Genomic DNA, 144179 nt, shown 5'->3' on the forward strand with positions numbered 1-144179 from the left:
AAATGGCTTAATTTTGTATGGAGCTGCGGTGGCGCTTTATGTTAAAACGAACAAATTAAAATTTATGCGAGCATTGTATCCGTTACTTTTTTCAAATTCTCTCCGAGATTGTGTAAAATGGTATAAAATTTTAAAGGTGGCATAAAATGGTTACAGTTTATGGGTGCTGTATTAAACTGGCTATAGAAGAAATTTTGTCATATGTACAGCGAATTACGAACGAGGTGATAAAAGAGCATGTTCTTTTTTTTTAAGCGATTTTCTTCCGCTATTACCGATATTTTAACGAACTCCGTCTTTTTTGATATTAATTCAGACGACGTCAATTCAGCATTTGAAATCAGTTCGCTTGAATTCAAGCTATTTAATTCGAGCAAATTAAACTTTTACGAACACAAACTTGAATCGAGGTTACAATAGAACTCCATTTGTTGGAATGAAATTTCAGTTAGTGTCTGACTTAATGTACTCCTATCGATCGAATCTATTGATCTATATAACGTAGAAAATTTCTGATCTTCTATTATGTAAAATGTCCGTTTTCCAATGACATCATATAAATAATTCTACTGTGCTTGAATTTAACCAACTTGATTAACCTGAACCAGACTTTAACACGATACATCGATACATCGCCAGATATTAAAAGCTATTTCGAGCACCATAATTTCGCGACAATCGATTCTACGTAGCCGCAATCTTCCTTATCTGGCCGTTCTTTCACACGCATACAAGATGTCTCGTCGTGCATCCCCTGTCAATTTCCGGTCGTACCGCGAAATAACCCCCTATAGCGATCGAGTCTTTGGAGCTTCTTATGCTTCCCTCGAAAAACGATCTACTTCCTTGTAATATCATCGCCGTTTTGGAGGCGATAGGAATGCAGAGAGGGAGAATTTCGACGACTCGTTGGATGTGGTAGTTCCGTACGACTACTCTAGAACGTTCGTGTTCCGAGATATTTATACTTGAACAACATTCGTGTTCTAGAAATATCCGTATCGTGAAATGTCTTTGTTCGTCGTGATGTATCTGTCTTTGTAATCGCGATTGCTCGCGAATATTCTTAATATATTCGTGTTCGCGGAACATCCACGTTATCGGGATGTTCTCGAAAAATATTTACTTTCGATGGATGCATGAATCATCGAGAAACGTATATGTACGAAGAATATTCATGTTGCAAGGATATATCCAGGCTCGAAGTTAATATTCGCCTACAAAGCGTATGTTCATGTTTAAATGATCAATTTCACTTTACCGAGATCTTGTCGTTTAAAAGATATACACACTCAAGTGGCGCATACATATGTATATCCACATTCCAAGGATACTGAGTTTCGAAAGAACATTCAGATTCATAATATATGTCCTTTTAAACGATACCTAGGTTCGAGAGTCTCGTTTAAGAGATACCTAGGAGATACTTAGATCCGAGAACACAGTATTCTCGTTACAGGACGTTCTAGATGCCGCCGTATGGACGCCCGAGAGAAGTGGATTGCGACGCGGAGGCGATCGCGAACAATCGTGCGAAAGGTTAGGGAAAAATGCAGGTGTAAACCGCCGCAGGCAACGATAACAGAAAGACAATCGTGGACAGCAGCATCGTCATCGAACTAAATTGCTCCTCTCTTTCAGAATATATACATGTATACGTACATTGAACGTGTACGTATCTGCAGTGCTGAACAAAAGTATTGGCACAGATTTTTATGTGAAATTCTGTGCAAACTGTGAAACCTATAATTCTTCATTTACGGTTTCTGTAGAACTATCGAGTCTATAAGTTTAAGTATATATCACAATTGATAACGATAAGTAATAAGAAATGTATAATGAACTGTCTTCGTGGAAATTATGGGATTTTAACGATTATAAGATCAATATTAAAATCTGCCTAGATTCACTTTGGTAGAGGGATAGAGTCGGAAAAATAATGATTCTGGAGTTTATATAAAAACAGAGGTAAATAAAGTTAGAACATTTTAGTTTTCCGTAACAATTATTAAAAATGAAGATTCTAGGTAAAATATTTAAACGAATTATTTTATAATGTCTGAGGAAATCGCTGCCATTAACTGTTTTTCATCCCTGTTTCTTATATTTTACAAAGGAATTAAAGGATTTCTTACAAATTTACGTAGCAGTTTACAAGGAAATCTGGTCTGTGCCAATACTGTTTGTTATTCAGTGATGATTGCGTTTGTCCGATACTTCCTGTTTTCGTCGAGAAGATCTGATCGCACACGCGTAACGCGGCTATAGACTGGAACTGGATAGATTACTATTATAACGATTGCCGTAATATTTTTATAATTTCTCGGGAAATAATGTCGGCGAAAAGAGAAAGCGCGAGAAAAGAAAATGATTTAAAAAGTACGGATTCAAAATGGAATAAAGTGCAGAGAGAGAGAGAGAGAGAGAGAGAGAAAGAGAGAGAGATGAAAGGAACGAAAGGAGATCGGAAAGAAGGAAAAAGTGAAGGACGGAGAGAATTTTCGTGTGCACGTGTGCGCGTAAGGGGAAGAAAGAATGTGGAAAGAAAGAGAGAATTTGTATATTAGAAGCGTGAACGTACTTTACGTAATTATATGATGTATATTTAACGAGTAAGCCGAGAGCGAGGCATCGGGATATTTTGTAAAATTTCTTAGTGATCGATTTTCTCGCGAAGAGAGTTTAAACAAAATAAACAGAAAAAAAGAGATAAAAGAAAGAAGAAGACGAGGAAAAAACAGAAAATGCACACGTACACGTATATACACGTACATGTACACGTACACGTAAAAAAGGAGAATAAGAAGAAAAGAAAACAAGGAGAACATTGAAACGAGTCGTCATAGGTACTTCGTAAAAAGTTGCATAAAATTGCATATCCTGCCTGTAATAACGTATATGTGTTAATTTGAATGATTGTGTCGTATATCGATTATATATTTATATATTGCTTTATGTATGTAGGATATATATATATATATGTATATTTATACATATATATATATATAATAATAATAATAATATATTGAAAGAAAATATATATTATCTTCTACAATACGGTGTAATTTTTCATTTCGTTCGCCACGTCTGACTGATGCAATCTGTTTCTCTCAATACGTTTCCGACGCATTATCTTGTATCTAGTCAAAGTTTCTTCGCCCGTCGATTATTCGACACAACTCATCTACGATGTTAGTAATTCTGATGCAGTTAAATTTTGGGCTATTATCATATACTGAAGTATCGATTTTAGTAATCGAGCAAAACTTCCACCGCTGCCTGCGATGCATCGTTGACCGCCACATGTGGATTCTACATAATCTATAACCACATTTTCATCACCAAACACGATTATCAGCTAAATGGAAGGGATACATTTGGAAATATTTAACGTTGTCGATGGAATTTTACTCTGTGGTTCGATGGATATCTTACAATAGAAAATAGATACTTTGTAATGGGAAATGTTTGAAAGCTTCCTGTATCTTTTATTTAATATAATAATTCCTTTTATAATTATTTTACAAATTAAGTGTATCTTTAACATCCTGTCATATACTGCGCTTCGATATCAGAGTAACAAAATTTACCTAGCAAGTATCGCGGCAAACGATTATATCATTTCGATTAGATAGAAAATAGAAAATAGGAATCGCTCGAAAGAATCGACATTGTGGTTGGCCAAGTTCATCAGACTGCAAACACATCGAGTTTACGTCTCGAAGTCGAAACGCGGTACGGCCGGACGATAAGGACGGCAAACACACGACGATAAAAGCATCGATACGACAATACGCGACACGGACGGTGTTTATAACACGTTCAGACAATTTTTTCCCCAAGAGAACTTCGTGGACGACCATATCAAAACTCTCTGTGATCAACGAAGACTGATCGTCCGTTTCCGCTAAAAAAAGAAAAACGAAAAAAATTTAGGGAGAAAAAGAGAAAGAGAGGAAGACGAAATGGATTCGAGACCGATTTCGAGATGCCGTGGCGACGCACAATTTTTCGTAACGAGACGAGCACGAGCCTCGTGGCTCTATTTAACACGTAGCGTTAATAGGATGACGTAATTAGGAAGTCGAGAAGTAATGATAGCGTTTCGAAGAAGCTGTACACGATTCTCTCTTTTTATCGAGTTTCTTCGTCTCCTCTTCGGTTTCTTATCTTTATTTTTATCTTTCGCTACCCTTGCTTGCGACTCTTGCTTCTCTCGATGGTTGTAACGAGAAAATGGGAGGGCGAGTGACAGACAGGGGGTTGAAGGATGAAACGATGAAAAGAAAGAGAACGAAAATTCGCCGCATACTTGGAACGTGTGTAACACGTAAACGTGAGAGAGGTTCGAAGCAAGTATTCTACTTTCACGTAGAGAGATATTAAAATAGATACGTACTTGTCTAACGAAAGAGCCAAGATTTAAATAATTACGACATATTAAACGAAACTATACGAGTTTACAAATATATAAATATATATATATATATGATTATTAAAAAAAAAGTATATATGTATATGAAGTGAAAAATGAATATACATATAATATATATAATATATATTTATGAAGAGATGGTATATATCGTAACATAAAAATACACTCGTTTATGTAACAGCGATTTATACATAAAATCGTACGTATATATAAAGAGAATATAACTCGTGTATAAATCTCTGTGATTATATATTACACAGGCTGTCCTGTTTTAATCTTTCCAATTATATCCCAAAGCATTGGTTATCATGAAAAATGTTTGAAGTAAAATTTACTATGTTTCAAGGGGTACAACTTGTCTGGATAGACAACTTATCTAGGTGGACGTGCCATGGAAATTTCACGCTGATTGTTGCCTTTTTAAGTGAAATTATATATATTTTTCATACACCAATCGATACATTTTTAAATCTTCTACAAAAAAGTGTTAGGTACCTCTGTCGAAAAATGTTTAGTTTGAAAGATATTTTAACTTTAATCTTGTAAAACTTGTCGCATGAGAGACAAGGAAAGATAACGCAGTACTTTTATGATCATGTTCTTTTTGTCTTTCATACACTCAACTTGACGAAATTAACATTGAAATATCTTTTAAACTAAACGTTTTTAAATACAACTACCTTAATCCTTTTTTTTTGTAGAATAAAACTACATCGAACAGTGTATGAAAAATGTACAGCTCTGTTTGAAAAAGCCAAAGTCGCCTTGAAATCTCAGAAACGCCTCACAAATCTCATGGTCATCATAAGGTGTCCCTGTTGAGACATAACAAGTTTTATTCGAAATATTTTCTTCGATAACGAATACTTTGAGAGATAATTGCATGAAAAGACTAACATGAGACATCCTGTATATTCATAACGTAATACGTATAATTCGTACGAAGCGTAAAACTATAAAACATTAATACATTCCATAGATAATAGCGTATCCCTAATTCTCCGACTTTATTATGAAAGAACCTAAATATTGTATTTATAGAAACTGTGGATAGTATGTGGATTAACATGAACTCCGTTCGTTTCACGTGACACGATTTCATTCAATTTCACGAGGCATTTACTGCCTTCTGTTCCATAATTGGAACGATTCCGCTCGAGATCTCGGATCGCGAAGGAATCGTTCGTTCGACAATTTCCCACAACAGGTTCCCACCTCGCGAAACAACAAACGGCTCACGATCGAGGGAATTACGTGCAAAACGACAAAACAAAACACGGAGAAAAGGTAGGAAAATTGAGCGCCATATAATTTAGCCTCGCGTAAAGGTTGGTCGATGGGTACGCTCGAATTAAGAGTTCTCGTCTCGTTCATTAGAAATTAAGAATCTTCGCTATTTGTACGAATTTAAAACGCAAGACTCGAAGACGCGCGCCGTTTCAACCCCATTTTGCAGCGTATTCCCTCGTATTTCGATCGTCGAGTCATATTTTATAATCCTGCGTTAGTTTTACATTTCCTTATTCTTATTATTAAGTTGACGAATATGGAATTTCGTTTCCTCGAAATGAAGAAATCTGACGTGCTGTTAAGTTTCGTACTATCGTCAAATTGATAAATTTAATACCAGAAGGATTTATGACAAAAACATGAGAACTCCATTATCGGCTATCATGAATAATCAGAACGTTCACACAAGTTCCTTACGTTGGTTTAAGTTTGGAATGTGTGACGTGAATGCGACTGGAAATGTAAATTCAGCGTTTCGGAAATGTCTCGAAAACTTCTTCCGCTCCACTTGGATAAATTTCTAACGCAACATTATTTTAAGATGAAGGCGCGGAGAAAACGAAGAAAAGTTCTTGAAATTTAGAACTAAATTATTAAATCATTGAAAAACTATATCGACTCATGTAGAAACTACTTTGATTTAAATATGCGATGGAATTAGCATTAATTTTATTGTAGAATTTACATAATATTGAGGAAACTAACATTTCGTCTCCACCAATCTAATATTTAATAATAATACCACTTGAAATTTTCATTATTTTTCATTATTTTCTCCTCCTTTCGATTTTCATAAGATACTTCACCTTTTCGAAATTTCATTTGGTTCGCGAAAGACAAAGGCTTTGCTTTTACGGCGTTATTCGAATCGATTTCAGTTGTTCGTTGATTTCCAATCTATCCACCACCATGCTCGTCTCCCGTATATCAGCATAAATCGTCCGAGAATCCTGGCGGACTACCATTGCCGCGACCAACCCCTCGAGCACACCCTCGTCGCGACCAGCCAGACGCATGAATCTTCCCTCTATTCGTTTATCTCACAGAAACGAACAGTAAGAATTCTTTTTCATGACACGACTTCGCTTCGTACTGCAATTGGGTGTAATTCTAAATACTGGAAAAAGAGGGAAAAATTGAGGGAAATATTTTTCCCAGGCTAGAGGGGCTAATGAAATCTTGTTTATCTATCAAAGCAAGATTCTGAAGAAATTAATTATCTTCAGAGATATTGAGGTTTTAGGAATTTAATACAGCGATATAGAGACAAATTTGGTTTTGGAAGATGCTTCAATGGGAATAAGTGAAAACGACGATCGATTTACACTGAGTTGGTTCTACTCTATAAGGATCAAACAGTGAAATAATTCGTAAACGCAAAATTACTGTGAAAGGTAGATAAAGCAATTTATATATTATTTTATTAACGTAAAACGAATAGATGTTTTATAAAAGTCTACCATACATATTAGTTATACAATAAGAATTTTCCTTATTTGAAAATTAAATATACATAGCTTCGATTTAACTTGATAAAATTCTAGAATCAATAAAATGCTAACCAAATCCTTTAAGTTTCATTTCGTAATTACAATGTTACAAACAGTATATGTTAACGTAAATTGACTGAAAAAGAATTGCGAAATTTCAAACAAATATCATATTAACGCAACGTTGGCTCTTAATAAGTTAATAACAAAAAGGTAATCCGCGTAAACGTAATCGTGCCCGATTCCGGGATCGGCAAACATAGTCGGAATCGTTCGAAATCGCCGAAGGGAATGTAGGAATCGAATGAAACTTCTGGAACGTGGTTGGGAACCACATAATCGAAGGGCCTGCATCCTCAGCCCGATCTGTTCGTCTCTGTTATAATACAGATTTGTGTACGCCTGATAAATGTATTACGTCTACACATACACGCATATATATATTTTCTTGAATCGTCAGTTCCTGAGTCCGAGAGAAAGAAAGAGAAATTGGAAAGGAAAAAGGGAGAAGAAAGGAAGAAAAGAAAATTCGAACGGGCGACTAAAGCTGGAGGGTCTGGTTTCTGAAAGGTTCTTTACCCGGTGGGTTCCTTCGCTTTTCAAGTTCCTTCGTCTACCCGTTCATTCGCCTCGCGTTTGTTAATTCGTCGTTCATTACCGTTAACGAGAGGTTATCGCTTTTCAGAGCTTGCCATAGCAGTCTATCGCATCGGTTGAAGTGCATTCGAGAATCTTGCGCGTATCCAACTGCACAAAACGAAGAATTAAAAGTCTCTGTCGATTCTACGTTATTTGCATATAGCAATTAGGTCGTTTTATAAACTTTAACATTTTTCTGTTATTACGAATTTATTAAAATTCTTGGTATGAAATTTACACGTTATGAACACGAACACGTTATGAGTTCAATTATCAAACCATTTTATCATTTCCATTTGCAAACTAATTTCTCTATCTCTGAATTATAAAATCTCTGTGATCTAGAGACCCGTTAAAATGTTTTAATAAAAATTTTTCTTCCAGAACGTGGCAAACCATATTTGGCACGTCCTTATATCTCGAATTTGCAAATATTAAACGTGATATTAAATCTTCGTGATACAGAATTTGGTTAAAATTTTATGATAATCCTCCTGGAAACTCGAGAATCATTCTCGCATGCCTTTACGTGTAGAGCTTGTGGATAGATTGGACTAATATTCTCCGTTTCCATTGTTACTGCCACAGTATTGTAATTGCTATTGCTTTATGCTTTTGGTGTCCATTCTTCCGCCGTTTTCGTAATCTTCTAGAAATTTTCACATATTGAGGACTAAATACCAATTAAGAAACTGGGTAACTAAAAAATCTGATAGAATTTATAAAACCAACTAACAGTGTTTTTTTAATCCTCCAATCGAACAGTATTCGTGAAACTTTCAGCCTGTAATGTCGATGGGTACTTGTTATTCGATGCTTTTAAAATGATTCCGTACGGCCATTGTGTAATTTGATTTCTTCCTGTAAATCCTACTTTTTTTCTGTTTTGGTCGAACAATGCGCGTACCGCACGAAAAAGTCGCAGATTGAGTTTCCAACGAAACAAACTTCCAGAGACTCGTAAAATTCGCATTTGTTTTTTTATGGAAACAGGAGAAAGAGATTTGTAGATGCGCTCTAGCGAAAGCTGATTTAATTTCCTGGAGAATAGGAAAGCGTGCGTGAAATTCTGAGGATATGTATATAATAACAATTTTTATGGTGTTGTCGAATACACAATGTTACCAGTCATATAAATAGAATTCTCGAATTGATCTAGTAGCGATGAAGAGGCCAGAATGGCGGAAGTAGAGCGCGATGAGGACGCGAGAGATCGTGATTAATTTTTCTGTCTCGCGTACTCCAACTAGAAAGCAATTTTATTAATAATCATCTTGAAATTTTTCTTCGAAATTCGATATCTCGTAGCAATAAGCTTAATTTTCACTGCGTGTGATCTGATCGTTCAACCACAACCAAACATTTAAATAAAGATTATGCTCATCCGCGAACTCTATCGCGAGGAATCAATCCTTTTCTTCTTCCAGGTCCACTCGTGAAATAGAATTAAAGGAGAAAATAATCGAGCCAGAGATACTTCGATTTTTTCATATTCCTCTGTACTCGTAAGCGTGAAACCTAGGAGGCTTCAATCCGTATTAAATTAATCGATTTTTGCTCAGCACCGTTAGGATCGATCGTATTATAAAATGTGGTCGCTAGAAACAAAAGTAATAAGAAGAAACACACACACACACATACATACACGTACACAAGAAGAAAAGTAGAAAAAAGAACAAATATAGGAGAGAGAATAGACGAAAGCAATGGCGCGCAGAGTACTTTGCCGTATCCGAGCTTCGCTTATCACCAACATTGGCTAATTAGCGAGCGTTAGCTGGACGGGAGTATTCTCCCGCGATTACGTCGAACTCACCCTCTTCCTGTTTCTCTTCGCCAGTTCAGAAAGAGCAACGATGTACACCTGCGATACACACGTGTGTGCGTACCTCTATATATGTATGTGCGTGTATGGATGTGTACACCTACGTATATATAGGATGCGTGTATAAAAGAGAGAAGCAGATAATGGTTGTTACAAGATGGAAGCCAATAACGTACGTAACAAAACAAAGGTAATTAAATAACTGGACTGAGTGGTAGTAAACATCGGGAGAAAGCAACGAGAGTGGAAGGGGTTGGAATGAGAGGAGAGAAGAAAATAAAAACACGCAAACGAATACTCGGAGAAATCGCAGTCACAAAGTCGGTGCCAAACGCAGAACGCGATTCTTAAATGTTTTAAAAGGAGAAAAGCGTTCGAAAAAGTGGTGATCATCGTAGAAACGCGGGGGCAAGCCGGCCCGCGGACACATGCACACATTTGCACGCACACGTACCAGCGAGAGTGAGACGCGATATCATAATCGAACACGCACACGCGACTGCGTTTTGCTCGCGCGTTCAACGAACCCCGTGAGAATCAAACGAGCAGTAGGTCTGGGGAGGAAAGTGGTCGGAAAACGTAGAGAATTCGTCGGGAAGGGAAGTTCGACGTTGAAACTGAAATTTTAACACTATTATTTTTCGGTAAATGTATAGACAGTTACAATATTTAGATTCGAAAGTTTATGCTGTCGGTACGAAAGGTTTGGCGTAGGAAGAAAAAATAATTGTATTTTTTGTATTTTTGAATGAGAATGTTCGAACAAAGTATTATGGGTTTCACATTATCGAATTTTCATTCCCGACGCTTCTATATCCATAGCCTAAATTAGCCGATCATCTTCGAGAAAGCGATCAATCGGTTTAACAGGTTGTCGTGAATTTTGCAATATGTATACTCCTAAACAAAAACCGAAAAATACATCTATATGATTATATACATATAAATCTATATAAAAATAAATAAATAAATAAATATATATATATAATACGTACACATACTTTCGATACCTGTGTGTCCACGTTCTATCGTATCCGTTTTCGTGAAAAAATAAAAGAATGCAACACGCATACACGTACGTATCTATTCGCATGTATACACGTTGCATACACGCGTATATGTATGCGTCTGTGTTTCCAAAACACACCGGCATAATTATACACACGATAATTGTTATTATCTAATACGTAATTATTATATATTATATATATAGATCATATATATATTCTTATATATACATGTGGGTGTATATGCATAAAAGCAACCAAAAGAAAAAAAACAAAAAAAAAAGAAGAAGAGAAGAAGGAACAAGAACGTGTGAGTGAAAGAAAGCAAAGAAACAGAAACTGAAAAAGGGAAAGAATAATAAATATGTATGTACGAATGAGTTCGTGTGACGTGAATGTTTCTTTAATTTCATCGTGCAAATTCGTTCGTCTCAGCCATACGAGTCCCTCGATGATCACGAGGATTGACATTATCTACGATGACAATGTCATACGTACGCAGTCTCGAGCCGCGAGTTCGTACAACGCGCGTAACTGCATTCACAACTAAGCTCGATGAAACAATAATATCGATATTTGAGCCATTGGCGCGTGCCGTGACCTTTGAACCGATGACACGTGGCACCGACCTCCAGGTGCGACCGCACTTGCTCGCAACTTCGCCAATGCACCTGTCGAGACCGGTGCATCGTATACACGAACATACGTTGTGCAGGTCAGGAGCGTTTGGTGCCGAAACGTCAGCATTGGCCTATTAACACGTTCCGCGTGCTTCGGCCGAATTTTAACTCCTCACCGTGACCAATGAAATTAAAAATATTCTCCAAAATGTTTTCTTTTTTATTCGTTAAATAGGTAGTTTGTTCTAGAATAAAATAACTTTTTGTCAGAGAAGATGATAAGAATTTCAGTATTATTTATGAATTTAATTATGTTTGATATACTTTAAAATAAGCTGTGAGCAATTGCGATTGCTATACCTGCAATGTGAATATCATCACTTGGTAAAGGGTTAAGTTCCAATGAACAAATTATATGAAAATATTTATTTAAACAAAAATTGGGCTTATATTAAATTCCTATCATTATGTTCTTCTTCTTAATTAAAGAAAATTTTACGTTTTTAGACGAACGCAGTGACTTTTGAAAGTTTATATGGCGTGGAACGTGTTAAGAACGCGCGTCATTTTGTCGCACCGATAGAAAATTGATCGACTCAGTTTTGCTGCGTTTCGTTTGGAGAGAATTAAAATTCGAATTCGTAAATATCATTTCGAAATGTCAATCTGGCATGTCGTATCGACGTGATTTGGGCGATATTCAATATAGCAGGAGTCGTTGGCATTTTATTCGGACTCGGTGGTTGATATTTTATTCCAAGTGCTCGAGACCATTGCGTAGCTATTTTCGAAATGGAATATTGAAATCGCTTTTGTCGGCATTGTATTATTTTTTCATTCGATGTACGAAATTTCTTCTTTTCATTTCATATATTTACTTTTGCAAACCATAAAGCGAGAAGTTTGCGAAACTGCAAAAAGAAAATTTTTCCCAAGAAATAGAATTTCGAAATAGAAAAATATAGAGAAAATGGCAAACATTTTTGTGTAACATATGGAACGTCTATCTGTGAATGTATCAGAGTCTTCATCTACCAAGTACAATCATAACATAATTGCATCAAAATATGTATCGTATGTCTGCAGTATAATTAATACAAAATTGAATGTATATTTATGCTCTTTCCTTGTACATCCTTTCGTTCGAAACAATGCTAGACATTCTTCACAATATTTTCTTCACAATAGTACATCTCAGTCACACGCAGGAAATACAAATAATTTTCCTTTACGAATTTAAAACCGCAATAATAATATTATTTTTTAAAACTACTTTCCATTTACTTAATTCAGATACTTACTTGCTTAATACTTACCTTACTGAAATACCGATTTTCATTACCAACTTTCGAAATTTTAAGACAACAAATATTCTATAAAATCCAAAATAATAATATCTGTCTCTTAAAGTACCTCGAGTACAAAACTACTTTGCTGAAGAGCAAACTCTACTCTAACCAAAGAGGAAAGACATTCCATGTGTTACGCTCACATAGAATCTCTCTACGCTATATTTAATACTCTAAAACCAAACACACACGTTTCCCATTAAATAGCGTGGACTTGTATGTCGTAACGTGATCAGCGATTGAATACACCCTCATGATAGGCTCTTGTTACGAGCCATATACACGAAACGCATTTCGCATGCCCTAGAATGGGAGTGCTCGAATAAACGCTCTTCCATTTCGAGGGTTCGATCGTAAGGCGGAGTAGAAAGATTGCTTTTGATCGCGCGCTTCGAATTATACGTCTGGAGCCGATCAATTTTTTATTTATCGGCGTTGTTCGTATTCCACTGCTCTATTGGTATTTTCCATCTGTAGTGGAAAGCACTTGCGCTTATTTATTTCTGAAAACTCGTCCAAGGGGCTGTGTGCGTGCTGTGTGCGATCGAATGCGATTTTACTTTTTATTAAAGAAAATTCTACGGTCTTGATTGTAAAAAGAAATTGAACTCGACCGCTGCTCGAGGATGGTGAACGCAGGTAGAAGGACGATATTACCCCGTTTTAAGGCCGACATTCACATCGCGAGTCTACACACGAGAAATCTATTTTTGCAATATTATCACCATTGTACCAGGCATCTCGACGAAAGGAGGTATACATCAGGGGCGGCGATCCCTTCGGAGAGTCACTCAGGGAGAGCACGTTGGATGGGGCGTTCACCCTCGTAGGATCCTCGAGCAGCAAGTCTGCGTCGAAATCGGGCCTGAACGTATTTCTAGCTCGATTCTAATCAGCTTGATTTACTTTTTATTTGTACCGTTTTAGAAATAGAATATTAACCAAGTTTATCTTCATCTATACTTTGAAAAATGCCCTCCTTTTCTCATAGTAAACTTGGGGAGGGGGAGGATTCTTTTTAAGAACATCGAAATAATGGTGTATCGTTTGCGAAGGAGTGTATTTCACCAAGTTTTTCTTAATATTTCTATTATACATGTAACATTAAAACGTCACTTGCAACATATACGTCTTCCTTATTATCCTAAACGTGTAAAATTTCGTCTGAAATATTCTGTTGCGTATTTACGAAAATTCATTTCTTATATGTCTGTCTTAAGAAATTCCATTAATATTTAAAGTTCATGTGATTCTATGTCAAACAAATTCACCGAAAGTTCATGGCAAATGTAGTCAGGTCTGTTCGGGCGAAGCACGTCGCGCAGATCGCGCGAGCGGTGGAGGCAGGTCAGTTCCGACGAGCAGCGCTCCTCTATCGATCACTTCCGGGCAAGAGGAAGAGCACTCCAGGCTCGTTACGTGGCAAGCCTGATTTTTTAATCAGCTTTAATCATCTTTCACAGTATCATTCGCCGATAGAAATCGTCAAAATCCCTTCGATCGAGGACGTGTTCTATTTCCACGAATCGATACGAAAACTTTCGTCGAACTCTTGCAACATCATCCTTGTTCGACATCAAGTTTCTGTTTTCATGTTATAAAATGATTGATGTAGAAATTAATTCGGTAGCTTTACATTGAATTAATTTCATTGTACACTTGTTCTGCTTTACGAGAATATTTGAATATTTATATTTACATTTTATATTTATATTTTTCAGAGTTGTTCCAAGTTTCTTGCGTGTCTAAGAATGCTAATGTAATTTCACAAAAGATATCTACGCGTTTTCCATTACTTTCACGAATCTTTACATATTTTTCTCCAATTTTGGAATTTTAAAGTACCTATCAATCCTGCCATACGTAAAACACAACATAAATACGAGAGTGAGTCAAAAATCATTCTCTATTTGAACAAATTAGCGCTAATCCGAAAGAAGATCTGATAAATAAATGATATAATCGAACAAAGGCAGCCAATTAATTTCTATCTAATTCTTCGAATTCGAACGAAGGCATCCTCGATCGTCGAAGACATGAAAATCACGACCATGAGTCATCGAACAATTGAACTTAATTGCTCGAAATATTTCAATTTGATTGTCGCGCTCGTCTGTGTCACGCGACGTTTCGCTAATTCGACGGTTTGGTTCTCCATCGAAGGGAATCGAGCGGGCGTCTCGACGTCTGGACGCTGCTCGTGGTGGAACTTGCGCGCGCGTGCCATCGTCCCGGTGACGGTTCGTCGTGCAAAACGTGTTCCACGAGACGGTTCGTCGCCGTCGTTAAAAAAGTTGTTATTTAAGCCATGCATGTGTGCGTATGCTCGAGCGTGCATGAAGCATGGACAGGGCGCTTGACGATGATCAGTATGAGCAATAGTGGCGACTCGCGTATGCAAAACGTCCCATGCATGCGGTGTGTGTGCATTCCTTACAATTAAACATCAAAAGCTATCGAGATAGAAAAGAAAATGGAAGGAGTGTATGTGTGCATGACAATGTGGCTATAAGAAGAATGCGTGTATGAGTGAGAAAAAGGCAAAGTGTAACACAGTTAATCCCAATCTATCAGGGTTTCACGTATGTCTAACGATACGGAAGAGGATAAGATAAATAAAAATGAATAAATATATAGATATATAATTAAAGAATAAATTTACATACATACATACGCACCCACTTATATATGTATATATATTACAAAATATATTATATTAATAAATAATACCATATCTGATGAACGTCTGGTCGATATTCTTTCCTGTCTTTTTCTTCTTATTTGTATCGAAATTCGATATCGCCACTGTGAAAGCAGTATCACAGCCTCGGTGTTTTTATCGAGTTATTTATTATGGGGTTGCCGAGAAAATTATACTTTTTTTTTAGAATAATACGAAGAAACAAACTTTGACTCGAAGAAAGTCTTTTATTGATAATCTTCAAACGCAGATATTATGTACTCTTCAGTTTTAATTTATTTGCCTCTATTCTCCTTTCAATATAGTTGTATAGTATTATAGCTTAAAAATTGGCTTTTATTTATTCCTCGATTACAATCGGAACTGAATCGACGATATTTATTGCTATCAATGATCAGAAAGAAGATCAGCAGCGAGAGCCACTGTTCGGGGTGCAACAAACTTACTGGTTGGCAGGGTTGAAGCACCCGCCACGGTGGCTGTTACATTTCAACCGTGGAGAACCACTGGCCCGGCGGATTCGGTGCAACAAACGACCTGCCAGACAGCGGGGGTTGCAGGACGACGTAGGAGGGTCGGTTGGAAGTACAGCGGGTAGTTTCGGAGGGATGAAGAGTGACTCTTTCCATTTCTCTCCTACCAACGCTCAGTTCATCCCTCTCACTTATTCCGCATCTTCTATTTCCATCCCTCTCGTTGCTACCCTTCCTTCTCTTTCTCTTCTGCATCTTCTCTTTCCCGATATATCAATGTCTCCCTTACACCGTCTCTCTGTCCAGAGTTTCTCTCGTTCTCCACTCCACGCTCTCCTCTGTTACTCTTTCTTTTCCATTCTGTGCACCTCGTCGTCCCACTTCCTCTTCCTATCATAGCCTGTCGCTCGCTCTCTCTCTCCCACCCCCTTCGATTCTGCATTCGTGTGCCCATTGCCGTCGGTGAACGCGAATCTCTGTCTGGTCTGCTAGAGCGGAGGTTTCGTCGTCATGACAACGAACCCAGGAAACCCAGCCACTCTCTCACACCCTCTCTCGTATCTTCCGCTTCTCTCTCTTCCCCGTTCTACCTCGTGCCCACGACCTCTGCATCCTACTCCCCGCCCCACCTCTCAGCTACACCGATTCTCTTCTCCCGCCCCCGACCGCGATATCACCACCACAATCAGCGGCCGCCTCCCATCTACGCTCTCTGTCTACGTCTCGCTCCGTGTAACCGTGTTTTCGCGTGTCTATCCCTTATGTACGCAACCGTAGCGCTGGCGCGCGCGTGTTGCCCTCGTACACGACCTCCTCTACGTGAATGCAAGGGAACGACGTGGTCGCCGTCGTCCCGGCGATGTCGTGGTGTCGGTGTTCCACAAGGATGTGTGGGTTCGTCGCTGGCTAGGACCGTTGTGCGTGTGTACCGGTGTGCGCGCAACTCTGCAGACTGCCGCCCGGTTCATCCACCTCCTCCACATCCTGCTCCCAGGCTGCTGCACCCCCGCCCACGAAGTCTGGCGGAGGGTGGCCGGTGCACGCAACCCTGCGCTACGCCGGGTCGAATGTGCGTGCTCGAAGAACGAGACCCGGTGTCTACGCTACGGGGAAATATCGAGCGGATTGTCCGGCTGATCGCCACAAAAAATGCTTTCGGCGGGGATCGAACTCAACACCGATCGAATCTGCTGGTTCAGGGAATGCGCTCGAGGATGCGATGCTTCGCGAAGGTCGTGGACCACGACAGGTTGTTGACACTTCGCGGCGTAGATACCTTTTGCAAGGATCAGCTTGCTCGTTTGCTTTGCGATCGTGGGATTGAAGTGATTAAGAAATTGGTTGTTTGAAAGATTTTAGGAGGATCCATGGCGTCTTTGAAGATAAAGAAAACGGCATGTAATGAGACGGTATATTTTAATGATACAGTTACCATAAGAAGTTATATATCCTCATTTTCCAATGAAACGCTTTCTTATTAAATTTTATATTTCACTTTTATAATATCAAATTTCTGTAATCGTGTAAATGTTATAATAAATAAAATGGTGCAATTTTGTTCAGCCATTGTATGCGATCGTTACAATTTTAATTGATTCGGTCGTTGATATGATAACATCGATTTAAATCATAGTAAACTCATCAGCCCAAATATTTGAACAATTGCTCTCTCAATTTACATAGAATTTCGTTAAATTACTAACGCAAGCTCTTATGTTGCCAATTGGACTTCGCTTTCATCTTAGTTTTACAAAAGATTGTACCATCGTAATGAATTAAGATTATTACCAAATTAATCGTATTATTTTAACCCATTTATTCTTCAACTACAAAAACCATCTGCAACCTACCACACCACAAATCCTTGCCAGTCGCGATTAATCTAGAAGAACGTCGCATGTCGCGTCTAAGCTGCGCAACTCACGTCCCGCAGAATTATATAATTTTCTGATCAGGCAGTCCGACCGGTCCCTAATCAGACTCCGCGACGAGGATACATTTACCACGGGGGTGGTTCGCGTCTGCCGGAATCTCCCTCGTCTATCCATCGTGGCAGCCCCTCAACCTGTTTACACACAGTCGCCAGTCTCGTGGTGACGGTGCTGAGACCAGAGGGGTAGATCGGCATTGTTCGAGATTCCGCTCTTTTTATTTACGTTTCGCCGTTTCGTCGCGCTGCCCATTGAAATAATCGCAGAAAACTTTCGCATTGTCCGTTCCACGACTCTGCCGTCCCAGGACGATCGCGTCCCTTTTCGTTTCGCTGCTACCCTTTCCACCGTCTCTCTCGCTCTCGATACCAGTCCCACCCTTGTCGCGCGTCTCTTTCTGGCCTTCGATGTTTCTACCCCCTCCTATGATTCGCCATTCACCGACCTCCGTGCGGTTCATCCACCTTCGCTGCCGGGTTATCCGCGTCGCTCTCGATGCTTCTGGCACTCTCTGTCTGTGTCGGTGAGTGCCCTCTCGAAAAGAGGGTGGCTCCGTCCTATTTTGCGGATCCGCATCCGAAAACCGCAGTCGTTCGAGAGGGTGAGAGGGAAGGGAAGAGAAGATGCAACCTCCAACTCCTTCTTTTCTATATGTATATGTATATATGTGTATATGTATATATATATATATATGCTTCTCTTTGGCCATCTTAAAGCTCACAGTAGTTTCGTTCGTTTTCTTTGTCCACGTTTCTTTCAGTACAGAGATATCCAGTATCGGTGATAACGTGCACATGGCCAATTATGTTTCATCTATAGCCGTGCTGAATTCCCTTTGTTCGTTTGCATATGCCACCCGTGTATCGATTAGGGAACTAACGGCCGTTTCCATACGCACGCTGCATGGATGTTACAATTCGATTATAATTATTATTTATATATCTGAAGGGGAAAGGACGTTTATTCTTGGGATGTTTTGGACAAGGAGCGTGAAAACATGAAAAAGGAACGGGTACTGTGAAGTGGATATATGACGGATCGCGCTTTATTTTGTTGGAACAAAGCTTCAGACGCGCGGATTTTGGGCGAATGCCAAGCAGCAATTTGTACGCCGGCCATTTTTGACGGGTTTTAGTGCAGTTTTAAGTAAGGAACCGTGCGTTTCCTTGCACGTGGTTGACGCCAATTTTTACACGAAATTTTAAACGTCAGCGCTGTTAGCAACGATAGTTTTATAAATATTATTTTGTTTAGCTCTGTGATAGGTACGATATTAAATTAATTGCTATGTATATGGTAGATATATGGTATTGTTGAATACGATTTAACTCTTGTTAACTCATGTTCGATGATACGTATACGCAACATTGCACTTCAGTAAGTCGTTAATCAACTGAACGATAAATGTATTCATCTTTGATCAAATTGCTTTTCCGAATTTTTCTCTGTACGACCATCCGAAAAAATAAATTTATACTATTAGTAATTAATAAAAGAAACAATTTTTTTGCGGATTAAACAAAAATTCAGTTAACAATTTAAGCAAGCATGGAAAACTTGCCATTTGTGATAAACCGGTGTAATTATGAAAGCAATTTTTACATGCGCTTCCAATTCGATTAACGGGACCTTTTTGCACAATTACACCTCATTTCTTTGTATTTAAAACTTCGTCAACTTATATCACTTACTCTTAAAAAACACATCTTTGTATGTAACAAATCGTTTAATCGTAAACTGACATTAAAGCTAGGAAATCAACGAAAATACACACGTTATGTTTTTTCCTATAATCTTTAATTTTGAATTTTCAAGGAAAGATGGATACGCGTAAACGAGCACCTAATGTAGAGGCCATCGCATTAGCTTACTACCCGAGGATATCGACAGTTGAGGTATGCTTGAGATTAATTAGCACGTGCACGAAATGCAGATCTGCCGTTAAAAGAGCCGCTAATCGTAACTGTGATTTAATGTAAACGCATAAGCCACCCCATCGCGACGTTCGCTGCGTAGTCGATGTTTTCGCGGTTAATTACCCGGGGAAACGCGTAAACTGACTGGTCGATCACGTTTGATCCGCCGCGACTCGGCCATTCATCTCGTCCACTTCAATATTTTCAGGTATTGTCGACAGACGAGTTTCGTTTCGAAAATGTAAATGAAAGACGAATGACCGCCGCGGGCTGATCTAATTACGCTGTCGGGCGTTATTAAGTGGCGAGAACACACGCGACATTATATTCGCCGCGCATTGAAGTCCGACGCTCGTCGATAGATGTAATTAATAATCGTCACTATCAGCGTTTAATCGATTGACTTAATCGTGCGTATCGATGGAAACTTCGTTTTAGAGCAACGTACGCCTCCTTTCCTTTCCAATCGTTAATGAACACCGGAGGCCGTGTTTGTTGCATGCATTCAAATCGATTTTCAATTATCGAAGTTAGCGATTTTAGAGAGAAAAGGAGTGTATTCCGATTTCTCGAGTTAACGAACTTTCATTTAACATCCGAGCGGCTCAAATGAAATTCAGTAATATTCGAAGACTTCAATTAAAAAATCAAATAACGAAAAATATATATAAAACATAAGAACTAATGAACGATCCACACAAAACGATTTCACGTCCCGATTCGTGTTTCCGTTCTTAATAAGCGTTCCATTCTATTAAGAAATTACTCAGCTCATCGATCGCCGATTCTCCGTGCGTTACACACGTAATTCCGGTGTACTTCGGGAAGCGGCGCGGTTCGCAAATATCACGTGATACAATAGCCGGTGCGACCGAATGCGAGATGAACGTTCGCGGTAGCAGTTGTCGATATTATGTCTGCGAACGGGAACAACGGAGACAGGTAACATCGAGGCTGATAGAGTAACAAAGAGGAATATCAATGATAGAAGGAGGGAGAAAGAGGCAACAGAATGGCAGTTAGTGGAGAAGTGATACGAAACGGTGAACCAGAGTAACAGAGAGAAAGAGACGTGTCCACTGTATGGAGAAGGAGGAAGAACGGTGGAAATCGAGAGAGAAAAGCCACTGGATGGAACAGAGAGTGGCCACGCAGTGTCAGTATCCAGGCATTCGCCAGCATCCCCCGTATCCCTTTGCATCCTCCTTCAGCGGCAACCACCCCTCTTCCAGCTTCTGGTTGCTCCTCTTTCTCCCGTGCAGCGGCATCAGCAACGGCAACATCAGCCGGCGGCGGCGTTACATGCGCAGCAACCTCCTTTTTCAACCATCGAACTAAAGGGAGCTTTCACGCTGGGCCCTCGGTTTACAGCACAGCCGCCTATGGGCTACATCGTCGCGCTCGCGGCCAGCCACCGAGTACGACGAACTGCCGGCTGCACTACGCGCTGTTCCAGGTGCAATATCGACCAGCGTTCGTTCCACCTTCGATCGCGACACCAGCGTGCCTTCGCCGCCTCTGACGCTTCGCGCCTCGCTGACGCGCGATCCCTGGCCGACGCGCGCCACGCAGTGTATTAACCCTTTGCGCTCGTGTTCGGCTCTGATACGGATACTAGTTAGAATTTGTTTCCAATTTTGTTTTTTTATTTTGCAAATAGTAGCTTGTATAAGTTTATTAAAAACTCAGTTGGTATATCGTTGAATCATAGGCGTGCACAATAGCTTAAATTAGGGTCGATGTAATTTAATGAATCTAAAAGTATTTAATTTTGATTGTATTAATAGTACATTCTGATAGTCTTAACGCGTGTTAAAGTAATTGCATTTGAGATTTGTTACTCTGTAAGTGTATTTAGAAATTGACTATCTTCGAATGCATTTATTCTGAAGTGTCATCGAATCTTTTTGTTGCGAAATTTAGGTATGCACCTTCCTGTATGTATAATACTTAAGACAATTCACTTGGAATATCATCTTTTCAAAAACTTATAAAAAAACGAAGTGAATGGTAAAAATCGTCAAAACGACCTCTAAATGGTATTCTTTCAAACGACAAATATCATTGACTTCTATTTAGATACCCATAACGATACCCATAAACGATTTTTACAGGCAAATAATATTCTAATTAAGAATCTTTAAAGATGCAGCAAGTAAAAAAGAAATAAAAATATATTAGATAATAAAAAATAATAAAAATTATGTCTTTTTTCCAGTCAAATAGCCATCCTAAGACACAATGCACGACGGGGAAGCTCAACGACTTGCTCCTCCAGGAGACGATCGAGTAAATCAGCCATCGAGTTCGAGTAAATCTTTGTCTCCATCGCGGTGTGGAAACGTAAGATCGCTGGTCAGCCAGGGTTATAAATGGCAAGTTCGTATCGAAGCGTGATTGCTTGAAAGAAAATGAGTTGGTTTCTTTGCTTTTCATTGTGTGTACTTTGTTGGGTGGAGGAGAGAATAAAATCACGTAGAAGAATAATATTGACTGTTTGTGGTCAAATAAACGTTAGAAATACGACTGCAGCGGATGTTCAGCCATAACAAGAAGGTTCATCGATTTTGGAACTGTAAAGATTGCTGGGTTAATTACGAGGTTCATCTTGATAGGGAGATCCCTTGGTTATTACGAAAGTAAATTGTCTTAGTGTAATTGTCTTGATATTAAATCTGAATACTATTGCTATTCAAACGATCATTACACTAGCATCGTAGTTGAAATTAATTCAATTTGTATCAGAAATGGTTCACAATCTTTCTTATTTAACATCGAGAACACATTAATTCTGTTACTCTTCGTAAAACGTGGTTTCCAATATCATCTTATTCTTCCGATCAAATAGAACGAAAGGAAATGAAAATTTGTTAACTAAGCTTGTTCAGAAAGAAATACACAAACCACGTCCGTAAATTTGTAGCTTATTGAGATCTACCAGATCCCCTGGATACTTTGTTCAACTCTTAAGCTGCCTCGACCGCCGCCCCAATAGCAAAGTCGTAGGTTCACCGTTCCGAACTTCAAATTGACTTTCGAACTTTGAGTGGAAAATGAAACGTTTCTGCATTTCGAAAGCTCCTAACCTGCACTTTTACGATACTTCCTCTTCTCAATATTCCCTGACCTGGCCGCTTTTCGATCATGCTTATTTCCACCTTGATATAGCAAACTAGCTTATTATCTTACAGTCTCATATCTTTATAATTCTCATTGTTTACATAAAACTTACACTGATTAAATACTTTTCCAACCTGTTAATCGAGGAAGACGATTTAACTTTCCAATCGTACTAATAATCGTTTGGACACAATAATGTCTCTCTTTACACATCTCCTATTTAAATTTCCTTTGTAACAGGTATCACCTCGTTTCTGTTAAACGTAAACTTTTTCGTACTTACATGTATAAGATTTGATTGACTATGTACTAACTGAGGCTGATTTTTCTCGATTAACTTCATCAACTTCGACTCTATAATTATAGAAATTTGTAATTAATAGGCTAACTATATATATATAGTATATATATCATAATTGTAGACAATATATATATTATATATATTATAATTATAGATAATATATATATAGTTTAAAAAATGTTTAATATATTAAAAGATAAGATTCCATGAAGAAATATTATGTTAAAAGCATAAGTCGTTTGTTACGAACGCAATACCATGATGCCGACTGAAGACGTTTCGCAATTCGTCCACTATGCATTGAGATCGGTATAACCCAATAACGAACGTCTGTGAGAAACGTTTCAATCAATGGATACCAAGTCGTACAAAACAGCAACGAGTCTTTCTGTCCGTGAAATCGACGGAACATCGGCAGCCGTGAAACGTATTCCAGTAGAGAATGCTTGTTCGATGTTGCGGAAGGTATTTACGATGAATTGAACGTCGCATCTGTCAGCATGAAATATACTTCTGCCGTTGCGTACGAGTCTCGACAGGTGCTATAAACACGTTCCCCTTGGTTCAGGTGCGACGCGCATCGTTGTCGTTCCCTTGATCGCGATCATCATCAACCCGGACCGACGCGATGAGCTCTTACTTTGCTTCGCGAGGCCACAGCTCGATTCAAGCAACCACATCGCCGATATTCCACCGATGATTTACGCTAATGCACTTGCCGCATAGTTTGACAGTATCGGATATACGCCCACCGGGTGTAATCTATGACTTTCTTAGTTCCAACGAGACGATACTACTGGGGATTTTGCGTGGTCGCCTACGAAACCCGGCTGAAATAATTTACACCGCGAATCGAGTTATTTTCTGTGGTTGAAAATCATTTCCGATTCCCAATGATGTTATGGATGTGATTTGCTTTTATATCTTTCATGGTGTATATTATTTTTACGTAACAAAGGAAATGATTTTGCTCTTTGACTAATAAACACGTAGATTAACCTTTTCAGAGATAAATGGTCTTTGGAAATGAACGTATTTGAAGAATTTAATGGGATGAGTATTTTGTTATCGGCTCCTCGTATTTGTTTAATATTATCTCGTTTAGTGATTCTGTCAACGAAAATGAAATCTATGAATTTTTGATGTTATACGACACAGAAGATGAAGTGTTATATCAAGCTTACTGGAATTGTAATCTGCGGTTTAGATGTCTTTCTTACATGATATTATTCGAAAGAACTCAACTGAATACCATTTCTTCTCCAAAATTCATAAATGGAACAATATTATGATTTCACGTGTTGACAAAAGAATAATAAACGAACGCATATTAAATCATTCTGTGTATATATGTTTTGTATTCTATTTGAGTAACATGTGTCTAACCAATTCACTGAAATGGTTAATCCCCTTTGAAATATATATTCATCTGCTACCAATATATCAATATAAATTTCTGTTAACGTAAAAGATACCAGTAGAAAGCAGGATTAAAAATTCAGCTGAAGTTAAATGTTTGTTGTTTCTCTTACTCGATTCGTATGGACATTGATTTAGGACTTTTCGAATTTTCGCTCACAAAACGCCATACATCTTCGTTTAATATTAAAAGCCGGACCTCGCGATACCTACTACGAGATTCAATCAGAAAGTTTACCTCAGAAATTTCGTTCTGTATACACGTATCTTTTACTAACAACATAAAATTACACACCAGGAATTTGTTACATAAGAAACCGTGTTGCATTTCGAGGCAACGAAATTTCATAACGTTTTCGTAATGCTCGATGTTCGATATCCTGCTCCAAATAAAATAATCATAAGAAACGCCGCAAACCCGTTTCGATATCGGCGAAACAATAAAACTGGCGTCGTTCGGCCTGTCGTGGCTGTCGTTTTGCGTACAAAAGAAACAGCAGAAATGCGAATAAAATTCTCGCGACTATCGTACGATTAATTTTTACCATTAATCCAAATACCTACTGTTCCTTTAACCTATCTAGAAAGCTATTACTGCAATTTGTCGATTTTTCCTGATAAGAGGTATAAAACTAAGAAAAAAAAAAAAAAAAGAAAAAACAAAGCAAAACAAGAAAAAACGTACGTGTATTTTCCTCTGAACCACAACATCCTGTCCTATCTCTGCCTCATAGCGTGGCACACGGTACACATATACTATTAATTATAAAGCGGTAAGTCTACCATCGCGACGACGAGCTCTCGACTTTGTTACAAAATTAATTATCCTCTTTTCCCGTTTTCGCGACGTTCTTATTTATAGCCTGGTAATTAAGAAGCTCTCGTACAGGCTGAATTCGATGCTGCAGTCACGTAAGGGGTTAACATCGTCGTGCGAGACGCAACGTTTTCAACCCTTCGCTATCTTCTACCATCGGACCGTTCACCAAAGTCTACGTTTAGTGAAAACGTAGTGGATCACCGGCGTGAACCCTTGCGTCTCAACTCCTCCCCTATAACGGAGCGTTCCAAGGGCAGACTGCTGAATATTTCAAGGGGCAATTTCAACCCTCGCCCCCGGCTACGTTCCCCGCGACAAAGACAATGAAATTAATAGGCGCTGCCTCTCGCCGATCGTCTTTCTTCCTTCGATTCGCAAACGCGTTTCTCCAGCGAGAAACCTTTTAGCGAATCGATGACTCGATACTCAAAGGGAAAGAGGTTGGCCCCAGTGCGCGCTCTTTCTTCGTATGGCGAGGCTTAATTCGATCGGTCGATGATTCCCGAGCGAGCGCTTTATTTTCGACTGGCGACAAAGGTCGTTGCTTTGAGTACAAAGCGACCTGTCAAAGAGGTTTCTGATGCTCGCGTTTCTTCCATCGATGAAGCTACATGATGCTGACGAAGGAATCGAGCTTTGCGGCTGATAGCGAGAACATGTTTCGAGGTAAAGTGGCAATTAGTACGCACGGCAAATAGGAGACGCGTGTATTAGCGGTTTCTCTTGTGTCATTGCGATTCCTTCCCTCGAGATTCTAGCTTTCTGGGAAATTTAATCAAAACGTTCGCAGAATTCAGCGTTCGTAGCTTACCGTCGCGTGAAACGGCCTGGAAGAGGCTATTAATACAAAATATGTTCGGTTTACGTGTTAAAATGGAGTATTTCGATTAAGAGGGAGAGGACTGGTTGGAAAGTTTGCTTCGTCGAAATAATTGTCATTTGTCTCCGGAAATAACCCTGGAACTAATTACGACTTTCCGAACGCTGTTTACTTTCCCTGCTAATTAGTTCCATCCTCTCGTCAACGAGATTGGAATTCCGGGCAAATAGGCTAAAAAATAAATTAAGAACAGTTTTTGCCAACCGAATCACTGCATGCAAAGAAGCTACAGCGAAAGAACGTTAGTTCTGGATAATTTAGCGGATGAGTAGTAAAAACTTGTGATTCCTGAAGGGACCGGTCGAATATTTTCCATCCGACCATTAAAAATCGCGCTAATGTTAATACGTTTCGTATAAATGAGTTCAATAGGAGTCAGCAAAGCTCGAAACATTCGAATCGTTGAAAATCGACCGAATTTACATCGCTTGGCATTTGAGTTTCGCGAATATTAGATTTTGTAGCTGCAGCGATGCTACAAAGGTAATTAAATGGCGAGTTATTGAAGTATTAAGCTTCTTGTATATCATGCGATGCTAGAGAAGAGCGAATTATCGTATAGATTAATGAAAGAATAGATATGAGCAAAGTTTATTGTAACTATGAGTATTAAAAATTGTAGTATTTAAAATGAAGAACGTGATATTTTACTGAAGAATCTTATGTCTTTGTTTGCGACAGAATTCTAGTACACAGTATGTTAAGTATTGTTCGAATATATTGCAGCACATGTATTTAGATTTTTTATTGCACCAGAATATTTGAACACTGAAATTTAAGAAAATTATGCAGCGATGTTATTATACGTACTTGAAAGTTTATAGATGTTATAAAACAATTCTCAATGTAAATTTCAAAATATTAAATTACAAAGATATTTAATATCGTTCTGTTTCTGATTTCCGAGAAAAGCACACTATAACATTGTTAATTATCAATTATTTCAAAGTGCTAAGGATCTGTGAATTTTAGTTCATGAAAGCGTATACTATACTATTTCCAGGAATTCCAGCTTGGTTGTATAAGAGCTCTCGGAACATTGTCAGTAAGTATTCTCTTTTAAATTTCAAAAACCTTGCGCCACGTTAAAAGCTTTGTCTCGGCCAATTAAGCAGTAGCGCATCAGCGACTCGCATATTTACATATTAATACCTGCAACTATAATTCAAAAGCGCAGTCTAACGTCCACGTGTCATGACTTCATTTATCAAAACAATTCTTAAAATAACATACACCGTATTAACAAATTACAACTTTTACTTCGTCCTGCTTTTCTACAACACACAACAATTACGTTGATAATTTTCAACTTCTGCGAACACAAATATAGCAGTATCGTGCGAAACTTCCTCAGTATCGAGACCTAAAAAAACAAACTAGCTGCGTCAATTATTGTATCGACCCTCTTAGAAGCCGAACTGATCAACTTTACTTTTTATTAACTTCCTAATTTTATTACATAAGTGCATGAATAGTATTCAGTTGTCAAGAAGACAAATAATTTATTTCCACAGGTTCATCGTATTATTAATGGTAAATTCTAATCTAAGTTTTCCCTACTTTTCCCTATATCATCAATTTTTACGAGTTTTCAAACACATTCGTTCCATCAATCAAAATTTTCATACTCTTATTACTTACATTTATATTAGATATCCTATTACGCCTTCTATGTCATTTGTTATTAACGATTCTATAAATTGGATTAAAATTTTTAACTATTTAATTTCGCTTACCATTCTGTTTCATAATATTTAGACCAAAAATTGTATAGTTACCAATTGTATAGTTACCACATTTCAAGAGCACAGACGAAGAACGTGACAAGTCACACTCTCTACTAATTTTATAATTTGGTAGGTTTAAAATTCAGTATGTTATCAATTCATCCTATGATACCAAAACTTTATTTTCACTTTGCTTGATTTTGTATCTTTACATTCTCTTCATAATTGAAACGATATTACTTGTCACGACGTTAAAATATTAAAAGATATTCAAATATTGAACACATCAAATCTTCCCTTTTTTTTTTACCGTTTTCCAATATTGTGAACTTTATCGTTCCACGAAAGTTCATGCCTGCTCTGTAATACTTACAAGAATTAACTACGTATCTGTAGGTGATTTTCGTGAATGTAGACGTCGAGCATCGAACATCGGCGTGCAACGAAAGGCGACGTGTAGACCAACGCCGGACGTGTGTAGAAAAGGCAGGGACGTATAAGAAAACGTGATGGGAAAACAGCGTGTGAAATAACGCTGGTCGACTGGAGGAAGGGTTGCAGAAAGACCAGGGGTGCCGGTTGCAGCTAAGGGAGGTGGGGATAATAAGAAGCAGGTGGTGGCGCGTGCTCGTTTATACAGACGGCGCTCATGCCACGTGGGAGCGATGGGGGGACCGGAAAGAAGAGGGTGCCACGAGAGACAGAACGGAACGAAGAAAGAGAAGAGTAGAAGGAGGGAGACGTTGGCCACCAAGACGAGCACCAGAAACCGAATGGAAGAAGAAAACGACGTTGCTCGACGGCTGTGCCAGCGTATAATACACTTTTTCCCGCGTCGGCCGACGAAATTGAGCCACGAGCCGGTCCAACGTCGGCCACTCGCGTTTTCTTGTAACCGTCCCTCTTTCCTTGGTTCCACTCGTTCGGTCTGATTTCAGTCTACAGTCCGGTTTTTGCATGGGAGATGGATGTAACTTGGAATTGTTCTCGAATTGTTCTGCGATTTTTGATGGACAGGACGCGACGCAACGACTTTTCCAAGTTTTGATGAATTGATCGGATTCTTAAGTAAATGTTTCGCTTCTTTTGTTTTTGTTGTTGTAAGTCAGTGTAGATTTTATACAGAAGCAACATTTATTTATAGATCGAAAAGCAGAGGAAAGGGATGGTGCAACAATGATTCTATTTTTTTTTACCTTGGATTCTGTTAGATATCGTTTGCATTATTCTCAGACGACAGATTTTAGGGAACTTAAACATTTGGTTTTGTAAGTTGACCGGTAGTCGCTAAACAGCGGGAGTTTATGGATTCATGGGAAATTTAAAAGTATGAAGGAATTGTACAAAATTTACATAAGAACAGAGATGTAAAAAATATTCATTGTAAGATACTTGTTATAATACTTAGTAAACGAGAAAAACTATTGTGTGGCATTTATTTTTCTGTTCAGGTTCATAAAAATATGAGTTTGCACAAACGTTTATAAATTGCACAAGTTATATGGAAATGGCACGTTTAACGTTAATCGTGTTTCTGTATAAAAAAAAAAATCGAAAAATTAACAAGTAGAGAAATTGAAAGACTCGAGTATCCAAAAGATACAGCTATTATTCCCAGAGATTTCAGTTAACGTACAATCTGTTAATGTTAAAAGCTCGGTTTGTAAAACTCTGATATTTCCTTAGCGTGGGATGAATAGAAGCTGTTAAAAATTTACGACGAGAATGAAGCATATATGTTGATAAGCATACGTAACACCGCTGTTGAATAATGAAAAGCAACAGCGAAAGAATGACGGCGAGTCGAGTATGATGATGCAAGGGAATTTAACGTGACACCTGCTTTTTACCCGCATGTAGCCCGTGTTGTTCTTCCTGTCACGGTACTAAAAAGTAAAGAGGAAGGAACAAGTAAACGTCTTAAAAGAAAAATATAAATAAACGCAATCTATAATATCAAATATATCTATTCGAAACATCTATTCTTCTGTATCATTAGCGTCTATCAATAATACCAACGCACCACCTGTAATGATTCCTAGTAATTATCAACCCAGAATCCAGTCTTCAGTCTGCAGTCTGAAATTCATCGATATTATAAACGAAACAAAGGCTCGATACAAGCTTCGTTTTCAGTCGTCGATTAAAAATTCGCCCAAGAGCTTCGCCCGCGGCCATTTAGCGCAGTTCGTATCCGGTATTAAGAAATGAAGCGGGTACCACGCGTCAGCCGTGCCCCGTGCTGTCGAAGAAAAGCACACTAATAATAGTAATGAAAGAAGGTAGAGAGGGAGGTGGTGCAAGAAAAATGCAGCACCTGCCGGTGCACCCGCATGCAGGAGGCCAACGGTGTACCTCCTCTCGAGGAAAAAGAGAGAAGAAGATCATCCAGATGAAAGAAGCCAGGAGGAGAAGAGAAAGAGAAAAGAAAGAGAGAGGAAGGTAGGCCTTCGAGCAGATAGGCGAATCCCTTTTGGATCCTCGAAACGGGTCCTGTCCGTCCAAAAAGGAACGAAGAAGAGCAGGTGTTGCGGCCGCCTGGCAGCTGCCTCCCACCTGGGACTCGCCACGATCTGGGTTTGCCTTTTCCGTTTGCCTTGTTGTTGTTGTTGTTGTTGTTGTTGCTGCTGCTGCTCTGTTGCTGTAACTGTATTGCCCTTGTTGTTGTCGCTGTTACCGCAACATGGTTACGTTCGCGTTGGTTCACGTGTTACGTGCGTTACGTACTTAAAAGACGTGGTGTTCGAGCCACGTTTGCGCAAACCTTGTAATTCGGCCGCCACCTGGTTGATGTCGCTGGCCTGGCACGTCCTTAACCCTCCTCACGCACGAAATTTCTACCTCACGTCGGAAGTTACACGTGATCCAATTGCTTAACTGCATGGATAGAGGCGAACACGCGTTTAGACGGTGGATTTTAAGCAGGCATTTAGGAATGCAGATAAAAAGTTGTTTGGAGCGGAAAGGGGTTGATAGAGGTGTAGCACAGGTGTATATAGTTATATAAAATGGATAGACGTGAGGAAGGAATTAAACGATTTTCGTTGGGAGGGAAGGATTGCATAGTTGGTTACTAATTGGATACACGTGGTTTGGCGATATGAAGATTGAGGTGTGAAGCATATGGGTCTGGTATCTCTGGTTTTGGGATAGGTGGCGCGGTGAGACGATCGTTTGAATAGGATTACGAGTAAGCCTTCAAGAGTGGATTCTCAAGCGAGGTAATATAGTTAACGAGTATAGAATTAGTTTTTTATATTAAATTGGAATAATTTTTGTCGATATCATTATTTTTATATTACCAGTTATTTGATAATAATGTCGTTTCGAAGATCAACTGTGATTCAACGAAGGAAATTCTATTCTTCTAAAATATGTATAAAATATATATAAAAGCTATGCAACATAATTTTTACTGATTTAACAATTTGAAAAGATTACTACCTCATCAAGGTGATAAAATTTTACGGTGTACGTCTTACTTCGCGTGTGTCGAGACTGAAGACAGTTATTTCGACGATAATAGCGTCGACGTGTCGTAAACATACCGCTGCCATTTTCACGCGCGAGATTCGCGTGAACGTCGCGACGTCTTAAGAAATGTTACGCAATGAAACGCGTCAAATTCGAATTTGACACGCGCTACGTTGTAAATCAGCTGGAATTTCAAGGTTCCTGGTGGTTTTTCAGTCAGACGACGCCCTGTAGCGTTCAAGAACGAACTTGAACCAAGAATCGATCCAACTAAATCGGTAAGCGAGAAACTTTGTCTGTTCGCTTTTCAATATTTCAACGTGGACAACTTCATAAATTTTCCACGTTCGTTTTGCCAACCGTGAACAAGTCGCCATTCGTCCTCTCTGTCGTAGTGTTTCATTTCATTTTTCCATTCGTTTCGCAGGAAAAAAATAACGGTTTTCTAATTTGCGGAGAAGTCGTATCGCGGTTTCGCGGCTAAAATTTCGATCGGTTTCCGGAATGTGTTTTAATGGGTGTGCGCCACCGCAATTCCAATCGGGCGATTCTTTTCGCCGGAAGTACCGAAACGAATGTCGGTTTGGCGGTGATCACGCGCCATGTAGTTTTTGTCAGCGTCCGCCAACGTCAAATTGATGAACCGTTATCGACGAATTCACGCGACCAAATTATTCGTAATGAACGATCAAGATTCGCTCAATGTTTTCAAAACTACCGCGATATCGCGAAACTTTTGTTTGGGTAAACCCAAATGAAGCCGAAGAGCGAAAATTTGAATAGATACGATTTTTATGCAAATAAGCTTAATGCCTGTTACGCTGGTAATTGACTTAAGAGGATTTGTTTGTGGTTCAATGATACTCGTTCATGCGGTAGTATGCATACGGGAGATGGATAAAAATATGTGTAAAGAAGAAATTCTTAACATGTATGATAAATTATATAATATATAGTAACCTTATACGTAGTATAAATTTTTATTCTCTTATTATCAATTACGTACTCTTTTTTTCAAGGATACTACCGTACTTTATAATAGCAAGCATTAATAACGATTCTTTTCCATTATAAAATAGCGAATGTTGTAAAGTTGAAAGAAGAATCGTGTAATGACCTTCGAACAATTCAAGGTCGGAAGAAACAACAACTCCAGTTGGCTGTTGATGTCATAAACTTCGCACGTGTCATGCAAATGAAGTGCAGAATAAGATTCCCTGGCTCTTCTAAATTACTTCTACTCTCTGGCGAATTTCCCGATGTGAGATATTTAAAAGTCTCTGTGCGTGCATACGCTCAACCTACTTCTTTTCCATTGCGTCGTCGCCGGTATTAAAACCGAAAAAGCAGTATTTTATTTGAACAAAACAGAATAAAAAAGAGGGGACGAAAAAGAAAAGCCAGCACAGAACTAAACAATTTTACGAGACAATAAGAGATATTTCCTTTTTTTTTTTTTTTTTCTAACGTTCGATCCTCGATAAAACAAAATGTAACTATTTTACATGTGCCTTGAGATATCCCGTATATCCGCCGACACATTTAAATATTTGCCAGTATTTTACCCTCCCTGTCGCGTCCTCCTCCATCTCGTACGCGTTTACGAGACAGACAAGCTTTTTCCATGGTAAACGAGATCCTACACCGTTTACAAAACCTGTCGTCTCTCTTGTGCACGACGACGACGATGAAACAGCGTCGCCCATTCCGCTAGACAATGAGGGAAAAACGTTTCAACCGTCAGATCGTTACAATGCATTTTCATCTTCGCGCGATACATTTTTCATCGGCGTTATCGCCTCGAAAATCCTGTCCTATTGTTGATGCGCCATCTCGCTTAGGCGGAAACGTAGCCGTCCCTCCCGAGAAATTCACCGATGCGCGCACCGGTTCACCATTCTGCCATTATACGTCGTCCATAAAACTGATGAAATCTCGTGACAGGACACTCTTCCATATCGCGCCGTTCAAACAAATATGTGTGTGCAGTGTGCATTGAAAGGTGACAATTAACCTCTCTCTGCTCGGGCTAACGGATTCGCTCACGGTCGTGAGATCGTGTAAATGTTATTAATTCTTGCCTGATCGATGAAATCCAGCTGTGTTTCATGTGGATGATTATGTGCCTCTTAAGGCGCGTTTACATCGTCAAAAGAAACAACAAGAATTCTTCAGTGTTTTCGTACTTTATTTTAGATTGAGACACGCGCGGAGGAACAGACGCGACTGAGGATCTGAAAATATATTTGAAATTAGAATTAGTTGTTTTTGATTGAAAATGATTCGTACGTTATCCTTTTATTTTTTCCCCCGTTTTTCTTTAATTACCAATTTTATCCGCTAATGGCAGTATTTTGCTAGTTATTAGTAAGAAAATTGTCCTTTCTTTAACGTTGAATTAATGAAGTGATTTGGCGGAGGTTATAACGCCTTTTAACTAATTTAAGTTAATTTTTGTATCCTATCAATTATGCAAATTTGGTACATTTGAATTTACCCATTTGGAGCAACTACGTGTTACAGATTGAAACATCAACATGGTTTTGTAATTTCACAAATAAAGTTTGAATTTTGTCTTGAAAGGAAGCGAATTAAATAAAACACACACCACATCATACATCAATGCCCTACAGAAAGATATCGAACCTAATCATATAGAATTTTTACAGAACAATTTTCTATAGCAGCATCCATGTGACCAACGCACTACCAGCATCGATATGTCTTCGATCAGTTAAGTAATTATTATAGTAACAAGCTTTCAAAAAGCACTTTCAAAAAGACAAATTACATACACGGAAGTTTCAAACTGTTCCTATACTCGTATAGTGTATGCGTTGCAACACGATTTCAACCTCAAATGGTTCGCGTGCCTTGCCCGTGTACTCGCAGCGTGCGTAACACGTGTGGAAACTCGCCTTAACGGGCAACAATCCAGGAACTCGATACGCCATCGACGTCCCTCTGAATCTTATACAAAATCGCACGCTTCCGATTAATTCCTATAACTGCTAATTAAAAATATCCCTTCCCTTAAACTCAATTTTTATCCGACAGGATCTCGAAGTACAAGGAAGAACCGTACACTGGATAAGAAGAATGTTCGTATCGGAGGTTGAACGAGTCTGAATATGCATACTCGTGGACGTGGATATAGAAATCCTTAATGTACTTTCGATGCTAGTAACAGCACGGAAAAGAAAAGACGCGGTTCTTCGAAAGGCTTCCTCTTAGCGTACGCTAAAGACACCACGATCCAGCTGCAACCTTCGCCAATCGAACACTATCTCCGTCGTATTTAATTTCTTCCCTTCCGAAGCTCCGTATACCTTATACGATTTTCATGTAAATGCGACTAGGTAATGAATAATATTTAGTGGCGCTCGGCAAAATAAATATTCATGTTTACGCGTGGCTCTTGTGCATCTATTTATGCGGGAGCGCCGGTTTGACGATGTTGTCCGTGTGCTAGCGTGGTCGCGCGCGCGTACGCGCAATTATTATAGAGGATGACACACGGATCGTATCGAATATGCGTCGGGCCACGTATACGTGTAACCAAGTATCGACATGGTGTATACGAGGACTTGTAACAGCGGTGTTCTCGTGCACGTGCACACACAGCTCCGTCTGTTTGCGCGCGGATCTGCTTGCTCAGTGTTCATTTGCGTATCGATACGTTTATGCGAGCACACAGACTTGCACGGCAACTGCGTCCGTGTGTACTTAAAGCTGTATGAATAATTCTTGCGACTTCTAGCGTTATTTAGTAGAGACGTGTAAGCTTCGAATTCGTGGTGTCGCATAGCGCCTGTGTGTCCCAATTGATCGGCGGATTTGCATTTATTGGCATTTGATAGGTTTTATATTTTAAAGACGATGTAAGCGACGGGTCGATTCAGGTAGAAGAACGAACAAGAAAAAGTTTGAACTGGATGGCTTAATTGGTCGAGGCGAAAGAGATACAGGTTTCAAATTTCTAACTAGATTGGTATATTCCCTTTCGGTCTTATTTCTTTAGGAAGAAAGAAATGATTGGAAAGTTGTTGGAACATTAGCTTTTACGGACGGATAAATCGTATTGCTTCGTTTTATTTCCTTGTTTTTATTTGCTTGAGAAGGTTTCAAACTTTGTAATACAGAGTAACTTACAGATTCTACAAGTATACAAATATTCATATCTTTTAGGTTTCATTTTATCACTCTATTATTGCTTCTGTTTTATCGCTTTATTGTTCTTCTTTTTCCAATGTAGTATATCATCAACAAGAGCAACATCATTGTAACAATGTTATTTACTGGATATCGCATTAACGCAAAGAACTGTAATCTCATAAGGAAAGAGAATATTTTGGTTGCAAAAGACTAATTAATCACCTACAAAGCAAATCACAAAACAAAATTTGGAACTTCTACAAATTGGCATATATATAATTAAATATTACCATAATTGTGTATTTCTCTCGTTAATAAATTTATCTTATTTGATTAATGTTATTTACGTTTTATTTCTTGATGTATTAATTGCCACACGCGAATTTTACAGTATTATATATTCCATGGATTATGAAAAATTTTAATAATCCATTTATTTTGAATCGTTCATAATTTATGAACCTTCAGATTGTTTGCAATCAAGCTTCCTGGCATATAAAGTTTCGATAGCAGCGTATTTATCAAAGCCGCACCTTTGTAGCAAAGCGATATTACTGTATATTGTGGGGCAAACTTTTCCATCGATATTAATAAATCACTGAATATTCTTTTACGCCGTCTCTTGCGAAAAATCAATTAAACACAAATAAATATTTTCATTTTAGTTGCAACGTTTTGCTTCAACTGATAACATTTAGGTATACTATCGTTCTGTAAAATACAGAGGCTCACAAAAATATTCGAATACATATGAAAACCTTTTATGAATATATTTTATCAATGTATGTTATACGAAACATTTTGAAACTTCATTAAGGTTGTAATGGGACCAGATTACTACGGTTATATTGCTAAAATTTGGAACAGATCTGAAAATGCGTATAAAAGCTACAAGATATTTAATATCAGTAGTAAGTACATATTTCGTAGAGATCGCAAAAGTGTTTAAACAATCCAATTATTCGCCATATTAATAAGCCTGAAATATTAAATGGGATCATCTTCAAATATTTACTCGATGTTCAAAATGTCTATTATATTATACAGTATACTAATTTTATATTAAAAGTTTATTTGTAATAAATATCTTGCAATTTCCATATACATTTTCATATGTTTCAAACTCTGCCAATATAATCGTAACACTCGTATCTAATTACAGCACTGATGAAATTATTTGTATAATATAACGAATAAAATGAATATATTTATATCACACATACGATACATACATAAAAATGTTCCGCGGTAAATATTCAAATACTTTCGTGAGCCACTGTACGCTGTAAAATTATTCTATTATATAATATAAACTGGAAAACTGACGAGCAGAAATTTAATCATGCAAGAAATTAACGACGTGATATAATATCAACATCTCATATTTGTTAATCAATTTTCCAAATTAACTTTCCTACGTCCATTTATGTAATTAATAAATATATAGTTGAACGTTCAAGAGTAAATGTGCTTTATATTACGTTCTCAGCTTCTGTTCCACGAATCTTTGGCTCTTTGATAATAATCTGCTATAATGTAATAATGTCATATCCCGAAGATGAGCAGTGGAGGCCGGAAAGGCGAGATGCAGCCAGTCAGCGTCCAGAAAAGGTACGCGCATTCGCGTGTAAATCTTTGGCGCGTGAACCGGTAGGGTGGTATTAATTATTTTGCGGGGAACGCTCGGTCCCCGGATACACAGACCTCGATTTATAGGAAACGGAGTAAGAGAGTTCCTATGTTTAGAATCTAATTAATGGGGCATGGTGTTGCGCCACGTGAGATACTAGCTCGATTGGAATATATATTTCCAGTTGCGTTTATGTTGCCGCCACTCGTTTCGCTTTATAATTCCGTTATTCGATCTGACTTAAGACTGCTTCGTTCGTTTCTTCAGTTTGACGATCTTAAGTTAAAATATTTATTCCATACGGTAGTGGAAATCCAATAGACAATAAACGCCAGGTTCTTGATTAATTTCCACGTACAAAACAAAAGATCACAACGCTGTCTGAAGAAAAACCTATAGATCTATGTTCTTGTCAAAATAGCTGAGTTATTATGAAATTTGTATTTATTTGACAAATGTAGAAAGGATTATAATTATCAAATCAGACGTAGCTAATATTTTAAAACATAGAAGTAAAATTTGCGAGAAGGTTTTATTCTATTTATCGTTTTATCTTATTTTACTGTTTCTTAGGAAGTTTCTCGTTTATTTCGAACAAAATAAAATGATTGAAATAAATCGATTTAAATAAAAGTCGCAAGACGAAACCAAACTGAAAATGGTAACATATCTCGATAGCAGAAAATATAATCTAAAAACTGTGTTACCTGTTAACCCAGGTCACGCGTGATGAAGTATACACCAGACGTATCGAATAGGACTTGTAATATTCCTTTTTCTCTTTCCATGTTTTTTATTTTAATATATAAAAAATATCACTCACGAGAGTTTTCAGGTTTTGGTTACAAATCTTTTTTCCAACGTAATAATATACTTTCGCTGGGCAGATTCCTGCCATCCAGGGACGAAACTACGTTCCCGAATGTTTCGCTGGCTGATCGTTCCGACAGGCGGTCGAACTTCGTTTGTCGGGACGAAAAAGAAACAGGAAGAGGGAAGAGAAAGAAGAGATCGTTGAGGAAATGGGTTTCATGCTCCGCGAAATTCGAAACTGGCCTCGAGAAGGCGGCCACTAGTTTCTTTTCTTTTTTCACGGGGCTTATAGTTTTAATGGACTGTTCGTTTTGTATTCGACGGCTTTGGTCCGACATCTAGATTTTAATAATTACCGACGTGCACTATCCTAATCTTCGGCCGTGAAAAAGATCGTACCATAATCATAACTATAATAGGGTTTTATGTATTAAATTGTCCGAAAAGTTTCTTTCGTTTTATGAGGAAATAATAGACGCACAACGGTTTTTATTTTATGTTATTTTGTCGAATTACGTACGATCCATTTTGTTCTATTGAGATAAACGCCGCGACATTTCACAGACTTGGTTTCATGTTTGTATGAAGGTGCATTGTTGTAAAAAACACGTTTGCGAAAGAAAGACACTTTTCGAACAACCTAATATTTGTGTCGTAAACAGATTTCGTGACCATTGATCTGATAGAGTAATAATTATTACCAAATAGCGAAATTATTGCTATGAGATGATTATTATATTATAAATCATACAGATACATCGTAAATGTATATAGTGATTATTAATTGCGTTATATTTCGTGATGAATGGTTGAGTGTGGATGGATAATTATTGGATGTCAAGCAAATAATTCTAAATGTTTTGACAGACGTTTGCTCGTGAAAATGTGAAAATATATAGGGTGTTATTAGCTAGTTTGAAAAATATAGAACATCTTGGATTTTGATTAATTACTACTAATAAATATGTGTTTAATTATACGCATTTGAAATTTAAATGTCTTGTAAAATGTTTTGCGTTAACAAAGAATCACTGATCGATTTGATAAATAAAATCGATCTCTTTTACGGGTTATATCTATTTGATTACGAAGTTTGTTAAATGTAAATGGTGAAATCAAAAATTTGTGGCGTGTCTATTACGCTCAGGATTAATTGAAATCGCACGTAAACAGACATACATTCGACGAACACTGAAAACTCCTGTTCCGAAAACGAAATTCAAAAAATTAATTAAATACTATTGTAAATATGTGTACATGCATACACATTCAATGTATTTTTTCCTATAGAATTACGTCCGCTGGTTTGATAACATTCATATTAAAATATCATATTTCTATCTAAATACATACCGTTGCCGCGTTAGCTGTATTGTTTTCTCTCCAAATTTTATAAATATCAATCTAAAACGATCGTTGCAATATCAATCTTTATATTTATTGTCCCCAAGGCAGATCAAATAAATCATCGTAACAGGCAAAAATCGTTCCCTGTTCGCAGCAGAAAAGATAAAACAAAATAAAACTGTTCACACTCCGTTCTAGAAATTATTAAAAAAATATCAATCCACGGAAGGTAAACTGCAGGAAGGAACGCTTGTGAAAGCAATTGGTGACAACTTTACGGCATACTTAGAGTGTTACCGCACGAACCACGACTGTTGCTAAATTTTATCGACCGAACAGAAGCACGAGACGGCGTGTGAACGACGCTTCGAATAATCCGTGGAAGTTCAAACTTCGAGAAGTTGGTACGTTTCCCTTGGAGGCAAAATGAGGCGAACAAAGGGAACGAACGAAAACGATGCCCTCAGAAATTGTGGGTTCCTTCTTGTTGCTCGATTGAAGAAAGAGTCTGCCGCCACGGGAATACTGGCTGAGCCTCCGGCGACGAAGTCCTGTGGCTAAGACAAACCCGAAACTCTTCACGGGCTTCGTTGCTACTTCGAGGCTTTCTTCCAAATCCTGCGCAAACACGAGAAACATGCAGGCAACCGACATCGATTGGGATTAAACGGCGCATTAACCGCAGCTAATTTCGTTTCCACGTGATCTGAGGTAATGGCGGTTCCTTAGGTCAGCGTTTCTGTTATTAAAATATTTCGTTTCCTTTGGTTTGGCATTTTTGTAGAATTTTTGTGAATTTTATTCGGATTGATATACACGTAGATATATTTCGGTCTTTTTGTATAATTAACATTGCTTTTAACATTGAAAATTCTTATAATTTAGAAAAAAATAGTTTCCAAGATCTTTAGATCTTCGATCTAAAGTCGTTTCGATGTTTCTAATATATTGTAACTAACGGAATAAAATTTTCGAATGCAGCGTAGCAAGAACGAGAAAAGCCGCAGACAAAACCTGTAAACCCGAAACGTGACACCATAATTGTTTAAACCGGACTCGTGCACATGCACCAAAGCGTGCATATACATGTATACCAAAGGATAGAAGAAAAAGTTCTATCTGTGCGCTATCCTGAATATTCGTCGCGTAAAATAAAAATAAGGTAAAAAGTAGTAAAACCTGGTAAAAAAAAGTAGTACAGAGTATTGAATAACAATACAAACATTTACATCTCTATAAATTACCAACACATTGTCTCGCCTTGTTTTCGAATAAAGCGTTTTTCAAATCAACTTCTACCGTCGATTTTCATAATATTTAACTTTTGTTGACATACTCGTGTGACTGTACTTCCAAATGATGCAAAATTTAATATACTTGGACCTAATTAATTAGTACGTAAATGGTACACTGAATACAATGCTGCGTAATTTTTATAGCCACTATATTTCATACAACACGAACCGAAAGCAACACGACTACTATATACATGCGATTCGGCCAGCTGCTGAAAGGGGTTATAAAACCAAAAATATCATTTACATCATGCCGCTACCAGGAAAAAAGAGAGACAAATATAAAAAAAAAAGAACACCAAGTATGTTAAAATAAACGGCCGCGAGTAGAAGATAAGGATCGATGCTCGATCAAGCTGGTAACGATAAGACACGCAAAGGTTCGCCGGTAGACGCGTGGCCGCTTTCCTCCTCTTCCCTATCCCATGTCCTTGAAAATCGTCCGCATGGCGTACGCGATGTGACCGCTGGCATTCGTCGTCGGTTCGCATCGTCGTCGGCGACGGTGTCGTCGTCGTTGTCGTCGTTCCTCTCGCGTGTTTGCATGCCGGTGCATTCGCGCGAAACGTACAGACGGACGAACTTACGGACCCGGGTGTACACCGTGTACACGCTTGTGTGCATACACGCGTACGAGAAACGCGGGCACGGACGAGCGCGAGGTAGGTGTACTCCACCTGCACCGCGTACGCGCGTTTATTATCCCATATCGATGCGTGTGCATGTGCGGATCGAGCAAGAGGCAGACGCACTGATGACTCGGAGGGAGAAAGAAAGGAGGGTAGAGAGGGAGAGGAAAGGGAGCGAGAGGAACCGTGAGAGGAATCGAGAGAGCAAGATCACGAGCGGGGTGGAGAGAGCGCATGGAAGGTTGGATCGTTCGCTGCCGGTAGCAACGACCCTGGATGCATCGACTCCTGGGGTTGTTGGGTGGTAAGGGTGGTGGATAGAGCGAGAGAAACTCGTCGGTAGGAACGGTAAGAGGAACGGAGAAGGGTAGACGTAGATAGCAGAGAGACTAGGGGAGTCACCCTTTGTCTTCTGTCTTTCTCTCACCCCTTAACCAACCCCACTGTGTCCAGAATCCGGTCTTTTTCTAGCTACCCTCTTCGTTCTCTCTGTTTCCCTTTCTCGCTTCCTCCCTGTCACACGTACGCACACCAATACACGGACTCTTGCCAATCTGCGTTCCTCTCTGTTCCTCTCCGGTCGTCTCCCTCTCTGCCAGCTCTTCGGCTCTCCACGCTATTGATCCCGCAGCATCCACCGCGAAATAACGACGTACGCCCCTGTATGCTTCTCTTCTCTTTTCTCTTCGTCTTCGGCTTTCTTCTTTCTCTTTGCGCCCGTTCACCGGCCAATCTCATCGAGAACCAGATGAGGAACGAGTAACGAGCAACGTATCGTCGCGTGGAGGCTACCACCGACGCGACGCCGCGCTGTCTTCCCTCGCGCGGTTCTCTTTCCCGAAGCTTCGAACATACAGGGAGGGAGTTTGCCGGCCGGACGGGAACACGTTGAACTCGACACGGTTTCGAGTCGTCTGCGAAAACGAGGAAAGTTCGGAACGTACGCGCGCTGCCTGGGTATTCCCGGTCGTCGACACGACCGCCGGTGTTCCCCGGGGATCCACGCTCCATAACCATGCTTCTCCGGAAACTGTCCGCTACTGATTCCGGCTCGCAATTTCCTAGATCAGACGGTTGGTTTCGCCAGCGAAATCTGCTGAAACGAGACTGACGTCGAAGGATGGAGGAATCGATGCTTCTCGGTGCTTTATAGAGAATCGATATTCGCTTGGAAAAATAGATTGGTTGGTAATAAGAGCGAATGTTTATGCATTTGATGGGAATTCAATCGTATAAGAATACACAGAATTTATGTAATATGCAAAACTATGCAAAATATCGAGAGGAAAATATTTGTTAGAATATTTAGAGAAGATACGAATCGTTATTTAAATTCCATTTCTTTGCTTCTTGTAAAAATTTGAATTTATGGTCTGCTTTGTACATTTATAGCAACTAATATTTCGTCTTTTTTTTTAAATTATGTAATAGTTTTAGATTCTGAAATTCAGGGTAGAAATAGAGGGTATTAATAAATTTAAAAGCGTCATAACGATGGTGCAAAAAGTGTAATTGCAATGAGTTCTTCACAACTTCGCTTTATTTTCTCTCTCGCACATTTAATGAAAATTACGCTTCTGACAAATACTACAGATTAGCGGCGTCCCGTGTGACGTGGAACATGTTTAAATATTTAGTTACACAGTATGTTTGATTACGGGAAAATTGTTTACTTCATTTTTAAATAAACGAATACAACACGAATTTCTCCTTGAACGTCTGTTCGAATCATTGTATTAGATATTAAAATAAGATATCTTAAACGAAATGTTCGTAATAATGGTTTGTAATGTAAATATCATAGTCATGAGATGATACGAAGAACCGTAACAATTAGTGACAAAGACAAGATCACTGATTGCTGGACTTTAATCTCATAATGAGGTTAAGTCTTTGTGGACGAAGCGGTACCTGTAGTACCTTATAATCAGGTTTGATTGGATGACACTTTAAGTCATCCTCTGTCTCTACCGGCGAGTGAATCTCTGAGAAGTATTAACGCTTTCATCCGAATACTTTTGAAAGTGTACACTATCTTGAAACTAGGCACTCGAATGTTTAACCAGTGTTACTGACACTGTTCTCGAATTTTATTAGACCTTAGAGGGTTCAAAATGGAAGAAAATCAATCTGAATTCATTTTCACTGCAATATAGTATATATTTTTGTATATTTATAAAAGTTCTATTAGCAAAAAGGAAAAGAATTAATGACGAAGCGTCGCTTAAGAATGGATACGAATAAGAATCTGTATTTGACTTGCAAATGCTAGACACATATGCTTCTATTCTCCTCGATATTTATCATATATCGATAAAACATTCTATGATATTTGCGCGGTTCATGAACGATTCATGCGCGATATTTATAGAGTAGAACTGCACTTAATGAAGTGGAATCTTAATTAGTGTCTGACTAAATGCATCTTTACCGATTAAATCTACTTATCTAAACATGAATTCCTGGTATGTAAACGGAAAATCACAGATAATGAGGAGAATCAATGAACTTCAATTATATAAAAATATAGAACAGTTTGCTCTCTGATGAGTGCAGACGGCTGAAATTCTGCTGTAAAAATATAAATTAACCGTGACACTTTGTATATAGCCTAATCCACCATAGCGTAATATAAATAATAAAATACAATAACCTTTAAAATAATTGTCTTGCAATCACTCCCATTGAAGGAAGCAATTTATAAATTATTTTTCTGGGCCAATATCATTTCCCATAATTTCTTCAGAAGCAATAAATTTCCGCGAAGAACTTTATAACCACGGCATCGAAGTGAAATTAAGCGAACAGGAGATGCATTCCATTTCCAATGCCAAGGATACCGGAAAACTCTACTCGTCAAACAACAAGCGCTCGTTCTCGAATTATTTAAAGCTTCTTTCCCACACACGCTTCCGCGTACCTCGAATCACACCCTCGAAGCGACGAGCGGAACATGCATCTCTTTGTCGATGACTACCGGCCGAGGTATAAATCAGCCGGACGCGTATCCTTTTCACCGCTCGGAGCGTTTACTTTGTAAATAGTTCGGCACGAGGGAACGCGATCGAAAGGCGAGGAATGCCGCGTCTCACGTCTACCAGTCACGTCCGCGAGCTCATTATCCTAGCCTGATCGCCCGGTCGCCGTTGAATTCCCGGCAATATTTCTCGTTCGCCTCGCGTGGATGACGATAATCGTCGGTAATTTCTTCTATCCTCCCTACGGCCTGTCCTGCCCGCCCAATAAGACGATCTTTTCACCAACACGTGTATATAGGAGCGCGTGTTCCTTCTGCTCACCCATTTATCCCGAAGAAGACGAATGTCGACCGACGTCGCGCACACGGATCTTCGGAACAAGGGTTGAAAAGGCAGAAGGGGAGGAGAACGATTTTCCGGAACGAATTCTCGCGGTCGAGCAAACGACAGTTTCGTGATTTCGTGGGCCAGCCACGATGCGGTTAGGCCGTTGTTGGGCTGGCAGAGAAATGGAAAAAGAAACGTGGAAATAGCGGAACACCGAAAGAAATAAAACGAAGGAAGAAAGAGAAGAGAGTCAGCCGAGCGTGGAATAATTTTTGAGCCTCGGTCGACTACCCCGAGCCCGACCGTTGACAAATTAGCATAACAGGGAATCGACCCAACCGGCGGAGTCAACCCCCACTGGAAACCCCCTGCCAGGTCGTCTCAAGTGCTAGTTATATAGGCATCGGTGGAAGCCAACATCCGACATTTAACGTTCGAAACCGCGACAAAGGTTCCTGTTTGCACCAACCGACTTCGTTCGTGGCTGCCGCCAGACTTGGCGAATTGAATTATTTTAGGCCGGCATTTTGATCTTTGACGCTTATCGCCTGTCGATACTGGTTGGTCTGCGGATCTAGATTACAGGATCTACCTCCGAGGCTACCGAGATCACAGACCGTTATGCAAGCTCTGAGAATCGACAGTTCTGTGATTTCTGCTTGTAAAGATGTTTAGTTAGGGAAAGCGGATAGAGTTTGTAGGATTAGGTAATGGAATAATGAAGCTTCGTGCTTTGCTTGCGGATAATATGTCATTTATTACCACGTCTAAATGTCGAGGAAATTATTATAATGGCTTGTTCAGCGAAAGGTTGGACGTTTAAGTATTTGAACACTTACCATGGAAAAGTTTAATGTCTGTATTGTATATGTTGTACGAAACATTTTGAAATTTCATTAGCACCGGAACGAGATTTTATTGTAACATTTGAAGGCAATCTGAAGATGTACGTAGAAATTGCGAGATATTTATTGCAAATATATATTTAGTAAAAAGTTCGTATACACATAACAAGCGTTTGATATGGCTCTATGGAATATCGAGGTTTATTAACACTTTGACTACCACGTTGGTCATATATGACCGACCACGGTTTTTCCATGACGCCACGGTGGTCATTGATGACTAGAGCGCTTGAACTTCTTACGATTGTAAAAATTGTATATGAAAATTGACAGTTAGGGCATTTTGAATATAACCGATAAATAGAAGATACTATGAAACAAAAAGTGCCCCATTGAACAATTAAACATTTTTATTAGAACATCAATAAAAAAAAATGAGAACAAATCTTGCATCCAACGGTGCACTGTGTTTGCATCCATATCTTTGAGAGGTAATCTACGAATATTATTATAAACACAGCTTAGAAAATAATCGTAAATGCTGCTTTATAATCATATATATAATTGAAGTTAGAAGTGTGCACATAGCTTACTATTATATATAGAATGAGCAAATACCGTTTACTAATATCTTCTACGCGTTTCGACAATATATTCTGGACGTATTGCTTACGGCGAAACAACGAATGCGAATGGTTTGTTGAAATAAACGAATAACTGAAAACTTGTTATAATATGTCGCTATCAATTGTTACCAAGGCGCCACGATGGTCACCCGTGACCACCAACTAGGTAAACGGTCCATTAGGGAAGAATATTGTCTTACATCATTAATTTATTACTATTTTGCCACTTTGAATAATAAAAATATTCCCGTGGCGACCTGAGCGAAACATGTGATTTCGGCGTGGCAGTCAAAGTGTTAATATACTTGTATTAAATACCTTGTAATTTCTGTATACATTTTCAGATTCGTTTCAAACTTTACCAACTTATTATTATTATAGATAATTAATATTGCCAAAAAATTTGAAAATCTAATTTGTAAACATAACATTCGAAGCTTCTGATAAGGACAGAATTCTACAAAATAAAATAGTCTGAATGAAAAATTTTTACGCTTAGGTTTCCTAGACCTTTATGCCATTTTGACGCGAAGTTTTGATCGCGGCGCGAAAAGGATGTCATTTAATCGAAAAACCAACGACTCTTTCTACTATTCCCCTTTGGTGGAAAAAGTAACGCCACAAGGCGAGACCTACTTTTCCCAAGAACGATTCTACGTCACGCAGTTTTATTTTCGCGCATGCTTTTCTTTCGAGTTAGACCGACAAAAAGCGACAGCCGTTTTCAGGGTCGACCACGAACGTTTCCGAGAGGGTAGCGACCCGAGGGGTTGAAGAACCCGCGTGGACCACCGCGTTGCGACCGATACTGCGCCACTCTGAGATCTTAATCTGCCGATTAGGTGGATGCGTTGTGAAAGCACCGCTGAAAATTGAATGAACGCGTCCATCAATAATGTTGAAAGCACTCGCTAGGCTTAAATCAAGCGTAAGAAGATTTATAATTTAGTTTCGATATTATCGTTCGCTTTTTTCTTTTTTTTTTTAATAACCGATATCTAAAATATAAACTGAATTGTATCTTAAGAGACCTTCACGATTGCTATGTTTGATGATTGTGAATGTTTATGCAAATTCAGATTTTTACGTATACAGCTAAGCTAAGGAAAGAGTCCTTCCATCCTGTAAATATTACGAGTACCTTACTTATATATATCGTCTACTTTACATATTTAAATTTCCTATAAATATATAAAATGCAAATGAAAAATTTAAAATTCATAATGATGAATCAATCTCGGATTAATAGGTATTTTCTTTAGAAATATAAATATCATTAAATTTATTCTCGATTGAAATAAAAAAAAGTATATAAAGAAATAAAGGATATGTATCTCAATAGTGAAATTATTATATCGAAGATATTGACGAATTAATCGCCCGGTTAATTCGTGCTTATTTCAACACAAGAATTTAATTAACCTAAATGCCAAAAAGAATGTTCTCGCCTGTACATTTCCGTTATACGATCGAGAACATATTGTAGAGATAATGAAATATCTGGCGATAAATACCGAATTTCGAAAGAATGTTCGATTCTCGTACAAACGCTAAATCGTAGGAAAAATTTCAACAAGCATAGTAGATTCATTATTGCCAGACGTTGGAGCGCGGAGCGGTTCGAACATTTCGGTGAGCTTCATCCGTCCGTACAATTGCTACTCTACAAAGTGGCGACCCTCGTGCACAGGGCCGTAACTCTGTAAACAAACGTAGCACGCGCGATTAACGATATCGTGATCGTTGTGTGGCGTGCGCGTCCGTTATTAAAACGGCCACCGTCCCACCATTAACGTTTAATTACCAATGAATAATAATCGACTTTCCAGACGACTAGCCGGAGCACGGGGACCCGTTCCATTTACCAGCCACCTTTGCAGTTGCCATTCGGGCCAGGTCCAAGCCAGAGGCTTTATCGGTCGCCGAAGGCCCACGCGCCATGCATCAAATCATAGCACGGCAAAGACGAGCCACGCCGTGGTAAACGGTGGGTCCAGGTGATTTGTGAGAGGTGGATAATGGTTATCCCGGGCCACGATGCTGCTCCGTACCCTCGTCGACGGTAGCTACGCCGATATCGGTGCCGATACCGGGCTGACGTGGTGGTGGCGGCGCGGCGATGGTAGTGGTGGTAGCACAGAATCAGTCGATGTCGGCGGTGCTGGGTATAGAGCAACACCAAACGAGGGTGGAAGAGAGAGAAGGTGTTCGGGGACGAGGGAGAGAAGCTGGAGGAGAGTGAATCGTCGGAGGGCTGGTTGCAGGGACCGGCGGGCTCCTACGTATACCAGGGGTGTAGCCACCTCGGTGCACCGATGGGTGGATTCTCCGGCTCGGGTCAGTGCCCTCCCGTAACATTGAACCACCCTGCGGTGCAGTCAGGGCCGAGGCAGGTACGCATGCGTCCCCAGGACGCCCCTCTGACATCGCAACGTGCGCCACCCAGCCAACTTCCTACCCTCCGGTCTTCCCCGCCCCTTCTCATCCCTCGTCCCGATTTATCGCGAACGCATATACACGTACATATTACGTACACATCCATTATACCAGCGTACGGGCCGGCACGTCTCGGCGTTTTAATTTCTTCCACCGTCCCGGACACCCTCTTTCTTGCCGTCTCTCTTCGACTTTACTTCGTTTACTTAACGTCTTTCTCTATCTTTCCCTGCGTCTCACCTTTCGTTTCGTCCGCCCCCACGGTCTTTTGCTCGATCCTGTTTCTGTTTATCCATCGTTCTCGCTTCTTCGCCAAGGTTCCTGCGTACCTCTCCGTCTGGCCTCCTGTGTTTCACCCCATCTCGTGCTTGTACGTCGGTGTACTAGTACGGCGCAACGAGCGCCACTGCTCCTCTACGTCCTCGCATTTACATACGCCTCTTCCGTTTTGTTTTGTAGCATATAATCGAAAGGAGGAAGATCCCTCTTTTTGGCGATCGAACTTCGTGTCGAATTTTGTACAGGGTGTTCCGAGGTGCGCTGATCCCGTTGCGCAGATTCGACCAGCAGAAGTCACGCTCGGCCGTTGCACCTTGCCGCGTGACTGTCGCCGCGCGCGCGGACACCTGTGCCCGTTGTTGCGCATAGACAGGTGTACCGGCCGGCGGAGAGTTTGCTCGGACCCGATAGAAATCCCCGGGGCTGATAAACAAGGCGGCGCGCTCTCCTCGTCCAGGGAGAGGAGGAACGTGTGCCGGATCGGGCCGCCGCCGGGCCGAGTTACGACACGACGAAAGCATTAAAAATTCCTGCACTCCACTGTGCCGGGCAATCGATATTATCGGGGAGAATGTGAGCTGAACGCGACACGTGGGACTTTGTAAACAACGATATTTTGCCAGGTGGCGGCGATGTCTAAGGCACATCTAAGACACCACGACACGATGTTTCGACGTATCGAATGGTCGACGGTGAGAGAAGAAGGGACGAAGAACGTTGGTATATCGTCCTGAGAAATTTAGATGTTGGAAGCAATGGTGTCGTGGAGATTTTATTGGTTTCACGGTTTTATGGCTCTACTGTTTTACAGAGATAGCTTGAGTTGATTTTTATGGGAGAAGGAAGTGCGTTGGGATTTGCAGTTCTCTTTGATTCTAGGGTCAGTCGAGTGTCTTATTTTTCGACGATTATATCGATAATGTTCGCAACTTGTTTTTTTTCTCAGATACAAATCTAGAGATATTAATATTAATTCTTATTTTAACGTGTTCCGAGAGATCGAAGGGATAAAAGAATCCATTTAGTACGTTGTTGGTTGATCGTTTGTAATTTTCGAAATGCAAGTTCAAGGGTCTGCCAGTTATCACACTACATGAGTTATGTAGGATAGTTTACAAGGTAGCCGGATATCATCTCCCGAGATACTTGTTTGCGAATTGTTTGCAAGTTCATCCAACTCTCGCTTGCGAAATTCGTCTATTAATACCTGCTAGGAAGATCAAAGTTTTGAATTCTAAATCTATAAATCTCCAAAGTTTATCAAATTTCTCTTGTCTTTTGCAATTTTGACCGCCATTTTCATCTCTTCCAACACTCAAGCCCTGCTTTTGCTGTCGAATTGCAAAGAAAGATGAAGGAGAAACAAGACTTCCCAAGCGATAACTAAACGAAAGCAACTTTTTAACGCGAAACCAAGCGTTATTCAAAATTACGCTGTATTTACCAACAAAAACGTTCATCTTCAATTTATCCAGAATAATCAAATTTCCCGCCAGTGAAGTACCCGGTGAGAAATCGACGTCGGCGTGATCGAAACGGTTCCGGTTTCGTGGATCCGCACGGCGATCGGATGCTATCTTAATTATTGATTCAACGTGGTTGCTGAGGCCGCGATGTCTGGGAAATGAGCGCATGCGAATTATAGGCGGGGCTGCGAGGCCGACCACGAGTTACGCTGACTGAAACTAGCGGGGTTGAATTACGATTCATGTAAATCATCGCGCAGCCGGTTTTCGCGTATGGTTCGGCCCGTCCGCGGCTGGCGGAGAACATGTAAATAATTCGCGGCCATTAACGTTTCTCGTAATTTTTCCTCTCCGCTAAAGGGACATAAGTTTTGGTAATGTTACACCGGCGCGTGATTACAAGCCCTATACGGTTGAGTGTCCAGCGCGTCGTCCCCTAACGTAATACCTTGCCCTCAGGCATTTTTAACAATTAATAGCCAATTCTCTTTTCGTCTCTCTCGTCGTCCAAAAAAACGAGGAAAGAAAAGATTCGAATCGTCGGATAGCGTGGCAATAATTTCGATCAAACGTATTGCCGTGCGCTTTTGCAGATGATCTTACGGAAAACAGGTCTCCGTAATCAATTTATTTCAGACTCCAAACATGAAGTTCGTAGATGTTTGTTTTGAGCGGTCAGCAATAGGTTTGTAAAATGCGCGTGAAAAGCGAAAATTGTTTGACAATCGGAGCGTTACTTATTTCTTTTTACGTTACGACGAATTTTATAAGTTTTATTACGTAAGAGTTCCGTAAGGTCTCGGAGTGAAATATATTTTGTTGTTTATTAGTCTATATTTTGGTATAAAATATTTATCTGTCGTATGTACCACGAGAGAAAACAAATTGATCGACTCTAGATATTTAGGTGGATTTAAAAGCAAAATTTGAAAACCAAAAGATCTCTGGAAATTAGTGTCGATTGCTTTGGTTCGGCATAACATAAATTCCGTATGAATGTAATAGAAATAAAAAATGTATGAAATAATTTTCGTCTTAGAAAATTACTTCTTTTAAATATTCAATGAGATGTTATAGTCAATGATTACTGACGATATTAAGTAGATGTGCAGACGATATCAAACAGGAGGGAAACAATACAAAAAGGAGGGAAACTTTTATCGGTAAAGGGTAACGCCCCAATGTACAACGACCGCTGCAGCAGTGCCACGACCGATCAGTTCGATTTAATTCGAAACGCAAATCCATTAAAACACCGTGATCTGTTCCATGCGAAACGAAATCTGTGATATTTAAATTCCACTGTAAACTGATCGCATGCTCTACTACCATAATATCTATTCAACGATCCATCGTTTAATTAACAAATGCAGTACAAAATCGATATAAAATGGAAACAAGTATAAATCTCAACTGACACGAAAGCGATCAATTTTTGGAAAAGCTAAAATTTATAAGATTATTCAAAGTTTCAGCTTTTGCATTAAAATATCAATTTTATATTTCAATTCGTATCTTTACTAGCTACAAACTTATCAATATCTTCTTTTTTCTTTTTTTTTTAAATGAAATTAACACATTTGTACAATATTCGTAAATATCACTTTTAAAACTTTTTACCACCATCGATCGAGGAAAAGGTTCGAAAAAGTCGTCAACAATTCCGAACGATCTTCCTTCCGAGCAAGTTAACAAATTGAATACTTCGAACACCCTTAAAGTCCACTTTAACAAGCACATTTAACCATCTACACTCCTATGGAAGAGATACTCGTCCGGATCATGACCTTCCCTTATTAGTTTACCCAGCGTTAAGTCTAACCTAATAACTTTCGAGCAACCTTCACGTTCCGTTTACGTTTTGTCTTGGTCGAAACGTCCGGGATCTGCCCGTTCGCTCGTCGATCGAGCGAAAACCGGCGAAACTTTTCCAGTGCAATGAACTCCGAGCTACTCCGCTACAGACGCGCCCTTAAGCAGAGGCACGGCCAACGTTGGGGTTCGTTCTCAACGATGTGACTAAAGTGGAGGCAATCACGCTACCGTTATAACGCTGCGTATATTTCAGTCGCGTAATACAGCGCAGAAATGAATTTGAATAGCTAATGATACACGAGCTCCAATTTGGAGGGTAAAACGTTGGGGCGTGGAGGGTGACCGTGTGGAGTAACGGGCTTTCGAAATTGTGGCTGACGCGGATTAGGACATACACATGGCTGGTATATCGGCTGTTTGTATTTTTATTTTGCTGCTGCTTGCTCGCCTATCGATCGAACGATCGTCTTAGAGGCAGCTTATGACCGCGCAGACGGAAGTTACCAAAGATTTCTGAATATAGCGTTTTCACGTCCGTGTCGTTTGTGGGCTGCATTCGAAATTTCTGAATAATTTCCGCAAGCTTTATGACCGAAGGTTGTCTCGTCGATAAATTGTTCGCAACGAATTTATTTTCGTATAAGTACGGAGCGAGATTGGAACTTATATGATACATGTTATGTAAGCATTTTGGTTATGTAGATTATGTCATAATGGAAGATTGCAAGGCGGTGCTGAGATTGGGATTTGTTATAAGCTTTATGTATGCGAAGATTAATCATCCGTTTTGAAAGATAATTTTTGGAAAACTATATGGTTTAATTGTGCTTTAGAATATAAATTAAAACAATCTGATGTGATGATCGTGATCCGAGTTGAATTATACCATGCTGAAATAACAATCATTTTAGCATCGAGTCTCTAAGTATGAATATGGCTTTTCTCAGAACCTCATAACTGTGTTTAAAGAACGATACAATATCATTCCGCTGAAAGAAGAACAATAACACATTGATAGCGAAACCTACAGTCGCAACTTAGATCTTAGGATTGTAAATCAGTTATAGATCACTAAGAAATCATTTTCCAAGTCTCAATACCATGGGATCATGAACTATGCCAAACTTTAGATACCAGGTCCTAGATTCCACATTCCAAATATCAAACGTTAGTCCTGAAGACCTGAAACTACAAATTTCAGACTTCGAATCACAAATATCAAGATGGAAAGCTTTAAATCTCAAGATACCAGCTTGTGTATCTTTTTACGTTTCGTATATCTTGTAAATCGTTATTTTATTACCTACAATCTACTATAACTAGGTTTCAGATAAACCGAGATTTCACGATTATCATGTACAAAGTAGGTACGCGACACAGATTAAACGATACGGATATCGATGTGTCAATGTCGATTTTTCTACAACCGTGGGAAGTGTGTCCTTACACGCAATTGGTGATATTTACTGTTTGATCGAAGCGTTTACGATATACTCGATGTTACTATAAATAGTCATATTATGATATTTATTTATCGATACAGATTTTTAATTTGCCTTCTGATATTACCACTGTATTCCGTATTTCATTATTTTAAGCGTGGGCTCGTTTGTTTCAAACGTGCGTCTTCGATATTGATTTTTCCTAGATAGTCGTGTTCTTATATAATAGTCACATGTATTATTATATACACCTATTAGGTCGTCCGAAAAGTTTCTTTCGTTTTATAAGAAAATAATGGATGCAATTTTCCGTTTTATATTATTTTATCGTATTACGTACGATCCATTTTGTTCTATCAAAATAAAGATCATAACGTTCGACAGATTAGGTTTCATGTTTGTATAAAGATGCGTTGTTGTAAAAGACATGTCTGTAAAAGAGAGACAGTTTTCGGACAACCTAATACATGTACCATTACACAGTTATTTAACGCTAGAACTACCACACCAGACAAATTGTCTGGTTTTACAATTTTATTTTAAAATTCCTACTTCATGTTATATTTTTTTCCGCAATGATGTAATGACTTTCGCAACGAGAACCAAAAGAATAATATAACGAATTTTATTTTATTTGTTATGTATTCAAACCGAAAATAATTTTGTATCAAAATGTTTGTCAAAATGACTGGTACTTGTCAAAGTGTAAAAGGGTTCTGCAATCTGTTTATCGAATACAACTTCTCACACGTTTTTAAAATTTTTACCGCGTATCATTCAATAAGATGATATCAGTTATCAGGAAAATTCCGGATCGATCGCTAGACCGCTAGATGCTAACACTAAAAATATCACACCAGTCAAAATGACTGGTTCTACAATTTTATAAATGTATCAACCCTCGTTTAGGGATCATGGTCCCAGATCGATTAATAATACCAAAAATGTGCTACATAACATGGAATTGCTTCTGTAAGAAAGTAATAAATCAATAAATATAAAAATATTCTATTGTTACGTATTTTTTGAAGACCAGTCATTTTGACTGACTTTGGTAGAAATAGCTTCGTGTTAACTATCGGTAGTTCTAGTGTTAATTGTCTCAGATTTGAAAAGTTCTCCATTTTCATCGTTATACTTCTCGACTTTCCTATTAGATAATTTATTACTTTGTTATAAGGTGGCTTGTTATAATGCATTGCTTCGTCATAAGATTACCTCTGCTCTTCGATACCTTTAAAACAAAATTTGACTTCTTCCTTTTCTACTATCGATGCCATTAACCACTAATAACATCCTCGCAATAATTTTCCATCAAAAGTAGCACGATTCTACGTCAGATCATCGTGTCGTACATCGTCCATCAGCCTAGCGATCGATCGAGAAGCAGTGTCCGTTACACTGGTGATAAGCCTCGTTTCCGCCAACAGGTCGTCGGTGTCACGATCTTGGTAGAAACAAACCCGGTGTCGCGCATGGTATCGCTGAAATTTCAGCGGCAAGTTTGTTCCAAAAGCGTGAAACTTCGTTATAGTCGATTGATATTCCCGCGACGAATGCGCATCCGCCGGGAAAAGGAGTTCGTGGAACTCCGGCCTGGTGCACTGAACTCTCTCCCCCTGATTGTTCTCTGCAAAGCGTTGACGTATCTCGAAGTGGAAAAAGGGGGCGCATCGGTGGCGTGACGGTGCGCGGCGACGACACAGGGGAGAGAAATGGCCTCATTTCGCAGCTAGAACGACGTGCGTCGTTCCTTCCTCGCGGAACTCTGAATCCGCGCACTGCTACCGCGCAACGTTTGCCTCGTTGTAAAACGCGCTCGTCAGAATGCGGACCGATGATGTCGCAGAGAGCTCGCCGGTCGACTGTGACTGGACTGCGGATTTTGACGCGTTTATGACAAGTTTTCATTATTCGTTCGATTTGGCAAATGGCGGGAGTTGCAGGGTTGTTACACGGCATCTTTGTTTTGCAGGGGAGATTCTATATTGGTTGACTAGAAAAACAGAGGAATTGAGAGGAAAATAAAGTTAGAGTTTCAGTTTGATGGTTATGCGCGACGGGAGAATTGAGTTTCTACTCTCAGATCGATATCACGTATTTCACAAAAATTATGTAACTCTTCGTTGTCTCATTGACATACCTATATATAAAGTTAGAAAATCGGCAGATTCGGAATCGACACTTATCAGTATCATTATCGAAAGTCAGATTTAGTTTGAAACCTGAAAATACGATATCGTAAAACTAGAGTTGTAGTTTTTGGCCAATAATGAAATTACGTATTAACGTATTGCTTTTTATTTCAACCACGTATCCTCTACGTGAATATTGGCCATGGAAATTTATTTTTAGCCGTTTAAACGATAATTGACGAGCTTCATCGCAAGCTTCATTAATAATCATTTCCTTACTTCTGATCGTTTGGGTTAGTAAGCAAATTACCGAACAAAATATCGGAAATTAAGAAACTTAGATAGAGGTATTAATTATTTGATATTGCTCGATATCATTTTCCTGTAACTTTTTCTCATCACGATTTTTAATCCACGTACTCCCTTTTAACATCGTCCTACGTACAAGATAGGTCACCGTAGATCTCTTTTTAGCGCCGTCAGAAAAAGATGTTATAGAAGAATATGAATTAAATTCCTGGAACCATGCATTCACAGAAGCAAAGCTTTTTTCTTCACATTGATCGAGCTCTCTCGTTATTCTGTGTAAAAGAAATTTTAGATGAAAGAGAAGAAAAATAAGATTTTCCACAAAATATCGCTGCATCTATGCTTTGGAACGCACACTATTTAATATATCAAATTTATTGAGATATATAAAATAGAATGCTGATGTCGATAAAGCACATATATATGTCGGAGATGTAGGGACATCGGGCCTTTCTTTTGGAATTTTGGGAAGATCCCCAATACTTTGGTCTAAACTATTTACTATAGCTGTACTTAAATAATAGAACTTGGAAGTAGTTGTTGTGATACGATCTGATTATGTTTGGCCCAGATTTGTGACAGTGGGCTTGGGCTCGAGGTGACACAACTGGTCGCCGAACGTACCACGGTCACGGGTTGAACGTTTTTACCTAACAGAAGAAGTACCAATATTGAGGGACACACGCTGTATTAACAAACAAGTCCCGGGCAGGAGCAATATCGGCTCTACGCGGGTCTGCCTAGTAACGGAGCCTGGGATTTTGTTGATATCCCCGGTCAATATGCAATTGACAAATGTGATCGTATCAGTCTTTTATTCTTGTGATCATCTTGGAGAGTTTACACACATCGTCTTGTCAGTCAGAAAGAAACCGAGCGACACAGCTAACGTCACTTTGTGCGTTTCAAAATATATTCTATTGAACAAAGAGTTTTCCCCGTTGACCGTGGATTCGTTATTGAACCTAAAAACATTGTCTTTAACATCTAGAGTGTCTAATCACCACGTATAATTGTCAAACTCTGTTAAATCAACATTTGTACATATAATTGTAAATATAATCTCCATTGAACAATAACGATGGCTTGTCCTAATGAAGATACGTTACACGCCCCTAAGTCTAACGCTAACCCGACATATATAATGACATTTTGAAATTACGTTGGAACCTATACAGTAGGATTCATAAACTTTAAATACTTAGTGTATGGGTTTCAACAATTTAAAAACCCTACTGTATGGATTCCAAGGATCTGAGGATTCTATCATGATTCCAATGATCTCGAGATTCCAAGAAGTAAAAGAGTTCAACAACCTCGCAGTACTAACGAAATCTACTAGATAAAAAATTTACTAATCTTACCAAATAATATCACAATACCAAATTCGGTAACCTTTATGGTACCAACTAAAAGATACTAAGCTAACGATGGCACTCCTTTATATATACATTATCTAATAATTCATATACTTTAATAATATATCCTATATATTAGGTTGTTCGAAAAGTGTCTTTCTTTTACAGACATCTTTTACAACGACGCATCTTTATACAAACATGAAACCTAATCTGTCGAACGTTGTGATCTTTATTTTGATAGAAGAAAACGGATCATACGTAATTCGCTAAAATAATATAGAACGAAAAATGTTGCCCATCTATTATTTCTTTATAAAACGAAAGAAACTTTTCGGACGACCTGATATATATATGAGGTTACCAATAACAAATAAAAGTATGTGGAAATGTCGGTCAAAAAATGTTAACAGCCTAAATATCCAAAACACTAAGATTCTAATTATTTCACCGTTCGACTAAAACGACTGGTACGAATTAGAGAACCGATGTATTCTTGAATTATTTCACGTAAAAAAATTGCGGATGTTTTTTATATCCGTTGATTTTCTGAGAAAATCACTCTAGATGAATGTGTTCTACTCTTCCAAGAGTTCCTTCGTTCCTAAAAAATACTCAGAACCCATGGCGTTTAACATGTTTTCAGCATGATCACGTCGTGAGAGTGCATCGATTCAATTGAATTAATTACGGCCGGAACGTACGGCTTAAAAATAACGAGCAACGTGTCGCAACGAAAATCAATACACGTTGATGGTGTGTCGGAGACGCGGTGGTGTATTAATAAGCCAGTTATAAATAATCTGTAATCGTAAAAAGCAACGCACCGAATAGCTACAGATTAAAGACTGTGATTTCTTTATTTTTTCAAAAACGCAACGATAGTTGCAATTGTAAAAGTGCTGCGACAAGCGATTTGCGTTGGACAATAGCACGCGTTTCACGCACGCTGGTTCTGAAAACAATTTCATGAGCGATCATAAAACGCGAAAACGTCTAGCGTGGACAAGTAAATCATCCAACGTTGAACAGATGATATCGTTCGTTCGAACGTATAGATATATACGGTAATTATTCAAGAGACAAATCCATCTACGCAGATTTCCACTTAGAAATTTAGATATACCGACGAGACGAATATTTGTTCGCAAAGATAGCTCAGAGATTAGGAAATTCTAGTTACATTCGCGACTCAGCTGTAATTGCGCAGCAAGCTGCTACAATGGCTCTGTTCGAAGCAAGAAGCAAGAGTATTTCGTTGCATTCATTCCTTATGCGGAATGTTGCCAACGATATTACGGGAATTTTCATTCATCTTGGTTGATAATAGTAATTCATGTTTTGTGCTTGTCGTTTGCTGTTTATCATTTGTCTCGCAGTTGGTTCGTTATCGAAAATTTCGCAGAATCTGTTTGCAAATAGTCGTTGCAAATTGTCCAAAGCTATTTTTTATGAATACTTCTACATGATATACGTAGTTTTAAGATGTTCCCAATATTCGATTAGATCGTGCTTCTTGTACTCAAAAATAAGTTTCTAATTTATAGAAATTTATGATTGAACACGGAATTTATGATACTCATCCTTCGTTATATGTAACTAATATCATACATAATATCTACATAAAGAATACTGTGTAATATTTTCAAACATATCTACGCCATTAGCAACAAACTATTAAGTATCGAAATGTATTATATTCTCCGAATCAAAACCAAGATCTTTGCAATGCCAAGAAAAAAAAAATTAATTTCAGATGATAACAACAAGCTTCGATAAAACTAGGCGATTAGCATGCACGGTTTCGCAGTTTGTTACGACATAATCCCATTCGATTTTTTTTCATTTTTGTTGCCTTAATCCGCTCCAGACATCCAAGAGAAATCAGTTACTAGCGTTACACCGGTCCCTTCTTAACCCTCCATTCATTATGTCACATCCATCAAAACGCCCCGTTATAAATAAATAAACAAGCAACGTCGTGTCGCGTTTCCTTCGAACCACTCCCACGAAGCTGGCTGAAAGACTGCGAGAGCCACGGAAATATCAGGACAAGAGGAAGGGAGAGAAAGAGCGAGACCCATCGAATCCAACCCCGCGTCGCCGCCACCCCCTTTCCACTCCCCCTTTCATCCCCCTGCTGTTTCTGCATATCTTTCTTTCCACGGTCGTAATATTCCGTGGAAGCTGGCGCGCACAATGTCTCGCAGACGGCGCTGGCATAATGTTCCCGGCCACGATAGCGATCCACCCCTTCGAGGTGGCGAGCACCAGCAGCAGCTAGAAGGCGTAGGAACGGCTCGGCTCGTTAAAAAGTCCGTTGGACCTCTCGTAACGGCCACGGGAACCAAGAGAAAACCGAGAAGAATGCATCGAGCCGAGCTGCACTTACTTACTTACGCGGCGTTGCACCCCTCGCTCTCCTTCTCTATCTCTCGTTCGAGTGACTTTTTCTTCTGGTGCTGCCACCGCATCGCTTCTCTCCCCGGCGGCTTCTCACCCCCTGCGGATGGTGGATGAAATCGTTAGCCGGGGTAATACACGCACAGGACGCTTCGATGCGCGTCCCTTTGACTCGCGCCACTCCTATAATTCAGTCGCGACGGGGCCGGTAAATGACTTTCTTTCGCTCGCCATCGGAAGCGTTTTACGTGGGATATTATTTCCTGGATATTAATGGGAACAAAGACCAGCCACGGCTTCTGCTTTCGCCTTCTATCTCGTCTCTCTTTCGCCTTTTCGATGGGTTGGTGCTTCGTTTACGGGATGTACGGACAGTACTTAAGATGATGTACGAGCGAAGGGACTTCGCAGGGATGTAAATGTTCTTCAGATGGATGCGAATGAGAAACGTTTTCGATGGAGTTCGGGACTGTGCCTTTTTATTATTGCACTGATTTTGTTTTACTTTTACTTTACTGTTTCACTAATAGCGAATGATAATTTGCGAGATGGATTTGGAATTACTGTCACTTTGTTTGACTGTTCGGGTTTTAATCTTGATATAAAAAATGCGGCGATGAGCTGTGGAATCGATAATATAACAATTGCATGTGTATAATAATTTTGAATGAAGAAATATTTTGATTACGAATAATGTGATGGATAATGGTTTAAAACTTCTTCTTGCGTAAAATTTTAAGAGAAAAATATGATCTCTTTCAAGTATATTATGCGAAAAAGAAAAGAAAAAGAAATGTATCGTTATGCTTGGAACTTCAAGTTCTGGTAATACTTCATATAACTCGATCCATAATTTTATTCGTGACAAGAAAATTAATTTAAATAGTGGCTCGCTTTCTTTCAATTTTAAACACTCGTAAGAGTGATAAAAGATAAACCGATCCCGGGTTTTGAGCTGCCTTTTTAATTCACCGTCGTATATCATGCGATGAAAACTTCCCACCGTTTCACACCCTGAGGACACTTTAGGAAGCCTGTCATTATCTTTGATTTATTTTCATTAGCCAGCTCTTATATAAAGCTCACGCTAATAATTTTATACGAAGTTACGGTGCTTCGAATAAAATGACCGCGGTGATATTGCGGATAATGTCTCAGCTACAATGACGTGAAACCACTTCGATGTTACTTTTCCTCGTAAAGCAACTGTTTCATCCCTTGACGTTCACGGTCGTTCGATAAAAAAATAATTCATCCATAACCGCATAATTCTGCTTGATTCACTATCATTTTCCAGCGCTTTTTTCCCTTTGTGTATAGATTGCTTTACAAAAATGACATCCTTACGTCACTCAGATACCGGGAAGATAAAATTACGTAGCATCCTTAAGAATTTTCATGGCGATACGAAATGACACGCTGTCCAACCACTGTGTGACTATATTTGCAAGCAGCTTTACACAGTTACTTGACTTACACTTGTTACTCGGTTTGAAATTACGCGAACGCGATACGAACACGTGGAACTGCTTACCAGGGGAAAATAGATCGGCGGTCGCTTTTACCCGGCATTCTATAGATCCTGCCAGGATGCTCAAAGCTGCGTTCAAGCCTATAAGAGAGAGAACGTTCACTGAAATAGCACCGTGTTAACAATTCACGAGCTGCAGAGGGATACAAATAGCATATATCCATCCATTAAAATTCTTTCGCGTTATACCATCCCATGAAATTGGTTTCGATATCTGAAGGCCAATGATTTTCGAAGAAACTCGCGATTTTCTATCTATCATTCTCAGTTTCTACTGTTAGACGAATTTGCATAAATTCTGGGAATATCATCCGCGGTTATCGACAGGGGTGAACGAACGTTGGATAAGTATAATCTCATTTAAGAGAAACAGAAATATTCTCCCTTCCCTGAAACGTCGTTATTATTCTACCTCATAGAAGATTCTAATCGAAGATCTTTTTGAATTCTTGGAAAAATATTACCACCTACAACCGTAAGTACTAGCCGTGGCGTAAAAACGAAAAGAACAGAACCGCAAATGGCAAGGGTGGTTTTCTTTGGTAGCTCGAAGACAGGAGGCCCAGCCACCGTAGCTGGGTTTCTTTTTTTTTAACGTTCCAGGGAGCTGGTTCCGTGGAGAATCCACGAGTGTGACGAGCCTCCCTGGGACAGAGGGTGCCTCGGAGAGGTGGTGGGGCGGGAGTGAGGGTTGCCAACAGTGCAACGAATGGAGATCGATTCTGAGTCTGGGTCAGGCGAGGGCGTTCACCCCCCGGTGCAGCCCGGGAGACACGGAACCCAGGGTCGTAGCTAGGGTATCACAGGAGGGGTACTGACGCGGAGGCGGTGGCGAAGGACGGAGGGGAGGGGTGGGTCGCACGGGACACTCCCTTCTGGCGAGTGCAACGTACGCTTCTCTGTCCGAAATCGTACCAACGCTGCTCTACGATCCTCTCCTCGTGGCCCGGCTCCGTATCGGCTTTACCCGTTTCGTAAGCCGGAACCGATGCACACAGGCAGCTCACCACGAAAGGGACAAGGTTCGCGTCGCGAATTCACCGCAGGATGTTCTCCTGTGTCGAATTTTCCGCACGATCGAAACGTTTCGACGACGGAGAATCGCTGCTAGTGACCGCTTAAGATCCATTCCGGATTTTACGAGGGCGTCGAGAGTCGGAAACTAAGTTGCCTCACCTCGAGGATTAGCGACTCCCGGTGGACGTAGGTTCTTGTTTCCCGGTGTTTGCGGTCCCCCGTTCGTTTACGAACATCTAAAGGACAGAGAGTTACATCGTAACGCTGTTAACGTTACGTAATTTTCACATGGCCACCCACGTTTGACGCGAGACCAGGAGTCGTTGCGTAATAAACGGCCATTACGTCCGAAATATACTTGTGACAAATATAAAATTCTAGAGTATCGAGCGAACGATAATTTGTCGCGGTCTTGAAATAGCGCGCCGCTGCACCGCGCCGCGCCGCCTGCGCCACGGTGACCGACGAACGACACTGGATATTTCTTTCGTCAGAATGGGGAACATAATACCGAAAGGGGTTCATTGTTTGCCACGTCGTATTATTCCTTGTCTTTGTCCGATGTCGAGAGTTTCGTGCTCGATCGTCCGTTCGGAAGGCACGAAACACGATATCGAAGTCCATCGAACTGCTCCTTGTTGGCCGTGAGATAGCAGGATCGCGTTTACGCGATGATAAAAATGCGAATGACACGTTATTGAGTAAGAAAGTAACGAGTAAAGTGCAGGGACAACTTAATCCGTTTCCCTCTTAGGAATTCCCTCTATTGTAAACGATATTTTGAAATACATTTTTTTTTTTTACTATTTTTGAAACGTTTTTCTTTGTTTCGTATTGTTTTATTATTCTAAATATTTAAAGTTTATTATATATCTTAATATTTAAAGTTAAAATTTATTATTTAAAATTCTAAATATCATATGTATGTTACCGTGCGAAACAATAATTCATAACATGGCGATCTGCGAATGGCGTACAATGTGTTAAAGAACTAATACATTATGCTTTTGCGCAATACGTTCAAACATATAATGGATAATTTATATCGCGGAGCGTACGTTTACCTTCTGTAAAATAAGCATCAGTGACAATAAATTTCTATCCCATATTAGTACAATACGTAATCATTTATACAACACATTACCTTACACTTTCGTTCACCTCAAATATCACTTATTTATTATTATTTATAATACATTTAATTAACGTATGTCCAGACATACGTATATGCATATATATATATGTATATGTATATATACGAATATAAATTATGTGTACATATATATAATAAATTAATAATAATTTCCATTATAGTCCTTTAAATATAATTCACGTGGTTATATTATAAATAAAATTATAATGCGATTACTTTAAAAGGAAAAGTCGTATAAAACCGTAATCCATGCTCCTTCATTAGTATAATTAACCTAAACATCCTTGCAAATCCGTCCTCTAAAGTTTGTTATTTTTGAAACGACAGTGGTTTACATTTAATCAGGTAGAAATTGCTAGGAAATAATGCGACTCATCCCTTTTCACGTTCGCGTCGTTCATATCCCAAGTGCAAAGAGGTTCTTCATACCTTCCGCTTTAACCTGACTACCAGGAGTGACTCCCAGGACGAGGTGAACGATCGACAGGGTGGTGGTACGTGACCTTTTGCTCGAAGGATAACGGCAAGGGTGAAGCGGGGACTTTGCCCCTCGGTAACGGGGGTGAATGCACGTACGACCCATCTACCCCCACCCCTTTCTACGAGCACCGAACTATTCAAGTTCCCGGGGTTGGCTAATTAATAATCTTTCCGGTCAATTCGCCATCGGTCGATAATACACGAGTTAAGGAGAAAAAGTCAGATCATGCACAGACAACAGGCTAATTTTATTTCAACAACTTCCTTAAGTTGATCGTGTTCCGTCGGAACCTATTTATATGCAACCCGCCCTGGAGCCGTGCACCGAGCGCAGGATCGATCCGCATTTCGGAAGCTTTTTCATCTCGACTACGGTTCTCGCGCAATGCATTTAAGCTACCCGTTTGAATAATGACACATATATTCGGACATATATTTTATTATGATTTATGCTCCAGATTTTTCTCTTCGTTCAGCGAATATTTGCCAAGAAAGGAAAATAACGAACGTTGATAAAAAATATATTTCGTTTTATGTGGCAGTCTATATTAAAAACAGATATATTATAACTGATCTATGTATATGTTTGATGTCTCGTGTGTAACAGTTACGTTTGGAGATGAATAAAACAAAGAAGAATCATTAATTTAGAGAAGTTACTAATTTTGTTGTGAAAGATATTCTTATCAGTGGATTATGGTTATCTTGAGAGCAAAGAGGGAATACCGAAGAAGTTTCTAAAACGAACGCATGGAGCCACCTGTCAATAGGTATCTAAGATAAACACACACGACTGCGATTTATATAATATAATAATTAACGACGTATAACACGGATAAGAATGGTATAAAATAAACTTTGGGATGTTGTAAGGTAGAACAATGTATTATTTCGTTACACCATCTAGATTCTGCCATACAATGTTACAATTTTTTCTTCACTTCTAACACAAAGATGGTACGAAATAAACTTATTGAACAATATAATATACCTTTGCACAAAGTAGTGCAACAAAGTAGAAGTGCAAGTGATATGTAGATTTACTATTTTATGGAATCCCATGTTCTGAAATACCGACCGTGTTGAAAATAAGAAGCTTTCTTATGCGCTTTACATTTTAGAGCGGTGAGTTTAAGAATTATATTCAATCATAAACGAGATATATAATAGATCTGATACGCTATACTACTGTTTGTCACAAGATTTTGGGAATCACCAAACCCTCAGATCATTTTTGCGTTACATGCGACGTTATCCATTCAGCGTAAGATAAAATTTATTACTGCAGTGTATACGAATGTACTTATATGACCGTGGATCTGGCTATAGCATGTCAGCATCAACTAATAATAAGTTATACTATTACCATTGTTGGCAGTACTGAAACAATGAAAGGTGTGGCAAGTTTACGATAAAGAGAATATTTTTGAGATTTATAAATAAACGATTTGTGACATCTATACACTGATAACATCAAACAATCGGCATGTCTGTTGATAAACAAGATTATCATCGTGCGTCAAGTAAGCAATATCATTTTTTAGACCTGCATTGCGTTAAAAACATTCATAATCTCTTTTTTTAGACGCGGTGGTACTTGGTGGAGTAATTACATATATCGCAGGTTTATTGTTGGTTATGGCATTTACTAGGTAATAATTTTCAAACATTAAAATTTGATACATATTATTAGTTCTTTTTATAAGAAAATACATGTCTTTAAATACTATTCAATACATAATAAACTTTCGTTAATTTTGTAAATATATCTTGATCGTTAAATTAATTTAATTTCAGCCCCTATTGGATTGAATCTTACCAAGAGACTTTCAGTAATTTTAAACATATGGGACTATGGGAATACTGTTTCGAACAGTTTAGATATCCATATTATCAGTTTGACAAACAATTTGATGGATGTCACCACATTTTCTCAGAAGAATATTATGTGATCAGAGAATGGTTATTGCCAGGGTGGTTAATGGTTGTGCAGACATTTGTTACTCTTTCTCTTTTACTCTCGTTCTTTGCACAAGTTGTGATTGCGTTGACCCTAATCCGTTGGCCTTTAAAATTTGTGTTGAATTATGAATGGATGCTTTCAGCTTTTGCTTTTGTGTGTTGTATTACAGCAGGTAAATGGAAATTTTCAATAATGTAACAATACTGTAGCAAAAAAGTTTGACTTTCAACAAATCTTTAAATTTTAGGAACCCTATTATTTTTAGCAGTATCAATATTTGGAGGACAATGTTGGCGCAGAGACTGGTTGATGTATCCAAACTTTAACCATTTATCATGGTCATATGGTTTGGCAGTTGTTTCATTCATGTTCCACTGGTTAGCTTCGAGTTTGTTGTATCTAGATGCGAAAGCTGGTTATAGATTGCGTAAGGAATCTCGAAATTTAGTAATGCAAATGCAGCCCAATCTACAAAGTCATCAAGGATTATCAAGGGGAGGATATATATAATCACCCGTTATATCGATAGTATCCAAACGAGATTTATTTACAGAATAAGTTACAAACTATTTTTGGTAACGTTAATTTTAAGTAAATACTTGTTAGATCTGTTTTCAAACTCTTCTTCAAACTGTTTTATATGATATTGTTTTATAATTGAGTTTTCAGCGATAGTATTTAATTCCGTCCATTTTTTACAAGAATTTGTAGATTAAGAGAACTATTTTTACATTTCTATATATGTATATATATACAATATAAATATATACATAACTTTAAAATATGTTAGAAGTTACAAAAAATAACGTATCTTCGTAACTATTTTTTATTGCACAGTTTTACATAATAAACGTTAGTGTCATATCAGATTTTATATCATATATATGTTTTAAATGTACAATAAATATTTTATGAGATTAGTGTATGAATAAAGAAAAATACCAAAATGAAGCAAAATCTTGTAAAAGTATCTACGAGCTCTTTTCAAGTTAGAAATAACCACTAGTTTTTCTTGTAATCAAATCTGAAATTAAAGAAGACGATTCGAGGCACTTTTTATACAAAATATGTACATGAAACCATTGACTGAATACTTTGTCAATGGTATACTCTGGAATTTGCTATGGATATTAAATTCCGTGAACATAGATGTGATATGATGTGGAAACGACTTGACTTTTGGCCATATTATGGCTTTAGTATGTGGCGCCACTACCGTTTGACTGGTAATACTTCACTCTTCTGTATTTCTCTTCGCAGTCGTAGCACTCAACACTTTGTTACTAATGGACACGACGTGGGACTTCGCGACGTTGCGTGCGCGAAGAGGAATACTAGAGAGTAAAGTACACCGGTTGAACGATAGTCGCGCTGCATACTAAAACCAGAATATAACTGCGATCAATTTGTTTCACGCGGCTTCATGCAACTTCGTATCCACAGTATACATACATATCAGTGGATATATCCTGTACATATTTCGTCTATACTTTTACGTATCGTCTGTCTATGTGATACCAGGTGATACAATTATGAGAAATACTGATATCGTAAAATTATATATCCGGGGTACAAAGATTACAAATTACATGAGATTATAATCCGTCCGTATACAATTCTACATACAAACTTAACAAAGTCTAGTTATGGTGATAAATGAATGTTATCACTTTTTTATTCATTTTTTACCGGCATATCAAGAGATATGACCGCTCCAAAGATTAGTATTAATGTAGAACGTAATATTTAGTATAAACGAAGATATTTATATAAGCTGTTTTTAAATAATAGTAATACTTGAATGTATGAATTGGATTTGTTTTTCTTCAGGAGTTAACATTGTTAAAAGGTTCATAGAACAAAAATAATGGTAGTGATATTTAATGTAATATTAATAATTATAGTGTTACTAATTGCTGTTTCGTTTGTGAGATATTTCTTTTGGCGAAGACGGCTAAGAGATGTTAATAAAAAGCATGTTGTTGTAAGTAATTAAAAGTTAATGTATACCTAACCCTTATTAAGATTTCTTATTTTTAAAATATTTTTAAAATGTAAATAAAATTACTTCAAATTTTATTTTAGTAATAAATTACACAATTGTATTCAAACTAATTATAACTGCATGATTTTGTACGTTTTAAGTATTCACTTACAAAAATATTTGTTAATTTTTTATGACAGGTGACTGGTGGATCAAGTGGTATAGGAAAATGTGTTGCAATTCTTGCTGCAAAGTGTGGAGCACATGTAACAATAATTGCAAGAGATGTTCATAAATTAGAAGTTGCAAGAAATGAAATCATTCATGCATGCAAAAACAAGGATGTTCAAAAAGTTGAATATCTATCTTTAGATATTGGTGAAGATTATAATGCTGTTGAAAAAGCTCTGAGTGATTTAGAAAGAACTATGGGTCCAATATATATGTTGGTGAATTGTGCTGGAACTGCAATTTGTGGCAAAATAGAAGATACCTCTATAGCAGATCTACAGAAAATGATTAGTATTAATTTCTTAGGAACATATTATTGTATCAAAGCTGTTGTCCAAAGAATGAAAGCTTCTCAGGAAGGAATTATAGTATTAACTTCTTCTCAAGCTGCATTATTAGGTATTTTCCGAATTTCTCAATTAAATTTATTTACATTATATAATATATTTTTATATATGGTACTTCTACTTTTTAGGTATATTTGGCTATTCTGCATATTGTAGTACAAAATTTGCACTTCGCGGTTTGGCAGAAAGTATATCTATGGAATTAGCACCATATAATATTTCTGTAACTCTTAGTCTACCTCCAGATACTGATACTCCAGGTTTTGCTATAGAAGAATTATCTAAACCACTTGAAACAAAGCTTATATCTGAAACTAGTGCTCTTGTCAGTCCAGAAGTAGTAGCAAATAAACTTTTTAAAGATGCATTAGTAAGTAAAAGCAGGATTGTATGTTAATTACATTAGGAGTGGACAATTAATAAAATAATAATATATTTTAGGCCGGGAAATTTTTCTCTACTGTCGGTATGGAAGGATTTATGTTAACTGTTTTATGCTCTGGAATGTCACCGCTTAATTCGATTCGAGAATTATTTCTGCAATCGATGCTAATGGGTATTTTTCGACTTGTAAGTGCCTGCTATCTTGTACATTTTCGAACAATCATTCAGAATTGTATGAAGACACGCGATAGAAACAAAAAATCTGAATGATTTTTCACAAGCCTATGCGTATGATAGATACCGAATATGTATGACGATTCTCGTGAGACGCAGTATCGCGATACTCATTTCGTGTATCTTAGCAACCTCGGCCTCTTGGTCGGTTTCACACGTTGATATGTATATTGCGATATGCGTATGATATATACCGAATATATGTATGTATGTTGTACATGTATCACAATGGAATCACGATACTAATTTCGTGTATCCCAAAAGCCTTGGCCGCTGGCGACACTTTATAAAGTCGGTAGACAAAACAACAGAACATCGAAACAAATTGTGTCATCCACACGAGAGATTCGGTATCGTTTTGGTCCTACAAAATAGCACACCTTCTAATTTTTATGTTTTTTTTCTGCAAACTAAATACATTCAATTTCGTTGCTTAATAATTTTTAGTGAGTAACATATATTATTATTAACTATTAGCTATAAAAAGTTGAGCAATGGAGTTTTATTATTTTATTATATAATTTAATAAATAGATTGAAAAATTATAATAAATATGCATGAAAATTTTGTAATATTTTATACTTTCTTCTTTGAGAGCGATATATTTTGTTTATTAATGTATTTTGAAGAAAATTGTGACTACTTTTTCACAATATAGCTTTTTAAATCTGTAACATTTTTAAATTGCCTTCCTTTTTCTTATAAATATTTTTATGTGTTTGTATCCACTTATTTATTTATATACTAAATCAGTATTTCCTTTTCATTCCTTCTTTTCTTTTATCTCTTTTATATAACATCACATAGATGGAACCTCAAACTTTTGCATTTCTAAAAGAAAATATCTTCGTTTAAAATATATGCTTGAGACGAGCTACTCTCGATTTCAATTAAAGAATAAACGAAACAAATGATCGACACAAAGAGACAAATGAAATCATATTTCATATCTCATACGTGCATCACATGTATCGTCGTGTGAAATCAATCTACGTGTAAAAGAACTTATATAATAGAAATAAATACACTGCATTTGTAACTTTTACGGCATATGCATAATAAACAAGCGATTATGGAAAATGTTTTTGTGTATTCTCTCATCAATGTGATCAGTTCATCTACTAATTTGTTATATCAAGAATTATGAAGCTGTTATATTAATAAGTAAATCGTCTATTGTAAATGTTTAAAGATAGAATGAAAATGTAAATAAGACGAGAAACATATCGATTGATTACACGGAAGTAAAAAGACACATTGCAATCGTTAACGGTTTGGCTTACTTTTATTTAGTATCCCGTAAGTTCATAGTATAATGTTCTTCATTAAGCTTTATGGTTCTTACACACATAGAACGGGACTGTTCTCCTCGTCCCTGCCGTCACGATACTTTGAAAAAACGGAAACGCTGAGACTTCGTGTGTAATGTATATTTCAGTGTGGACGATGCCCCATTGATGATAACGCTTGCATCTGTCACTTTCCGATGCATTAAAAATGTCCTGCGCACCGTTTGAATATCTCTAATAATTCATTAGCTCTTAAAGTCTTCAGAAAAGAAAAAAATCCACACAAGCATCGGTCGATTCAGTTGTGATTTATGCTGGCGGGAGGGCAGCGTCCAACGTTTGAAACCGAGGTTGAACTTATGCAGAGAAATGGCGAATAACGAAGATGTGTCTCTCAGAATTGTAAATTGGTAATGATCGGTTTAACATTGATTTTATTATCTTTCTCTCCGGCTCTCTCACTCTCTTTCTCTCAATCCGATCATTTTCTTCACGCACACATAGCAGCTCCGCGTTCGTACTTCCCGCTCGTCATCCTTCGTACATCCACGCAGTTTTTTCCTCGGCATCATCTCGCGGATTCGTTAAAGTCTATTCCGATTTATCCTAAAGCGCTCAAGGTGTACATTAGGGAATCTGCGAGACGAGGCTTAATTTGAGGGACATTTTATTATTTTCTTTATTTTCGAGTTCTGTTTTCATTTAATTTATTTACGTTTATTTTAAATCGATGTTCGCTTATTCGGGCGCTCGACAAATGCTTTCATCATTCATTTTCCTCTCCGTCGATTATCATTTTATCTCCTTGATATACCCTTCTTTTTCCTTCGACCGTTTACATCTTAAATCGATTGTACGTTGCGTGTGGTTTAAATTGTCATCAGCTTCGTCGAACGTTCGAACCGGCAAACGGCACGCGTTAACGATTAATTAGACCCATTGCTACGTGTGATCTGTCGCGCATTGTAAACGTAACTATCGTTATGGGAGGTTTCTCTGAAAACTGAACACGTTCATGATAGATTGATCTTCTCCTGCCGCGATCGAGACTCCTGATAAATTAAATCTTTCACTTTTTCCATCGAACAGAAGTCTATTATTTTGCAAGTTTGTTGAAACTTCGTTGTGTATTCTTGACGAACGAAGAACCGCGGATATCAATGAATAGTCAGGAGCCTCAATGGCTACCTATTTATTAGTCGTGTAACAAGGAAAGCGCGACGAGTCGTATATTAATATATCGCCGATAATGAGGGATTGATAAAATCTTCTCCGTCCCGAGGGTTTCGATCGACGACTGTATACCTTTTATTTATTTCTAACCCTCTACAGCTAAAATTATTTTTTGCCTCATTTACAGTTCATCTATATACAGAATCAATTACTACATATGAAAGATATAAGCACAATGGAACATAAAGTAAAACGATTATGTACATTAAGTGCAATGATAGATTTGTGACAGAAGTAGGTTTGTTATGTCAGAAAGAAAATTAAAATTAATATGGATGAAATCAAGAAAAATATAGTCACATTGTTAAATATCAAATAGATATATGATTATATAGAATTTTCCTACAATACGTGCTTGCGTTTCATTTTAAAAATTATTTACAAGACGCCAAGATATCGTCGCAAACAAGTATAGCACAGTTTACTAATAATAAGCGGTAGAGGGTTAAAATCACAATAATCATTCATGCACACTCCTCACTTCACGAAATCAATAACCTATTCACTATTTTGCAGGGAATTAGTTCACGCCGCATCAGTATACAATGTTCTTTTGACAAAATTTATTTTTTTATGAAATTGTCTTACCGGTAATCCAGTTTCCACCATTGATCACGACTTTTATCGTATAACGCACTAACAGCATTATTTTTAATGTTTATCCTTTTCTTCTTTTAATAATCGAATCGGCAATTATTTCACATGCGAAACTGACTTCCGGCTCGTTGGTTTCGATTTATTTTCGGTAGAATCGCATCGCCATCTGTTACTCGTATTACTTACTATCGAAAAAACTAACTTTGAGTACCTACGCGTAAGAGCACATCGACGAACTGTCAGGACGGTCAATCATCACACGAAAAAGGATCTTTCGATATTCGCGTACCGCGACTCTCGGGAACGGGTACGTATTTGTCGCTGAGGCGGATTTGATACATATAGTTGATTTTTGATTATAAAGATAGTATAGTTATTCTTTATCCAAAGAAAAACTAACTTTCTTCAACATTATATAATTCAGAAAGAATTGTGAAGCAAACATTAAATTAATGAATTATAGATTGGCAGTATAAATCTTGCTTACACATCTATCAGTGGTTCTCTATCAATACTTTCGTCTATATTTCTATCTTCTTGATTGTAAAGAAGTATATATTTGAAATAAAATAGGAAAATCAAAAGTCTAAATTCGTATTTCAATTTAATATATCGGAATGTTATAAATCAATTTTAGGTTATATTTTAATTAAAGAACCACTGATATAAATTTGATTTCAGAATAAATATTTGACGCAAATAATCGATTTAAAATCTCGATTGACGTCACTAGCAATGAAGATCAATATCCGCCCAGCAAGCCATCGACAAAACCGAGAATACATAAGTATGTATACGTACTCAAGCCTACAAAGGCGAGCATCTTAAGAACAGAAAAATTCGCGACACTTAAGAGCTACTATAGACAATGGTACAAAAATTCAATGCTGTCTACGACGTTAGTATACCTTAGACAACGTTTTTATTTAAATCATCATTAATATAATCACCACCAGCGTCATCATCATTTTTATCTCTCTCGTCTCCTCTTTGTTAGCAACATTATAATAAAGGGGCGACGAGGACGAGCGTGGAAATTACAACTTCCTTCTTCCACCTGGCGAGGGGAGGCCTCGGCTGTTGTAAGAAGAAAAAGGGTGCAGGAAGCTGGCAAGCTTTAATTGTGGCCTCGAGGTGAGCCCTATCTTTAGCCCTTTCTTTTTATCTTTCGTCACGAGCGGCCTCGCGAGGCGCGGGAAGAAGAAAGGGAAGAAACGTTACAAGAAGGATTGTTCCCGGTCGTCCCTTTTTATCTTAAAGTGCGTCATTCGACCAACGCCTTAGCGCGTCAGTCCAACGAACAACCCTTTTTTTACTCCTCGCGTGTGTATGCATTTCTTTTTCTTTTACTTACCCATTCACGCTCTTTTTTCTCTCTTTCTCTCTTTCTCTCTTTCACTTTCATTTCCTTTCGTTCCTTCTTTGTCTCGCATGTACACACCCACCCATACACTCACGCGCGTACGCACGCACACGCACACATACACGCTCTCTCTTGTCTCCAATTTTTCATTCGTTTCTTTGCACTCATAAATGACACGCGTGTAATTTTTCATGCACGTACTGTCACCAATTACCGCGAAAAATTCAATTATACATGTGTACGTTCACACCTGGTTATATTATGTCAGATAATATAATCCTTCATTTATATCCGTTAGTTCTTACGCTAGGCGTTAATTAGTGTTACATCTAGTCGCGTGTGGCCGGCCCGTGCTATCCAGAAACGCTACTGCACACAGTTGCGCTCCTTTTTTGTTGCTCGATGCACCGATGTGCCAGAAAAAGCATGCGCGACGGTGCTACCCTCTATTCCTCTCCTTCTATCTTTCCTGTCTCTGCACTGTCGTCCGTTGATTTCTTTCTTCTTTCTCATTTCGTTTTCATCCTCTCCTGCTGTGTTTATTTTTGCAAGCGTCTTCGCTTAATCGAGGATCTCTTGAGCATGTTATGCAATAAATTCTAATTAATTCGTGGAAATTGTACATAAATGTTCAAGGATTATCGATCGAGGTAATAAACAGAAGTTGGTGATGATGCGACAATCGATCTATTACAAAATCCGCGTAATTTAAGAGAATCGAACGGTATGAGAATTCTCGATCGTGAATTCTATGTAGCTCTCACAATCAGCTGTTGCCTTCAAAGACGATCTGAACGAGCCGGTTAGCACGGGCGGCCAGACCCATTCGAATGCGTTTACGATCCGAAAAATTACACAGTAACGTTATTTATTTTTTTTTCTTGTTTGTTTCTTTAATGTAACACGTACGGCATATCGTTAATTAACGTTATGTTATTTATATACTATGTATTTACAATCACATGAATCGTAGATATTCTAACGTATCGTTCGTCTCGTTCGACTAATCTCCTATCCTTCTTTCCAGTACCATCTACTCTTCGACTCATTCTCTCCCCCCAAAACCCTGGATTTCTTTCATTTTCTTCACGGTTATTATTCACAGTTATTCCCGATTATATTCCCCATAAAACATTTTTGTTTTTTTCTCCTAACTTTAATCCCATGTTGCATTTTCTCGCTATTTCCCCCGTGTTATTTATTGCGCCACTCTTTTCTAGTTCGAGCTGAAACTTGTTCAATATTTTAACACCGTTGTGCAACGTATTCTCGCGCGTACACACATATACATATATATATCTATCTGTTCGTTTGTATATATATATTTATATATATATTTATATATAATATAAAAAACAGTATTTCCTAATGCTTGCGAGAAGAAAGCAAATTTATAGGACGCCTCAGGCGACCCAAAAAGCTGTCCGTCCGTATGTTTATACAGCCGAACATGCAGAACGAGAAAACGGTCTGGGTCTTTGTTAGTTATAGCGATCATCCTCCTTATTTCGTATCGATCTCCACTTCTTACTTCCCATTATTATCGATCGATCAATAATGCATGAATTGTATTTTATGGATTATACACTCGAAGCAGATTAGAATATGCAAATTATGAGTTTTCTCATATTTGTGGGTACCTATATCGATCGACCTAAGGGTCGGGTGGGAACCCTTCGATTCAAATATTTATAAAGAATTTTAAGAATTAATAAAAAAGGTGAAAGAAATCATTTATACTGTTCTTAATATTTGAATGTCGCGTTGGAGCTTGTATAGTGAACATGTAGCGTATGTTAGTTTTACGTGATAGCGTTTATTCGATAGTAATTATTGGTAATCTTATTTTCCTCGTGCGACCCATTCCGTTACGAAACTTGACACGCATGCACGGATATATAACACTTTTTTATTGGCTTGTGTTTATACTCAATGCGCTTCAAGTACCAAAATTTGTCACCGTGGATCGTCTCGAAGCAATCGGTACGTTCCATTTACGTCCTCTCTTTTTATTCGGTTTTCTTTGAGAAAAACGGCCAGCGATATTATTTATAGAACCAATCTCGTTAAACGTATTTTGAAATAGAACACTTTTGAATAATTCAGGCAGTGATATTTTTCGTCGTGGAATCGATAAATATGACAAGGACAAGAGTTACCTTTTCAGTCATCAAACATCAAACGATTTTAGGTTCGTGTAAAAATATTCAGGAACTATGAGAAAGAAGAGTCGATCGATATAAATGGCTTCTTATTTCAATTAGTGAAAATGATCTTAACTTTACGTCTTTAAGTAAAATACATATAAAGTTACGATATAGAATCACAAGCAGTTTTTAAAATTAAACAATTCCTATTTGTTTGATCTTTCGGAGAAACTTTTTAAGTACATCGACTTGAGACCTAAACAAACAAGCGTAATTACATTCCAAAAATTCTAATACTGCAATTCTTTATCATTTTTCAGCTTCTGCAAATCTCATTTAATCTCGACTGATAATTAGCAATCGTAACGTTATTTTATTGCATTTCGAGTTACATAGAGAAGCTTCCATATTCTTATTAATTACGCTTCTTGTTCGATGTATAGAATGGCCGTGAGACATCCTCGTAGCTTAGAAAAAGGATTAGGAAAAACGAGGAAATTATTCGTACCTCATGCTGTCGGACGATTTCGACGGACCGTCTATCGGAGACGATCGTCGAGATACATCTCTTTCTCTCGAGACGATCCCGAGTGCATGCGGTACACGGTCGAGTATAGACACATTTCGCTAATCGTCTCTCTAGTCGAATATAATTAATCACATCGCTTTTAAAAATTTCATCGAACAAGTTTCAATTCTATCGAGCGGCGCGGACGAAGTTCTCTGTCGGGATTTTACGATTACCTTGCGCGTATTTTACTTTTTTGTTACCGCCCCCTTTCAACCCTCCCAGCCCCATCCCGTCGATCTATATCCAATCTCATTTCCCTTTTCTTTCTGGCAAAGTCACACTCGTTCGTCGTCGAGTTAATCTCGATGTGAAAGAAACTACGAAACCCTCCCGACAGAATCTCGCGATCGATCACGAAGACTTCGTTACTGTTTGGCTTCCCGCGAGAATGACACGAAGATCGCGAAACACCTCTGACAATGACGGATAATGAATAAGAAGGGTGAAACTCGTCTCTCAAACTTACGTCTTAGTCGTCGTTTGTTTTCAGCTACAGGGGGGTTTTACACGATCCATTCTCACGATGGCATTTCGTTTAGGCAAATATGTACAATGATCACGTATGATGTTTAGCGATTAGTTAGAATGATTGTTTAGAACGATAGAGTTGCGTAAAACTTGAGGGTATAAAAGGTTTCTATATCGCGCGTGTTTGAAATACTTGGAAGATCGTGTATTTATATATAATTCCTATAAAAAATTCGTCTTCTCGTCCCGCTTTTGAAGGAGAGGAAGGGTAATTCGCAAGCTTCGTGTCGTTCGTTTTCCTACCGCGACCAAGTAACCACTTTTCGACCGCGTGAAGAACTCGCGCCGAATTCACGGGTACTCCCCCGAGATTAATTAACCTCTAATTGCTAACGGCCGGATCATACTATCTCGACATGCTAAACGCGTTCCTTCTCGCCCTTACACCTTCGAGCTTCCCTCGTAAACAGAGTAAAATCGTCGTTGGGACACCCGCGATCGACGACTGTCACGTTCACGGATGCCTCGATCGCGCACGACCGTGATCACGATCGAGTCGTTCGGAAAGCGGACTCGATCCTTCGTTGTGAAGATTTCTCCCTCGAAACACAGTAGTTTTCGCTGTACGATCATTTGTTGGTTAATCGCTTAGAGAAAGGAAACCTGTCAGTTATGCATGAACGACAATAAAAATCGACTATTTTACTAGCTGACTGAGAATATCAAGATCTCCTTTGGCTTCCATGTCTCTTCGAAAGTAAAACGATACAGCAGCTTGCCAAAATGACGTAGGTTATTACGTCGAGTTGTTCGCGTTATTTTCTCGTCGTGGTTCTCTTCTCGCGGTTGCTCGCGTCCTTCGATCAACTTCTCTCCTTCCATCGTTCATCGGGTCACGAAGTCTTTCCGAAGAAGCCTCGCACGTACACTTTCTCTCATCTCTTGTCGCTGGAACGTTCCTCGAGGCGCCTTCCAGGTCTCGTAGCAGGAGATAATCGATCATTTTTCGACATAGTCCTCTCATATCGTTTCTGATTATCGTTCCGGTGCGAAGTAAGATGGATTCTTCGAATAAAGGACCATGAGGATCAAAAGGGCGAGGACGAATAGGCGACTGCCGTGACTCGAATACAGCGTCACGACGCCCGCCAGCCACCATAGCGTCGGACAGCCACCCGGTGCCGAGCTGATCCCTCTTTGAATCGCGGCAGGATGCTCGCCTATATCAGAGAATCGATTTTTATATAGCTACTTTTATCACGACGGAAATATGACGTATTTAGCAATTTTCTTTCCTTTAACGCGATCGTCTTTTTTAGCGGACGTGCAATCACAAAGAATTTGGAAAACTTCCTAGATAGGCAGATCGATATGCTCGTTTGCAGTTAGAAAGTTAACCTTCTTTCTTGAATTTGAAAAATATGGGACTTCGAAGAGTGTTTGAAACTTTTAATAAAGTTGAGAGTTTGAAATAGCATAGTAAGTTTAGTAGAATTTGTCTTTTTGACGTTCCCATTTTTACTTATGCTCGTACGAAATACTTTTATATTTCTATATACTTACAAAAATTAATTAATTTTAAAGACATTCGTAGTAAAGGCCAGATGAAGATTAATGAACCGTTTCTAATTTCGCCTTGTCTAAAGATTGTATTTTATGTCCGTTCCGTTTGTACTCGCGATTAGATTTAAGAAGTTGACGAAGGATTAAATAGAAACTGTGTTAAATTATTAGCAAACTAATTTTGCCGAGTTAGTCTATTTAACGAATGCAATTTGTATTTACCATTATATTTCGTTATAGAACTTTTTCAAACAGAAAGTATTAAGTTTCAAAGTAAATCTTTAAATCGGATTGATTTTAGCAAAGTAATATCGTTAGAACGTAAAAGATTTCCCTACAAACCTTCCCCGATAAAGTTCCACGTTTACCAGGAATGATCTATTAAAAAGGGAAGGATGCTTTTTCGTTTCGTGTCACTGCAACGTAGAGCGATCACGAAAGTAATTTAAGTTACTGAAACGCGAAAATGCTTACCATTTAACACGTGAAGCTGCACGCTCGCGCTGTCCAAACTACTCGGACTGCAGGTGTAATTGCCCGAGTCTTCCCGCCTCGCTTTATGGATCACGAGACTGCTGACCGTGTCGTGATCGATTCTCTTCGTCTGGATGTCGATTTTGTTTAATTGGTAATCCAGAACGCGATCACCCTCGTGGTACCAGAAAACGTAGAAAGGACCCTCAAGGGACTGCTTGATCACGCACCGTATGGCAACTGTGCTTCCGGTCTTCACGTACATGTCGCGATCGCCTATGATTTCAATCTTTGGCACTGGAAAATCGGTAGCCAATATTTATCTTCTCCTTACGATTTCATGAATGACAGTGTAATGAAATAACAAAGAATTCGAAATAATTATTTTTTCATCCTTCAGATCTTTTGTATTTCTGCTATGAGATATAGAAATTGCTATAGGGAATAAATATTAATGATTCCCTTATATGATGCCATTTTAGATACGACATTCTGATCACTCACTATATTTGACAACATTCTCTCGTGCTAAATTATGGAATGTCTAAAAAAAAAACGAAACTAATTCAAGAATGTTGTACTAAAACATGCTCTGTATCTTAGCAAATATTTAAATGAAATTATATGAAAATATTATACGTTATAATAAATATTTAATATGATATCGTACATAGAGAGAGCATAACAGTTTTGCTAAAACATTGTTATGAATGATCTTTTCTTTGATAATTTCGACATAATAATAAAGAATATGTTTGTTTTTGCGATGAAAAGCTTTATTTCTGCTGATTATCTTATTATTAACGATAACCAACTACATATCGTGAGACACGGAACATGTTAATCGAACAAAAATGGCAAGTGTATTGCACTCACGATACTTTAATCTTTCATTTAAATCTTTTCTACTTAAACAATATATTAAAGAATATTTCTCTACGGGGTTAATACAAGTTGAGAAGTGGTGATTGCCGTGGGTCATCCGTGGCCCATGTGGCATCGAACGTGTTAAATGTAACGCAAGAAGGTGATCGAACGACAAAGAAAATTAATTACTAAATACACCGAGCGATTATTCGAGCGAACATTTTAGCGCCTCGCACGTACGAGTTACGTGAAAGAGAGAATGTCTGTATTTTACGCTCGTATAATTTTTTATCACGTCGATGGAACATGGTTCGCGAAGTGTTCCGTCGATCGATGACAGAGCTCTTCTCTGACAACATAAAAATAACACTGGCGTAGAATTGAACGATGATGGTCAATGGTTAATTTCTAAATGTACCGGAAATATCGATATGTCATTGAAAAAAAAAAAGGATATATTATTTACACTTTCGATCGTATCTTACTAATTATTCATCTTAATATTGAAAAATATTGTTATTGTTATCAAAGAATGTTCACGCGATCTCACCGACGATGTTGAGCTTGATGATGTGACTCTTCTTCGGATCGGTCGAGATTTGGCACTCGTACTCGCCTTCGTCACGTGCCTGCACGTACTTAACCTGCAGGGTCCAGGTGTCCGACGCGTCTACGAAAAGCGCCTGGAACCTTTCGTCCGGGATAAACATTGTTCTATCTACCGAGAGGATATGCGAGTCCCTTCTTCTGATCCACGACACCTTTCATATTTGGGGAACAAACAGATTAATTTTAATAATATCGTCAATATATTATATTCGTCTGTTATCGTCTCATTAATATTATGATGCAATGGTTTGCATCATAATGCTATAAATTCTGAAGCTCACAGTATTAATATTTCAATATAATTATTATTAACTCTATTTCAGACCAACTTTAATTAACCCTAATTCAACTGTGTCCAGCTAGACTTTGCAATGTTAATGTTACATAAATAATATTAAGGATTTAATATTAAAGATTATATAATGTTAATATTAAAGATTTGATGTACCATGTAGATATAGGAATGTGCTATAAATCCAAAATTTTCTGTCCGAAATACGTGACCGAACTTTAGAAGCGCGTCCTACTTACTTTAAAGCTAACAATAGGTTTATATAAATATGAAGCATTCCTTAGAAGAAATACATTTTTCTTGGAAGATATTTACGATCCAGGGGAAGATAATATGATCTGAATTATTTCGTGTGACAACATACTGATTATTTTTCAACGCTGTAACATATCAACACACAAGGTGATAAACTTGCGAAGTGTTCTTACGAAACTTTGACACAGACGAAGAGTGTTTAAAACTTGTTTAGAACTCGGACAGGAAGAGTTTTCCAAGTCATGTTTCTATGGTCTTTTTTCATCTTTAAAGTGACTAGAACATGGTTTGAAAGTTTGGTCACCTACTTCAGAATATTCTATATTCTTATATTTGAACCGAGATAGTGTATACTTGTATTTTTTTTTTTGTTTTAATCCAAACGTGTAAAGTGTATAGCAACGTTTCTATTGTGTTTTAACATGCCAAAAGAATATAAGAAATCCTATCTGCATAAGATATCTTATTTAACTTCGTCTTTACATAACATCGATCTCTCTCTTTAACTTTTAGTTCTTTCTGTATAAATTACAGCTAACATAAATATTAAAAAATTTAACTTTCTACAAGTTATTCGATATTCATTGATATCGAGTATACGTTTGTTTGACTACTTTAACACGAATAAAGTTCTTACGAAGGTTTTATACCTTCGCAATTTATATGTTTCGAAACTTGACAATCCTTCATGTTACACAGTATTACGCTTTAAAACTTTTTATTACACTTTTTACGATTTCTTTCGTTTAAAAGTAGACACTCTGTAAAACAAGAAAGTAACTGTAATCGAAAAACGAACTTACATAAAACACTCTAACTTCTTTTATTGTCTTTGCATATTAGATCCGCCGTACTTTGCATCATAAACATATACTTACAGTAACCTCGGAAATTAACAAACAACGTAAACATTTTGTCTCACTTTTATTTATCAAACTAACAATATTTTAGCGAAACGAAGCAATTAATATTCATTAGCGATTGAAGGAAAATTGAAAAGCAGGAAATAGCAGTCGTATATGATCCCCCTCATCAATCCGAGCAGAGGAAAAATCCGCTCCAATTCGATGCTTTTTGCTCGGCATGGACGCATTGCGAGAATTATTAATCCCTTCTCCAATACGTAGCGTGGCTCTATTGTTAGATTTTTGGTCCGGAGCGCGGCCGTTTCTTCCACGTCGTGGCGAACAAAAAGCGAAATAAAGCAACAGACACGTTTCCAGTGACGAAGTGAAATTCAACCGTGTCTGGTTGAAAATTCGCGAGCTCCTCCCTGGACTGAATACAGGACAGAGAAACCAGGCTGCGGAAAAAGCGCGGAATACGCGAGCCGGCCGAGATGGAAAAAGAACCCCTGGCACGACTTTTCGATCTCGCTCGATCAATCTTCTTTCCCTTGTCTAGGGTTAATTTATCGTGCGTCGAACGGTTTCGCGGACGTTTCTTCCTTTCTTTTACCGTCGATTCCAGGCAGTTACAGGAAAGAAAACCGTATTAGAAGTACATTCAATCTATCCGCGCGATAAGTACAGTCAGAAACAGGTCGATTCGCCGCACGTTACGCGATGTTTTCCCTCGATGTGACGTCGACTTACAATCGAGGAAAGCTTGTAATCTACAAAGTAGAGTAATTGCCTCTTTGTTCGTGTCTGGCGATCCAAAGATCGAGGATAGAGCTTACAATTCAAGCCACGCGCGAAAAATTTGCAAGCAGTATATACTCGGCTGCATCGATAGTAATCGGCGAAATGTAATCTCTTGGTCGGTTCCTGAAGCGCAATCGTTATCTGGGAAATTCCAAACCGAACGGAATTCGTTTATCTCGGCGAACGGCGTGCGTTGAAACCGAGGAGAACCGACCTTTCTATCTCTTTCTATTTCTCTCTACCTTTTTCTCTGGCTCAATTACGATTGTCGTGCCATTAATTTCCAGGAAGAAAGCAATAAATTAGTAAATCCCGTTTCTAGCTTTGCGTTACGTTCCATCGATCGCCTTCCGGCTTTTCTGGAATTTCTTTCGAAACTTTCACGGGACTTTTAACTTCGCTGATCCCCAGATACGAAAGGGATTTAATTGCATCGACATGAATCTCGAAATCCTTTCTTCGAATTTCATCGACCATTCGGTTGCGCACCCAATTCCACGAACACGGACCGATTATCCTATTTTATTCTCTATTGCAATGCGATATATGAGGTGTCTTATAATTACAGATCGATTAAAGGACGAATGGATGAACGAATGTTTATTATGCATAAATTGTTTAGTATACGTCCGTAGTATATGTCCGTTTTTGTTTTATACTTCAGTGTTATGGCAAAATTTCAAAAAGTTAGGTTTTAGGAATCTATAGATAAGCAATTGTTCATATTTCGATTGTCTTAACAGAGGCTGATAAAATTTCATGTAAAATTAGATCTTCTATTCTTTGATATATCTTTTCATTTCTCGTCAAAATAAATTACATTGCATTTATACTTGCGAAGACTAAAATCAATCTATCTAAATTTCAATTTTAATATTATTAATAATTTTTAATTCTACCAAGTATACGAGTATACACAGTAAAAGTTAGCGAGTTAATTGTGAAAATGAAACAACATAATCTTCGAATAAGTATATAACACAATACAAAATGTTTTATCTAAACGACCAACGTCCAAGAATTGGATTTTTAAATTAGTTAATATATAAGGCAAGATCGAACATGTGATATTGGACAAAAATATTCCGCCTTCCGCCTGATTGATTTATTGCTCAGGTACGTCTCGTATATTTCCACTCACATTCCACCGAACGAAAGACGTGGAAACAAATGCAAAGTCACCGGCACGACCGTGTTCCGCAAATCGTCCGTAGAGAGTAATCGCTTTCAATCGTGTTTCTTGGTAGCGTGGTACAATGGTCGTCGACAGAAAGTCAGTGGTAAAGGTACGTTTAATTTTACGCGCGATAAATATCAAAAGAATAAAAGGATAAGGGGGTGTAAAGGGGTCGCGACTCTATGGGTTCGCGGCCCTTAAGTACGCAATCGGACGATTATACAAGGGTCGCGTGTCGCCAGACACTTAGTCCTGCCTGTTTCGACATACAAGTTTCGTTATTGCACACACCAGTGAAGGTAAAATCTCACTAACGAGTGATACAGGCCGCGTACAAAAACATTTACCGTTCTGTCCTCTCGTCAGTCTGCCAAAAGAACCAGCCCCCTGTCACCGTTATCTGGGTTACTTCCATGTGGGGGCCATTTCTCTCTCTTCTTTTCTTCTTTATTCCCTTTCAATCTCTATCTTCCTCTCTTTCTCTCCCTCGCCTCTCTCTCTTTCGTGAATCGTAAAATTCACGCGGCTCGTATAATCCGCCCTAACGGCCGTGAACGCAGACAGATTAGACTTTTATAGTTTCGCATAAATTCCCACGCAGATAGAGTCAGGATGTGTATCGGGATCGGCGGTTTATCGCGGCCATTTCGATTATTGTAATAGCGCGAACCGGACGGTTTAGCGACGCGGAATATCGACGGAAACGGAGGACCGATAGTACAACTTTTTGATGGCGAATCAGCGGCTTCATGGAAACCAACGGCACGATACTATCGGTACACCACCGTCACCTCACAGAAAACTGGGTATTCGCGTGCAAATAAATTCGCTTTATCTGCGAGCAGGCGGCGTCGGTATCCGGTCGTGCTTTTTGCAAGGAACTGGGATGAGATAACGATTTTCCCAAAGTTTCTCGCCGGAGTTGAATCGAAATTAAGGAATCTGTAATTTAAGGATTCGTAATTTCGACCGTGCACCATCCGCAATCGTTCACCTGTTCTGTCTGCCGCAACTACTTCTTTTTGTACTTGTTTTGAACGTTTGCAAACGTTCGGAGAACTTTCAGTAAATTCTGTCTCATCTTAAGATTCGTATACAACGAAAGTTACGCGAATGTTCCAAGTTTTAATTGGTAGCGTTTTGTTGTATGGAAGGACACAAAGGGGAAAATGAGAATAATTAGGGGCAAGGGACTTACCGATTTATTACCAAGCTGTCGCACTTTGCACGGCAAGTAAGCATGACTTCCCAGTTGAGCCGTGATGTTCGTGGGGGTGTTTGAATCGAAGTACGGCCCCGTGTAAATCCCGTCGAACCTCTTCACTAACGAATGGGATCTTGTGCTCACCCCTGAAAGATTTCATCGATTTTCAGACGAAGACGTATGTATACAGGCTAAATGTATATTCTTCACAGATTTAATCAAAAACTTAAATATAAAATAGTAAAGAAGTTCCATTTCAATAAATCAATTTATTTAATTCAGGTATTTTAGATATGTTAAAACTGTATCCATGTTCTATTAGACGGAATGTTTAATCTTCCACGAATGTAGAAGACCCCTAACCCCAATCAAACATAAGATTTTTCATCTGTAGGATTTGAAAAATTAAACAGTCGAAGAACGTATTTCTGTGACTGTATCTTAATATAAGTTTCGATATTTATATTCTGCTCTCCATCTATTTGACGTAAGGTACGTAGAAAAGCCATCTCTCTGGTCGCTAATTTAAAATTGCTGTTTCAAACTTAAAAACATCTTCCGTGTCATACTCGTCGTATTTTTACCAAAAATTGCAAAATTCACAGAATGCTACTGCAACACTTAACACCTTCTCTTTCCACATAATCTTTTTACAGGCACGAAACATTTGTACGAATCTCCGTCAAACTTCTAATCCAAACGTTTGTTACATTTAAGAAGAATACATTAACACGGCCGCTAGACCGCGAGAGCTGGTTATTCTTGACGAATTTACATTGTACGGGTAGCGTTTCCATGATGGAATAATAAAAGGATCGCGGTACTATACTGTATTTCGCATTCGTGATGTCCATGTACGATGCCATCCTGTCTCGTTTTCTCTCTGTGGCCGCATCTATGCTCCTTTTCCCTTTACCTTCCGGAATAAATCCTATCAGAGAGCTTCTACCAGGCCATCGTGCATCGAGGAAATGGATACTAATCCAGGGGATTCCGATCCTGGGTATCCAAAGTCGGATCAGCGTTCGCCCCGGGAAAGCAACCGTGGGCTTCGTTCCAACGACCTTGAGGACCCACTTCCGGACTAGCGTTCAAGGGATAAAAGGAAACCCGTACTCGTTCATGCGTTGAACTGCGATATGGTATCGTATGTATTCTGTGTTTGACTACGTTTATTTTTTCGAACGTATCTTCCGGAAATGTATTCGGAGAATCAACGCATATTCGGAAATTACTAGGTTCGAGATACGGGCACTTCGTCGAGAACGTTCGTGGAAAGCTTAGAACGATATCACGGCGCGTAGAAAATCCGTGCGTCCCGTGTGTCTGAGGGGATTGAAAGGAGCCTTTCGATTTATCGTCGACTGAAAGTCTCGAAAGTCCACACGAGAACATGCGAGAAACGTCGAAGTGGAAGAACTCGATAAAACAGCTATTCGATGGAACTTTCTTCCACTCGCTTCGCGAGATACCGTTGGCAACTCGTCGCACGCTTAACAGAGGTTTATTCGTTTTTAACGCCGATGCCAAAACGACTCTGTAGGATGTTATGCAGGAATAGAGGAAATATTCGATGAATGTCGACGCATCGTGATAAAGAGTTTATGGTAATAATGACTTGCCTGAGACCGAGGTATCCATTCTTGCTGCAACTCACGAATTCATAGTTATTTATATGGCATCCGTAACGAGAAAAACAATTGGCCGACGCGGGGACTCGGATACGGTTCCTTCATTTATTGGACGACCGCTCTATTGATTGAGTTATTCAGGTCATCAACAACTTTTTCTTCCCGGTCTGCTGCTCGAAAATAGCTGCTATCGACGTATTACTTTTCACGTTTCCTTGCTGTATTTTTGATGCCCCGGTGACAAATCGTGGAACCTACATTTCGCTGCTCTAACTGGTATTATTGTTCTTTCCTTTGGTGTCATATTTCTTTTTATTTGCTTTTTATTTTTCCTATTTATTCTATTTCAGTAGAAGAATAAAGACGTTGTAAGTTTATCGATTAATTAATATTAACGTAATATGACGATTTAGTTGTTTAGTGGCGTAGTGACTATTCCTCTAGATGCAGTTTTGCTTCCAGCAAGTAGTGCCAGTCATTGCCGCATTACAAACAAAAAGTTCCGGGTCGGCCGCAAATGACGTCATTGCAGGGAACGTGTTAAGGGAGTATAAGGAGAACGCATTAACCGTATTGCTGTATTATTCAACATATTTTAAGCGGCCAAATGAAAGAATGGTAAAAGAAACTGATATCGTGTTCATACTTTCTCTTTACGTTGGCGCTGCTCCGAACGAAGTAGAATGAGAATGTATTATGACAGCCGACGGAGTAGATAAGGAAGTTGACGATATATTTCAGTTACACTAATTTCTGCATATTACGCCTAAGGACTGAATAACCATTCCTTCGTCATTTTGGATATTTTGTAATGACAGAACGTTTTCGTTGTTGAAAATATAAAGAAAGCATTTCTATATTTAACCGCGAACGAAGTAAAATGTGAATGTATCGTGACACGCTACATAAGTATCTGTTATATATTTACTGATTTCTAGAAATATAGAATACCCGAATAATGTTATTTCGATATTTTAGAAATTGTATAATAATAAAGCCCATTTGTTGTTAAAAATAAGAAAATTGATTGGCATTAAAATTAGTTTTATAAAATTTATCGCTGATAGATGACATTAATAAATTTCAAGGTAAATTTGAAAGACTAATGTCACTAGATATTACAGATATTTGTGCGAATTCGTATTTTTGTAAAAATACAATTAATCAAATAGAATTTACATAGAAATTTGTTTCAGACATTAAACTATTTATTTAGTGTCTAAACTAATCGTCCACTTTCCTCTGTTTTCGAATGTATGACTATAACATGCGTGGCTTTCGAACGACTCATATATCATACAAATACTAATTTTACATTATCGTACAGATCGATGTTATCTATATGATAGAATTATATAGAAAAGGATTTAGTGAGATCAGAGACAAAACAGGATCAACGAGACACGGTGAATTATAGGAACTCCTGCGACGTTCGATCGATCGAAAACGCGGCATCGCGCAGAGCAGTGTCTGCAAAAATCGAACGTCCGCATTGGCAAATAACATCCGGCCAGATAAATCCACACCCTTTCAATAATGCCGGTATTCATAACATTTAGAGTGCACGGATTATTGCATTATTGGCATCGCTTGATCGGGGTAAACGTTCGAGCGGTCGGGTCGAGTGTGTCAAACCGGGCTCACGTCGACGCGCGCGCCCGAGCTTTCGCCAGTTGCATATATCGAAGGTCCGTGATATCCGCAATTGGTCGGTGCAATTCTGGCCTGATATTATACGACTACGTTTCAACGAATGCTTAGCTGCTCGCTACTTACGTCCCGTTACGGAAGCGTTTCGTCGTCTAGAGCGCATCCGGTTTTTAACAGCGAGGCAAAATGCACCGATGTGACGCATTACGTCGTCGACGAAATAGCTCCTATTTTCGAACGTGATTTTAAACACACGGAAGTTATCGTTTCTGCCACAATGGCTCGTACACAACCGCGACAAGAATACAGGGCATTAAACGACGTTCATCTTGCTCACCGTTGTTTGAAAACGATTCGAATTAACTTCGAGCGAGTCAAGCCGCCTGAGCACTCGGAGGATGAAGTTCCATTGACCACTAGAAAGGATGAGAAGCTTAAAGGAACGTCGCTAGAATCCCGAGGACAAAAATACCATCGCCGACATCGTGAACGATGGCTTTTCTAACCAATAGAAAACCAGTAAGAGAGAACTTGGTAACAGACAAGCGTCCAAGTCGCGCGAACTCGATGATCGATCCATGAACGAGTCTATCAGATCGTATCCCGCTAATTCACGGTTTCGAACCGATATCCTTTTAACTGCATCTCGGGCAATCGCTACACGCTCGATGAATCGATTTGCCAACGCGTTTCCGTTCAGACGGCGCGAATTGGATTGGCAATCAGTGCGCACCGACCCGGTATCGCGAACACTGGAGACGCGCACGACCAATCGAGGCTCATCCTCCTAGGACACTCGGTCCTCCGGACAAAAGAATCCTTCAGGAATACAAAATATTGGGCGCAAGGATTATGGTTCAAACTGGAATCCCGCAAAGCTGAGACTCGTCGTAAAATGAATATAAGTAGACGTGAACGTAGCGTTACCGTGTATCTCTGTTCTTTTTCTCAGAGTCGTTCTAAGCTGCCAGTTGAATTATTTCGACGTGCTCGGTGATTATCGTTCTCGACATTCCTGGAAATCATGTTTCACGCCAAGATTACAGAGAAAGAACAAAGGTGGACGGGAGGTAGAGGAAAAGCAGGAGAGAAAGAGGAACAAAGCGGCTGATTGTGTGGTTGGTGCAACGCGTCGCTTATGACCGTTCGTAAATTTCAGAGGGAATGAATCATTCACGAAGGTAAACAGAAGGGGGTTGAAGTTGTTAGCGATAGAGCTTGTGCACTACACTGAATCGTAACACGAATTGCACGTCTGCAGGTGTAATTATATTTCTATCTCTGCTGCATTTATAAGGAATATGTAACTAAGAGTACGTGAGCATTTCTTTGAAAGAAAATGAGTATAATTGTGAGAGAGATTTTTGAAGGACGCGTACCGGAAAGAAAGGTTAAGTACAAAATGAAATTAATAAGCGTTTGTTCTTTAAACAAAGGAGATATAGTTACCACGGAAATGCACTTATATGAATTGTATATACATCGGGCGATGAAACTACATTCCTATTTTTGTTACGTTTTAAAAGAAAGATTGCAGCTCAACAGAGAAAGATTTTTGAAGTAAATATTTACAATATTATAGAGACTGATAAAAATTATTTGCTTCAAAATAAAACGAATATTATGTTATGAGAGAAACTTTGAAGTTATAATAACATAGCAATCTATGATCAACAGTACTAAGCGCGTATTTGAGGAACTATGTAACCATCCTCTTACCCATTACGAAAAAGAGTATGTGATTACAAGAGAGATTCTTGAAAGGTATATTCAGGAAGGAAAGATGAATTGCAAACTGAAGATTAATAGCTATTTGTTTTTCATACAAAGAGAAATAATCGCGCAGAGAGAATCGAATCTGTAACAACACAAGAATCCACGATCAAAACTGTTAAATGTTTTTGATCCATAAATTATGTTGTTTTAGAAAATAAATGGCCCAACGATACTGCTACATTTCAAATAACCTGGTAGATCTGAGAATTCATCGGTACTACGCCAACATAGAGAGGTTTGCATATTCCATAAATTTCCTTGAGTAATGTCGAATCTAGATTGTTTTGACATGAACGATGGTTATCCGTGAGAAATTTAAACGCGCGTGTCAAAACGGAACTCTCGGCAAAGTTATACATACGTGTATCTTGTTTCGTCGTAATTACGATTGAGTGAAATTACGAATTAAACCGATATGTAATTAAAACATGTTTATGGTTTATCTGCGTGTCAACGTACTGATTAATGTTAATGCGCTTATCGTGCGTTTGAGCGCAAAGGGAATGATGCACCGATAGATTATTATTAACTGTGAACCATTATAAATGCGAATAGGTTTCGGTTGGATGTTGCGCAATCAGATGAAATGGTCCATAAAAATAATAAAAGATAAAAAAGGAAGGAAAAAAAAGAAAAATACCTGAACCTACGTCGAAAGATGGGTGAAAGTGGAAATAAATTTCTTGGAAACAGAAAGAGGATTTCTGATAGATATTTCCCAGGAGACGATAGAGCACGGCCGATGCGGAAAATCGAGCATCGACGGGGTTGCGTTTTCGCCGCTTTATTAGAACTACACGTACAAGTGTTCGATGTAATTTTACGACGTCATCGGACACTAATCTCAGACATAAATCTGGATTCTCGGTTCCCTCGAAGATCGTTCTTCCTAGCCCTCCCAGTGAGGCTAACTCGATTTTCTGTCTTACTAGTTCATCAAACATTTACGTTCCACTACTTCCATCGTACATTTTCCACGCTGCACGCCGAGTTAATGGTTATCGTTCGATTGTCGCTTAAAACCGCCGATATTAAGCGAGTAATTATTTACGTTCTCGGCGATATCGTCCGATTTGGTTCGATTCAGTTAACGATATTCTGTTATTGTAAGTTTCCATAAAAAAAATTTCTTAAAAAAGTTCAGTGTTCAGAGCTCAAACAAAGTTCAAAGTTACGATCTTTAATTATATAAAAAGAGAAATAACAACGAATCCTCGACATTTTCATCTCTTTTTATTTTTGATCGAACATATTCGCTTGCAATATTTCGAAGAACATTTTCCTCACTTTCTAGTGACTACTACGAACGATCAATCATCGATACGCGGTACAAAACGCGTTAATAATTACATTTAATTTCACGTTGTTTGATAAAAATCTGTTTGAACAAGAGCAATGTAACGTATTAACGCAACACAGAGTTCATGAATAATGGAACCGAAACATCGTGTAAGATCTAACCCCGATACGGTTTAGACGAGCAGACATCCGAGAAAGCGATTTCCTGTGGCGATGGTTGAAACACCGAAATTCTCATTCGGAGGTAACAACGTTGGTCGGTTAATCATCCTGGGGTATAATCAGTGGCTGTGCTACGATTATGTTACGAGTGGAAAGTGCATAATGTATCCCGTCGATACGTACAATAGAAATTGTTTTCGTGTTGCGGATTCGAGTACGGTTGGGTGTGTAGACGAATCCAATTAAGAGTATGAGATGGGGATAGAAAACGACGTGGGCCAGAATACGGTAAATTGTTTAACAAAATTACCGACTGTACGTTAGTTGCGTTAATGGCATCGATTTGTGCTCCGTTCGCAAGTTCTACGAGTGTCGTTTAGTTCGCGGTTTGGCAGCATTTCGTGTGTGTTTCAACGGTTCCCGCTTTCTCTCTTACTCCGTCGCGGTTCGTTCGATAACAGCCGCGTCGAAAGCGACGAATGGAACGTATTTATAAAGCGACCGACGCGGATAATGAACGACCCGATCGACAACAACTTGATGCCCACTTTGCATACTGAAATGTTTCCACGTTACATGCATCCACGTCGATCGATAAGAAAAAAGCACCGTCTGATACGGCCGTGCTTGATAAATCCTTTTTATCGGGCCCCTTCTCTTTTTTTCTCCTGCAAGATACAAGAGTCCTGAGAAGAGTTCTCCAATACAAAGGAGAAATTATTGCAAAACCGACGAGGGTGCTGGCAGTCTCTGTATCAAGGGGAAACGGTATCCTGGAAGATCATTAAGATAAAACATGTCGAGGGTAGCGATCCGTGAATTAATGGACTATCCATTGAATCATGAGCAAAAAAAAAAAAAAAAGAACTAACACGAGGAGGGAAGAAGTAATTAACACGCTTATGGCGCGACTAACAAGGATTTTCATAAGAGTTACATAAGCCTCGAGATCGAGGCTTCGCTGCTACGAAGATGTGGGTAATTGCACGGTTATCGCGGCGTGACCTGTTTAAGAGACGGACCATCGACTATATTCTTTTGATACCGGCGTAACACCATAAACGGGAAGCAGTAAACGCGAATAGCGTTTTAACTGATATAATTAAGTTTGAAGTTATTATTTTGTCGTCAGGAAGGCTATCAGGTGCAAACTGAGCAACATAGATACGAGCGGTATCACGCGATCGACTGCCACGATCTTCGTTCGCATTACTCGTCTCTGATGTTAGAGTCGGTATGATCGACAAACCACGAAAATCTTCAGTGGAAAGTGTATATAAAAAGGAGCTAACCGTATCATCGCGATGCAGCCGCACGAGAGATGAAATCGATAGACACGTCCCTGAACGACATCAGAGCGAAGATGAGGGAACACGCTACCCTTCTGTCATCACCTCGCCCCCTAGTTCACGATGACGGAATCATCGAGTCGACACGGTGACCCGACAAGGATGGCGAAGAATAAAAAAAATCTAGCGATCCGAGGGACAAAGGGAAGAATAGGGAAAATACAATACTGTCGCCGCGACAAACAAGGGTGGCGCTAGATACAGCCCTGGACCGGGTCCGGAAGCAGCCCCCTCCCTCCTCCTGCCTATGAGTCCTCCTTTTTCCCTCCACTCGCGTATCTCGATCCTCTCGCGTCCATCGATCGCGAATACACACGATCAGCTGCCGAATTCTTCACGTTCGAGTCGGACCTACGCGACACAGGTTTATATGCACGCGTGCTAATTCACGTACGCACAGTTACACCCCAAAATCTGATCGATCCATCCGCAGTACAAGTCTTCAGTACAGCCCCGCCTGGCCCCTTTCCTCCCCCCTCGTCGTTCTCACGTCACGCGGCCCCCCCTTATCACCCTGAAAAGACGCGCGTGTTGCTAGTCCATCAGTGATCCGAACCTAGGATACGCGAGATTCACGATTACCAGAAACCACCTGGTTAGGTGGTTTAGGAGGCCAGCCATCCTATGACGCGATTACCAGACGTCAACGCGTGTACACTTTCCCGCGGGAATCTCGAAAGATCGATGCACGATCCGCGAGAGCTCGAACCCTCTTTCGAGAGCGAACGAACATATGTCACGCGGGTGAAATTGATCTTACCGGTGATGCCTAGGAGAATCCAGCACACGAGGCACAGGACGTAGTAATTCACGTAAGAGGATCTCCTCATGATGACGAAGACAGTGACGACGACGACGACGACGACGAGAACGACGACGCAGTTGCCTTCGACGGGTCCACTGACATCTCAAAACAACCAGCACACCAAAGATCGGTGCACCCTCTCACTCCTAACCCTCCGTCATCACTCTGTTCATCCTCCTTGACTCGATGCTACCAGACCTCGTGCATAGTACGATTCTTTATCACCCTCGACGTTTTTTTTTCTCTTTCGTTTGTCACGCACAATGCCTCTTATACGGATACACCACCGTGGTATCGGTGTCGCACTGATCACATATTATCTCCCAATTAGTCGTCGATTAGGCACGCCAATCCTGAACGATGTACCTCTTATGCACCGTGTCGTGTTTGCTCGAGGCGACGTGGTACGTTTTCCTCAACGTGTATGTTCAAAGGTTGTAGCACGTTTCCTCTCGACGGCGGACAACCGAAACGCGACGTCGTATACGCGAGGCTGTCACTACGGGGGCTTATACGTCGTCGCGTGATATGGCCCCTTTTCCGACCGATCCTTCAAACACGGCTAACTACGACCGAGTTTTGCGTACGGGTCGTCTGCGGTTCGTCGTCCCGGGCGAAGCTCTGAAACCGCCGGGCCTCCAGTGGCACTGCCCGCGCCCGCCCGGGGATTCCGCGCAGGCGTGCTCTTTCTCCTCTACTCTGCCGATCAGTCAGCCTCCTCCTTCCTCCAGGCCTCCTACTCTCGTCCCATCCTCGTCTCTTCTTACTCCATTCTCCTTCTCGATCTTCTTCTCTGATTACTACTACTACCGCTACTACTACCACTACCGTCGTTGCCGTCGTCGTCGTCGTCGCCGTCGTCCTCCTCGTCGTCGTCGTCGTCGACGTCGTCCTCCTCCTCGCTCTTCTCGTTGTGTCGTCGTCACCACTGCCACCGACAGTGCTACTGCTGCTCACCGTATTACTACCACTGATCAACGTGGCTCCTGCTACTGCTGCTTTTGCTGCTTCTGCTGCTTCTGTCGCTGTCCCGTTACTTCGTCATCTTCCACGCTTCTTCCTCTTTCTAACCTCTACGACGTCTTTCGTGCATCCTCTGAACAAATTTTACGCTTCTTACAATGTTAACCTTCGTATTCTCGGCTCAACCGATCAGGATTACTCAGCTTGAAAATAACAGGCTCCGAAAAGTTTTTGTTGGCTTTCTTTTACGAAGTCTCGGGGAGATTTGTAAATTTGCGGTTCGTCGATTGACCAGGAGCGGTTTCGTTAGTCAGCGGCTTCGAGTTTAAACAAATTCTGACCGATTGGAAGCGACTCGTCCTGCTCCGTCCTCTACGACAGTCTTTTAATCAGCTTTCGCTTTGGCTTGCCTGGTCTCTTTCGGTGTTTACGATTCTTAATTTAGCCGGCTGATTACTGTTCCCTGACGCTTTTAATACCACCTCCGTTCCCATGTAGCTTCCTCTCGTTCCTTTTTAACGTGGCATCAGCCTCCCACGGAAGTTCATAGTTTCTTAGCGTCGTTTTATCCTCAACGAGTTCTCTACGCTTTGTATCATCTTTAGTAGGGAGAAACTAGAGAAAACGGTCCGCGGGATTACGGCCGGCCAGTCTGCCTCTTATTCGATGGAATTTTATTTCATCGAAAATATCGCGCGGCTTGCCGCGTCTATTTCTTTTTTTGTTGCCGGTGAAGATTAACTGGTAGACGGCGTCCATGAAAAGCGCAATGAATCCACCTTAGAATTCTTTCGACCTATTTTTCGTCCACGGTCGAGCTGTCGCTTCTTCTTTTCTTCCGTTTCTCTTCGACTCCCTGTGATTACCATTAGTTTCGTCGTTGTTATCTCTCTCTGTCGTTTTCGGGTCGCTTAGGATTATTGCATTTTTCTCCGGTAGCTCGGCTCGCGTTGTTCCGGTTTCTTGCTCCTCCGCCCATACCGATCTCCAGCTTCTTGCCGCGTTAATCTTATTCAATTGGGAAAACCGGATCGGCCCACGGTATTAGAGATACCTCGCCGGCGAAATTAATTGATCTTCATCGGCTAGAATTCGAGGGTACATACGTTTAAGGTCGATCGTGATTAATGGCCGGTCTTTCGGCCCAACGAGAGGATTTCGAATTAATTTCGTTCTAATAAAAGTCAGACTCTGTTCTCTATTCTTTCTATCTTCAATTACGCTCAGTCTCTTATTCGATTCTTCTTTTCTTCCCTCCTATTCGCCGCTCTTTTCTCTCCGATATTTCTTCTTTTCTTTTTCTTTCGATTCTTTCTCCGCTACTGCTCTCGCGTCGACTCTCTTCATTGTGCATTATCCGTGCAAGTTGGATTGCACCGACTGTTTTTTCTCAAAAACAAACGCGGAGAGACCTCGCCAGCGTAGACTGATCATTCCGCCGCTCGGTCGGGTGGTTTATTTAGTCCCCGGCTTAATTATGACAAACATTACTTCGAGTTCAACATTTTGAGCGTTTCTCCGTTGCCGGTTTTTCTCCTGTAAGCCCCGACTTTCTTTTTTGTCGCGGACAAATTGTGTGTCCTTTACGACGTTAACCTTATTCCCGGTAGACCGAAATGCTACATATTTTCTCGTAAAAGAAGTACTTTCGTTTCTTCCTCTTCCTCTTCTTTTTTTTTTCTCCTGCCCCTAGCACCAGCACCTCCATCTTCCTGCCCTTTGCTCGACGAAACATATTTTAAAAATGTCTTTCCTAAAGAAACGCCGTCGCGTATTCTCGCGAGAATGAAATATGTAACGGTGTATTACATTCCACCGCGTTGCATCGTGAAACGCAGAAGTGCTTTAATTGTTCGTCATCAACTTCATTTTAGATGCTTTCATCGCGACAGCTTAAACGAATACAATGAAAATTTAATCACCCAACTTTTACTTCGTACACTCGCTTCTGCCTGTTTCTTCCGGAAATTTTCTCCCCCTTGGAAATTATTCTTTGCCACTGAGTTAATTCTATATACCCAGGTTTGTTTAACTCCTCCGAATCTCCGGCCCTTCGACAAACTTCGTTTACTCGGAGATAAACATCTAGCGTGGCAAACGTTACAGGTGCCCACGGTTGATGTTAATCCGGCTGACAGGAACGTGGGTCCCATTAGGGCCTGCGAAAAAAGAGCCGACCAACCCCGTTCCTTTCTCACTTTCATTGTCGTTGCCCGAACACCCCTTCGTTCTTTTATCTTTTTCCTTGGTTCTTTTTTTCCTTCGTTTTTCTCTACTCTCATCCTGTTCGTCTTGCGCTTTTCCACAATCTTTTGTAGCCCGCTGAAATTTTTACGCTTCTTTCATCCACCACGCCCGTGTGCTATAATTATTCGGCTAGAAAAGACACTCGGCCTTTTATACGGTTTATTCTTATCGTCCGCATAGTTGATTAACTCCACGTTTTTTGTGCCTATGCAATGATTCACGTTCAAACGAATACAGGATCCCGGTGTACGCTGCCGACTATGTAAAACTTTCCCGTTTGATATAATATTTCGTTCAGCGATACGACGCGTTCTTTCCAGCATGTACGAACTACGCAAAAGAAAAAAGGCAAGAAAAAAGACACTGAGTGTTGACTAAAAAAGAAGAAGTATTACGCGCGAACAACGCGATAGATTTAGTGATCGTTTGCTTTAAATTATCGGTTATTTGCGAAACTGCTCGTTTGAGCGTGCGTCTCGGAGCGCGCTCCGCGTAATTTTTCACCACGTCGGATGATTACACGATAATACGCGAATTCGCTTGGATCACGGTGAAACACGCGAGAATCGAACAAGCGACCGAACATAAGGGGACCTTGTCTGACATCAGGACCGCGACTGCTTTCGGCAAAAATGGATTGGAACCCAACGTTTACTCTCGTGCCGTTTCTCGGTGGCAGGTCAACTTGACTTCTTCGACCTTTTTGGCTGCCACGCGACAAAATGTAACCGTGAGAACATTAACTTTCTAGATACGGCGGAGACCGTTCGATCAGAATTCGTAATTTCGAATAATCGACGACAGAAGGGGCGGCCTGCTCTGCTCGCCGGGGAAATTTAGAGCGGGTGTCCCGAATATGTAAGCTCTTTCGTCCCGTTTCCTTCGACGCGGCCCGCCGAGATTAACCTTCATCGTCGGAAGTAAGTTTTCGAATCTCGGTTAAGTTTCCGACGTCAAGGAATTTGCATGGTGCGGTAGACTGGCATTTAGTAAATTACGGAACTTTTCTCCGTAGACGATCTATCGTTATCTTTGTCTCGCACCACCTTTTCCCTTGTTCTTTCCTCTTTATCGATCTATTTCCCTTTCTGTCTTGCCTCCCATCGCCACCCTCCCATCCACAGAGACTTATCCGACGTCGTTCTTTTAATTTTCCAGCCGTTTCTTTCACTTTCTTCTAGCCGCGCACTCCTTTCTTATCCATTTCTCTTGTATTTTTCATTCCTCCCTCGTCCATTCCCTTAGTAGAGTGCGTTAAAAAGGAAACGTTGAGACATTCACGGGTAAAACCGTAATGCGGGCCAAGAGAAGGAAAAAACGTTTGATCAACGTGTGTCTAAAACGATGTTCTCCTAGTCGTGGTGATGTATGCCGTTTTTCTCCCACTTGCCATACTTTCAACGATCTTCGTAAATATACACATGTACGCTAGACAAAAAAGCTGCCGACACTTTCTCAACCCCGTGCAACTTCTTTTACATCGACGTTGTTACGCTCGTGTTTCTCCATTCACCAACTTCTTTTATAAATTCATTCGATCTGCCTTGTACCGCGAATCCAACAGAATCATTCGTGTCGAAAATAAAACTCGAACAACAACTACGTAACATCCCGCGCTGAAAGAGTTTCAATTCAATTTTTAAACCTGCGAAGCAGTACGTATCTTCGAAGTTAGACCTCTCAACGTGCCGCGCGTTTCTTATCTTTTTCCTCTTCGTTCTTTCATCCTCGTTGTCTTCTCCTCTTAGCGCCACTTTCTATCCCTGCGCGTCTATCAATCCGCCACTTCCATTTCTCATTTTTATTCCATGCTTTTTTCAGCCATCGCACGCGTTCGCTCATTCTACCAATCTTCGTGGCTCGAACAATTTACCTTACGCTCAGCCAGGGATTTATTCCCCGAAGCGCGACATCGCTAACTTTATGGAAACATCGCGCACGTCGTTCACGGATTCCTCTTTCGAGAGGCTCTCTCTTCAAGACGATGCGATGTGTCGAAAAAAAACTGGCTCACCAGAGCTCAAATCGACTCGCCTCTTCACCTCCAGACGTCCCACGGTTGCGTGGCCAGTCCGCTGGAAAATCTGCCGCTTTTCAGCGACATCCTCGGTCGAGGGAACACGACTCTTCGGATTCCGTCTCGCGACGAGATTCGTGCGACGCATCGATAAAGATAAAGTTTGCCAGACGATAAAGTTCCGTCCGCGGCAAAAACACCCCTCTCGCCCCGTGGCTGGCTATTCATTTTCCTGGAGGGTTGCCGCGCGCTTTTTAACGCGCTGGGGTTGCGAGCTGCACTCCCCCGTTCGCCGCTGGTGCGCCGTTGAAAAATATTAATATCGTCGCACTCCGCGCCGTGGAATACACCGGGGTTATCGACGCGGTTGATTCTTCTGTTCTCTGGCGTTTGAATGAGAAAAGGGGTTGCGAGCTCGCCGTGGAAATTAGTGGAGTGTCTGTCGAGTATATTTCGACGTGTATGGTTTAGGGAAATGCTGCTTTGGTTATTGTCAGCGCCGAGGATAATTCGAATTGTTGATAATTTTCAAGGGAAAAGTAATGTGTCATTTTTCTTGGGAAAAATCTAATTTTTGAAGAATTTAATAATATGATAAAGAAATGATAAAGAAGCGAGAATAAACGATTTAGAAAGTAAACGGATCTGTAAGTTCGCGATAAATATGTAAGCTCGAGTGTACTATTTATCGTGATCAAATAGTATAGTATATTTCATAGCGTATATTATGTTCAAATCGTTATGAAATTTTTAATTATTTCGTAAATATGTAAAGAACGAAGCTTTTTTTCGGGGTAAAGTTATAACTACCAATTAAAGCTAATAGTAGAAAACTAAAACTGAATTTCTCATGTTATTAATAACTCGATCCATCATTTTGTCTTACAGACCGCTTTTTTAGAAAGTTTCCCGATTATCTCTTTATCTTCAAGATTTTCTTCATTTCTGAGAGCGATATTGACAATACACGCTTTCAATCCTTTTCTACGAAATAAATATTAATAATCACGTTATGCAGAATGGCATTTAACATGCGAAATTCACAGCTTGGTTGATATTTAACGACTTGCCCGAGTCTTTTTTCGTTCGTATTGTTAAAAGCCTAATAAGATTATAAATGGAGTGAAATAATCAAACAGATATCGAGTTGGCGCATGTGAAATATCGTATCTTTCAATAAATTCAAAAATTTATTACATATGCATGAAGTTTGAATTATCCAGCATTTATCATGGAAGAAGAAATTTTCTGTAAATCACGTACATATATTCAAAGATAAGAAGATTTATAACAAAGATATTAAAATGTCGTTATTGATCGTCATGAATAATCAGAATATTCGTGTGATTTATATTAGGCCAAAAGAGCTGCAAGAGACGAAATTTTGTTACATCTACGTCTTAAGAATTTTTGAATTTTACAACTAACTGAACCAGTGAATCTAAGATAATGAAACTATGTAGCTAGTTCGTATCACTTTTATGAAATGTTTGACGTTTTCGAGAAGCTACTCACTCGTGGTTAGGCGTTTATTTGTAGGAATAATATTTCACGTGCATTAATCTAGTAATATTGGGCAAATGGAATTGGTAGAATTGGTTATTTTACGGCACTAATTGTTAATCTCGGCTACACGTCTATATTCCAAATTCATGCGATACCATCACGATGAAATACCACGTGAAAATAATCGAAATTTGAATTACATTGTGTGTTATCATTATGACAGAATGTAACTTGCATATTCATACAGAAGTTTGTTAACCAAAATCTCGATTTGTACCCTTATCTTCTAACATAGACTACTATAGATTCACCACGAATTCGAACGTTAGTTTGAATTCTAACTTTAGTTTCAAAATTGAATAATCAGATAGCATATTACTAAAACATCTAAAATACGATACTATACTATGTTAAATTTTATATGATATTGTGACAATTAACGATTAATGGGAATATTACGTAAACATCGAAAGATCACAAAGCAGCTAATTAATTGTCAAGAGCATTCAAAGAAGGTTTAATATAATAGCTAATTAAAATTCTGCAAACAGATTAGCCAACGAACGCGAACAACTATAAACGACCAAAAACTCATCTACTTAAAGAAAATTCGCAAATTGTATAGCAACTTGGTTCTCAAAGGTTATAATAAGCGCACGACGAAATATGATATAACAGGTGCAACCGTAACGAACTCGTGGTTTGTTACCCTCCTCCGTTGAGATTTATCATCAGGCGACGCAACAAACTGCTACTTTGATACGTTTACGCTTTGGTGCTTCACCGACTAAAAGGAAGCGGGAACAAAAAAAAAAGGGGAAGAAAAGAAGAAATGGAAGGAAGAAGAAAAAGGAAGAGCAGAGATAGAAAGACAGAGAAACAGATATTCGGTAGACCTGTAAAGTGCAACAAAGCGATTGTAGATCAAAAGGAAGATCACAGTATGACATGTTCCGCGTTTCTTTTCAACTACCGGTGTTCGTGTACAAATTCCTGCCACTTTGTGCGTTTCTATCAGCGGCACCGAAACAGCCACCTTGAAACTGCATCCGTTGAAACAACGAGCGCGCCACTCGATTCGAAAACAGCAAACCCCGTGGATGGATGCCAATATCCGGCGACGTTGTTTTGCGTGTGTTTTACACCGTTACACACCGGGCTAGTAGCTAGCTGCATTTAAATAATTCTTGGCCACACGTTTATACTCCGCTTCCCTCGTAATGCAGATGGGAGGGAGAAAAAAACACTGTCGCCACTCAATGACTTGGATATACTATTTCGACAGAGTGAAACTTCTGTTTGAATACTCGTAACGCGTCGTTCAGCCTAAGAGTTCTTAAGTGCGGATGAAAACTACCCCTGAACGAAGCGAGAGACGGGAAAGGGAGACGCGAAGCCAGAACGAGCCAGACGAAGAAAGCAGAGGAAGAAGAAGAAAGAGTGAAAGAGGAAGAGGGGAAAAATGGATACACGCCATACGAGTATAAACGTCGCACGCAGCTACAGCTGCATCAGACTTCTCTGCATCTTTCTCATCGCGCACTCTTCGAAGCGCGAAGGAAGAGACCGAAAGAGAGAGAGAGAGAGAGAGAGAGAGAGTTGCTCCGCCGTTGCTTTCCGCGCGTCTGCCTCCTTCACTTCGTCTCGCTGAATTTCTTTCGTTCCTTGCTACGTCTCGTCGATTGATAACACCGTCGCCCTCGACGGAAATATTCTTGTACGTTTATGGCTCATGCATATGTAAAATTTCAATGTCGCTGCACCCTCTCACCCCCCTGTTTTATTCCACCGTTGCTCTTTCTCGCCGCACTATCTTCGCCCTTTCCTCCGCGTTCGTTCCTTAATTCTATGCCAGACGGAATATACGCGCCGTAAAAACCGTCCGTTTGTTTTTACTGTTATACTCTTGTCGGAAGAGTTGCAGCCTGCGTACCGAATTTGCATCATAAATAAGGCATTTTGAATGGTAAGAATTTTTCTATTTTCCTACGAGATCGTAAAATCGCTCGGACGATGGAAAAAGCTGATCTTGTACTTTCTCGTTCCCCTTTTCTTTCTTTTTTCCTTTCTCGTCCTAGCTAACCTTCTGCGACCCGTATCTCTTCTATGATAATTCGCTGCTGAATAAGCGAACTGTATATCGTACCCCTTTTCTCTCTCTCTCTCTCTTTGATTTCTGTCCTTTTTTCCTTTTACTGACCATGTTAATTCTAGGATGAACATCGATATGACTCGTCGTTTCATCGTTGTGGACAACGCAGTTATCACCGACGTTGTTTATTTTCGCGTAAAATAGTGCTTCTATCACGCGGTTTGATACATTTGCTAAATAGCGAGCACGAGTTCTTTTATTGCCACGTGATTACCGGTTGGACGGTTTCCAGAACGGACTATATCGAAAGACTACATCTGTAGATGGAAACAGATAAATTGTTTCGATGCATATTATAGGAACGATGGATTCGCGATTCATCATGGCACGAGAACACGGACAGAAATATAGTTTACCATTGTCACGCGATGTTTCTCGTTACGATCCGACAAGACTGACGCTTCAAGATAACATAACGCCATTTAGTTGTACGGCCCGAATGTGTTAGTCGGACCGAATGGATTCTCTGCGCTCGAGTTAATGTCACCTTAAGAGCGTACTTTCCCAAATTTGGGTGTCAACAAACGCTACTGTGCAATGGAGGCACCTTAATATTTGTGTGTTTGATCGAAACGTACATCGAATTGTTTACATATAAAGTATAACAAAGTTACTTCCTCTTTACATGTGCGTACAAAGTGTATATTTCGTACTTTGCTATCGTTCTTAGACTATTTAGAGATTTTTGTTTCTTTCAAATTCCAATTTCATGTATCATTGTCTTATTACAATTTTTAATGGAATATTTATAGGTCTAGTGGTGTCCATATACTATTTTCGCGTTACTTTCAACTATCACAAAAATCTAGAACACGCTGTATAATATGCGTTTTATTTTTTCACGTATCTATCCAAGATTTCGTTCAACCTGGCTCAGCTGTATGTTTAAAGTGGCGAGAAACAAATTCAATTTCATAAACAGAGTGATTATTCAAATATTGAAGAAGATATCAAATGAAAGACGAGATGATAGATTGCCGCCATCAGCAGCATGACTAAGCGTTTATCAAAATTTTCATAGAAAATCTGCTGGTTCCACGAGAAGTCGATAAGGTGATCGTGAAAAGCTTTTCCACAGAGATATTTTACCTCGCGTAGAGTCGCTGCCGAGAACGAGAAATTCAAAGATTATTCTTAAGTAATCATTTTATCTGGTATCGCAGCCCGGCAGAAAACATCGCTATAGATTCATCAGACTTATATAAATAAGCCCTGCAATACGTTTAACTTAATAACGCTCGAGTTTATGTAACTTCATACATCTGGATTCCATGCTAGAACTTCCAAAGTATAAAACTTGTACCTCTGAGGTACAAGAAATAACAGGAGTAACAAGAAATTACAACGAGGGTCGTATGTAAAATTGCATAATGCAAGAGAAGAAACAGACCTCTCTTCATATACTTTGCTCAAATTCTTCAAAATCCACTGACACAGGTCTGTAAAATTTAAACAGTTAATATAGAAATATAAACTGACTTACGAATGCACTTGAAATAGTACTTTTATGTTATCTTGAAATTTCGCCAGCTACAAGATCTCTACGTGTTGCAAGTACAGCGCCCCGTTACAATGTTCTCTATAACATTTGTAATAAGAATATATTCGTAAAAGGTGTGTGCAACTGTTCGAATACACACGCGAGCTCATGTACATATATCATATTAATACTTTAAAGCCACTATGAAAAATGATAAATAAAAATAAATTCAAATTCCTTGTACAAATTATCGAAACACGATTATTTTATAGCTTCGTTTTCTCGTAACATCGCTTCGCTCACTACGGAAGATTTCGCAGCGTTATTTTATTTACAGATGATCGAACTGAATACTCTGAATGCCTAACGAGCTAAAACCACACTATCGCTCTGCTTTGTATAAAAAAGAAGTGGGAACGAGTAAAAAAAGTAGCCACCCTTTAAAACATTTTCACGCTAACGTTGAGAAAGAAACTATCAGTCGTATATGACATCGAAGCTTTTAGAAAAAAAAGAATGTTCGATTTTCACCGCATCGCAACAACGTCGAAACACCGAAGCCACGTTTTCCGGTCTCGCACCATCGGGGATCGGACCGGAGCGGAAACTACAACGGCCGAATCATTGGAAGAACGGACAGAAACGATGGCGATATGGCAGAGCGTTGGCGGCGTGCGACCGTGATCTGGCAAAAACGTGAAACCATTACGGTAAAAGTGAACCGTTGGGAACCGCCGCCGGTTACCAGGAGTTAAACTCGATAATTTGACGCGACGAGCAATTTTCGTTTGCACGAGACGTCGACGCGACGGTCGGCTTTAACTTTTCCATGGATCGTCGCTGAGAGAAACTTTTCCCGTCCCTGGGATGGATAATTAAGAACGTTACGGTAACGTACGTGATTCGAAGATAATTGGATGCTGTGTGACAGGCACAGTGTTTTGATGCAGTCGTTTGCTACCCATTTTCAGCCCCTTACACCCTTCTGTTACAACCTCGTTGCTCTCTATCCTTTTCTCCGCCTCGTTTCTTTTCTCTCTTTCTCTCTGTCTCTTTCCCTTTATCTTTGTCTCTGTCTTTGTCTTTGTCTTCACGCCATCACTAGCAACGTCCCGCCCCGGTTACCTATCCATTTCCGTGGAAAGTTAATTTGTAGAAACACGCCAGTGAAACACATAGAATAAATACGCCTCTCTGTTTAACGTGCCGCTCGTGCAGGCATGCTATATCAGTCTCGTTTGTCATGCACGAAGCAACAGCAACGACGTTATCGCGCTCGCGATTAATATCCCTCGACAAATTGAGGCAGCAAGCAAAAAAGAACACGGCCATCGGGAGAAGGAGGATTCGAGTGTGCGGATTGTTGTTCCGTTTTCGACGTGTTCGATTATTCCCGAACGAAATATTCGCTGATGACGCGAATTAAATTTCCTTTCGTCCAAGAATTATCCACGGGGTTTCGAATGGTACTTCGTTTATTGATTTTGTAATTATCAGCATCAAGGTTTCCTTGTTACACGAGTCGAATAATGGTAATCTATGGATCTATCGGACGTTTGTTTTTTGCCCCGCTTGTTTTTCTAACGAGCTAGGTTTTTATGCCGGTTTCTGCTTCAATTCGATCATTGATAATATGATAGATAACTGTTTAGTATCGACAGTATGTATCATTGATTAATCTAGTTCTCTGTTAAAAACTATATTTGCGAGTTTAATTAATTACCAGAATAACGGTGATAGAAACGATCACAATTCGCAATTGGGGATTTTCAGTAAGCTTTTTTCAAAAGATAACGTTTTTAACTGTTTGTATAAATTTTGTTTAATTAATAAACTAAATTTAACAAAATTATATTTTGGAGCAGTTTGGAATTAAACATTGGATATATCGGTCTCACTTTAAGAAGATTAACAAATTTATATCAAGATTATTTCAGCTGAACATTCTGAAAGGCTGTGTAAATTTTGAAACTCGAATACATGGTGTTTAAAATGTATCGCAGTTCACGTTCGAACAATTTTTTAGGCGAGCCTTTTAGCAGGTCTCGGGAATGGCGTCAGAAGGCGTTAAGCCTGAACAAGTGAATTTCTCTCGGTAGTTGCGCTCTTTCGTACTTTCGACAGGACGGATTCAAGAGGTCACGCGTAAATATCCAAATTCGACTGGATTGGACAGCAGGTTCTCCTCTATTTTCCCATTCGGTGCTCAATCAAAAAGCACTCCATCAGAATTCCCTTTGCCTCTGGCTCCTCGTAGCCGCCGCACGACAATTAACACAGTCGTTAGAAAGCAGTTCGTGGCCTCGATATCCGACTTTCTATGCTCACTCTTTCCTCGACGTTCCAGCGGCAGACATTCCTATCCCTATTGTACTTATTTTTTCAACGCTGAAAATGTCACTAGTATAGCCGGTAAGGCAAACAATCGGGTCACTGTTACAACGCGTTTGTTGACGAGGAACAAGTGGTAGGAACGAAAAAAAAAAAGGAAAGACAGAAGAAAAAGAAAGGGACGAGAAGAAAAGAAAAGAGAGGAAGGAAGAAAAAAAGAGGGAACGATGCACAGGAAGCGAGCAAAGAGAAGGTTGTGGGAAGGGAAATAACGAAAGAGAAGAGAACACAGAAGAGAAATCATGGTGGTGGAAAGGAAGACCGAGAGAGCGAGAGGAGCAAAGATTCAAAGCAGCACGGCCTTACTACGGTAGAACCATTCTAATTGGGGCAGATGTTAATTAAGGCGCGCTTAGGCGAAGGCGACGAGACGGCGACGATGTGGACGGACTTTGTTCGTGAAAATAATGATCTTCCCATTATCTGCCACTGCCGTCTGTCCTCCCTTAACCATTGTCTTCTTCATCGTCCGCGTTATCGTCTTTATTGTTCCCTTCGATGCGAGTTCCTCTACCTTCTTCGTCTTCTTTTATTTCCCCCTCCCCGTCGTCCTTCCTGATCCGCGAATGAATTTGCGGGAGTAAACGAATAGATCGTTCGAGAAGGAAGTGAATTCACCGGGGCACGCGCCATCCTAATTTTTTTTAATTCCCCGGCGAAATTAAGAGAGGTCCGGGCAATTTAAATTCGATTGAACTTTCGTGCTGATCGTTCTCTTTCGCCTAGGGACGGACAGCGAGGGGTGTCGAAGGAGGATGCGCACCATCGACGATCTTTTGTGCCCGAGACCTATTCATCAAACCGCACCGGTATCAGGGGCTATCGTGTATCATCTTCCGTAAGCGGAAACGAAATTACCGTGCATTCCCTTCGGGGCCTCCGTACACCTGCATTACCGGAATCCAAGGCCGTAAACCGTGCAACGGCATTTGTCCTCGCGGCCGTCCCGCATTACCGTAAATTAATTTACAACTTCCTCTCGGCTTGGTTAATATCCGTGGTAGCCGTGCGTGTGATAGACCGATAAAGTCACCGGTAATTGGATGACGTACAAACGGTGCACTTCAACAAGTGTCATCCGATCTCTGAAAGCAACTCGGACGAGCGGAGCTAACGTCGTTGTCGACGCCGTGTCGTCGTTGCGCCCATCTGTCATCGGGATAATACGATTCGATTAGAAATATCGCTAACAACGTCGCAAGCCTCGCGACGCTGCGTCGAGGGGGATGATTAATGAAAGACACCATCTCCACACCCCCTCAACCCCTACCAACCACTTCCTCTCCCACTTTTCTCTTTTTCTCCACCTCCATCATCCACCTTCGCTGTGCCTCCTTTGATGGATGAAACTTCTCGACCTACGTAGAAAATACAATTTCAGTATACGCGCGCCGCTGTCGTGATACCTGGCGATTTAACGAGACGCCCGGTGAGCTTGCGTTTCTTTTTCACAGGGCTCAACGCCACCATCATTAACGCTTGCTCGCGCGTGTACACGCGGAACCGCGTATGCGTGTACACCACGTTTAGAGACAGTCGCGACATTATACGCGGTGTAATTAACGAGAGCTCGACGCTTGCCCTACGATTCCGTTTGTCCTCTTTTCCCGTTTTCCGTCTTTTCGCCCGTTTTCCTCGTTTCCCAACGTTTTCTCCCTATCTGCCCCTCTTTCTAGCGACCTCTGCGTGTTTCACCCCATCCCATCGCTTCTCCGCAACCGTTCTCTCTCCTGTCTCGATCCCTTGGGGTAACGGTCGCGATTTTATTTTTCACGAGTGCCAAGTGCCAGTAATTGAAAGCGATTGCAGTGTACTTTCCTCGATATCGATTACCGCCCCGAGCGACTTTACACAATTTATCCTTGAACCAGTTCCCCCCTGTGTTCCACGTGTTCGCGTTAATGAGTGTCTTCCTAGTCCGATGCACGAGCCACCCCGAACGATTGCTATGTTGTCATACTTTCTTTATCGCGTAACCCTCTAAGCGACGGACGACATGCATCGAGGACTTCAAAGACAATCGTTTACACGATGAACTTATCCAGGTTTTTCTTTTTTACCAAGAACCGTGGCAACCTTGGCAACGCAAACGCGTCGATTTTTTCGAGACTTTGCTACTTTGTAGACAGCTCTGACATAGTTGTCGTACGACCTTTGTTTAATAATTTGTGGCTGGAGGGAAAGAGAGAAATTTTATAAAATATATGTCCAGGCGTCAATTAGGATTACAAGTATTGAAGAGAAATACATATCTTCTTAAGAGTATGAGTGAATTATCCGAAGAAAAATGAAATAGAAAATAATTATTATTATAAAATAAATCTTATTTCATATTTATATAAATTTGTTTCACTTTAACCTTCTCCTCCATTTTTCTATGAACAGAGGCTCTCCTGGGCCAATAGCCAGGTCTTGAAAACTTTAATCCGATCCTATCTACAATGGAAAGTAAAACAGTTTCTAGAATGAAACGTAATAACCTGTCGCTTAGAGAAGTAGGTAGAGATATTAATTACATATAGCTTAACGACTCGAACAATGCAACTGAAATTATCGCGTTACGGAAGATGCTGGAAAACAATCTTGCCTAAAAATATTTCAACTGCGGCGACCAACTTTACTGCTCGTGATACTGCCTCAGAGAATAAAACACAAGAAACAAAAAGGAGGTAAGAAAAAGAAGAAAGAGAGAGAATGTTAGGAGAACAATAGCTCGCAGCGTTGTACATCGTATAACGGCAGTACAAGACGGATTCTTTTATCCAGCACAAGCATCAAAAACTTCCTCTCGTGCAAATCCCTCCTCGGCACGATACTCCAATGAAGTCGTACATGTTCGTTTAAATTCCCTGCCTGGCAATCAGATCGTCGCTTTTTCACTGTCAGATCGCGTCATAGAGGAGGCCCATTTGGATAAAACACTATTTTCCTATTTATCTGAATTCGCGTTCACCTTCCATCATCTCTGTCGCGTTTTCCGTTCCTGTCTCTGCTTCAACCCCCTGGCGCGTTACAAAGGTACTTACACGATCCCGCGTTTCACCGACAGTGTATGCAGGCTGTTTGACGAGAGTCAGACAGGGGTGAAAGACGAGCAGAGGATAAATTTGAAGAGGCGAACTTTCTCGCGGGGTCGTGATAAATTTCGCAGTGCTGTCAGGCCGGGCACGGTTGATTAATCGCGGCATTCCGCGGCGTAACGGGCGCCGGCCGGCAGGGATGATCGCCGAGCTTTCCGACTTTTCGGATTCGTTTGTCGTTCCGGTTGTTCCCGTGGCAGGGTTGAACGCGCGGATTCAACGTGGGTGCTTAATTATACCATGGCACGCGAACCTCTCGTTATAGCCACGTGCTCTCGAGCATGCAGACGGAACAGCGTGGCGTGTCCCGGAGACAGGCCGTGGCTTGGCTAGCTTGTCGTTAAAAGTCGACGAAACCGATGGCCGAATAGACCGCACTTAAACATCATGAAAGATTAAGCCCGTTTGCCCAGTGTGTGGTGGACGACCACGTTTGCAGTGACCGACTAGCCGTTATCGGGACAGCCCCGTTTTGCTGGCACCGGTGCGTGCTACGAGTTTTCAATCCCTTTTGTGGCATACCGGTGTATCGATGTTCGCGGTTCATTGAAACGCGAAAGTCGACGCGAATTGGACTCGCCCTAAGATAAGGATGCCATATTCTTGCCGCGAGGAATGCGTTCTTCTACGACGTTTATTGTTATTACATTCCTACAGGGTCAAGAATGGTAAAGATGGGGCGTGCTTCGTATGAAGAACGGAAAATGATGTATGTATATAGGTATATATGTATACGTTTTACGTAGAACGTGGGATGGAAGCGCAGAGGGAGGCGAGTTTCGAAAGTTCAATCGATGGACGCTCGCCAGAGTGAAAGATGATAGTTTCAGGCGTTTTGTAAATCGAGTTACGCTTCAAGTTTTAGTTTGCCGTCTATAAGAAGGGTAGGAAGACGCTTTGGTCATTCGTTGCCAGAGAGCGTCACATCGACCCTATCATTTTTGTTCTAATTTTAGCACGTCCACACGTCGCAATTACGTCGATTTTGCTAAATTATTGATCGATGCGCAGAACAGTCAGTCGCACGACGGTGGATTGAAAATAACCAGCAGACCTGTCTGCATTGTAACAATCACGCGTTTACATTAAATAAACTCTGCGAACCTGGTAAATGTACCTTTCACACCCTTTTATTTTTATTGTTTCATCATCGAGGTTTGGTATTCTGAAACGCATTGTACGGCGTAATATGCCAACCTGACATTTTACAATCCGCATCGAAATTATTAAGGTAAAATTGAAAATGGACGATTGCCGATATTACAGGTTCAAGTCGGCACGTCATTAGTTAAACATACCGTGTGAAATGTCTGGAACAAGTAGCAATTACTGACAATTAAGTGGACGCACGTTATTTTGATTTAATTCATGAATTCGTATTGTGGTGGAAACAATAACGTGTCGAAATCAGTTCGCACAATACTCCCCGTCACTTGAGTGAAGTATTCTATTACACGAACAATATGTTTCACTCTCCGATAAAATTATTTATGATCGTTCCGGTATTACGGAATGCGTCTGTGAGAATAACAAAATAATCCGAACAGTACCTCGTTCTATTGATAGTATTTCTTATATTGGGCCGATTTACATGTAACGTTGATCTTTAAAATAGTATTCATGCACGTTATTTAAAAATATCGAATATCTAATCAAAATAATTTCCGTACGATACTATGCATTTCTTCGGATCAACGATTCAACGATCGATCAATATCATGACTCTGGATTCAAAGAAATAGTTATCTCTAAAATGAAGAAAATTCCTCGAACGCTACATTCTTACAGAATCTTCGTTTCGAAACGGTTATTGTAAATTATCCCGGATTATCGAATTATTTCCAGTGGCATTTTTTAGAATCTTGTCATCGTAACATTTAGTAGCTTTCCTTTTCGTTTATTTTTAATAAAAATTAATCAGCCTCGAGTTCCACGAACTAACTTTGAACAAGAACATTTATACAATCTTCTTCAAGTGGCAGATTTATTTTTCCAACGATTCTTGTAATACTTTTTTCAAGTTAAAATTCATATGAAAAAATCACACGAGTATCCTATTCCTTTAATAAAGACTTGTTTGCAGTCGATGCACGTGTATCGAAATTTAATTTAAGCGATATTGGCTCGTCAAATTTAAATTCTGGAGAATTCTCGTTTCATATGCACCAACCTGATAAATATATGCTTGCCGTAAGTTCTTTAGTAGCTCGATCTATTTGTCATTCTCTTTAAAGCTCTAGAATATTTTATATCTGTTATTCTCTTTAAACCTCGACTAAATCCACGCATCGGATCCTTAAGACTATTCTCTCATATTCTCTAGATACCTAAGTATACACGTTCGTTGTCAATCATTCTGACACGTGCACATGTTCCTTGGACCCTGACTTTCTAAACATCACAGTCATTCCTAACGAGAACCCTCTTTACTTCAAGTTCATCATTCACAATATGTCAGTATCATCATCTCGAGGGTTTAAGAAAATAAAATATTATATAAGTCAATGTCGAAGTCGAATTTGTAATTAACATTTCGTATAACATATATATATATAAACATATAAAATTCAGTATAATATATTATATGGTCTATAGATGAGTGTTGAAAAATATAGTATGTAACTTAGTGTACTAACAAATTCTAAATTAAGTGTAACAGATTAGGGTAAGATAGGTTTAATTGGGTCAAACTACGTATAAAGCAATTTGACTTGTCTGCTTGCAAACAATTTTTAAACAACCAGTATTTCAAAATAAATTATTTGACAGATTGTTAGCGATGATATATTGACAACGCGACAGCCATTATTTCCTACGATTTTATTTTCAATAAAAGTGTAAAAGGTTTGACCAATTAATTATCTATTTCACAGTTACAATTGTCTTAATGTAATAGCGTAGGTTTAAGTATCTTCAAGTTGCCGATAAAAAGTACTATATCACTGTTTTATAATTATTCTTATTTATATTCCGTGGACTCTGTTTCATCAAACTTGCTCAAACTATAATCTACCCTAATCACATCCGTTTCTTCTCAAAAAATAAGGTGAACATTCTTGATATTTTCATCAGCGATAAATTCTAATTCCAAAAATCATCCCTTATTGACAACTGTTAACTGTTATGCAAATCTGTGTGTCGCATAAATCACAATAAAATTATGATAGAAAGTTCGCCGAGAAAAATCCATTCAAACAGTTAGTATTGTACGATATATTCATCAGAGTAAGAAAGAACTCGATATTTGAAAATGCTGGGATATCAAACTGAAAATTAGCTGGCTGCCACCGAGATTGTCGTCAATCTACAAATTTTTAGTCATAATCCTTCGAAAACACAATTTCAATGAATAATTGGTATCACTGCTTTCATTTTGTTGCCATACGTGCGTGAATTTTCATTTAATGATAGGATTCCATCGTTCTCGTGTACGTCGATATGCAACGCCCAAATTACATAAACTCTCATTTAATCTGTATCGAACGCAAATTGGACATTGTTGTTCCCGATATGCTATGACTCACGAAAATATTTGAGCATCTGCCATAGGAAATTTGTATGAATATATTACATGTGCTATAGAAACTTTTATGAACACATTACGTGCTTTATGCTTTTTGAAATTTCATTAGAAGTCTAATGAGATACGATCATCGGGATTATAGTCGTGAAATCTGAAACCAATCTGAAAATGTATCATATATACCAGTGAGTGAATGTTTATTGCAAACATACTCTTAACGAAAAATAGTGTAAAATACAAATTGATTTATATAAACAAATAATTAATATTAAAGATAGTCCCATTATATATTGAAGCCTATTGATATAATGGATAACTGAACTGCTTAAATAATTTTGTGATTTTTCTGAATTATTAAATGTTTATAATAAATACATTGCGACTTCTATTATATATAGGCACGTTTTCATTGATTCATTTCAAATTTTACCAATGTGGTTATAATAGTTGTATCATATCCTATGTTATGCAAAGAATTCTGCATAACACATAGTATTAGGTCGAATAATAAATTTGCTCGTCTTTCACTAGGCCTCGGATTTTGAAAAATATAAAAATACGTCTTTCTGAATCTTTTCATAGAAGATGCATTTATGAAAAAACGAAATAAATTACTCTTTGGTTAGATAAATTTGATCATATTCGTTTAACAAAATACGAATGAATCTATTATGTTCACATTTTCGTGAGCTACTGTATCCTTTCTAGGACATTGAAAACGCAGAAGTATTAGTATTCGTATTCGTCTGACAATATCTTAAGGTTACGTATATTTTACCATTATTAATAAGAATTTGGTGGGAACTGCGATAAGCCCCGGTACATAATGGAGAGTGGCACAGTTGCATCTCTAGGGATCTATACTAAATACATAGGTTGGATAATAGCAATATGTGGAGTAGCATGCGATTTGCGCTATATGGTGAAGCCGACGTTAAGGGGGTAAAATCATTTTGGGACTATTCCTGTTGTTCACGATCCGATTGTGTGACCATATATCCCAAGATCACGTGCGTAAGTATGTATGCATAGGTATGTATATAAACACGTATTTGCGTGGGCAGATATACGCACATTTATGTATGAAAATGTAGAGCCAAATTAGATTATCCGAACAAGATTATATTCCGTGCAAGTGAAAATACATTGTTATATGGAAGACTTTAACGTTATTAGAGAAAGTTCACTGTTTTTTGGTACAATATTCTAAATGTGTTAGCAGCTTATCTTAGATTTCTACGTAGCTCTAATAGCTATAATTTTATGAAGATCTAGATATAATTTCAAGATGATTATTTACGGATCAAATACTGCGGATCTGCAAGATTCGTTGATCTAGAATTATGTCGAATTTCGTTGTTGAATTAACCGAATTAATTTGTTATTTTTATTCTTTGTTCTTCTCATCGAAGAAAATTTCCGTACTCTCATGCAAATATTTCGCTTTTCTATCTATAACGTTATAGTGGCTACAAAAAGTGCTGGCACCCGGCACACATCCTTATTTTCCAATGAAGCGCTTTTTGATCGGATCCTATATTTCATTTCTATAATATTAGATTTTTGCAGTCATATGAAAGTACTGCTGCAAGATACGAAATGTACTATACTATACTGTATGATACTGTGGTATACTGTAATAACTACGATGTAATAACTACACTTTGTGCCCACTATATGCCACAGATGACAAGTTATTCATAGCTACTCACGTTATTAGATATGTAAATAGATAACCATGTATACTTACATAGCAGTTAATCTAATATATAGTAATAATAACATAGAAATAATACTATGTCATAAATAATATATAATAATAGTATCTAATAATAGTATTATTAGATCTCAAAGACAGTTTCATGGTCATACAATTTATTTCAAATGTCATTAAAAATATATTATATACAAAAATACGAGCAATAAAGAACAATGTATATATTCACTTGTATCTTGAAATTTTGTTAGAACAATGAAAAATATCGAATAGTTTTAATTCGATGACCAGGAATCGTATAATCGAACACGAATTTCATCAGTCCTGTTAAGCCTGGTCTTGACCATTCAGAATTTCTCAGACACGATAAGGAACATCTTGGTACAGCAAGCTTCGATGCAAACACGATTCGAATTCATGGCTTTAGATATATATGTATATAGTCTCTTACTCATAGAACACGATACACACCGATGACTTCTGGATTCCTGATACGTATAGCAATGGATTGCTGATGGTTACTATAGGTCATACCGCGTATGTACGATGCGATATAGTTCACTTCTGGACTCTAGCAACTTATAGGATATTCTGGACTACGACAAGCCGATTAACATGATTCAGCAGGTATGAAATATGCGAAAGGAAGCCATAGTGGAGGCTGTGAAATACGACGGAAAATAATTCCGGGCATAAGAAACTTAAAATAAACAGTGCTTAAACTCGGATAACGAGCTAAAAATATTTTCTCGTGCCGCTTTCAGATGGTGCTTTTATTTTCCTATTTGCGTCGACAAAGGGGACTCGGATGCGTAGGCGGAGCTTTGTCGTCGAGCGAGCCGAACACAGAAAAACTTTAGAATTAAACAAAGTCGTGATAAAATTAAAACAACCCGGCTGCACGAACGTCAATAGAGATCAAAGAATAATGAACATAGATGTAAAGTCATGTTAAATAAAACATAGCGGGATAATTAGATTCACTGTACGTAGGATTATCGTACGAAACGACAGATAACGAATAGAAATTATTTGGCTTTAAAAAAGTCGTCGAGTTAAAAATTGTATTGTAGGTGTATCTAAAGATTGTAACGACTTTAATTCGTGCTGCGGTGCTATTTTTTGTAGGACAGCATAATTAGTTAATAAATAATGAAACAAATAGGATTTATAATTGTTAAGCAGGGTATAAATAATTTCACCTGACAGAATGAAACATGCAGAAGAATATAAAAAATGAAAAGTTAAATAAACTAATGGAAGCAAAGTAGATTCGTAAAGGGCTGACACGAATTAGATAATTATAAATGTTGACTGTAGTAAAAGATATATAGTACTTCCAATGCCTTTCTTTTTCCTTATTTCTTTTTATTTCTAAGTCTAAGAAAACCACCTGAAACTGAGAATTGTTCAAGGATTATCTAAACGGCGAGATACTTTCACGAGTCAAGATTACGTAGGACCAAGGATTACATAATCCGAATCTAACGTTATTTCTAACCCGAATTCTACAATTAACGCGAATCTCTAAACCACAGGATTCACACCGTGATTTTGTACCTTAGATATTTTTCATATATAGCAGACGTGGACGATTTTGCAGCTCTATCTATGTCAATGTTTCATGGTCGTGGTTTTTTGATGATCGCGTAGACACATTTCGGGGATCTCGGTGGTTGTCTTGCCTGAATAATTTTTAGATCTAGGCAGCCCCAAGGGTGTTGACAGTCTCTGAATCTTAGTAATTTAGTAGCTTAGACGATCCCTGTGTTCTCAATGGAGAAATCTAATTTCGGAACTCCAGCGGTTTTATCTCCTCCGTAATTATAAAATAGACAATTTCAAATCTATTCAAGCGTAAAATCATCTGTATATTATACAAAAAATGTCTATAGAAAATGCAACATTATTAGCTCGTTATATAAACTTCGTAACAATAACACGATATTTATCCTTGTAGCGAACTACTTATTGCGAAATAAGCTGAAAAGCGTATTATGCCTCGTGAATTCTCAACTCGTTCATAATTGCAGCTATTAACGTTTCATTTTAATTCTACCGGTTCGAAAATAGTTCAACGTTTGTCGGGGATCATTAAGCCGGGGTGTAGAACAAACCGACCGCGGATTTAAATGTTCCAACGCCCTTCCTCCGCTCGCTCAAAATCTTGTGTACTTCAGCATTTGAAATTCCCTCGCATCAATTGTGCCAGTCTAAACGCGTTCAACAGCTCTCTCTCTCTCTCTCTCTCTCTCTCGACCATGGCCGTTTATTGCAGTTATTCAGCTGAAAATCCACTATGTACTGTGTTACGCGCGGAATAATTCGCGTTGTTCTTGGCATCGTGAATCGGCGAAACGGTAAATTACTTGAAAACAGTTTCTGTTACGCGAAATGCCGAATTCCCAGGGCTCCCAGGTGTTTCCAAGGGTCTCCTAGACGTGGCACAGCCGCGATGCAAATATTTCTAAGTGTTTGGACGGCGTGACAAGTAAAAGTAAATCGGATTACACGAAAGCATTCGGAGATGTTAGCCAATCGCTGTTCCTTTTTCTCTCCATCAGGATGGACGACCTGAATTTAGTAACTAACATCGTATGTAACACGGTATCATTTATTCGACGAACGGCGAGCGATTATACGCCGTTGTAACTGTCGGATCTATCCGATGATACGGTGATTTAATTAAAATCTTTACTAATTACCCGTATTACAGAACGATCCAGCTGGTATTATTTTCATATCGCGTGATCTTCGGACGTTCCGTTGTTCCCACTTCCATTTTCTGTACGTGCCATAGGAAACGGAGTCGTGGTTTTACGATTCCGAAAGTCGAAAGTTTTACGATTCTGGAAAATAAAAAACAATCGGTGGATAACAAATCGTGTACCGTGAAAAAATTCCAACCGAATCTCCCTCTCTCTCTTTTGGGACATTTTTTGTTAGAACCGATATGTTCGCTATAGAATGTGTATATGTATATATGTATGCGTATATGTAGAATGGTGGACAGAAGAATGTTTATAAAATAAGAAGTATAAGAAGGCATGATAATTTTACAAAATAAATTTATCTGATTTATATATCTGATAGAAATAATGAATAAATATATATTGCAGAATAGATGATGGTTATTAACATGGGAAAAATGTTTAATAAAAGAGTTACTAAGACTCGTAGTATCCGAGTTTTAAACTTCCTTTCATTCGCCACTGTATACGTAAATGCGAAATTCCGTGGCAGGCAAGAACTGCGGATCGGTCTTTTGATGCAATTATTTTCTTAATGGTCGTGATACGTATTAAAAGAGTGAAAAAAAAAAAGGAAAAGTAGAGAAGAGAGGAAGTAATTGCATGGAGAAGTGGTGAAATTTTGCGAATGTGCAAGAAGGAGGAATTGTAAAGCCGTATGCAGTCTGTAATAGCATTCAATGGAGGAATAACGTTCGTTGCACAAAAGACCTTTGTTATGAAGCTGCATTCTCTAGTTTTTTCCAGATTTTCCTTGAGTTTTATTCGTTTCAATTGTGCGCCGAACCAGAAAAGCGTACGCATGATTCTTCCGATACGATATTCATGCATTACTTTTGCCACGTAATTTTCTTCGTACGTCATCCTTACTATAGACTCGTGTTCAATCAGCCGTTACAAAGAAATCGTATTCTGTTGAAATATGATATCATCATGTATATAATAATGCGAGTAAGGATATTATTACGAATACAGAAAATTTATAGTTAATATTCCGTTTCCCAGTGAAATATCGTTACGCGAAATAGGATACTCTTCAATTTTTTGTCCACTTTCATACAGACAGTTCTTCTCCCTTTGCCTTTGATATCGATAAGAGATCGCGTGTTATATTTCATTGGATCGAGGATCGGATAATTAAACATGCCAGTGAGATCGATGTTTCCCTTTTCACGTCAAACAAAACATAGCTTTATTAAAGTTTAAATCGAAATCTCGGCCGATCTCATTGGGGATTCGATGTTTTTTCTTTGGGATTTCCAACGAAATTCTGAATAAAACTGAATAACAATTTTACGAAATCTGATTAGCACGTTGACTGGCACGCTGGTTCCCGTGATTGCCTCTCCGCCATCGCAACGTTTCGAAATCCAATCTACTATGTATTGTACATAAAAATTTCGTCTATTTCTACCTTTTTTCCCCCCGTCGAGTTTCGTTTTTATGTATTTCTAGAAAAAGAAAAAAATTTTTTCCACCCGAAAAGAAATATTTTCTAAGTAGAGAAACGCTAAGAAAGAGAAAGAAAAATGTTCTTCCGGAACTTTCTATTACGAACAATGAACACTGTAAACGATAATGCAGTCGGTACAATATACGAGTTTGATAAAGTTGCTTATGGAACTATGTCACGGCGAATAATTTTATCGGCCAACTGATTTTGCACACAAACGTGAAATGATATTACCCTGGGAATTTCCATTACAAAGAACGAACACCAAAAACCCTGTTAACATGCGAAAAATGATATAGGTGTCCGGTATAGATACTCACTGAGGAGCATTGTAAGGTACAATTTTATTGGCAATGAACCATACACGCATTCGCGTTACAATATTTTTCGTTCCTTCTTATATAATTTTGTTGTCCACAATACACACACACGCACAAACATTAATATAAAACACGGGAATGTGAATATCGTAAATAAAGTTTACAGCCAGACAAGCATCGCGATTTAAAGAAAAATGTTACGATTTATCTTTCGTTGTAATATATTAAAATTGTTATTGAACACCATTGAGTTTTCGCCATGGTGGACATTGACATTCGAATGAAACTAAATTACTATGATTTACTGCTGATGAACTACACACGTATTTACGTTGTAACGTTTTGTTCTGCTCTGTATAGGTATAACTTTGTTGCACACGATATTTGCATATTAATGTAAAATTTAAATATTGTAGATAAAATTTGCTATGAAAAAGGGCATCATGATTTAAAAAAATATACCATTTAATTTTCGTTATTATATATTTTAAATTGTTATAGAGTTTCAGTAAGCTTTCGCTGTAATAAGAATTAAAATGAAACTAAATTACTATAATATATGTTAGCAGTGTACACATATTCGCGTTTTATACGATAAATGCGTGTACACCTAAAATACCAGAATTCCAATATCGTAAATAAAGCTTACAGTTAGACGAATTGCGATTTAAAACAAAAAATATACCGTTTATTTTTTTCCCTGTTATATCGTAAATTGTTGTAACGCTCGATTCAGCTTCGTTTTATTAAAATGAAATGAAAAAGTAGTTATTTATGATTTACTATGAAATTGTTACCGGTTTATTGCTACGAAATAAATATAACGCGCGAAGAGTTGTGAATTGTACGGATATACGTTTGATTACACGCGTTAACAAGGGTTACGTGCTTTTGCGTGTTCAACCAATTATCCCGAGTAATTCGGGCTTCCAGTGTCTCTCGACGCGCGAAACATAACCTATTCCAGCAATTAATTGTAATTAATCGCCAATATCTATGTGACAAACCATCCTGGTTAGGTATCGGTTGCCGAGATATCCAGACAGTACGTAAGTCGGACATCAAAGGAGCAAATGCAGAATTTGCTATTTAAACAGTATGAATCAAGACCATAGTAGAAGTGCGAAGTACGCTATATACAAAAATTGGCACATTAGACAGACGAAATTATATAAGATTGGAAATTGATGCAAATTGAAGAGATTTGCAAATATAAAATTGAAAGTTGATAAGATAGATCGAATGAAATAAAATTTATAAAATAGTTGGAAACGAGGAATTCGAAATCGATAAAGATCGAGTAAATCTTGAAATAGGTTTAAAATTAATTTGGATTGGGAGAGGTCCTCGAATTGTAGAAATAATAAAAGTAGAAGAAATAGTATAAATCGAAACAGTTTAGGAACGATGAATTTTGTACCGACGCAGAATGATTAAATTTATAAAGTTATTGTATCTCATAATTGAAACTGGGGCAACTCGGAGAATTTAGGCTACTAAATTGGTATAAATTCCTCGATATAAAGCCTTAGAGCGAGTTTCAAACTAAGATAGAGCAACATTCCGAAGATTGTCAATTCTCCCATATCAGATTGAAGCGAAAACATTTGAGAAGTACAAAAGTAATAAAAGATTTTAGATTGGTACATTCGAAATCGATAGGGACAGAAATGTAATAAAAATACAGTGGGCAAGTTCGATAGAAATTCGGTATCATCGAAATGGTCAAAAATATAAAATCCTAACCCGGCATGCAGCAAGCGAAAGCTGTGTCTCGGAAATTTAAATTTTGCTCGAATCAAAATATTGAATTTGCAAACAGGAATGGTACAATTGACATAGTCTCGCAAACCAGTATACATGCCACACACCTAGAAACTTTTCGCTATACAAAATATTTTGAAGTTTTATTAGCACGGTAATGAGATTTGACTGCCGTGGTTATATCGGGCAAATATGTCTATAAAACTGCAAGATATTTAATACAATGTATATCAAAGCTCATAAAAGTATGTAAACAATTAATCGAGTCTCTCAGAGTCTTTCAGAAACCAGGCTGATAACTTCCACTTTTAATTATATTCGTATTATAATCTTTTACTAAATGTACGTTTGCAGTAAATGTCTTACAACTTCTATATACATTTTTGGATTGATTTTGAATTTTACCGATATAATCATGACAATCGTGTCCCGTAACAGAGTTAACGAAATTTCGTAATGTTTTACGAAACACACACGACATATAGATAAAAGTTTTCCATAACAAGTACCCAAATATTTTCACGAACTACCCTACGATAGGTGCACGTAGAATCTTGAAACGAGCAACGAGATCAGAAGACACCGAGAGGCAGAGAAACTACGGAATATTCTCCTCGTGAAGAGACAATACAAACGAAACGCAACGAGAATTACCAGATAGAAAATTCGCAGCGTGACTCCTTAATCCGACGTCCAAGTTCACGTATGCAAATAATAGTACATGCCTGTGTTCCCTGGCTGTTTATGCTCGAGGGCAAACAAGTCGGTACACAAAGAGAGGCGTGTGTGCAGAGGTTCTGCGTCCCTGCAAGCACCAGACCGCTTTACACGTGCTAGTGCAAGCACGGCTAGCGTTTAGACCGAATCGAAATTGAAGCGCCGGAGGAGACTGATGCTGAAACAGATTGGATTTAGTTGAAACGCATATCGATCTATCATTACGCCATGGCCCGTTGGTTCGACGTCGTATAATTCTCGTTTTGATGGTAACGCGCATTGCCCATAAGCTCATCCTGCGTCGTGTCGCCTAACTTTCGACAACAGGGATTATCACACTTGTGTCTTTCAACGCGAAAGTTATTTGTTATATTATACGATAGTTAATGTTAAACTGTTTCATGTGATATGAGAAACAAGCGTGCCTCTATCGTATGCAACTCGATGACGATAGTTTTGTATACAACTTATGTGGAGTTGAATGCGGCTACGTTGTCCTTGAGCGTGTAGTGTTTCGTAATTTAGCGGGATTCTCTACCTGTTTGCCGAGGAATCCTGTAATTTCCACTGTAATTCATTTTACTGGCTTGGGCTGCAATGAGGTCCGACACAGGAATTTCTCTTATTATTTTCTTATTGTTAGCTGCGAATTATTGGATACTACAGAGCTTCGTTTTACCAATTTTTTGAAATAGTTTGGGAGTGATAAATTACTTGGGAAATTTTATTTAATTCGCGCGCGCGCGCGCGTGTGTGCGTGTGTGTGCGTGTAGAGTTAATTATCAGTTTGCGAATTGGAGAAATTTCTAGATTCGAAGATTTTAGAATTGAATTTATTTTTCAATGGGACGTGATTCGCGAACCGTAATCCCTTTTTCAAGATTAATAGACGAGTGTGTACGAAAACAACCATAACAGATACTTGGATTAGCGAGCTGGTTTCTCCTTAATCAGGATGCTTTGGTAGGACCCTACGCTGTACATTTAATCGATCAAAGAAGCAGGCCACTGAAAAGCTTTACATTTCGAAATGGTTTTGGCCGTTTTAACGAAAGATGCAATCCGAAAATTATTTCCACTTGAACCTTAAATCTAACTTTAGTAAATGTAACTTTTACTCGATGTTTGGAAATAAAAAATTATTATTTCTTTTATCCTCTTTTTATTTCTATGCTACCAAACGTAATTATGAACACACACTGGCAACATACGATAAAGAGAGAGTATACTTATCGCGTTTTACTCGATTCTTTTTCCCAACATAAAGGCCACGCGTTTCAGCATTTCGTTAATTTCCGCTTCGCCCAATATTTAGAGAAACTTGGAGCGTTTAAAACGCGCCTTTTTGCCGCTTGCTTCGTATCTGCTGCTAGGATAACGTTGGTACGTGCAGCAGGGTGCAGTAGTTGGTAAGATATACGTAGGATTAAACCATTTCGACGTTAAGCCCGACGTCCAGCAATCAGATGTTCCGTTCTCACGTCCCGATCGCTAATCGCTCTCGTACTAATAGCGGAAAGCACTTCAACCCCGTCCCATCCCCTCTCTGTCTCCCTCCCCCTCTCTCTCCACTACTTTTAACCCTTGCTGTTAAAATGAATCTAAAAAGAACCTTTTAGCGTCCATTTTACGTATCCGTGTTGTCGGGTACTTTCAACGAAAATCACATTCAGCTGTTGTGCTTTTTACCTACATTTTCCTCGCATTTTTCTTTATTTACTTTTACAAATAGTACATCACGCTTGACAAATGACGTTTCTTCTGCGGAGAAAAGATTGAAAACCTGCCTACGCTTGCACTGAGTAAAAGTTATTATAAATATCAATTATTTTTGTCCTTCTATTCCTATAGTTCCTGTTCATTGAATTACGACTACGCACTGAAATTTTACTTTTGCAATTACATGTCATATGGACACATAGTGTATCACATAGATGGCAAACTGTATACTCGATTCCTATAGTTCTTGCTCATTGAATTACGACAACGCACTGAAATTTTACTTTTGCAATTACATGACATATGGACACATAGTGTATCACATAGATGGCAAACTGTATACTCTATTCCTATAGTTCTTGCTCATTGAATTACGACAACGTACTGAAATTTTACTTTTGTAATTACGACATGTCATATGGACACATAGTGTGTGAGATAAATGGCAAACTGTATACTCGATTGTCCAAATTATTATTAAGTACGTAGACGATAATATATATAGCAATTATTTAATTTATTTCATTCCTTGTTACATCATATTAAAGACTATTCCCGCGTTTTCACTCAATCAGGCAGTTTACTTGATTCGAATGCCACTGAAAATAAAGCTTAGTCAAATCATCTGTATATTCAATATGTTGATCACTGTATTATCCAAGTCGAAGACAAAAATTCAACATATTTATCAAAACGATGACGACATAGTAAAATATATGATAATGCATGCGACAGTGCATACGCAGCACGCTGGAAATAATACGAGCTATAATGGCAAACAAAGGGAGGAAATACATATAATTGGCATGTATGTGAATGACACCTTAGTAGCCCATAAAATTTGCTATTAGAGTTTGCTCACGTCTTGCAATTTTACTAACAAAGTGAAAATTACTAAAAATTCTGAACGGTTCTAATTCGATGATTAAAGGTTAACAACGTCGAATTTATTTTACTAACCAACCGATAGAGGAGCAAATAATAGTTTATCATAAATATTTCAAATTCTTTCAATTTCATAAAATTCTAGAATCTAAGCGATAGAAATAGCAACGAAAACAAATACCGAGCGATCCCCTGGAATTTCTTTCGCAGTTACATCTTTTAAAGAATTCTATAATGTTATAAATTGATAAAAAAAAAAGTATTAGAAATAAAACACTGCGTCAACGTTAATCTCGAAAGCGTTAAAAGAAAAATCAGGTTCATTCGCTTCCTTTTTCTGTAAGTTGCTTCAGATAATTTATACACGATCTAAATGAACTCTCAAGAGCTTAAACGACCATGTTTCCGAACTGTACGTCCCTTTCGCAAATACCTTGTTAAAGTAGTAACAACTTTAATAACAATACCGTTGGGTGTATAATATACGCGCATCGGAATGTATGCAAACTGGGCTGGAATACAAATCAGACGCCAAGAGGTTTCGCCTGAAGTTTAAGAAGTTTGTCTCCCCGAATGAATAGCGTGTCGGATATCATAGATAAATGACTCGAGCCTGCATCGAGGCTAAGGAGGTTATTACGTTTCTCCAGTTATCAAGACTCGAATAATTCTTTCATTAAAGTTGAACTACATTACGCGCAGAGGAGAACTAACTTTCCTCATACGGACTATTCTTCGCCATTTCTGCAAATATAAAAAGCTCTATTCGCAAAGGTTACATCGTACGACTTAAAACGTGTTAGTCATTTCTATTGTTTTAAACGACACGCTGCGAGTCTTCATTCTTTAATAGTGATTCGATCGAACCGTGGATTAGGTCGTTGGGATTATGAAGGCTGTTCAGCATTAAATGATAAAGTAAACGGGCGACTTTTGCATCATAGAAGATGATCAAGTCGATGTCCAATTGAATCGACCAGACACTGTATTCCTCGAATGGCTGAAGTTGTGGCTGCTACGTGATGGATGCCCTGTATATCTTGCGAATAGCGTAAGAGTGACACTCGATAAGATTTTTCCAAAACGATGGAAAGTGTCTTTTTGGTTTCTCTTCCGCGAATGATCAGACAAGTTTGTCTTTCATAGGACGATGAGTTTGTCTTGTTATTCTGTTATTTAATCATAAGTAGCTTCGAATGATCGACAATGATGCGATAAAATCATTCGATATTTTATTAGAATTTCGAAAGTGTATTATGTTTAAAATAAATGGAAGTGATCTTCAAAACCTCCTCAAATATAAAACGATTATTATTGGCACGTTATGGTCCCTTTGGTGCTATACAATTTTCCCATAAGTACAGTTTACCTTATATCTTTAAAAATAAATAACGGGGATATTGCAGGTAGACAATAGTTACTGTTTTATAGCGTATAAAAGGTTTCAAGTAAGTTCTACTTGCGAAATATAATTTGGTATGACACGTTACTGGAATTTAAATCAACGCGTGATTAGAATTGTGGCAAGTTAATAAAAACACATTGAATTTTCTGATTTAAGGGAGTGTCCTGAATTAGTATGTTCTAAAACAGCGTCTTTTTGTGATTTTTTTTAGAAGGGAAAGAAAGAAATAAAGTTATTCAATTTTGAGGTATGGTTTTATATATATTTAATGAATACAACAAATTTTTTTTAAAGAATAAAAGAAGATTATAACAGATTTCTAAGCCTATTTCCTGGGCTGCAGTTTTCAATCGTAATTCTTGACCGAAACAAAAAACCAAAAAAAGATTAAATTATTATATATTTTTCTTCTCCATGAACTAAAAAAGTTTGTCAAAAAGTTTATTTAAATAATTGTTTTAGTATCTTAAAGTTTATTTTTTCTTTTTATAAAATACTTTAAACTCGCCAACATTTTTTAATTTCACACTATTTTCTGCCTTTTTTTTTAGTTCATCGAAAAGAAAAATATATAGCAATTTAATTCTTTTTTGGTTTTTTGTTTCGGTCAAGAATTACGAGGTGGATCTTTCACGCCGATGGAAAACAGCAGCCCATGAAATAAGCTTAGAAATCTGTTATAATTTTTTTTTACTTTAAAAATAATTTTTTTGTATTCGTTAAATATATATAAAACCATACCTCAAAATCTTCAATAACTTCATTTCTTTCTTTTCCTTCTAGAAAAGACACTGTTTTAGAATATTCTAATTCAGGACACCCTCTTAATGTGAAACGGTAACGTACTAATAGGCAGGATATTGCGAAAACGTTTCTTCATGTTTCTATAAATTTTTGTTAGTTTCGTACATAATAGAGAGCTTTTCAGGGTAACAATGATGAAAGCGCGGTTTTTTCCACAGGGCGATAACGAAGTTACACGGTAATTGAGATTTCCCTGGCACTTTCCACTGTTGACGTTTTCGTTTTTAAGCTTGTCACTCTATTGAATCTTCATGCAGAGTACTCTGGAAATTACTGTTACATTTTCCGATGTATTCCGCAGGTAAAAATAATACAGAAACGTCACGCGAAGATACGTTTATAAATGCCTGGTTAAAAAGTTGCAATAAAAGTATGAAACATAAAAGAACGATCGTTGATTTAATTTCATTTGATTGACTTTTAGAATCAAGTATGTTAAGAAACATTTAGGGAATAATAAATTAATTGAGAAATTCGCCCATATCGAGTTACATTCATTTTCACATGCCAGAGCGTTATCTGTTTCGTCAATGAAAGTTTAACGTGAATTAAATTAATTCGACAAACTATGCCGATAATTAACGCATACTATAAACACTCGTTAATAATAAAACTTTTAAGGACGATCAGTCAGAACGATCAGATAAGAACAAAATTTTCCGAGACATCTATATAAGACACCCTCTATATATTCCAACAAAGTTACATTCGACAAACCGGAAATTCCGAAGCCGACAAAAAATCAGCGCCATTAAACACAACGCTGTTACTAAATATACGCAACGCATACCGCCTGGCCACTTGTACGAGCGGGTTAAAGATATGCAAATTTATGTATTCGCGACATGTAACACGTAAACCTCGTATACCAAGCAAGCTTGTTGAAATTCTCGTTCGCGTTGTTTTCGTTGTCCTATCGTTTTCGTTTTTCGGTCGCGAAATTGGCGACGCTCGAGTGCGGTTTTTCTCTCCTATAATACATAGAATGGCGTCGATAACTTTGTCAAGATAGACGATTCGTTCGTGCGGCTTCTTTCAACAAAAGGAAAAACAAGAAAGAAAAAGAGAAGGAGGGAAAAAGAAAGAAGAAGAGAAAGGTAAGGGTAGCATCTCGATGGCGCAGCTATCCTAGTGAATCGACCCTTATCGTTTCGCGAAAAGCCACGTGATCGAATTTAGCCGAGATTGAAGCCGGCCGTGCACGGTCGTACGGGACTTCCGGTAATCCACTTTCCCTTAAACCGCAGCCACCCTTAAAGCAGGATAAATGGTTAGCATGGAGAAACCAGAACCCGAAGTAAATTCTCGAGAGTGCACCGCGGATTAGCTCCCGCGCTAACTACTTGTATTACAGGGAACAGTCCCGACGAAATTGGAATATATCCTCGGTTCCGCCTACTTCCTTTGACACACTAAATATTCTATTTCCAACTTAACGTTGTGTACGTTCTGCTGTCTTGGCCACCTGCAGCGATTAATAATCACCGTTGAATTCCAGGTGAAACTATCATGTCGTTTGCCGATGCTATCGAAGCGTCTTTGAAAGTATGCCAAGAATTGGACGCTATTCTTTTTGGACAGTATATTTCATTTAATTTAATTTCAATATACCGATCGAGAAACCCATCGAATTACAAATGCATTATGCGTGTGCGTATACGCGTATACATTGCAGAAGTTCAAACGAAGAATGTTTAAACGCGCGAAGAGAAGCGGAGAAAAACTCCGGTACGAAACAAAAATTATTTGCGATCGAACACATTCTATAGATGGGGTGGAAATTTCTAAATTTAAATAAAAATGTGAACCTACGCGCTAGAAATTTATTCACTTTTCTAAATGTTCTGGCAGAGGTGTAGGAATTTAATAATTTCAGCAGCGATGGACAGGAAACGAGACCATTTATCAGCTTAAAGGGAAGGATTAAGGTAGCCACTGTCTTACGTGATTCAAGAGATCTCAAGTTTAGGCTATCTAAGATTGGCTTATAATCGTGGTCAGTGATATTCATTACACGTACAGCGTAGGAGATGTATTGGATCTTCGGATAAGTCTTGAACCCTGAAACGTGAGGTCACGTTTTTGCTCAAAAACAACAGAAATTCAACACGAATGGAGAAATTCTAGCAAATAAGATGGCAGAAGATTATCGCAAGATGTTGGAATAAAGTTTATAATTTTTTATTAGAAATGGTTTCAGATTTATCCGGCAATCTGGAACGACATTCCAGAAATATATATATAAGGTGTACTTTTGTATTTTGTATTTTTGTATTCCGTGGCAGAATCACGTATCATTAAACCATTATGTTGAGAATGTTCTTTCGAGCATAGAAATTATGATATAGATTAGTAGATAATGTTAGTGGATGTTGGCATGTACAGTATATATATTATTTTTTGACGTTATCGCGTGATACGTCTTGGAAAATGTTAGGAAGGTTTCTTTGAATTTAAAACTAGGGTATAGATTAGATCGAAACGTGAGTGGGTGTTGGAATGTATTGTATAGAACACTAGGTATAATTAACCATGTTGCACGAGAATGTCCATAGTACTGACCGGAGTTATATCTCCTACTGGTTCAAAAAAGCGTGTCGAGTGATTTAAACGTGAATGTGCTAGGTGTGGTTCTGTTGCAGAGGTCTAATTGTCTAACTTTTTCGCATACGCCGTATGCGATGGAAAATTTAAACGAGATATTTCAAAATGTGTTTTATCGTATACTTCTATTGAAACTTTGTAAAAGATATTCGCCTACTTTAGAGTTTAAATACAAATCGAAGTTTTGAAACTTGTTTAGAATCATCAATTAAAATCGTCGTTAATGACATATAATTAATTTTATAGTATGAATTATAATAAAGTTTCCCTTTCTCGGAGCCATCAATTAATGTCACCACTAATAACCTGCAATTAATCTCATAGCCCGATAGAAATATGAATTCTAATGAAATGATGGACATAATCTTGTATTTGCAAACTCCTCTATGATTTGCTTTGTCATTTTCTTCGTTTATTTCCGTATTTATCGGCACTGCTCTGTTATTCTTATTCACGACATACGAAACGATTCTTTTTTTGTAATACAAAAAAAAAAAAAACAGTGTAATATTACAAACAGCGTGAAATTTTGTTGTGACGAAATGCGAAGAAAAATGATCGAAACTTTTTTAGTATCAGTCGTAAGATCTCGTCATCACTGTGCACGCGATTTAAAGCCGCTATTAGGAAGTCGAAATTCACGATGAGGATATTTTTGGTTTAAAATCAATTTGCTAGCGTTCCACAGGTTTTCATGTAAAACGCAGAGTGGTGTGCCAAATCCACACGACGTGCGGCAACATCGACGGTGCCTGGTACCTGATATGATTTCACCGTGCCTTCGCTCGGCCTGGGAAAATGAAATTTCCCCTCGCCTCATTTTCGTACGCGCCTATATTCCCGTTCTGTGTATGTGCGTCCGCCAGCCTGACTACGAGAAAGGTCGATGTCGTTGGCTGAAGTAAAACGTCAAATCGCATTTCGAAACATTTACATTGAGAATAGTAGCGATAGAATTAACTTTCCGGAAACTGTACAATTTCTAGCGAGCAAATACCCGCACAGTACGTAATTTGCCATAAGTACTATATGTTTATGCGATATTATTGCTTTGTTGATAGCGTGTGTTTGTCGTCAGTCCTTGTTCGGACTCTTATTTCAAACAAACTGATCAAACTCTACTTTGTGTACATCTCCAATTTCACTATTTGGATACGTAATTAATATTGAATAGTTAGTATTGCATTTTCAAAGAAACGAACTACTTACTTTTATAAGTTTAGTTATTGCGAGAACATAAATATGCGCAAAATTGTAACACTCTACACGCTTCTCTTTACTTTTCGATTTATCCATTTAATCAACGTGGCTTCCGTGCAGTTCATTTTGTGATTCTTTTATTAAACAAGTATCGCAATTTTATCGAAGCAATTTAACAGTAGAGGAAGATACTATAACAGGTAAGTAATTTACCTTTGAAATCAATCTCCTCTTCGTTAATTTTCCTACAGGTATTTGTTAGCTTAAGTATTCGTAGGCAAACTGGGTCGTGGATAAAGCAAACGAAAATTCATCTTTGTATTTCTTTCCACGCAACTTTGATTCTTAACGAAAGAATTGTCAGAATTTAACGAACGTTATTGTATAATATAATAGAGGCAATGATTTATATCTAAGAATTCTTGCAAATATTTTAAAAGCTACGAATCGTAAAAAAGCTTTGGTTTCGACATAAACGACTAAGTTTGTTTACGAAGTATGGAAAAATATACGTCTGTCTATGGAATATTAATACTCCTTGCAATGCTTAAACTTTCCATGGAGAACAGTACTAATAATATTTATTAAAATAATTTGCGTTATTCGTACAGTTTCCATTGATCCCGAGAATTTCCATCGAGCTAAATAAATCTCGACTAATAGAAAATTGAGGAAAACATCTAGCTCAGTCCTCGCATACTTCTCTCCCCAAGAATTCAACGACCAACGAACTGGGAAGTTAAATCGTGCACCCTATCTCGCAGCCCTTGAACAGAAATAACTAGCACAATTACCCAAACGTAAGTACTTAACCGATTAAAATCGGATAACGAGAAAAAAAAAAAAGGAAAGGAAAGGAAGCACTAGTCGAAATAACCGTGCCACCAATTACATCGTTGACTCCTTATTATCCGGAAGTAATCAGCCTATCGGTATCATCTGTGCAACCTGATCTGGAAGAGCTAAAAACGTGTGGCGAGAGAGGGGCGTGGTGGGTAGTAGGACACGGGGAAATCATTATTACCGGCAATCACGCGAAGTTCACACTGCGTCGTTTGCACGAACACGCGCGGCGTTCCATCGGTGTTCAAAGCAACCCTCTTTCGTTTAACAAACGCTTTCATCGAGAACCACCACGAACCGCGACCAAGTGGCAGGAATTGAAGAAACTCTGGAAGGGAGGAGAGGCGAGAAAAAAAAAAGAAAAGTAAGTGGAAAAATCACGCAGAGAAGTATGCAGCGCAAGGTATACATGATACAGTGACGTGGAAAAATTTCCGGTCAGAATAAATCTTTAAGTTTATATTCGGAAAGCGATATTCGAAAGAATTTGAAATAACGTTGCGCGCAAGGATGTGACAAGTAAAAGAAAATATAGCATAATAGACAAACGCCGCGGTATAGTCGTATGATGTTTCTCAAAATTCTTTAAAATATCATCACTTTTGGAATATAAAACGAGAAATCTATTTGGCCGGAAACTTTTGCACGCCACTGTGTATCTCGGCGTGTGCAAACGTTACTCGCCGTTGTTATGACACCGGTTGGTAGTCGTTGCGTCAACAATGTACCGCGTAATGCATCAGGGAATTAGAACGTTGCGCGGACAGAATCCTTCGTATCTCGTGTGCTTGTGTGCGCTCGAATTAAATCTGGCTGCGTATTCGCTTAAGAGTTCCACGAATTTTCGCCTTCCCCTCGTCACGATTGGATCTCGCGCGGAATTTCATTCTCGAATATTTTTCCCTTTCCAAGTTCAGTTCGAAATCTCCAACTTTCGAGAGCGTGTCTCCTGCCAGAGTAGGCACGATACTTCGTTGCTCGAAACTGGATCATTTCGAAATATCGTTTGGGTTGTTGAGAATGTGTCACGGGAATCCAAACGTATTACGGAGATGTTTAGAACGACAGACGGATAGGAAATTTTGATGTGTAAATTATGCAATTGTTTTTTTCTTCATTGAAATTGATATTCGTCGCAGATCTCTAAAAGAATTCACGCGTGCGTTTTAATCGCATGACTTTCTAAAAGCATGACAGATGAACAGCTTTAATAAGAGTTCGAAGAATTAATGCTTTATTTTTGAAAGAATTCTCTTTAGAAAACTAAAGTTCTTGAAATAGAATCATCATTTATTCCAATGCGTTGAAGCGGAGCAAGGATTAGGAATGTTTTCTTTATAAGCTACGGCTACTTTGTACCATAAAGAACTCAATGACTCGTGCAACTTTTAAAACCGAAAACAACAACTGAAATTATTGTAATACGTAGAAAGAGATTTGCACTTAAATAATTATAGTTTTGCAATTAATTAATTAATCAATGGATGCAGCGATTAATAAGATCCGAGGCTGCTTTCTGAAACGGGAATCCTTAATCGTGACACGATTTTCCTTCGAGCTCGGCATTCCGCGAATGGTATCATAATTCTTTGCGCGTCATAGTGCAGCAATGAATCGCGTTTTCGAGAGTTGAAGCGTTTGTATGTCGGAGGTTCGTAAATATTGAAGAATATTCCTCTACGCTCTGGCGTGGTAAATGTTTTGAAAAAATATTTGCCCGGCGGATGTTTAGATCCGAAGGGAAACTAGGCAAAACGAAGCGACAGTTTCGTTAGAGGTTCGTGTGTGAAATGAGACCAATGGAGGATGGGGTCGTATTTTTGTAACGCGGAAATCGTTCGGCCAATCGTAAAAGTACGCCTCTAGATGAAAAATATGCCGAATGACGCGTCGAATAGAAATTCATTTGGTATATCACTTAGGCAATCGCAGTAAAATTAAGAACGATATCGATCGATTCGCTTCTATCGGCTGGGCTCTAACGACAAGCGTTTTCTCTTCGATGAAAATGCTCGACCGTATCTTTTCTCATTACTCAACCAAAGAGTATATAGGTCAGAGATGTTCCCATTGTCCATCCAGTTTACGTCGCTACGCTTTCACGAGGATTCCGCGTTAAACGGATGAAAATTCCAAGACGAGTTTCGAGTGATTTAAGAAGACCAGCCAATAGCTAAAGCGAGCAAATTGGTTCTCTGGATTGGGAGACAAACGTACGGATAGGGAAACTGATCGACGCGAGAAAACATCGTTTCTCGCTACCCTCTCGTCAACGAACGCACCTTTTTACACGCTGTGTCGTCGTTGGGCACTTCCTTCGATTTCTTTTTTCTTCTCGCCCTTTCCAACGTCGAAGCAATTTCGCGAGAAGATTATTCACTCGACGCTTTTAGTGTTTTAGTTGCGGTGAATAGCAGAAAACACGGAATAATTTAGCCTGACGAGAAAGTGCTTTCGCAGAATTCGATGTTTCACCCGTCAACAACATGGATACTTCGTTACTTACACGATGAGTCGATAATTTAACGTTACGACAGGGAAATTCTGTATTTATTTGTGAAGTTTTATTTTAAATGTCATAAAGTTACGAGTGTTATAAAGGAGATAATAAAACGAACAAAATGTTTATCATCGGACAGCGACACGTCCGAATGTCTGTTTTATAAAAGCTACCGGTAGTTGGAAAACATGAATCATTAATATTTTAAATATTTTTGTCACATCAATGAATTTGTTTTTATACATTTACACTTTGTATCTTTATATTACATATTCCATTGCTTAGTTTCTGTATTTTATTACCTCCGTATCAATATCCTTTGCGCCGCTTCTATCTGCCAAACAATCGAATTTATGCCACTCTTATAACAAAAAATATAATGCATTAATACCAAGGTAAACAATGAAAACATAAAACGCAAAACCATAAAAGTCAAATGGAAAAGGAAACACGTGATAATGTATTCGCACGCTGAATAATCGGGAAATTAATACCAAAGTAAGAAAACAAACGCAAAATACAAAAGTACTCCATCTACTAGCCACAGACTAAACCAAAGTTTCAGAAAGGAAACCAGATGAAAAAGAAAACACATGATTCTGGTTCACATGGCTATTATGTGATAAAAAACTGATAATACACTGCTATACTTAATAATCAGGAAATTAATAGGAAAAGGAGGGAAAAACGAGAATCACGAAATACGAAAAGCACTCCTATTACGTAGAAAATAAACCAAAAGACCATAGAGGAAACGGGAATCAAAAAAGGAACATGTGGTTCCATTAAAAAAAGCAATCGCATCTGAAAAAAAGTAGCGTATCGTAGCTACAAAAACTAACGCCACCAAAAAGTAATACCTTCGCCACGTTTCCTCTATCGTCGCCCATAACAAGAACGCGGGTTACGCAAACTACGTAACTCACCAGCGGTACACGCTGAAGCGTGCTCGTGCTTTTCCATCCTCTAATACGTTCGTAACTTTTATAGCAGTCGCTAACAACGGACTTACCACCGACCGCGTGAATATAAACGAGAGTACACATCGTACTCAGCAACGAAACAATGGAGAGAACCATCGACGAGTCGTTATCGTTCTAGACAGAGGTATTTTTGGCTAGAATGTTCGTTCGACACCAACGATCGTACGCTGGATCGATAGCCATACACGCACGTTCAGAAGTATTAAGACACCTTAGAGAAACTTAAACCAGTTTGACAACTCAGTAAGATATTATCAGAGCCTTTAAGAATTATCGCTCCGTTTCGAGCATTAAATTATAAAAGACCAATACATTCAATATTGTGATAACAATTTCACGAACTTTGTATAATAAAATGAATGACTTCCTTGTCTATATTTGTATTTCGGTCGGTATTTTTATCGATTTCAACATTTATATTGTTATTTGTATTTTTATTTGTTTTGTGTTCCATGCGTGTCACGAACGATTTCACAGCGTGTCTTTCACACGCTGCTACGAAATAACGACTATTATATTTTTAATCGATCGATGGAGACCGAAAATAGTACGAAGATAATAAATTTTCTTCGGTTCTAACGCGATGGATAAGACATTTTAATGAAAAGGAGCAGAATTGCGATTCGCTATGTTATTGTAATTCTTGCAAATAGTTTTAGCCAATTTTAACGTACATGTATTATATAACGATACTGCATGAATACCAAATTTTCATCGATTAATCGTTTCCTTGATAGTGGGCATTAATTGACACGTTTCGTACGAAACCAGCAGGTGCTCTGATTCTATTGAACAGGACTGTACTACATAGAACACGGTCGCTGGTTTATCGCGGCGGGAATCGTGTCGTTTCTAATGATATTCGGCTATGATTCGGTAACATCTCCGTCCACGATGCAAATGCGGCGGAAGTGCACGGTAAAAAGCTTCGTTGTCCGCGTTCTCTTTTAGGCAGGCTATCCCGAGACGATTACCATGTTTGGCGTGGCGCGAGTCAGCGACTCTTTTATCGCGTCGTCCCCGAACACCGATTCCTCTGCAAAACATTTTCTCATGGGTCTTCACGTTTCACGTGACACCCTCGCTCGGGATTTCGTTTCAGTTTTCGGCAAAGATTTTTCACCTACCCGGTCAACAGCACTTAAACCGCTTCTGATAATTCCTGATAAGCGGAGAAATAATTGCGTCGGGACGAGTCTTTAATCGGCGTGTCGATTGCTACGAAACGATCGCAAATTCGTCGGTAATCGCGTTATCGTTTTTAATTATTCCGAGCTTACCGTGGGGATTAACTCGTCTGCTTATTGATCATTTTTCGTCTTTTATGAATATTCGTGAATACGTTGTTAGCGAATGCGAATTACATAACGCCGCGTTGTGATATGAAAATGGCGTATTTCAGCATGATGATACGAACGTTTAATTCGTTACGCTGTTACGTAACGTAGAGATGGCTTACGGATGGCGGAAGCTTATTTATTGTTAAAAAATATGGAATTATTTATTTGACAAGGAAGGAAATCCGATTTTTTTAATTATCAAGCAGGAACGGACGTTTGAAATTTATATGTATGTTGCAGGAAAGAAACGATTGAATTAAATGGTAATAAATATAATTTTATCTATATTTGTCTGTTTTATAAGAATTTGCCATTCCTTTTCCTAAGTATTTCTTCAATGATTTTACAACAAATACGATATATTATTGCAACATTCTTTTCTAATTGCATCGACATATGAAAATTCGTTTCCAGAACAATTGGGAATTGGTCGGTTCATAAATCATATTTTTCTAAAATCCAATTCTTATGCATCTTAGTTCAATTTTCTCTGTTCCTTGCCTTTGAGAATGGTTTCTGTGTTGCAAGTCGGCCATGTAATCCAACAGCTGCTTATCTACGCTTTACCGTATCCAAGAATAATCCGGTTTCTCGAGTAATATTAAAACTTGCTTGAATTTCACTTTTATTCTGAAATCTTCTGCTGTGGTTACTTTACACAGCATATTCCATATTATGAAAATTTGTATTCTTTTAAGGCGGTAATCTTGGGGGATAAGTCTACACGTCCTAAAGTGACCACGAGGAATCTAATTTTTCCAATGTTTTTTTATTGCCCATCCTCGACGATTCTTCTCGTGACACAAAACTGTCAATCCCACGTTGTTACATTTAAATTATAAATATACGTAATTCTACGCGATCACTAATAATTACAAATACTACGAGAAATTAAATATTTAACGAGGAACTATGGCTCTAACGATGGATAAACTAATCTTGAACTGAGAAATAGAATTCTTGAAACCACTCGAAACTTATGAATTAAATAAAAAAAAAAAACAATCAAATAAGTCATCTCCTTCAAGTAGAATATAATTTTGTTGTATAGATATAATTTTGTGATTGATAAAGAACAGAGGAAATAAAGCGAAATAGCTGCGAATTAGAAAAAATGATATGGCGTTAGAATGATCAGGCGATATATTTTGGTTATGTAATTATCGGAATTGGGTTTCAGATATACAGTTCAAAACTAGTTCAGGTACTAATTCTAGATAAGCATCGACTTTAGCCGAACATCTAATTCAAAACTGGCTGGGAATTAACTTAGGCATATGAAATTAATTTAAGCCTAAATTGGAGTGTCTAGCTAACTTAAGGTTTAGGGATCTAATTATAATGGGTAGTGGGAGTAAAGTATACACTTAACTTCGAATTAATTAAGATTCAGGTACTTAAACAAGAATATGCGTTGGATAACGCGAAGAGTCTGATAGGGAACATTGATTCTACTCAAACTCGTAGTTATATCTAACAGACCTATTTTTCTCTCTCGTCGATGTATTGAAACGACTAATTAAAAGATCTTCTCTTTCTCTCGGTTATTCTATTCTTTGATTCAGTTTCGAATTGTTCATTCAATCTATCTTTAACGAACTGTGTTCACTTACTTTTCGTTCATCTACCTTGGCTTCTGTTATAAATTTATAAATGTTATACATTTGGCATATCATAAATATTTATCAAATCTTTGACAATCGTCCCTTATAATTAATTACCTGCGAGAATATCAGAATCGACAACGTATTTGAAAAGATCAATGTCTGAATTATCGGGAATTACAGAGTTTTTGACAGCCAGGGTTTAAAAGGCAACGTTCATCGCGATGGAAGTTTTACAGAACGTTTGATTTTTAACTATATTATATGTGGGATATTGATTAAATAGAAAGGATAGACAGTAATTTCCGGAATTTTGCACAGAGCGGTTGGTTTGAAACCAATATCCGAAACATATCTTATATTCTATAGCATCGTGCAGCATATCGTACAACGAATACATAGATAGATATATATATGTATATAACGAATAAAGTTAAAATAAAGAGCCATGTCAGAGAAAAAGGATCAATTCTGTAGCGATGCTGTTAAAAATTGAAACTTTAATACCATAATATCAATTGTAGAAAGAAGGTTGTAGAACGTAGAAATACGTATATACGTGTACATAATTTATTTTAGAAAGAAAATGAAACATTCGCAAGCAATTCGTGAACCTTTGACAAAGTACAATGCCATAATATCAAGAATTTCGTATAAAGTTCATCAACGTAATGCAGAACTGTTACTTCAGTAAGAAGAAAGAAACTCAATACGGTGGCCGTTTGTACGATAATTTTGTCAAAACGTTTTACAAAATGAAGGAAAGAAAGAACGTAGTGTATTTGGTAAAAGCGACAGACATTTTCATATATGTTATAACAGTAACAGTGAATGCGCGTCATTGAGAGGAAAAGAAATCGTTTATCTTGAAAAGAACGGCAACCGAGCCGAGTAGAAGAATCGGAGTTGTGGCTTCGTTTAACGAAACTTGTAAAAACGCTGGTACAACGACGCCAGCACAAATTTACACGAAAATTCATGAAACTGGGAAATCCCTGGTATGCGGGCAGTAAAAGAATCTTTGAACACCTGCTACGTATTTGCATAAATGAAAAACTGGCGAAAGTTCTTTCCTCTGTAACCTGCAAGATAATAAATTTTATACAAGTTCCAACGATCGAGGAATAAAAAAATAATCCTTTAAATACCTCCGAGACCTTGCAAAGCACTTTGCAATAATTAGATTTAAGTCATTACAACGTTGCCTCCCTGTTAACTTTTAAACCCATGCGTCAAATTATTATTTGATGCTTGCAGGTATATATTGTTTTAATATAACGTTGTATAATGTAAAATAATAACAAGAGGGTGAGTAGATGGTTAAATGAATTAAATAATTATTTTCAGCAATTAACAGTAAAAATGTTAAAGGATCATAATTTGTTAATGAAACTTATACAGTTCTTCGTCCTTATAGTTTTTCAATCTTTCTTTTCATACTTTCTCAAGGATTTATTACAATATTAAAATACAACATATCGTTAATTTCTATCGCTTAAATAAAATAAACATTTGCAAAACGCATCTCCATAAGTTTCTCTATTAAAGATAAATGTTTTCAAAGAAAATGAAGCTAAGCCACATGCATTTATAAATATTGTATCAGATATGGCGGTAAAAAGCTGCACTGGGTTATTTCCTCTTGCGCATAAAATTAAGCCCGCATCCTCGATGAAATTTAATCAGAATCCATAGAATATCATAAAAGTTTCACTGTAGCACTCGGAGAGGGTTGACGCAGACGAGAGACCGGATAAGTCTTCTCGGTTGCGCGATTCACAGGATCGTAAATTTTGCCCGATGTCGTCCTGCCTTAAGTTTTCCCCAGAGTTAGGGTAAGACGAGGTCCTCTGGTAGGCGAAAACTCGAATCCATCGATCAACCACTTTTCGTTGGAACTGTCTGGATCAAGGTGAAGTATCCTTCAGAGGGGAAGAAAAAAAAAAGTAGGAATTCTTCACTCTAGTGAAATTCCAGCGAGAGATGGGGGCGGGGGGGAGGCACCTGTATGCTGATGCAAAGGCGGAAAGAATTGTATGGAGAAGAAGTCGCCTGAAATCCGAAATTTACTTTTAAATGTATTTCGGATTTTCCGCGATATCTTTGACGCTTGGAAATAGTTCCGATAGGAGTTGGATACGCGATACGGTAATTTGTATTTTCCATCTATTTCGAGCTTTACTTTTCTCGTTCTTTTAAATACGCAGCGAAGGATACGTAGAAAGAAAAAAAGAACCGACTATGCTGCTGGTAGGAAAATTCTTTGAAATTATGATTACGAGAGAGAGAGAAAGAACAGGATATAATACAACGGAAGTAAATTAAGCAAGATTAAAATTAACGTCAGATTTCTCTCGTATATTACTATATTTCTTTCGTTATAAACCAAAGATATTCAGATAATAATTAAAATTTATTTCGGCCAAGCGGAATACGAAGCTAACTCATCGAAAAGACACCTTGTACAAAGAAACAGTATTTTTGAACATGTATTCTAATCTACTTGTTACAAAAGATGAAACTGTCGTACAATAATGTTTGATTCTCGTAAATCGATGCTACTTACAACGTTCTCTCCAAGCATTCGGTAATCGCTTTATTTAATCTCTTCTAATATTATTCAAGATTATTCCTCGAACTAAATGATATTACGCGATAGTAATAATAAGTTTAAAAATTAGAAATTACAAAAGACAGGAGGAAAAACGAAATGCCATCAAACAACACTTGAAGCGTATACACACGGGACAACGTTTCAACACGGAGCCGCGTTTACGTCCGGTCGCGATAAACAAAATGTAATTTCGTCGTCGAAAATGTACACACGTACGGGGACGAATCGTTGCAAGTTATCGATGAAAAACGGTGTATTCCCAGGATGATTTGTTAGCGGGAATCGTTAGCGCGAGTGAGGCGCAATCCGTGCATTGTAAAGCAATGTTTACCAGCACGGTGACTATTACCGCGATACCAGTTACCGATAGCCATGCGCGTATCGAGTATACACATGGCGCGAAAACATCGTGTTTCGGCAACTCGGTACACGGTCGAGTAAACATTGAAAATTATTTACCATAAAGCGAAGATTTTGTCCTGTTGAACGCGCACGAACGAAGTACGGCGGGCGCTCGTGCGTAAAATCAACGTTTATTTCTTTTGACGTGGCCATCTTCCAGTCAGTTCCGCCGTGCGAGACTTCCATGAAAAGAACAAAGGAGGAAGGACGACAGAAAGCAATAAGAAAAGGACAGCCCCGATATATTCCGAACGAGGACACCAACGTCACTGACAGCAACACCGTGTGCACGTGAAAGTCTTTCACGGAAACTTCTCCCTTTAAACGATCTTCTGGCCCTTTCCTTCTTAATCCCGAAGCGATCATGTCGAAAATTCGTTAAAACGGTAAGAGAGGACTCTTATACCTCGAGAAGAAGCCATTCTTCGTAAATATTTCGCTCGACCGAAGTAAAGACTAATCGAAAAACGCTCCAGTGACAGATGGTTACAGCAGTTAGGGGTTGATATCTCTATCTTCTCAGCTATCGGCAATTTTCAAAGATGATCGGTGTAAATTCGACTACGATCAACGGTAGAATAATTACGACAGGTTACAATTTCTTCATTTTCCCGGATGGAATTTATTTTACCGAGGTTTCATCCACGCGCGTGGAAACTCTTAGGGGAAATGAAGATGGGACGCTTCCAAATTTTGCGCCTCGGGGTAACTCGAGCGGCTTATCTCGTCAGTCTCGTTCGATGAGAACGACGCAGCAATCTTACAAACTTGTGGATTTTTTCTTATTTATTAGCTTTAAGCGATCCCAGTTATAGCCTCGGTTATCTGCGAATCTACATTGTATATAGATATATTCGTGTTTTCGAAAGAAGTTTAACCGTTTGCAGTGTGACTTGATATTAGTTTTTATCTCAGCAACTCCTTTGTCGAATCTTACTCGACTTTCTTTCAGTCCCACTTTTTTTTGCGAAACGTGTGAAAGAAATTGTTTCAAGATATATCATACACTTAAAAGTTACAAAATACAACAATAGCGTGAATAAAACTGGTATTTAAGCGAATTTGTTTCATCCTTTATTTATTTAAATTCTCTTATTTTTTAGTTAAAGTAAATTTCAAATAAAAAACTTGCGTTGAGAGCTGCTGGTAACGAAATTGAAATAAAATTCGGAGTGCAAAGGGTTAATAGATTAATACTCTCGTAGTCTGTTTCTGGATAGATACTTCTTAAAAGTCGCAGTTTTATAATCGTATTTGTATATAATTTCGAATTTTTAATGGAACGATTTAATGGAGTAATTCAATGTAAACAGCTGATAGAAAATTTAGTCGATACTACTTTTACCGTTGAGTTATGTTTGTTGAGACTACATTTTCGCTATGATAGGAGAACAGGCTATTTTCAGCTTTCGTTGTAATCAAGTTGTTTATCTAGCGTTGGGATCGATGGAGCAACGTGACATTTTGAACAGTAACGGGGTTGATATTATCATTATTTTACAAGAAAATATTTTGGGAGCTGGATATACGGGTCATGAATAAAGAAAGCCGGTCGATACCGAGGTTGTTTCGTTCCATGGCGAAGTAACGTATGACTTTGAACGGTAGGATCACGGGTCTACAACCTTATTTTATGTTCATCAGGAAATAGGAAAAGCTAGTACGAACATAGTTTTACGGACATATTTACTTTCATTGGTTTACCGATGTGTGCCAATGACCTATTGGTATTGTGGAAAGAGTAGTGTCATGCTATACAAAGAACAGTTGTCAAAGTTTTGTTACGCGAACGTTATATTTTCCATTTGGTATTAATTTTTACGTAAATTCTAATACTAAAAATTGAAGCTTGTTACTGAAAATATTTATTTGCATAATTAAATCTTTCATCACGAATAAACTAATTTGTCATAAGGCTTTTTAGAACACGATATAAAATGTACAACTTGAACACGCTCTTTAGGGATATAGGTATAATATATTTAAAAGTACAAATAGTATAATAAAGAAACAGATTATTGTGTGTTAGATCGTAATAATTTGATCTCATAGTTCTTTCGGTATCTAATAATCTAAAGCATACCTTGGTTAATTATTCTTACGTATTATAACACAACAAGCTTTGTCATGGTGCGATTTAAAAAACACGATAAGGTTTATGAAACGATCGATTTAATCTTTACTTTATAGTATTAATTATCGTATGTACGTAAGATAAACGTAAAATATTATACGACAAACCTATGCTTACAACGTTAGTTATAGAAGTAGTTTCTTAGATCAACCGTGTATGATAGTTTCTAATATTTATATCGTGTACGGAAGAAGACGCGATTTCTTAATTCTTTATTTACATTTATTACGTCTCATCCATTTCACATATTTTCCATTAAATTTCGCTTCTACCTTTGCTTCTACTTCCTTCGATAGTAAGAAACTGACATTCGTAAAAATTGATATTCGTATAAATTTTATTGAAATTCTTCACGATGAACGTCTTTACGGAATTTCCTTCATTTTATGAAGCTACTTGGCCTGGATATATCTTATTTTAAATAAATATGTTTTGCTATTAAATAAAAAATTACTCACGATTATTACAGTAATTCACAGTTATATGTGTATTATACAAATCGAAATACATTACGTGGCATACCTTGATACGAGAAATAAGTAACAATGCATTCGTTTGCTTATTTCACTGAAACTATTTTCATATCTAGCGTAAAACAACTACCGGTTGTATTTGCATAATTAGAATACTCTATCAACATTTATATATGTAAACGAAAATATTAGCAACCTGTACTTTACCACGCTATGTACATCAGCAGCTTTATTCGTGTAAGCCGTCAAATGTAAAGAATTTTATTTACATGTATGTAAATAATACATATTAGTATGAGAAGAACAAAGAAAGTGTAAAGAACAATGGGTCAGCTTGTGAAAATCCAGTAAATTCACCATTGATTCGCGAATATCTAATGGAATGATGTGAATTACTACTTCTAAAAAATATACAGCAGTAAAATAATCAAGGAATTATTGAAAATTAAACAGATGATTTAACAGGCCATAGAAAATGTGAAGCACCGAACATCAAAGAGTAAATTCCGCAAAGTCTGAACTTCAGGTTGTAAGAATGCCAGGATTATTACCTAGCGTTAGGAGTTCTTTTACCGAAGATTACCTGAGGTCTCAAGATCCCATAGCAGGACTTCTAACCTTGGCCCCCTAATCTTGAAACTTTACTAAAGTTGTATTTTCTCTTGTATCGCACATCTTGTCTTATCCGTTTATGTTTCTTTTTCCTTTCATTCAAAATAAATTTCTTTCGATTCCATCCGAATCGTTAATACGCTCAATCAGCCGTTGATTCCTTTTGCATATTATTATCGCGTAATATCGTGACAAATACGAATACTTTAGAATGCTTTACAAAAAACCATTCGACTATTTAATTCATATATTCCACTAAAAATCAGTTAACTTCCCAAAAATACATTCTTGTAAATCAATGAAATTACTATGAAAAACTACGAACTGATCGTTTTAATCACTTTGGTAGTTCTAGTGTTAGAACGAAATTTACATGTCACATACTCGTCACGCGTTCTCCTCAAATATACAATAACACTCCTACACATACATCACCCGCCAATTAAAAATATTGCACACTCGCTTTTAACAACTTTTCGCTCATCGCCGTTGATATCTGGCATTAACTTCGAATTAATAAG

General features: G+C 38.6%; 3 protein-coding genes across 5 annotated transcripts; 2 read left to right on the plus strand and 1 right to left on the minus strand.

Moving 5' to 3' along the window:
* The first annotated feature begins 65107 nt into the window (after positions 1–65107).
* LOC122568071 lies at positions 65108–66584 on the plus strand. Of its 2 annotated transcripts, XM_043727392.1 has the most exons (5): positions 65109–65150; positions 65265–65409; positions 65472–65538; positions 65684–66021; positions 66097–66584. In XM_043727392.1, exons 2-5 carry the CDS (start codon positions 65373–65375, stop codon positions 66357–66359), a joined length of 705 nt encoding a protein of 234 aa, XP_043583327.1. In that variant the 5' UTR covers positions 65109–65150; positions 65265–65372; the 3' UTR covers positions 66360–66584. The 2 variants fall into 2 exon arrangements, with proteins under 2 accessions (XP_043583326.1, XP_043583327.1); XM_043727391.1 differs by having other exon boundaries at positions 65108–65409.
* Positions 66585–67216: 632 nt separating this feature from the next.
* Positions 67217–70109, plus strand: LOC122568069 (3-ketodihydrosphingosine reductase). Its single transcript, XM_043727389.1, has 5 exons — positions 67217–67370; positions 67680–67833; positions 68034–68463; positions 68540–68781; positions 68853–70109. Exons 2-5 carry the CDS (start codon positions 67717–67719, stop codon positions 69063–69065), a joined length of 1002 nt encoding a protein of 333 aa, XP_043583324.1. The 5' UTR covers positions 67217–67370; positions 67680–67716; the 3' UTR covers positions 69066–70109.
* A 186-nt stretch (positions 70110–70295) lies between these two features.
* LOC122568070 (neurotrimin-like) lies at positions 70296–94263 on the minus strand. Of its 2 annotated transcripts, XR_006316956.1 has the most exons (6): positions 93412–94263; positions 84779–84930; positions 80152–80362; positions 78735–79031; positions 72140–77917; positions 70296–71321 (listed from the first exon to the last, which is right to left on the minus strand). XR_006316956.1 is itself a non-coding variant. In XM_043727390.1 (5 exons), the coding sequence occupies exons 1-5, from the start codon at positions 93479–93481 to the stop codon at positions 77733–77735; spliced, it is 915 nt and encodes a 304-aa protein (XP_043583325.1). In that variant the 5' UTR covers positions 93482–94263; the 3' UTR covers positions 70296–77732. The 2 variants fall into 2 exon arrangements, 1 of the variants encoding a protein (XP_043583325.1); XM_043727390.1 differs by having other exon boundaries at positions 70296–77917.
* Between the last annotated feature and the right edge of the window lie 49916 nt (positions 94264–144179).

Source organism: Bombus pyrosoma, linkage group LG6 (genome assembly GCF_014825855.1).
Source record: "Bombus pyrosoma isolate SC7728 linkage group LG6, ASM1482585v1, whole genome shotgun sequence".
NCBI classification, from domain to species: domain Eukaryota; kingdom Metazoa; phylum Arthropoda; class Insecta; order Hymenoptera; family Apidae; genus Bombus; species Bombus pyrosoma.

What these genes read in the sequence shown, in the direction of transcription:
- LOC122568071 (XM_043727391.1), top strand. Translation starts at nt 65,373, where the DNA reads ATGTCTGTTGATAAACAAGATTATCATCGTGCGTCAA. An exon ending in AGATTATCATCGTGCGTCAA is followed by an intron (nt 65,410 to 65,471) that starts GTAAGCAATATC and finishes CTCTTTTTTTAG; the next exon opens with ACGCGGTGGTACTTGGTGGA. An exon ending in TGTGTGTTGTATTACAGCAG is followed by an intron (nt 66,022 to 66,096) that starts GTAAATGGAAAT and finishes TTTAAATTTTAG; the next exon opens with GAACCCTATTATTTTTAGCA.
- LOC122568069 (XM_043727389.1), top strand. Translation starts at nt 67,717, where the DNA reads ATGGTAGTGATATTTAATGTAATATTAATAATTATAGTGTTACTAATT. An exon ending in TTAATAAAAAGCATGTTGTT is followed by an intron (nt 67,834 to 68,033) that starts GTAAGTAATTAA and finishes TTTTTATGACAG; the next exon opens with GTGACTGGTGGATCAAGTGG. An exon ending in TTCTCAAGCTGCATTATTAG is followed by an intron (nt 68,464 to 68,539) that starts GTATTTTCCGAA and finishes TCTACTTTTTAG; the next exon opens with GTATATTTGGCTATTCTGCA.
- LOC122568070 (XM_043727390.1), bottom strand. Translation starts at nt 93,481, where the DNA reads ATGAGGAGATCCTCTTACGTGAATTACTACGTCCTGTGCCTCGTGTGC. An exon ending in CATCAAGCTCAACATCGTCG is followed by an intron (nt 79,032 to 80,151) that starts GTGAGATCGCGT and finishes CCGATTTTCCAG; the next exon opens with TGCCAAAGATTGAAATCATA. An exon ending in GCAGCTTCACGTGTTAAATG is followed by an intron (nt 77,918 to 78,734) that starts GTAAGCATTTTC and finishes TCTCTGATATAG; the next exon opens with GCGAGCATCCTGCCGCGATT.